The sequence below is a fragment of the Salvelinus alpinus genome, chromosome 12, assembly GCF_045679555.1.
Source record: "Salvelinus alpinus chromosome 12, SLU_Salpinus.1, whole genome shotgun sequence".
Classification (NCBI taxonomy): Eukaryota; Metazoa; Chordata; class Actinopteri; order Salmoniformes; family Salmonidae; genus Salvelinus; species Salvelinus alpinus.
Genome location: NC_092097.1, coordinates 9,341,757 through 9,448,610, shown reverse-complemented (window position 1 = coordinate 9,448,610; position 106,854 = coordinate 9,341,757). Strand labels below are relative to the sequence as shown.

General features: G+C 43.7%; 2 protein-coding genes and 1 pseudogene across 3 annotated transcripts; all 3 read left to right on the top strand.

Moving 5' to 3' along the window:
• The first annotated feature begins 29,993 nt into the window (after positions 1-29,993).
• Positions 29,994-76,773, top strand: LOC139535459 (guanine nucleotide-binding protein G(s) subunit alpha-like; annotated as a pseudogene).
• A 398-nt stretch (positions 76,774-77,171) lies between these two features.
• LOC139535458 (importin-9-like) lies at positions 77,172-96,872 on the top strand. Of its 2 annotated transcripts, none has more exons than XM_071334868.1 (22): positions 77,172-79,420; positions 80,891-80,952; positions 81,062-81,148; positions 81,319-81,520; positions 81,624-81,919; positions 82,038-82,138; positions 82,346-82,404; positions 82,563-82,714; positions 82,838-82,936; positions 83,163-83,269; positions 83,581-83,720; positions 85,514-85,676; positions 86,154-86,380; positions 86,529-86,677; positions 91,708-91,836; positions 91,974-92,243; positions 92,493-92,659; positions 92,885-93,018; positions 93,299-93,418; positions 95,169-95,276; positions 95,412-95,488; positions 95,693-96,872. In XM_071334868.1, the coding sequence occupies exons 1-22, from the start codon at positions 79,258-79,260 to the stop codon at positions 95,801-95,803; spliced, it is 3,123 nt and encodes a 1,040-aa protein (XP_071190969.1). In that variant the 5' UTR covers positions 77,172-79,257; the 3' UTR covers positions 95,804-96,872. The 2 variants fall into 2 exon arrangements, with proteins under 2 accessions (XP_071190969.1, XP_071190970.1); XM_071334869.1 differs by lacking the exon at positions 77,172-79,420 and adding an exon at positions 80,424-80,708.
• A 479-nt stretch (positions 96,873-97,351) lies between these two features.
• On the top strand, positions 97,352-106,475 carry shisa4 (shisa family member 4). Its single transcript, XM_071334867.1, has 5 exons — positions 97,352-97,565; positions 99,565-99,742; positions 105,506-105,642; positions 105,936-106,139; positions 106,298-106,475. Exons 1-5 carry the CDS (start codon positions 97,490-97,492, stop codon positions 106,345-106,347), a joined length of 645 nt encoding a protein of 214 aa, XP_071190968.1. The 5' UTR covers positions 97,352-97,489; the 3' UTR covers positions 106,348-106,475.
• The last annotated feature ends 379 nt before the right edge of the window (positions 106,476-106,854 follow it).

Below are 106,854 nucleotides of genomic sequence, written 5' to 3'. Positions count from 1 at the left end.
GCCTGGTGCGTGGTGTACGCACTGGTGGTACTGGGCTGGGGCGGGGAGGTGGCGCCGGAAATACCGGACCGTGCAGGCGTACTGGCTCCCTTGAGCACTGAGCCTGCCCAACCTTACCTGGTTGTATGCTCCCCGTCGCCCGACCAGTGCGGGGAGGTGGAATAACCCGCACCGGGCTATGTAGGCGAACCGGGGACACCATGCGTAAGGCTGGTGCCATGTAAGCCGGCCCGAGGAGACGCACTGGTGGCCAGATGCGTTGGGCCGGCTTCATGACATCCGGCTCAATCCTCAATCTAGCCCTACCAGTGCGGGGAGGTGGAATAACCCGCACCGGGCTATGAACACGTACAGGAGACACCATGCGCTCTACTGCGTAACACGGTGTCTGCCTGTACTCTCGCTCTCCACGGTAAGTACAGGGAGTATGCGCAGGTCTCCTACCTGACTTCGCCACACTCCCTTTCAGCCCCCCCCCCAAGAAATTTTTGGGTTGTACTCACGGGCTTCCAGCCTTGCTTCCGTGCTGCCTCCTCATATCGCCTCCTCTCGGCTATAGCTGCCTCCAGCTCTTCACGAGGGAGGCGATATTCTCCCGGTTGTGCCCAAAGTCCCTTTCCATCTAATATCTCCTCCCATGTCCATGAATCCTGTGTAGGTGGGTCCTGTTGCTGTTTCACACGCTGCTTGGTCCTTTGGTGGGTAATTCTGTCACGATCGTCTTGCTGAGAGAGAGTGGACCAAGGCGCAGCGTGTGCAAAATACATTCTCTTTTATTTTAGAGAAAAGGAAAAAACACGCAATGAACACTTGAACAAACTGAAACCAAAACAACAAACGATCGTGAAGCTAAAGACGTAAGTGCACACACAAGCTACAAACGTACAACATAGACAATTACCCACATTAACCTAGTGCCTATGGCTGTCTTAAATATGGCTCCCAATCAGAGACAATTAATGACATCTGTCTCTGATTGAGAACCATTCAGGCAACCATAGACACAGCTAGACACCTACACTAAACACAAACCCATCTACTCTACTTAACCCCCTAAACCATACAACCATCCTAGACAATACAAAAACACATACATTCCCCATGTCACACCCTGACCTAACTAAAATAATAAAGGAAACAAAGAATACTAAGGCCAGGGCGTGACAGAAGCAATAAAACTGGCTTTCTTTAGATTAGTTGAGTATCTGGAACATCAGCATTTGTGGGTTCGATTACAGGCTCAAAATGGCCAGAAAAAAAGATTTTTTTTCTTTAACTCGTCAGTCTATTCTTGTTCTGAGAAATGAAGGCTATTCCATGCGAGAAACTGAAGATCTCATACAACGCTGTGTACTACTCCCTTCACAGAACAGCGCAAACTGGCTCTAACCTGAATAGAAAGAGGAGTGGGAGGCCCCTGTGCACAACTGAGCAAGAGGACAAGTACATCAGAGTGTCTAGTTTGAGAAACAGACGCCTCACAAGTCCTCAACTGGCAGCTTCATTAAATAGTATCTGCAAAACACCAGTTTCAACGCCAACAGTGAAGAGGTGACTCCGGGGTGCTGGCCTTCTAGGCCCTCCCCCGCCCTCCCTTCGGCAAATCAGACCATGCCTCCATTCTGCTCCTACCCGACTATAGGCAGAAACTTAAACAGGAAGCTCCCGTGGTACGTACTGTTCAGTGTTGGTCTGACCATACAGAATCTATGCTTCAAGATTGTTTTGATCACACAGACTGGGAAACGTTCTGGGAAACGCTCTGAGAATAGTATTGATGTACAGTCGTGGCCAAAAGTTTTGAGAATGACACAAATATTATTTTTTCACAAAGTCTGCTGCCTCAGTTTGTATAATGGCAATTTGCATATACTCCAGAATGTTATGAAGAGTGATCAGATGAATTGCAATTAATTGCAAAGTCCCTCTTTGCCATGCAAATGATGCTGAATCCCCAATAAACATTTCCACTGCATTTCAGCCCTGACACAAAAGGACCAGCTGACATCATGTCAGTGATTCTCTCGTTAACACAGGTGTGATTGTTGACGAGGACAAGGCTGGAGATCACTCTGTCATGCTGATTGAGTTCGAATAACAGACTGGAAGCTTCAAAAGGAGGGTGGTGCTTGAAATCATTGTTCTTCCTCTGTCTACCACGGTTACCTGCAAGGAAACACGTGCCGTCATCATTGCTTTGCACAAAAAGGGCTTCACAGGCAAGGATATTGCTGCCAGTAAGATTGCACCTAAATCAACCATTTATTGGATCATCAAGAACGTCAAGGAGAGCGGTTCAATTGTTGTGAAGAAGGCTTCAGGGCGCCCAAGAAAGTCCAGCAAGCGCCAGGACCGTCTCCTAAAGTTGATTCAGCTGCGGGATCGGGGCACCACCAGTAGAGAGCTTGCTCAGGAATGGCAGCAGGCAGGTGTGAGTGCATCTGCACGCACAGTGAGGCAAAGACTTTTGGAGGATTGCCTGGTGTCAAGAAGGGCAACAAAGAAGCCACTTCTCTCCAGGAAAAACATCAGGGACAGACTGATAGTCTGCAAAAGGTGAAGGGATTGGACTGCTGAGGACTGGGGTAAAGTCATTTTCTCTGATGAATCCCCTTTCCGATTGTTTGGGGCATCTGGAAAAAAGCTTGTCCGGAGAAGACAAGGTGAGCACTACCATTAGTCCTGTGTCATGCCAACAGTAAAGCATCCTGAGACCATTCATGTGTGGGGTTGCTTCTCAGCCAAGGGAGTGGGCTCACTCACAATTTTGCCTAAGAACACAGCCATGAATATAGAATGGTACCAACACATCCTCCGAGAGCAACTTCTCCCAAACATCCAGGAACAGTTTGGTGATGAACAATGCCTTTTCCAGCATGATAGAGCACCTTGCCATAAGGCAAAAGTGATAACTAAGTGGCTCGGGGAACAAAACATCGATATTTTGGGTCCATGGCCAGGAAACTCCCCAGACCTTAATCCCATTGAGAACTTGTGGTCAATCCTCAAGAGGCGGGTGGACAAACAAAAACCCACAAAGTCTGACAAACTCCAAGCATTGATTATGCAAGAATGGCCTGCCATCAGTCAGGATGTGGCCTAGAAGTTAATTGCCAGCATGCCAGGGCGGATTGCAGAGGTCTTGAAAAAGAAGGGTCAACACTGCAAATATTGACTCTTTGCATCAACTTCATGTAATTGTCAATAAAAGCCTTTGACACTTATGAAATGCTTGTAAGTATACTTCAGTATTCCATAGTAACATCTGACAAAAATATCTAAAGACACTGAGGCAGCAGACTTTGTGAAAATTAATATTTGTTTCATTCTGAAAGCTGTATACACTGTATACACTGACTCGGTGACGGGCTCATCAGGAAATGCATAGAGGATGTTGTTCCCACTGAAGATTATAACTTAACCAAACAAAAAATGTGAATAGATGGCAGCATTTGTGCAAAACTGAAAGGGCAAACCACCGCATTTAACCATGGCAAGGTGACTGGGAACATGGACATGTACAAACAGACCCACTGCAACCTTCATAAGGCAATCAAAGAGGAAAAATGACACTACAGGGACAAAGTGGAGTCACATTTCAATGGCTCAGACACAATATGTACATATGTGGCAGGGACTCCAGACAAACATGGATTATGAAGGTCAAGCCAGCGACGTCGACTAGAGCTCAGCCTTCAACACCATAGTGCCCTACAAGGTCATCACTAAGCTCAGGGCCCTGGGTCTGAACCCCCCTTGTGCAACTGGGTCCTGGACTTCCTGACCGGCTGATCCCAAGTGGTGAAGGTAGGAAACAACATCTCCACCATGCTGCTGCTGCCCCCTCCTGTACTCCTTGTTCACCCATGACTGCGTAACCGGACGTCTCCAACTCGATCATCAAGTTTGCTGTCGACACAAGTGGTAGGCTGTCTCAACGACGATGAGACAGAATACAGGGAGGAGGTGAGTGCACTGCAGAGTGATGCGAGGAAAATAACCTCAACAAAATGAAGGAGCTGATTGTGGACTACAGGAGACAGCAGAGAGAGCACGCCCACATTCACATTGACAGGACCGCAGTGGAGAGGGTCATTAGCTTAAAGTTCCTTGGCGTGCACATCACTGACCATCACTCACTGATTCAGACCCAGGCCCCTGAGCTTAGTAATGACCTTGTAGGGCATTTTGGTGTTGAAGGCTGACCTCTAGTCGACGTCGCTGGCTTGACCTTCATAATCCATGTCTGTCTGGAGTCCCTGCCACGTAGTACATAGTCCTTGATCACTGGTCACTTTAATAATGTTTACATACATATAGATACTTTTGTACCTGTTTCCTCCTGCATCTTCACAAGGTCCTTTGCTGTTGTTCTGGGATTGATTTGCGCTTTTCGCACCAAAGTACGTTCATCTCTAGGAGACAGAACGTGTCTCCTTCCTGAGCGGTATGACTGCTGCGTGGTCCCATGGTGTTTATACTTGCGTACTATTGTTTGTACAGATGAACGTGGTACATTCAGGCGTTTGGAAATTGCTCCCAAGGATGAACCAGACTTGTGGAGGTCTACAATTATTTTTCTGAGGTCTTGGCTGACTTCTTTTGATTTTCCAATAATGTCAAGCAAAGAGGCACTGAGTTTGAAGGTAGGCCTTGAAATACATCCACAGGTACACCTCCAATTGACTCAAATGATGTCAATTAGCCTAACAGAATCTTCTAAAGCCATTACATAATTTTCTGGAATTTTCCAAGCTGTTTAAAGGCACAGACAACTTTGTGTATGTAAACTTCTGACCCACTGGAATTGTGATAGTGAAATAATCTGTCTGTAAACAATTGTTGGGAAAATTACTTGTGTCATGCACAAAGTAGATGTCCTAACCGACTTGCCAAAACTATAGTTTGTTAACAAGAAATTTGTGGAATGGTTTAAAAACGAGTTTTAATGGTTCCAACCTAAGTGTATGTAAACTTCCGACTTCAACTGTATACAGATGACACTCAACTACTTTTCTCCTTCCCCTCTTCTGACACCCAGGTGGTGACTTGCATCTCTGTGTGCCTGGCAGATATCTCAGCTTGGTTGTCGGCCCACCACCTCAAGCTCAACCTCAAGAAGACGGCCCTGCTTATCCACCCAGGGAAGGCCTGCCCGCTCCAAGACCTCTCCATCACGGTTGACAACTCCACGGTTTCCCCCTTCCAGAGTGCAAAGAACCTTGGCGGGATGCTGGACAACACCCTGTCGTTCTCTGCAAACATCAAAGTAGTGACTCGCTCCTGCAGGTTCATGCTCTACAACATCCGTAGAGTACGGCTCTACCTCACACAGGAAGAGGCGCAAGGTCCTAATCCAAAGTTTTTCCATATCACCATGCTCCTCCGCACACTCCACTGACTTCCAGTCGAAGTTCACATCCACTACAAGACCATGCTACTTGGCTACGGAGCAGCAAGAGGAACGGCCCCTCCCTACCTTCAGGCTACACTCAAATTGTACACCCCAACCCGAGTACTCCGTTCTGCCACCTCTGGTCTCTTGGCCCTCCCACCCCTATAGGAGGGCAGCACCCGCTCAGCCCAGTCAAAGGTCTTTTCTGTCCTGGCACCCCAGTGGTGGAACCAGCTTCCCCCTGAAGTTAGGACAGCAGAGTCCCTGCATCTTCCGAAAAGAACCCTACCTCTTCAAAGAGTATATCTTTAAATAATCGCACAATGTTCTCGTCTACACTGTTTCAGGCTTGTAGGAGACAAGGTCTAACTGAAGCCTTGCAACCGTGCAATGGAGGATATTACAGCACTAGTTATTTCTACACCCTCTTCTCTTGATCAGTCCAGCAAGGACTCACTCAGTCACCCACAAACAAAGCTCCAATTTGAGGAACAATATTTCAGGTATAGAGATTAAGGAAACTTAATTACTAACCTATAACAATGTTATGTTGAGTTAATTTGAAACGTTGTCATTCAAAAGGCAAGAGGAGTAAAAAGGCATAAAAATGATTTTTTTCAAGCAAATCCAAACTTCCATTCCCTGAAGATCAGTATTACCATTTGTGAGGATCACACACTGGTGGTTATTTTTCATTTCGCCACATTAAACAAAATGTATGTTTAAGGTCAGTACTTGTACTAGTTTAGAGACACAAAGCTATTACATATAAAGGAAACCAGTCATCCACTCAAAGCTTGCATTGTGTCCCCTGAAAAGGGACTTCAGATATCCAGCCTCTGGAGGATCTGGTGGCTAAACTGGAGTTTGAGAATGAGCTGAACCATGTGTGGTGATCAGGACGTAGAAGTGGAGCCTCTATCACCACAGACAGTACGGCTGCCGGTTTGAACATGAGGTGGGGGTAAGATGGTGGAAAGGGGGAAAAAATGAGAAAGTGGAACATGTTATAAGTAAATATGGAATGCGGGAATGCACAAGCGTTCTGGAAGATCTGATGAAGGAGAAGATGGCAGACAGGGAAAAAAGGGGAACATGTTTTGAATGAATACAGAGGAAACTGAACGTGACGAGAGTGAGGATGAATTTACTGTGGTGGCAGGTACGGTGCAGACCGCCGAGTTTGAGCCTCGTCTTGATGATGACAAAGATGATTCTGGAGTGAGATTTTTGGAGAGACTGGATCCTTGCCTTCTGGCAGATCCATATGTGCTGTCAGGTTGGGTGGAGAAGAGGTTGGGGAATGTTGGGTCAGTGAAAGTGACTCGACGTGAAACCGCATCGTTTAATTTTTTTCTGCCGTCCATAGGGAGCATGTGTTCCACACCATGTGACTGGGGAGAAGAACTGTGACTTGCTTTCCTCTTCGGAGCAGGGCGTCGTTGAAAGGAGTGAACTGGAGTGGTGTTAAATGTTGAGGAGGATCAACTATAGTTGAAGATTCCCGGTGTCTGTGACGGCCGCCATTTGTTGCGACGTAGACCTGGTGGAGAGCGTGGTGAAACAGAGAAGGCACTGTCTCTACTATTGAGTTTTGATGCAGAGTCTTTACCAGATAAAGTCAAGTTAGGATGTGTCAGTTATCCCGTGATAGCTTTTGTCCCGAATCCATTATGGTGTTTTAGGTGTCAAGCTTTTAGTCATGTGGCAGCATTGTGTAGGAGGGAGATTCCGAGATGTGAGAAGTGTGCAGGAGGACATGAGACAAAGGAATGTGTAGTATCGGTGGGAAAAGTCGTTTTTGTAAACTGTAGGGGTACCCATGGTGCTGGTTTCCGGTGAGAGAAATGTAGGTTGCCAGGATCAGAGTAATGCAGAAGGTGTCGTTAGCTGAGGCAGTGATGAGAGTAGTGGAGGAAGATGGGTCCAGGGTGAGGGTTCTTTAAGAGTATCCCTGTGAGTAGGCCGAGGCCAATCGAGAGTGATAGGAATAACATGAACTTCAGTTAGGTTGTTTTTTTGGCGGTCATGGCCATTGGTTGTCAATTGTACTGCAGAAATGGAACGTAAATGACAAAGGATAGATGTGGAGGCAGCTGCGAAGAAAGTACTTGGGTGTACAAGATTTTACTGCAGAAGAGTTACAATATGTTTTGAACAATAGTGTCTTGTCCTCCCAGGCTGCTGGCCTGGAGTAGGATCAGATAGGGCCAGAATAGTGGTGAGGTTTTAATGGCTGCAGTGTTAGTTGGTAAGACAATTTTTCACAAAGTGTAATGAATTCATACTACAGAATAGTAGACTGATACACAGTCAATACAGTAGGTGGCGGCATGCCCCTATAATACATGCACCTATAATAGTTGAGTCCAGCTCATAAGAAGATAACTGCATGTTAGAGATTGTGTTAGAACGGTAGCGGGAGTATGATCTTTCTGTTAATTTCAATGACTTCTTTCTTCAATGAGAAGTCCATTATTCAGTCACAGCTGAATAACTCCTCAGGAAAGACTCAAACTGGGCTCAGAACATAAAACAAGCCACTTGTAGTGAATTGTTTGGTGACTGAAAACAAGGCAATAAAAAATATAATATTTTCTTTGTCGAGGGACATGTATGCACCAAAAATTCAGTGTGCCTGTATATAATTTATAACTAATATTAAAACTCTTTTGATTGTACTATAAAACTTTGCTCTGTTGCTAAAATGGATCTTTGATTGTATATTAATATTCAACCTGTCAACTGGCAAGCTTAATTACTCCTAAATGACCTCATTACTGTAGAGTTACATGAAAAGAAAAGAAAAGCAAACCAATAAACAATTCCTTAATATAATAGTTATTTTTCTGCTCACTGCAACACATTGCTGTACACTTACAGCAAAACCTTTAGTTAGCTACTGTAACTCTATATTACAGTACAGCATTAGCATATTTCAAGGCGTGCTTTGTAAGAGGCTCTATTTGTTGCGCCCATTAGGGAGAATGCTGTACCCCACATAATAGAGTACCATACCGTATTTTTTTATATATTTGTCCTGTAAATCTACAGTCATTTACTGTCTATTGTGCTGCCTGTAATGTACTGTAATTCAGTACCAGAATACAGTACCATACTATATTTTTAGATCTAAAAACCTTTTCCTGTAAATCTGCAGTAATTTTCTGTCTATTATGCTGCCAGTAATTTACTGTAATTCAATACCACCCCACAGAATACAGTACCATACTGTAATTTTTATGGGTGCTTGGTATTGTTGTGGCTTATTAACAAATTGAGGAATGCGTTGTAAGAGGCTATATTTGTTGCACCCGTTAGTAAGAATGCTGTATGAATTTAACTGATATATTGTAGTAGTTCCCTAACAGATACATGTATATAGGGGACAGATCAGAGTAGCAGCAGCTCTTAAACTTTTAATGGTTCAGTGTTTAGCAATGTCCTTTTGATCTGTTTCTCCCTGCAGTCACTGCCAGTTTAGAAGACTTTGTTAAGGCCTCTACAAGTGCTAGTGATATAAAACGCCAAATATTAATTGGTATGCTGTAAATTATAATTACGTATTCACTGTTATAATTTTCTTTGAAAATTAAAATACAATTTAATGTTAAAGTACTGTTTTGCTGTTTATTTACCGCGGCATTCTGTAAATTCAGGTGCATTGTGGAAAAATTGAGTTTGAGGGGAAAGAATCGCTGGCTCATTAACATGTTTCGATGTGTGCCTTGTAAGTGGCTATACTTGTTGCACCCATTACTGAGAATGCTGTACCAATGTAACTGATATGTGGTAGTTGTGCCATTACAAGTTAATGTATATAGGGGACAGATCAGAGTGTAAGTCTCACGACTTCCGCCGGAGTCGGTCCCTCTCCTTGTTCGAGCGGCGTTCAGCGGTCGACATCACCGGCCTTCTAGCCATCACCAATCCACTTTTCATTTTCCATTTGTTTTGTCTTTGTTTTCTACACACCTGCTTTCAATTCCCTCATTACATGTTCATTATTTTAACCCTCTGGTTTCCCCCATGTTTGTGTGCGTGTTTGTTTTATTGTGAAGGCTGTATCTGACGGCTGGTATATTGTTGCCGGGTTTTGTGATTATGCCCGTTTATTTTCGTGGTACTGGTATTTTTCCCGCACCATATTATTGTGTGTATCACTGGAGGCTCAAGGCCATTGATCATCACAGGAGGCTCCGGGTCATGGATCATCACTGGAGGCACCGGGCCATGGATCATCACTGGAGGCTCCGGGCCATGGATCATCACTGGAGGCTTCGTGCCATGGATCATCACTGGAGGCTTCGTGCGTGGAGCAGGCACAGGACGTACCAGGCTGGAAACACGCACTGGAGGCCGGGTGCATGGAGCTGGCACAGGATATACTGGACCGTGGAGGCGCACTGGAGGTCTGGAGCGTAGAGCTGGCACAACCCGTCCTGGCTGGATGCTCACTTTAGCCCGGCATGTGCGGGGCGCTGGCACAGGATGCACTGGGCTGTGAAGGCGCACTGGAGACACGGTGCGTAGAACCGGCACACATTGTACCGGAACGGTGACACACACCTCAGGGCGAGTGCGTGGAGGAGACACAGGACGTACCGGACTGGGGAGGCGCACTGGAGGCGAGATGCATGAAATTGGTGCATATGACACCAGACTGGTGTCACGCTCCTCAGCATGCCCGCTCTGCAGCGCTCTCAACGCCAATACCTCTCTCCGGAATCTTTCGTCGAGTTCCTCAATCGACTTCCTGACCGACTCTGGTTCACCCCTCGGCTCCGCCGACCACTCCGTGTGCCCCCCTAAATGTTTTTGGGGCTGCCTCTCGGGCTTCCGTCGTGGTTGCGAACCCCAGAGTCGTCGGTGATCCTCCTTCGCTGCCTCCGCCTGCTTCCATGGCAGGGTCTTGTCCCCTGCCATAATCTCCTCCCATGTCCATGATGTCCTCCACTCCCTTTTCTCCCGGGCCCAGGATCCCTGCTCCTCCTGGCCACGCTGCTTGGTCCTTTGGTGGTGGGATCTTCTGTTACGCTCCTCGTTTGAATGAGGAGACCAAGGTGCAGCGTGGTAGGCGAACATCTTACTTTTATAAAATGAACACCGAAAAACAACAAAATACAAAACGAACGTAAAGTTCTGCAGGCTACACAGCAACTATAGAAAAACAAGATCCCACAAACTAAGGTGGAAAAAAGGCTGCCTAAGTATGATCCTCAATCAGAGACAACGATAGACAGCTGCCTCTGATTGGGAACCATACCAGGCCAACATAGAAAATACAACATAGATTTCCCACCCTAGTCACACCCTGACCTAACCAAATAGAGAATAAAAAGGCTCTCTAAGGTCAGGGCGTGACACAAATTGACCTTGAATGGTTGAATGTTAAGCCATGCCTTTTTGATCTGTTTTGCCTTGTAATCCCACCCAGTTTGGAAGCTTTTGATTAGGCCTCTAAAATTGCAAGTGATATAAAACACCAAATACTTATAAATATGCTGTAATTATACAAATACCTAGCAGCCAACCTGCTTGCACAGATCTCATATAATTACAGTAAAATACCAACATGATTACAGTAGCATTGACTTTCTTACAGTATAGCAGGCTAATTTTACAGTATTGTAAGGTCATTGCTCTGCATTTTCCAGTAATTTACAGGATGCTGGTGGCAGGTTACTGTGAACATTACATTAATGTAATTTGCACTAGACAGTTTTCTTTTTTTTAGGATTAAAGGAACTCTGACTTTCAACTTACTCTTGAAAGTTGTAATAATAGAATGCACAAGGTGCCATTTCCAAATTGGATAGTGCATCATCAGTTGTCCTCTTAGAGAGCTACAGTGCCTTCGGAAAGTATTCAGACCGCTTGACTTTTTCCACATTTTGTTACGTTACAGCCTTATTCTACAGTGGATTAAATGAGTTTTTCCCCTCATAAATCTACACACAATACACCATAATGACAAAGCAAAATCAGATTTTTAGACATTTTTGCACATTGTATTAAAAATGAAAAAAAAACGATACCTTATTTACACAAGTATCCAGACCCTTTGCTATGAGACTAGAAATTGAGCTCAGGTGCATCCTGTTTCCATTGATCATCGTTGAGATGTTTCTACAACTTGATTGGAGTCCACTTGTGGTAAATTCTATTGATTGGACATGATTTGGAAAGGTGCACACCTGTCTATATAAGGTTCCACAGTTGACAGTGCATGTCAGAGCAAAAATCAAGCCATGAGGTCGAAGGAATTGTTCGTAGAGCTCCGAGACAGGATTGTGTCGAGGCACAGATCTGGGGAAGGGTAACTAAAAATGTTTGCAGCATTGAAGGTCCCCAAGAACACAGTGGCATCCATCATTCTTAAACGGAAGAAGTTTGGAACCACCAAGACTCTTCCTAGAGCTGGCCACGTGGCCAAATTGAGCAATAGGTGGAGAAGGTCCTTGGTCAGGGAGGTGACCAACAACCTGATGGTCCCTCTGACAGAGCTCCAGAGTTCTTATGTGGAGATGGGAGAACCTTCCAGAAGGACAACCATCTCTGCAGCACTCCACCAATCAGGCCTTTATGGTAGAGTGGGCAGACAGAAGCACATCCTCAGTAAAAGGCACATGACAGCCCTCTTGGAGTTTGCCAAAAGGCACCTAAAGGACTCTGACCATGAGAAACAAGATTCTCTGGTCTGATGAAACCAAGATTGAACTATTTAGCATGAATGCCAAGCGTCATGTCTGGAGGAAACTTGACACCATCCCTGCGGTGATGCATGGTGGTGGCAGCATCATGCTGTGGGGATGTTTTTCAGCGGCAGGGACTGGGAGACTAGTCGGGTTTGAGGGAAAAATGAACGGAGCAAAGTACAGAGATCCTTGATGAAAACCTGCTCCAAAGCGCTCATGACCTCAGACTGGGGCGAAGGTTCACCTTCCAACAGGACTATGATCCTAAGTATACATTCAAGACAACGCAGGACTGGCTTCGGGACAAGTCTCTGAATGTCCTTCAATGGCACAGTCAGAGCCCAGACTTGAACCCGATCAAACATCTCTGGAGAGACCAGAAAATAGCTGTGCAGCGACACTCCCCATCCAACCTGAGAGTTTGAGAGGATCGGCAGAGAAGAATGGGAGAAACTCTCCAAATACAGGTGTGCCAAGCTTGTTGCGTCATACCCAAGAAGACTCGAGCCTGTAATCGCTGCCAAAGGTGCTTCAACAAAGTGCTGAGTAAAGGGTCTGAATACTTATGTAAATGTGATATTTCGGTCATTATGGCATATTGTGTGTAGATTGAAGGATTTTTTTATTTTATCCATTTTTTATTAAGGCTGTAACAAAATGTGGAAAAAGTCAAGGGGTCTGAATAATTTCTGAATGCACTGTTTAACTTGTCAGAAATGTCCAGATCAACTAACCCATGTCAGCTAATGTTTATTTGGATAGGTTTTTTTGGCCCATAGAATTTGTTGTAATGTTTGAGTCAGGTCTCCGGCCGAAAAACCTGAACCTATAGGGGACGGTCTGGGTGGGCATTTCTCCGTGGTGGCGGCTCTGGCGAGGGACGTAGACCCCGCTCCACCTCTGGCTCGGCCCACTTAGGTGGCGCCTCTAGAGCAGGGACCCTCGTAGCGGGCCCCGGGCAGGAGGGAGACTCTGACAGCTCCGGGCAGGAGGGAGACTCTGACAGCTCCGGGCAGGAGGGAGACTCTGGCAGCTCCGGGCAGGAGGGAGACTCTGGCAGCTCCGGGCAGGAGGGAGACTCTGGCAGCTCCGGGCAGGAGGGAGACTCTGACAGCTCCGGGCAGGAGGGAGACTCTGGCAGCTCCGGGCAGGAGGGAGACTCTGGCAGCTCCGGGCAGGAGGGAGACTCTGGCAGCTCCGGGCAGGAGGCAGGCACAGGACTCGCCGGGCTGGGGAGACACACAGGAGACCTGGCTCTGGGAGCAGGCACAGGACTCACCGGGCTTGGGAGACATCCAGGAGGCCTCTTCCTTGGCCGAGGCACCGGATACACTGGGCCGTGGAGGCGCACTGGCGGTCTCGAGCACCAGAACTGGCCCCACCCATTCTGGCTGGATGCCAGCTTCCACCCGGCAAATGCGGGACGCTGGCACCGAGCACACCGGCCTGTGAATGCTCCGCCTCGACACCGTGAGCATCACCCCATAGCACGGGGCCTGACCAGTCCCATGCTCGCCACGGTAAGCACAGGGAGTTGGCTCAGGTCTCCAACCTGACTCTGCCACACTCCCCGTGTGCCCCTCCCCAAAAATGTTTTGGAGCTGCCTCTCGGGCTTTGTCCTCTACCATTCTCTCCTCCCCGGTCCAACTCTTCCTCCAGGTTGGCGCACGCTGCTTGGTTTTCTTGTGGTGGGTAATTCTGTCACGCTCGCTATCCTCAAACTCCCTGTCATAAATTGACCAAGGCGCAACGTGCATGAAGTTCCACATCTTTTAATAAAGTGAAACCGAAACAATCAAAAAACAAACAGGTAAACAGCAAAGAACGTGACGCAACCGAGGTGCACACAAACACACACGGAAAATAATTACCCACAAAACACAGGTGGGAAAAGGCTACCTAAGTATGGTTCTCAATCAGAGACAACGATAGACAGCTGCCTCTGATTGAGAACCACACCCGGCCAAACACATAGAAATAGAAAATCATAGAACATAGAACATAGACTGCCCACCCACAAATCACACCCTGACCAAACCAAAATAGATGTAACGAAATTCTACGTCTTCCTCCTCCTCGGACGAGGAGAGGAGAGAGGGATCGGAAGACCAATTTGCAGCGAGGTATGATGACATGATTATCTTTATTCACAAGACGAAACTAAACACACGAAAAACACTTGATAATTTTACAAAACAACAAAACGACGTAGACAGACCTGAACGAGAGAACTTACATAAAACATGAAGAACGCACGAACAGGAACAGACTACATATACTAACGACAACGAAACAGTCCCGTGTGGTGCGAACATACACTGACACGGAAGACAACCACCCACGACAAACAATGTGAAACAACCTCCCTATGTATGTCTCTCAATCAGAGGAAAACGAAAACACCTGCCTCTGATTGAGAGCCATACAAGGTCAATTAAACCTGACACTTAACATAGAACAAACAACACAGACTGCCCACCCAGCTCACGTCCTGACCCACTAAACACAACAATACAAAAGGAAAACAAGGTCAGGAACGTGACAATAGAGACATAAAACGCTCTCTACGGTCAGGGCGTGACATATCCAGAGCGACTTACAGTCAGTGTATTAAACATAGGTAAACAAGAATATACCAGTCATAGCAAGTAAAAAATATTGTTACCATTACTGAGAACGTTTTAGTTAAGTGGGCTACTTAAGTATATAATTGTATTAGAAAATACAAAATACATGTATTCTAATTCTGTTACAAAATAGGCCAAGTGAATTGTAGTTCAGGCCAATGAAATACAAATGACAAAATAGGTATTGAACGTATTGAAGTACATCAAATACATGTAACAGAAATACTGCCTGCCATTGGCACAAGCTACCTGCACTGTAAATCTGCAACAGTTTAACACTGTGCTTCCAGTAATGCACAATAAATCCTACATTTACATTTTAGTCATTTAGCACAGTGGCACAGTGAATGTGCAATTTCGAAATTAGATAGTGCATCATCAGTTCCTCTTGTCATGTTAGTCATTGCTTAACTTAGAAAGCTATTTATTACTTGTCAGAAATGTCCAGATCAACTAGCCCATGTCAGTTAATCTTTTTTAGGTTGTTTCTTTTTAGCCCATAGATAGTTGTCATTTTTTTGTCACTCAAATAAAACATGAATACACATTAGACATGGCAAAATATCTGGAATTGCAAGAAAATTTGCTTTAATATGGCTGCAATCCCGCAATCCCGGATCGATATGACAACAGCCAGTGATAGTGCAGGGCGCCAAATTCAAACAACAGAAATCTCATAATTAAAATTCCTCAGACATTCATGTGTCTTATATCATTTTAAAGGTAATCTTGTTGTTAATCCCACCAAAGTGACCGATTTCAAATATGCTTTTCAGCGAAAGCACTACAAACGATTATGTTACATCACCACAAAACCACAATAAGCACAGCCATTTTTCCAGCGAAAGCTTTCACAAAAACCAGAAATAGAGATAAAATGGATCACTAACCTTTGATTATCTTCATCAGATGACACTCATAGGACTTCATGTTACACAATACATGCATGTTTTGTTTGATAAAGGTCATATTTATATAAAGAAATCTGAGTTTACATTGGCGTTAGATTCACTAGTTGCAAAAACATCAAGTGATTTTGCATAGCCACCGTTTCAACAGAAATACTCATCATAAATGTAGATGATAATACAAGTTATACACATGGAATTATAGACATACCTCTCCTTAATGCAACCGCTGTGTCAGATTTCAAAAAAACTTTACGGAAAAATAAACCATGCGATAATCTGAGACGGAGCTCAGAACAATAGCCAAATTAGCCGCCATGTTGGACTCAACAGAAACCAGAAAATACATGATAAATGTTTCCTTACCTTTGATAAACTTCATCAGAATGCAGTCCTAGGAATCCCAGGTCCACAATAAATGCTTGATTTGTTTGATAATGTCCGTTATTTATGTCCAATTAGCTACTTTCGAATTGTTTACCAAACGCCCTAACCAAAGTCTCAAAGCGCGTCCACTATAACGTGACGAAATGTCCAAAAGTTCCATTACAGTCAGTAGAAACATGTCAAACGATGTACTGAATCAATCTTTAGAATGTTGTTAACATACATCTTGAATAACGTTCCAACCGGACAATTACATCGACTTCAATTGACCGATGGAACGGAGCTCACTCTCACGTGAACGAGCCAGTTCAATGCGCGGGCACCTCATGGAAGTGATTACTCATTCCTGTCTCCTTCGGCCCCCCTTCACATTAGAGTCATCAGACAAAGTTCTATTGACTGTTGACATCTAGTGGAAGCCGTAGGAAGTGAAAACCCATCCATATCTCTCTGTATTTTCAATGAGAGCTTGGTTGAAAATCTGGCACCCCCAGAAAATATCCAAACAGGAAGTGGAACTTCTCAGGTTTTTGCCTGCCATATGAGTTCTGTTATACTCACAGACATAATTCAAACAGTTTTAGAAACTTCAGAGTGTTTTCTATCCAATACTAATAATAATATGCATATATTGGCAACTATGACATAGGAGCAGGCCGTTTACTCTGGGCCCCTCTGTGCACCTTTCATCCAACCTACTCAATACTGCCCCTTCAGCCATAAGAAGTTAAAACTGCTCAATTCTATCCACCAACAAAAGGGGTGTGAACAGTTTGTGTCATGAACAGTGCTTGTGTCCATAGAAATAGACATGGTGCGTGTGCGCGCCTGCAGGGGTGGTACGGGATGTTCCCCAATGCTGGAAGGGGGGCCCCCCGAGTGAAAACGTATGGGAACCCCTGCTTTAGCAGATGCTCTTATCCAGAGTGACTTACAGTTAGTGAATTCATCTTAAGACCGCTAGCTGGGACAAGCACATATCACAGTCATAGTAAGTACATTTTTCCTCTATAAAGTAGCTATCAGCAATGTCAGAGCTAGTAAGGGGGGAAAGTAAAGTGTCAGTGTTAGTTCACATAATCTTTTTATGTATTTTTATTTGGGGGGGAGATGGTACGTGGTACGTGGTACGGGTGGGGTATTTAAGATTCTCATTGAAGAGGTAGAGTTTCAAATGTTATCGGAAGATGGGCATGGACTCTGCTATCCTAGCTTCAGGGGGAAGCTGGTTCCACCATTGGGGTGCCAAGACAGAGAAGAGCTTGGACTGGGCCGAGCGGGAGCTGCCCTCCCGTAGGAGTGGAAGAGTCAAAAGACCAGAAGGGATTGCTCGGTTTGGGGTGAAGGGTTTGAGCATAGCCTCAAGGTAGGGAGGGGCAGTTCCTCTTGCTGCTCCCTAGGCAAGTAGCATGGTCTTGTAGTGGATGTGAGCTTCAACTGGAAGTCAGTGGAGTGTGCAGAAGAGCATGGTGACATGGGAGAACTTTGGAAGGCTGAACACCAGGCAGTGTTCTGGATAAGTTGCAGGGGTTTGATGGCACAAGTGGGGAGCCCAGCCAAAAGCGAGTTGCAGTAGTCCAGAGTCCAGACGGGAGATGACAAGCGCCTGGAGTACGACCTGCGCAGCTTCCTGTGTCATATTTTACGGATGTTGTAGAGCATATGTCAAACTCATTCCATGGAGGGTTGAGTGTCTGCATGTTCTCTCCTCCCTTGTACTCGATTTGATGAATTAAGGTCACTAGTTAGTAAGGAACTCCCCTCACCTGGTTGTCTAGGTCTTATAACCAGCAGACACAGCCCTCCATGGAATGAGTTTGACACCTCTGTTGTAGAGCATGAACCTGCAGGAGGGAGTCACGGCTTTGATGTATGCAGAGAATGACAGCGTGTTGTCAAGGGTCAAACCAAGGTTCTTTACAATCTAGGAGGGGCACACCGTGGAGTTGTCAACCGTGATGGAAATACAGAATGTTGCTGTAGTCAGGTATTCCAGTAATATGCTGTACATTTGTGTTACAGTAAAGGTTCTGTAAATCTACAGTAATGTACTAGCTTCTGTGCTGCCAGTAATTTACTGTACATTTACAGTAATATACTGTGCTGCCAGTAATTTACTGTACATTTACAGTGATCTACTGTGCTGCTAGGAATTTACTGTAAAAAATTACAGGATTTTTTTTAAACAGTGTGGTCTTTGCTATACATGAGTAATACACTACTGTTAGATGCAGGCCTTTACAACTTTGTTAGAAACCCTTTACAAAAAAAGGCTTTAAGGAATGTCTTCATTCAGTAGAGTCTAAACAACAGCAGTATCCTGTGAAGGAGAGCAAAGCCAATTGAAACAAATGCAGCAGGCATATGCCTGAGGCAGAGGCTAATAGCAAAAGCAGTTAGTACTGGAGAGGGGATATTGTGATAAAATATGAAGCAAATGTGTGACTGCAGATGTGTGACTGGAGAGTGAAGACGCTGTGTGTTATCCCTGTGGTCAGGCTCTCTCCATCCTTATCAACACCAACACTGTAAGAGCTCTGCCTGGACAATTTATTTCACCTTGAGGAGCTCCTTAATATATCCTCAATATCACTGGTCAGGAACCTTCTGCTGTATCACTTGTAAGGTTCCCCATCAGGACCGACCAGGAACTTCTCAAAGTTCCAGGAGATGTCATTCCTGCAGACAAGGCTCCACATGATGAATTTTGGGTCGCCCATGAATACCATGGAGTCATCGCTGGGGAATGGCATCTTCTCCTTGAGCTACACAAACAGGGGGTGGGCCTCTTCCCCATTCACATCAGTGGGGATTTTGGCTCAAAGCCATTTCCTGGACCTATATACTACAGGAACCTGAGGATCTCATCACTCTTACAATTCTCCTGTTTAGACAGAATCAAAATCATTAAATAGTCAATCAGTTTAAGCAATTATCTTAATTGAAGAATGTTAGCAAGACCAGAAAAACAACATTTTGTGTTTAATGAGTCCCAGAAGTATCACACAGACAGAGTTTAACAATGGTGCTTATCACCATGGAATGCGTAACCAATCTACAATGTTGCAACAACTTGGCCAAACTACCTTTGAACTCTGTCTGATAGTTGACCATGACTTGACCACTACATTTCAAATATGCAAAGAAAGCATGGTCTGCAATGTTTAAATCTAATTTCTTAACGATCATGAACAGACAAAATCATGTTTTTCATGAAATTGAATGATATATGTGTAACGCTCGTCGAAAGGAGTAGACCAAAGCGTGGAAAGTGATCATGATTTTATTTATCAAAAAACACTCAAACAAAAATAACAAAGCGAAAGCGAACAGTTCTGTCAGGTACAGACACTAAACAGAAAAGAAGACCCCACAAAACCCCAAAGGAAAATGACAACTTATATATGATCCCCAATCAGGGACAACGATAGACAGCTGCCCCTGATTGGGAATCACCCACACCAACATAGAAATAAGGAAACTAGAATGCCCACCCTAGTCACACCCTGACCTAACCAAAATAGAGAATAAAAACCTCTCTACGGCCAGGGCGTGACAATATGTATGAAACCAGATAAAAGTATGATCACCAAAGTATGAAAAATTACTTTTGCTTCTACATTGATAAAGTTTGATCATAAAGTTACTGGTTGCCTCCCCCATGTCAAATCCTTGGATTGACAAGGCGGGATTATTAAGGGGATAGGGTGACATTACCCTAACTCACTTTTCTAATACACCAATGGTAACATGACATTCTCTTATCTAATTTAAATAAGTATCGCCTTGTAACCAACATCGGAGAAGATATGTTTGCGGAGGGGCGGGGTTTACATAACGAAATAGCTACTCTACTGGTGCCAAAATGTAGGGTGTCAGAAAATATAATAAAAAGTTTATACTATTCATCTACGGCAAAGATACTTATGTTTCCCCTTTCATCTGTGTCTGGTGTTAGCTAGTTACTGGCTAGCTAGGTCTTCAGCTAGCATGGAACAAAAAGGGGGGGGACAGTGGCGGTTCTAGACCATTTCAACTGGGGGGGCAAGCTGGGGCCAGTTGTACTGTTAGAGGGTGTCAAGACTTCAACCGAGGCAGGCTCTCCTTCCCGTTCGGGTGGCGCTCGGCGGTCGTCGTCACCGGCCTACTAGCTGCCACTGACTCTTCCCCCCCCCCCCCCCCCCCTTATGTGTTTATTTGTATCACCTGGTTTGAGTTAATTGGTAATTAGTGTGGCTTTATTAGTCAGCCAGCCTGTGTGCTTCTTTGTGCGGGATTGTTCGTCTGTAGCTGTGGATTTCGGGAGTGGTGTATTGTATTGTATACTGGGTTTGTCTCCCGTATTAGTAGACAGGTGTTTATGACACCCAGTAAGTCCGTGTTGGACATTTTGGTTTGCCGGTTGGGAATTAAAAATCACCGCATTGAAGCTCTGCTGTTCCTGCGTCTGATTTCACACCCCCCGACACCCAGGTCGTTACAGAATCCCGCACCTCTCTAATGGAGTCAGCAGGAGCAGCAGCCAAACCTCTCCCATCGATGGAGGAACGGGTTCTCCACCACACCACCGTCCTCCATCGGATCGGATCAGCCATGGACCAAATGATGGAGAGAATGGAGCGATGGGAGAGGAGTGGGCTCCTCTCTCCACCTTCGGCTCCCCCCCCTCAGGACTCTCCATCCCCCGGCTCCAGCGCGCTCCGTCTTACGCTCCCGAGGGATTATGATGGAACAGCGGCAGGTTGTCAGGGGTTCTTACTCCAACTGGAGCTATACCTGGCCACTGTTCGCCCCACTCCCTCGGGAGCGGAGAGGGTGAGTGTCCTCGTCTCCTGCCTAACGGGTCGTGCTCTGGAGTGGGCCAACGCAGTCTGGAATGGCCCGGACTCCGCGAAGGAGCACTACCCGGAGTTTACCCGTCGTTTTCGTGCCGTGTTTGACCACCCCACAGACGGCCGAGCGGCGGGTGAGAGACTATTTCATCTCAGGCAGGAGAAGAGGAGCGCACAGGATTTCGCGCTGGAGTTCCGGACCTTGGCCGCGGGATCAGGGTGGAACGACAGGGCCCTTATTGATCACTACCGGTGTAGTCTCCGGGAGGACGTCCGCAGGGAGCTAGCGTGTCGGGACATCGCGCTTTCTCTAGATGAGCTTATTGACATGTCCATCCGACTAGATAATCTGCTGGCTGCCCGCGGGCGTTCGGAGAGGGTCCTGTGCGTTCCACCACCCAGCGCCCCGGCTTCCATCCCGATGGAGTTGGGAGGGGCCGCGCCTAGGGGTACCGGAGGAGGAGGCCTCCCCTGCACCAACTGTGGTCAGAGAGGACACACGGTCGACCGGTGCTGGGGGGGTCTGTCTGGGAGTCGAGATGTCAGGCGGAACGCTTCTCGATCACCCCAGGTGAGTCAGCACCAAACTCACTCAGAACCCCCTGTTGGTCACATGTTTGTCTCAATTTTTTTCCTGTATTTTTTTCCCTCTTCCCAGCATAGGGCACTAGTCGATTCAGGTGCAGCTGGGAACTTTATGGATCGCGGACTCGCCCGTAAGTTGGGCGTTCCACTTGTGCCGATAGATTCTCCCTTTCCCGTTCACTCCCTAGATAGCCGGCCATTAGGGTCAGGGGTGTTCAGGGAGGCCACAGTTCCCCTGGACATGGTGACGCAGGGGAATCATAGGGAACGTATCAGTTTATACATTATTGATTCGCCTGCGTTTCCAGTGGTGCTGGGTATTCCCTGGTTGGCCCGGCACAATCCCAATATTTCGTGGAGACAGGGGGTTCTCCAGGGGTGGTCAGAGGAGTGTTCTGGAAGGTGCCTGGGAGTTTCCATTGGTGCCACGTCGGTGGAGAGTCCAGACCAGGGTTCCACGGTGCGCATTCCCCCCGAGTATGCCGATTTGGCAATCGCTTTCTGTAAAAAGAAAGCGACGAAATTACCACCACATCGACCGGGTAGGGATTGTGCGATAGATCTCCAGGTTAACGCTGCGCTTCCCAAGAGTCACGTGTACCCTTTGTCCCAAGAGGAGACGTTGGCTATGGAGACATATGTCGCGGAGTCTCTGGGACAGGGGTACATTCGGCCCTCCATCTCACCTGTCTCCTCGAGTTTCTTTTTTGTGAAGAAAAAAGAGGGAGGTTTGCGTCCGTGTATTGATTATAGAGGTCTAAATGCCATCACAGTGGGGTTTAGTTACCCACTACCTCTCATCGCTTCGGCGGTGGAATCATTTCACGGAGCGCAGTTCTTTACAAAACTGGACCTCAGGAGCGCGTACAGTCTGGTGCGTATTCGGAAAGGAGACGAGTGGAAAACCGCATTTAGTACCACATCGGGCCACTATGAGTACTGCGTCATGCCGTATGGGTTAAAGAATGCTCCAGCTGTTTTCCAATCCTTTGTAGACGACATTCTCAGGGACCTGCACGTGCAGGGGGTAGTTGTGTATATCGATGACATTCTGATCTACTCAACTACTCACGCCGCGCATGTATCTCTGGTGCGCAAAGTGCTTGGCAGACTGCTGGAGCATGACCTATACGTCAAGGCTGAGAAGTGTGTGTTCTCCAAACAAGCCGTCTCCTTCCTGGGTTATCGCATTTCCACCTCGGGGGTGGTGGTGGAGAGTGACCGCATAAAGGCCGTGCGTAATTGGCCGACTCCAACCACGGTGAAGGAGGTGCAGCGGTTTTTGGGTTTTGACAACTACTACCGGAATCTCCGGGGTTTTGGCCAGGTAGCGGCTCCCATTACCTCACTGCTAAGGGGGGGCCCGGTGCGGTTGCGGTGGTCAGCGGCGGCGGACGGAGCTTTCAACAGGTTGAAGGCTCTGTTCACGGATGCTCCCGTGTTGGCGCATCCGGATCCCTCTTTGGCATTCATAGTGGAGGTGGACGCGTCCGAGGCTGGGGTGGGTGCCGTGCTATCACAGCGCTCGGGTACGCCACCAAAACTCCGCCCCTGCGCTTTCTTCTCTAGTAAGCTCAGTGCAGCGGAGCGTAACTATGATGTGGGGGATAGGGAGTTGTTAGCGGTGGTCAGGGCTCTGAAGGTGTGGAGACACTGGCTTGAGGGGGCTAAGCACCCCTTTCTCATCTGGACCGACCACCAGAATCTGGAGTATATTCGGGCAGCTCGGAGACTGAACCCGCGTCAGGCAAGGTGGGCCATGTTTTTCACCCGGTTTCGGTTCACGTTGTCCTATAGACCCGGCTCCCAAAACGTAAAGGCTGACGCACTGTCCCGCCTTTACGACACGGAGGATAGGACCACTGAACCCACTCCCATCATCCCGCCTCGAGGCTGATAGCGCCAGTGGTATGGGAGGTGGACTCGGACATCGAGCGGGCGCTACGGGCGGAACCCGCGCCTCCTCAGTGTCCGGCGGGCCGTAAGTACGTACCGCTTGGTGTTCGGGACCGACTGATTCGGTGGGCTCATGTCCTACCCTCCTCGGGTCACCCTGGGGTGACGAGGACAGTGGGGAGCCTTCGGGGGAGGTATTGGTGGCCTACCTTAGCTCGGGACGTTAGGGTTTATGTCTCCTCCTGTTCGGTATGCGCTCAGAGTAAGGCTCCTAGGCACCTTCCTAGAGGGAAGTTGCAACCCCTCCCCGTTCCACAACGGCCATGGTCTCATCTGTCCGTGGACTTCCTGACCGATCTCCCCCCCTCTCAGGGAAACACTACGGTTCTGGTAATTGTGGATCGGTTTTCTAAGTCCTGCCGTCTCCTCCCGTTGCCCGGTATCCCTACTGCCCTACAGACTGCGGAGGCCTTATTTACTCACGTCTTCCGGCACTACGGGGTGCCGGAGGACATCGTTTCTGATCGGGGCCCCCAGTTCACGTCCCGAGTATGGAGGGCGTTCATGGAGCGTCTGGGGGTCACGGTCAGCTTGACGTCCGGTTTTCACCCCGAGAGTAATGGGCAGGTGGAGAGAGTGAACCAGGAGGTGGGTAGGTTTCTGCGGTCGTATTGCCAGGACCGGCCAGGGGAGTGGGCGAGATACATTCCCTGGGCCGAGATGGCCCAGAACTCACTACGCCACTCCTCTACTAATGTGTCCCCCTTTCAGTGTGTGTTGGGGTACCAGCCGGTCCTGGCACCATGGCATCCGAGCCAGACCGAGGCTCCTGCGGTGGAGGAGTGGGTACAGCGCTCCAAAGAGACCTGGAGGGCCGTCCAGGAGTCCCTCCAACAAGCTACTACTAGGCAGAAGAGGAGCGCTGACCGCCACCGCAGTGAGGCCCCCGTGTTTGTACCGGGGGAAAGGGTCTGGCTCTCGACCCGAAACCTACCCCTCCGCTTGCCCTGCCGGAAGCTGAGGCCGCAGTGTGTAGGGCCCTTCAAAGTCCTGAGGAGAATAAACGAGGTGTGTTATCGATTAAAACTCCCTTCCTATTATCGTATTAACCCCTCGTTTCATGTGTCTCTCCTCATGCCGGTGGTAGCTGGTCCCCTGCAGGACGGTGAGGTGCCGGAGGTCCCTCCCCCCCCTCTGGACATCGAGGGGTCCCCGGCGTACACGATACGGGCCATTCTGGACTCGAGACGCCGGGTGAGGGGCCTGCAGTACCTCGTGGACTGGGAGGGGTACGGTCCGGAGGAGAGGTGCTGGGTACCGGTGGAGGACATTTTGGATCCAGCTATGTTAAGGGATTTCCATCGCCTCCATCCGGATCGCCCTGCGCCTCGTCCTCCGGGTCGACCTCGAGGCCGGTGTCGGCGCGCTGCGGGAGCCGCGCGTCAGAGGGGGGGTACTGTCACGACTTCAACCGAGGCAGGCTCTCCTTCCCGTTCGGGTGGCGCTCGGCGGTCGTCGTCACCGGCCTACTAGCTGCCACTGACTCTTTTTCCTCCCCCCCCTTATGTGTTTATTTGTATCACCTGGTTTGAGTTAATTGGTAATTAGTGTGGCTTTATTAGTCAGCCAGCCTGTATGCTTCTTTGTGCGGGATTGTTCGTCTGTAGCTGTGGATTTCGGGAGTGGTGTATTGTATTGTATACTGGGTTTGTCTCCCGTATTAGTAGACAGGTGTTTATGACACCCAGTAAGTCCGTGTTGGACATTTTGGTTTGCCGGTTGGGAATTAAAAATCACCGCATTGAAGCTCTGCTGTTCCTGCGTCTGATTTCACACCCCCCGACACCCAGGTCGTTACAGAGGGGCCAGTTACATTAGACGTTATTGTTGTCATATTGTTTTCTTCACTGCATTGCAGGCATTAGCAGGCAAAAGACCATGTTCATAATCATCATCGTTGCCACTGTCTAATAACGGATGTAAAAAAGGAACGATAGCAAAAATTAGTTATGTAAAAATTATTTCATACTCCACATTTAGGGGGGCCACAAGGGGGTCCAAAATTGTTGTCACAGGGGCACTGTGATGCAGTTGTCGTGTTGTCATCCGTCAGTGCTGCTGTGATCCGCATATGCCAAACAGGTGATGTATTAAAAAGATTGACATCATTGATGCAATTTCAATGTTACTTGAATTGCTTTCTGTATCACCAAAATAGCTTGATGATTTTACTACAACACTTCATAGGTGTTTCAAAGAGCTGTCAGTCAAGGTGAGTTTATCAATATAAGCTCCCTGCCCACTCAGCCTGTCTTTTCAAACTTCCCAGTAGTTAGCCATGACAGAAAAATGATTTCTATCCTCAAAAAATATTATGTGTGATATTTCAGTCACTCAAAAGGCTATTTTACATGGGAATTAGAATGACTGACTGTTCAAGACCTTTTAAAGAAAAATAAAGTGAATGCCTACCTGATGGCCAAACCGGTTCCTGGGCACCCCCAGAAACAAGAGCCCCTGTTCGGAATACTGCGAATGGAATACATTACATTACATGATGGCCAAACGGGATCCTTGTGTGTGCCCTCATGCACATGTTTATTTTGTCTATCACCACCAGATGCGTTCATGACACATAGGTTATAATACCAAAACCAACTGTGGACCAACTATATTAATTTGGGGAGAGGTCAAAACACGTTAAACATTCATGGACATTTAGCTAGCTTGCCGTTGCTAGGTAATTTGTCCTGGGAGAGAAACATTGGGTTATTTTACCTGAAACGCATATAGTCCTTTTTTTTGGGATCTTTGTAGAATTTATATTGATTTTCAGTCACACAAAATCATGTGTTCTCTACTCTGACAATTAATCCACAGATAAAAAGGGAAACCTAGTTTCTTTTTTCTTTGATTAATCCCTCCTCATTCATTCTTCTTCTTCTGTGGAATTTTTATGGCGTTTGACAACCAACTTCAATGTGCAATAGTGTAGCCGACTGGAGTGTAGACCTCATTCGTCTTTCAATCACCCACGTGGGTATATACTCCTAAAAACCAATGATTAAATGGGAGAGGCGGGACTTGCAACGCATCACGTATCTAAAATAGAACCAAGTTCTATTTTAGCGCCTGGCTATACAGAAGCCCGTTGACGGGTGCAAGCAGTTTGGATGAAATGATTGAATAACATGTAGGGTATCTAGCTACGTTTTTAAGAGAGAGCTTTGAAATTGGCACCTCTCCCCCCTGCAGGTTAATAATAATACTTTGAGTCCGGTGGTTTGAAAGAAACTGGCTCGTCTTAAGGTACACAGTCCTGTGTTGGGTAGTTAGGGTAAGGGGTCATCTGTTAGATTAGGGGTTAGGGTTAGGGAGAGTTTTGGGTAAGGGTTAGGGGTCCATCTGTTCCTAATATAATTTAATGTTTTTATTTTCAGATGAGAACATACGAAGAAAACAGACCGTGGAAGCTATGGCTCTGATGTGATACAGCATGCCCTGAAGGCAATGGAATATTGGCAGACCTTAAATGGGGCTTCCAGGGTGTTCAACATTCCACCAAGAACCCTACGGCACCACAGAGGAAAGGAGGTGAAAAACCCAGGCTTCAGCCAAATGGGTGGGGCGCCAGTCTTCTCTTCCACATCTGAAAGTGACCTTGTCAATCCCATTCAACAAATGGAAAGAGCCCTATTTGGCCTAATATCCTTGGATGTGAGAAGACTTGCCTTTGATCTGGCAGAGAGAATGGGAATTAAGCACAGGCTCAACAAAGGAAAGGGTTATGCAGGGGTGGATTGGTTCAGTGGCTTCATGAAGCACAACCCTCAACTGTCAGTAAAAGTATCGCAAGCAACCAGTCTTGTGAGGGCCGTGGGCTTTAATAAGCTTAAGGTTGACCAGTTTTTTTAAGGCCTGCAAGGATGTTTTAAACAGCGTCAGGAACGTTAGGCCAACGAAGATTTGGTACAAGGATGAGATGGGAATACAAAACGTCCAGAAACCGTTGCCTGTGGTGGCCACCAAGGGAGCAAAACAGGTTGCATGGATGAACAGTGCAGAGGGGCTTCATAGTCACAGTAATTTGTGCTATCAGTGCAGAGAGGCAATACGTACCGCCCCTCTTCATCTTCCTCCCGGAAGAGAATCAGCTGCTGGTTGGAGCACCTCCAAGGTCCGTTGGAAGGAGTGACTCAGGCTGGGTCGACAGTACCATCTTTGTCGACTGGCTCCACCACTTCGCCCACAGTGTTGGTTGCACCCCTGAGGAACCCCATATCCTCATCCTTGATGGGCACCACTCCCATAAGACCCTGGAGGCTGTTCTGACACAAGTGTCATCACTCTGCCACCCCACTGGAGCCACAAGATGCATCTGTTAGACCGTACCGTCTTCAACGGTCTGAAGGCCTTTTACAACAGGGCAGCAGATCAATGGATGATGACGCTTCCTGGGAAAAGGATAGGTATATACCAAATGGCTGGCCTCATCACAAAGACCTATAACAAGGTGGCCAGTGTGGAGAGAGGAGTGGAGAGCTTCTGGGAAAGTGGGCTGTGGCCTTTGGAGAAGTACATCTTCACAGAGGCGGACTTCGTGGCCGCTGAGGTTATATAGGAGCCTGAACCCATTGCTGGGAAGAAAAAGTAATCTAAGGTAGCAGAAGTAGTATGTACGTGGTAGAACATGTTTATTGTACTAACACCGATTGTATTGTTTTTGTCATTTTATTTTCAATGCAAAGAATCCATTCAACCACAGTGCAATACTGCCACCTCTACCGATGCGGCTACCAGCTCTACCGCCGCCATCTCTAGCTCTACCTCCACCGCCACCAGCTCTAACGCCAGAACCTCTACCTCCGCCACATCTACCTCCGCCACAACCTCCACCCTGCAGCCTACCCTTACTCCAAATGTTGGTAATAAAATAATCAGCACCCATTTTAGGGAACATATATTTGCATATAGTGATTAGAAATGTTTATTGTACCAATACTCATGTGTTTTTGTTTGTTTGTTTGTTTGTTTTTGCTTAAACCAACAACCAACAGCTGCAGCAGTTCTATTGGAGTTGTGCCAAGGCTCCACGAGGCGAGGCCGAGGAAGAGGAAGAGGAAGGCAGAGTCTGCGGCTGTGCTGATAGCCTCACCTTACAAAAGGTTGCTGGAGGAAAATGCTCGACAGAAGCATCAAAAAGAAGAAAGAAAGAGAGAGAGAGAGTAAGAAAACGAATCAAGTTCTTCAAAGAAAGGTTGCCTTAAAGAAGCTTGTTGCAACACAACAAGCCACATCAGTCACCAAAGGGGATGCAGAGTGTATTTTCTGTGAGGAGCTATTTTCAGCCACAGGTGGGGACTGGATTAGGTGTGAGCAGTACAGGAGGTGGGCTCATGAGTTGTGCTGCAATTAAATGTTATATTCCAATGTTATTTTATGTTATTAGTGATATTCCATTCCAATATTATATTCCAATGAATATTTTTTTTGAATGAATTAAAAACAACTTTTGAAAACCTTTTGCCCCTGAATGTCATTTTAAAGACTGCAGAGATTTAAATTCTTGCATTATTCCAATAATATTTAGTGCAATTGTACATAATGGATTGTAAGAAAAAGGAACACCATAGAAAGGTTAAAGAAAATGTATGTGCAGGTGAGTTAAAAAGAGGGACATCAAATCTCCACATAGTGCAGATATTAATAGTGACATGTGTAACACCATTTCCCCCCATATTATATTTAAATATTTAAAATAAGACAACTAGACTTAAAAGCGAAGTATTACTTACTAAAGAATTTCTAAATAAAACTGATTAAATGGATTTTAACACACCTATGCCATAATCGTCTACCCCCTGGGGGCCAGTTACCCCAAGGGCCAGTTACCACGGTACTTTAAAAAAAAGCCCCTTTTCTAAAAACAACATTTCATAAAATAACTAAAAAAGTTTAAACTGTCGCCATTTATTTCCATTCATAGTTTATTAGCCTAAGCATGTCCTTCATCCACACACCAATTATTTTCCAAACATTGATTTTTTTGTGTCAGCAATTAGACATTGTTCTTAGGGAGGCAAGTTACTCCCTAGTACACTGTGTACATTTATTTTTGCAACGCTTGAGCGCGTAACGCCGGCGGTCTGGTCAGCATGTTATGAAGCTGTCTCACACCGAACTAGTCTACATGAGTTAGAATTTGCTGTCATCTAGTGGCAATCTCAGAGAGGTTTCTTTGCCCCCTGGCGCTGGATGAATTCTATCCAATCACAAAGAACCCTAATCAAATTTCTATGGTCCAATCTGTAAAAATCTATACCACACACACACACACACACACACACACACGATACAAACATTGACAGTTAACCGTTAGTGTTAATATAATCCATCTTCGTATATATAGAGAGAGACACTGTTTGTCCCCTTCTCGGAGTAAGATATTAAAATGTTCAGATAGCTAATTGACTGCAATTCTTTGTCTATCTAAAGGCCTATTCTTCTTAATGCTTAAAGTAGTCTGCCGCTGAAAAGATAACTCGGCTAATATATATCTTGTGAGAATGGTTGATTTGAGAATGAAACAGGTGTGCTGAGGTGGGCTATGAATGACGCAGATCACGTGACTCAGACGCGTGGCTTTTCTTCTGCCTCCCCCTGTTGCTCCTACAAATTGTAACAGGAAAGAGGAAGGATGAGGAAGGACTTCGAGAGCAAAATAGGGTAAACCAACAAGCCATCTATAAGCTATACATCACAATAGGAGCACCGGAACTGTGTGCCGGTCCGATTCATATTCGTCAGCTGGGCCTACTGTGAGTGGCTTTTACGTTTTCAGAAAAAAACCTTGAAGTGCGAGAAGTGGACACCTTGGTCATTGCATGGACCCCATGTCCGCTAACGGGATGTGACAATAAACAGCGAGACTGTCATCATAATTATGGGGTTTCCACGCACGGTCAATGTTAGCTAATTGAATTATAAACGTGGCAGCTCGTTATGGGGATGTGTCATAGTTTTAGATCTAGGATTATAGGACCCCACTCATCGATAACCTACAGCGGGCGAGCGGGTGCTAATGCTGGGCTAGATGGCGAGCCTGGGCAGCAGGACAATTGTTCCGACCTGGAGCTTCGGGATCAACGCAGAGTGGAGGAAAAAGCACGGATCAAAGCAGAAATAAAGAGAAGTCGGAACATAGATAAGAGCCTGAAAGCAGAGAAGAGAGAATACAAGCAGACCCATAGGCTTCTGCTATTGGGTAAGTTAACCTAATTTACAGCGTTGTCCTCTGCACTGCAGGCTATATTTGGCCATATATCCATAAGGGTCTCAGCTTGGTGATCATTTGCCAACAGGACCAGTAACCTATCAACTATGACTGCATAAGCTAGTTCTGTTTCAGTGGGAAGGGAGGGGGGTCCTCTGTAATGTAATATCAAGGTAGGCCTAGTCTATATGTTATTTGACCTATATATCAAGACAACTACTTTTTAATTCCCTTGGATATCAAACTGACTGTCTACACTGATACATTTTATTTAACCTTTATTTAACAAGTTGCCTATTCTACACACCACTGTGGGTGACGTTATTGATGTCCAAACAACACATTATTTTGAGGGACAGTGTGTATTAGAAAGTGACATCTACAGCCCTATTCGTCACTTGTTATTACAAACACATTACTTATTGTAGCCTATAGTTTATTTGGTGGATGAATTTTAAAAAAGACATGCTGCCTTGAGGGTAAATGAGAACAGGCTGATTCTCAAATGCTTGCTATTTCAGCAACGAGAACAAAACCACATCAATTTTGACCCACACACACACACACACACACACACACACACACACACACACACACACACACACACACACACACACACACGCACAAACTAACAAAACATTTTCCATGACATGGAGGCAAGGGTTCTGCTATTGGGTAAGTTAACCTAATTCACTGTGCAGACCTCCACACTGTATTTGGCTATATCCATAAGAATCCATAAGAACAAGTAATCACTGCTTATGGCTTCTTATAACTGCTTATGTAAGTATTGTGTCTTTCCCCTCCAGGAGAAGCCCGTTTTTTCATCTCCACTTCAGTTTTTTCCTGGGGAAGGGGTTGTTTTGCTTTGATCGAGTGAAGGAGAACAGGTTAAAAAAATGTAAACCCTTAAATTGAAAGAGTGTTTGCAAAGTAAGCCCTTGATATAGCCTAGTTATAAACGGTATCACAAGGAGGTCCTTAGCTCTGTTGCCTTTATAGAAGCTGCACCTTTTTTCTAAGTTACACAAGGAAAGGAGGGCAGTTTGCAGAAACAAATGGAAGAACTGTGTGGGCTCTGTGACCAAAATACACTAGTCATGCGGGCTGTAGGTTTAAAAACAGACTGGACACGAGCAGAACAAGATGATAAGTATGCTTGTGAACGATGCTCTAGTAATCCAGCCAGGTGTGAGTTAGTTATAGGTTATTCATTGCATTCTCTTCATTGTACTCGTGATATTCTCCATCCTGTTAGCTAAGCCTCTCTTATGTGTCCTTAGGGGACCTCTGTTTGGAGTTTGAAATGTGTTTTAAAAAAAGTACAGGTATGATTGTGTGGAAAAAATGCTAATTTGTAGAAAACAAAATAGGAGTAGGATGATTATTAGGACTGTTCTGGAGCTTTCTCTTTGTATAAGAGTTGTTAGAGCTAAATTACAATTATGTGTTACGTTTAAATCAGTCCTCATGTAACACATCATAATTACAGTGCCTTCAGAAAGTATTCATACCCCTTGACTTCTTCTACATTTTGTTGCGTTACAGCCTGAATTCAAAATTGATTCATAGATTTTTACATTAATAGATCTACACACAATGATACCTCATAATGACAGTGAAAACATGTTTTTAGAAAATGTTGCTAATTTATAGAAAAATATAATACAGAAATAAATAATTTACATAACTATTCACACCCCTGAGTCAATACTTTGTAGAAGCACCTTTGGCGAGTATTACAGCCGTGAGTCTTTCTGGGTAACTTTCTAAAAGCTTTGCACACCTGGATCGTACAATATTTGCACATTTTATAATTTTTTTTATTCTTAAAGCTCTGTCAAGTTGATTGTTGCTCATTGCTTGACAGCCAAGTCTTGCCATAGATTTCAAGCCGTTTTCAGTCAAAACTGTAACTAGGCCACTCAGGAACATTCAATGTCGTCTTGGTAAACAACGTCAGTGTAAATTTGGCCTTGTGTTTTAGGTTATTGTTCTGCTGAAAGGTGAATTTGTCTCCCAGTGTCTGTTGGAAAGCAGACTGAACCAGGTTTTCCTCTAGGATTAAGGCCTGTGCTTATAGCTGTATTCTGTTTATTTTTATCCTAAGAAACTCCATAGTCCTTGCTGATGACAAGCATACCCATAACATGATGCAGCCACCACCATGCTTGGAAATATGAAGAATGGTCCTCAGTGATGTGTTGTGTTGGATTTGCCCCAAACATAACGCTTTGTATTCAGGACAAAAAGTTCATTTCTTTGCCTGTTTTTGTTACAGAATGCATGTTTTGGAATATTTTGATTCTGTACAGGCTTCATTCTTTTCAGTCTGTAATTTAGGTTATTATTGTGAAGTAACTGCAATGTTGTTGATCCATCCTCAGTTTTCTCATATTACAACCATTAAACTCTGTAACTGTTTTAAAATCACCATTGGCCTCATGGTCATATCCCTGAACAGTTTCCTTCCTCTCCGGCAACTGAGTTAGGAAGGATGCCTGTATCTTTGTAGTGACTTGGTGTAATGATACACCATCCAATGTGTAATTAATAACTTCACCATGCTGAAAGGGTTATTCAGTGTCTGCTTGTTTTGTTATTACACAACTACCAATCGGTGCCCTTCTGTGCGAGCCATTTGAAAACCTCCCTGGTCTTTGTGGTTAAATCTGTGTTTGAAATTCACTACTTGATTGAGGGGACCTTACAGATAATTGTATGTATGGGGTACAGAAATGGGGTAGTCATTGAAAAATCATGTTAACCACGAATATTATACACATGAGTCTATGCAACTTATTATGCGATTTGTTAAGCACATTTTTACTCATGTTATAGTTATTTAAAAAATTGTCTACAAACAAAATTCTACTTTGACATTATGGGGTATTGTGTTTAGATCAGTGACACAAAATTGAAATTGTGTCAATTTTAAATTCAGGCCGTAACACAACAAAATGTGGAAAAAGTGTGAATACCTTCTGAAGGCACTGTACTATAATAAGTATCGTCCATTTTATAGGTCCAGTGACCTATTTAATAAACAGAACACTTTTGATGTTATCAGTTCCACATTTTCATCTTTATTTTTAGACAGATTCTTTTTTGGGGGGGGACTCAAATCCAGTATGATTGTAGCTATATTCTGCCCTGTACTGGCAGGAGTTGGGCATTGCATTTGAATCTAGGCTACTGAAAAAAAATGTCATCCATTTAAAAAATATTATTGTACCACTTTCACACTCAGTTCATCCTATTTGACTATTCTATAAGTTCTGCTGCAAAATAATTGTGTACATGTTCAAGGGCTTAGTAATTTTCTTATTGTTGTGACTATTATATGGAGCCAGATACCTGCCAAAAGATTGAACGTACGTATTGTTAGGATCGTAAGAAAATCGATACGTAAATTGTTAGGATCGTAAGAAAAGCCATGTGTGAAACATGAACGTAAATGTGAAATGGCATCTGTGAACATACAAACACCATGTTACGATTACAGACTAACATTTAAGGCTTGAACAAATCTTGTGTTGCAATTCTGACGTACAATAATTCCTTTCAGCGTTTTGGCAGTTTCATCTCACCAACAAACAAAAAAGTACACCAAATGGCCTGTGAGGAGTGCTACCCGAACATGCATAACACAGTATAAAATAAAAACGGAAGTCAGGGAAACTGGAAAGAGGTATCCTGCACGTTTTCAAGTTAAGTCTCCATTTTCTATTACTCCTCAGTTGAGTTTACTTCACATTTAGGAAGCTAATGTAATGGATTTGTTTGCCAGAGCAAGTCTACATAGCACTAGCTGTATTATGCCTGCAACAGTGACGTTTCAGTCCGCACAGCATGGGCATATCTCTGGGTGACGTGGACGTCGCCATGCATGCACCTTATCAAAATATGACTAATTCAATATTGAACCATCCCATTCTCTAAGCTCTGCAATCATGACCAGTTGTATCTACCAGGAATAATGAATCATAACCAGTTGTATCTACCAGGAATAATGAAACAGAATAATACTAGATGTTTGGTGAATCTATGAATTATGAATGACCACTGGAGTCTTTGCCACTCAAAATATTTATTTTATAGAATATTTTTATATTTATTTCATCATTCAATCTGAAATGATCAAGGGAGAGGTTAAACGTAGGCTATGTCTGGCATAAGATTATGCCTTCTCTTTACAATAACTCTGTGTCAGTGGTTTTTAGGTAGTCTCCGTATAGGCTACTCCCAACTGCTGCCCAGTTGGAGGGCTTGTGATCTCACAGCAACATGCGCCTTCAGAAAAGCACCCATCAGCCTCAGAAGATGTCCTTCTGGAGGCATGTAGTCATAAAGTCATTATACCCTAATGTAGGACTATCTGCCTACCAGCCAAATAAAGTGCAGAGCATGCATGATGCATGCAACTCGTCATTCCAACATATTTGAACATTTAATTCATCCTTCATTCAGTTCAGTCAGTTAGTATGTCATCCATTCAGTCATTTGTCTGAGTTGCAATAGGAACTAAATCAAAGAGAATAGAACAGTCGTATCCATTTGTTCATTGAAATCCATGTGTGTATTCAAAATTATGTAAATTCTCCAAAGTTCTTTGGACTATCACTTTAATAATTCAATGTTTTTTAATTTTGGCCTATCCAAATAAAAAATAGGCCTTCAACTTGTAGGCTATCATTTTGGGTACTGGTGTCTTGTGGAATAATTTTAGAACTCTATTTGTGTTTTATAATTGTTTTTATTATAGGGCTCCCCTTAAAAAAATCCCTAGCTCACAGGCCTCTAAATACATTTTAAACAAAATAGTTGAAGCATGTGCAGTGGCTGATAGGGAAAACAGATCTGGCAATAAACATAGACTATAGATAGTCTTGACTATTTTGGACCCCTTTTCTATTTCCCTCAGGACAGGTTATAGCCAAGACTTAATCAATATTTTGTTTTGTCTCATTTATTGATATGGCTGTAGCTTCTGCGTGATGGGGTTATGCAATGCAAATGGCAATACAAGCCCACGTACAGAGTGGAATTCACTAATACAACAGTCAAAATGCCTAATATAAGGCCTACAGTCTGTGCTCCCAAATACTGGAAAAAGTGTGATTCATTAGGTTACATGATCACCACAATAGCCCCACGCAGCTATAAAATAAATTCTGCAATTATATGGCCATTAAATAACACACAACAGCATGGCATATTTAGATAGCGGAATAGGCCTAGCGTAAATCATATTTACTTTCTATTTTGCAGCTCAGGTGGTTATTCTAGACAAGGCTCTTCTGTGTCTTTATCATTCTCACACGTCATTTGCTGAAGGCCCAAGCCTATACTATGTCATCTACTGGTATAACGTCATTATTGAATGCACTTCTAAAACAAGCTCTAGACTTTTACTTTGGAAATTAAACCGGACGCTGCAAAGCAATTCTAATGTCTGGGCTAGAGTTGCTTGATTGACTAGCCAACTTCGACTAGCTAAGTTCAGTTCATGTCCTTTGCAGATGCCTCATTACTGACAAAGGTTTGGATGCATAAAAAAGATCTGTAACTGAGTAAAGGAAGACGTGAAGTAAGAATTTAACGTGTAAATGTTCATTCATAGTCATAACATAGTTTACAGATCTATTTAACGTTTACGTTTCATGTTTCACTCATGGCTTTTCTTACGATCCTAATAATTTACTCATGATTTTCTTACGATCCTAACGATACGTACAGTACCAGTCAAAAGTTTGGACACACCTACTCATTCCAGGTTTTTTATTCTTTTTTACAATTTTCTACATTGTAGATTAGTAGTAAAGACATCAAAACTATGAAATAACACACATGGAATCATTTGTTCATTAGACTGTCGTTTGGTCTGATGAGTCCAAATTTGAGATTTTTGGTTCCAAATGCTGTGTCTTTGTGAGACGCAGAGTAGGTGAACAAATGATCTCTGCATGTGTGGTTCCCACCGTCAGGCATGGAGGAGGTGTGATGGTGTGTGGGTGCTTTGCTGGTGACACTGTCAGTGATTTATTTAGAATTCAAGGCACACTTAACCAGCATTTCTACCACAGCATTCTGCAGCGATACGCCATCCCATCTGGTTTGGGTTTAGCGGGACTATCATTTGTTTTTCATCAGGACAATGACCCAACACACCTCCAGGCGGTGTAAGGGCTATTTACCAAGAAGGAGAGTGATGGAGTGCTGCATCAGATGACATGGCCTCCACAAGCACCCGACCTCAACCCAAGTGAGATGGTTTGGAATCAGTTGGACCGCAAAGTGAAGGAAAAGCAGCCAACAAGTGCTCAGCATATGTGGGAACTCTTTCAAGATGCTTCATGATTAACTACTCATGGTGTGATTGTATTAACATACAGAAACTCAACTCCTTTTGTTCATCCGACCTAGAATACCTCATAATCAAATGCCGACCATATTACCTCCCAAGAGAATTATCTTCGGTCATTGTCACAGCTGTGTATATTCCCCCTCAAGCTGATACCATGACAGCCCTCAAGGAACTACACTGGACTTTATGCAAACTGGAAACCACATCCTGAGGCCGCATTTATTGTAGCTGGGGATTTTAACAAGGCAAATTTTAGGAAAACGCTACCGAAGTTCTATCAACACATTGACTGTAGTTTAGGGAAAACACTAGATTAGGGAAAACAGATCATTGCTTTTCGCCTTTTCGAAATGCCTACAAGGCCCTCCCCTGCCATCCCTTCGGGAAATCAGATCATGGCTATTCAACGTTGGTCTGACCAATCGGAATCCATGCTTGAAGATTGTTTTTCATCACGCGGACTGGGATATGATCCGGGTAGCCTCTGAGAATAACATTGACGCTTACACAGACACAGTGACCGAGTTCATCAGGAACTGTTTTGGGGATGATGTTCCCACGGTGACTTTTAAAATCTAACCAAACCAGAAACCGTGGATAGATGGCAGCATTTGTGTACAACTGAAAGTGCGAACCACCGTATTTAACCATACAAACAGGCAAAACATCAGTACAGAGACAAAATGGAGTCACATTTCAACAGCTCAGACATGAGATGTATGTGGCAGGGTCTACAGACAATCATAGATTACAAAGGGAAAGGGAAAAACCAGCCACGTCGCAGACACCGACGTCTTGCTCCCAGACAAGCTAAACACCTTCCTCGCCCGCTTTGAGGATAACACAGTGCCACCAATGTGGCCCACTCTCAAGGACTGTGGGCTCTCATTTTCCGTGGCCGACGCAAGGCTGCCGGCCCAGACGGCATCCCTAGCCATGTCCTCTGAACATGCACAGACCAGCTGGCTGGAGTGTTTACGGACATATTAAATCTCTCCCTATCCCATTGCGCTGTCCACACTTGCTTCAAGATGTCCACCATTGTTCCTGTACCCAAGAAACAAAGGTAACTGAACTAAATTACTATCGCCCCGTAGCACTCACTTCTGTCATCATGAAGTGCTTTGAGGCTAGTTACGGATCAAATCACCTTGAGGAATACTTTCGTCAGATTGCTGTTCATTGACTATAGCTCAGCCTTCAACACCATAGTAGCCTCCAAGCTCATCATTAAGCTCGGGGCCCTGGGTCTGAACCCTGCCCATGCAACTGGGTCCTGGACTTCCTGACGGGCCGCCCCCAGGTGGTGAAGGTAGGAAACAACACATCCACTTCACTGATCCTCAACACAGGGGGCCCACAAGGGTGCATGCTCAGCCCCCTCCTGTACTCACTGTTTACCCATTACTGCGTGGCCACGCCCTCCTCCAACTCAATCATTAAGTTTGCAGATGACACAACAGTAGTAGGCCTGATTACCAACAATGACGAGACAGCCTACAGGAAGGAGGTGAGGGCCCTGGTGGAGTAGTGCCAGGAAAATAACCTTTCCCTCAACGTCAACAAAACAAAGGAGATGATCGTGAACTTCAGGAAACAGCAGAGGGAGCACACCCCTATCCACATTGACAGGACCCCAGTGGAGGAGGTGGAAAGCTTCATGTTCCTCGGCGTACACATCACTGACAATCTGAATTGGTCCACCCACACAGACAGTGGGGTGAAGAAGGCGCAACAGCGCCTCAACCTCAGGAGGCTGAAGAAATCTGGCTTGGCCCCTAATACCCTCAGAAACTTTTACAGATGCACAATTGAGAGCATTCTAACGGGCGTTATCACCGCCTGGTACGGCAACTGCACCGCCCGCAACTGCAGGGCTCTCCAGAGGGTGGTAAGGTCTGCCCAACGCATTACCAGGGGGCACACTGCCTGCCCTCCAGGACACCTACAGCACCTGATGTCACAGGACGGCCAAAAAGATCATCAAGGACATCAACCACCCGAGCCACGGCCTGTTCACCTCGCTATCATCCAGAAGGCGAGGTCAGTACAGGTGCATCAAAGCTGGGACAGAGAGATAGAAGCTGTTTTTCAATCAAGGTTAAGGCCATCAGACTGTTAAATAGCCATCACTAGCCGGCTACCATCCGGCTACTCAACCCTGCACCTTAGAGGCTACTGCCCTATATACATAGACATGGAATCACTGGCCACTTTAATAATGGAACACTAGTCACTTTAATAATGTTTACATACTGCTTTACTTATTTCATATGTATATACTGTATTTAATTCTACTGTATTTAGTCAATGCCACTCGAACATTGATCATCCTAATATTTATATATTTCTTAATTCCATTCTTTACTTTTAGATTTGTGTATTTTTGTGAATTGTTAGATACTACTGCACTGTTGGAGCTTGGAACACAAGCATTTCGCTATACCTGCAATAACATCTTCTAAAAATGTATACGTGACCAATACATTTGATTTGATTTAAAGAATGTTGGAAAAACATTCCAGGTGAAGCTGGTTGAGAGAATGCCAAGAGTGTGCAAAGCTCTCATCAAGGCAAAGGGTGGCTACTTTACTTTTAAAGAAGATTTGTTTAACACTTTTTTGGTCACTACATTATTCCATATGTGTTATTTCATCGTTTTGATGTCTTCACTATTATTATGCAATGTAGAAAATAGTAAAAATATAGAAAAACCCAACTTTTGACTGGTACTGTACGTTCAACCTTTTGGCAGGTATCTGGCTCCAAACTATCACCATGAACACAAATAATTTGTACACAATACATAAATTGCCCCTTATTATAAGGGAAAATTCCATTAGAGGAACAGGGGGATCAAGGAAGGCACACAGGAATTCCAAACAGCACGGGAATTCTCACTGATGGGTGCAACAAATATAGCCTCTTCAAGGCACACCTCTAAATATGTTAATGAGCCAGAGATTCTTTCTCTGCCCACATCTCCCCACAATGCACCATAATTCACAGTATGCTGCTGTAAATATACAGCAAAAAATACTTTACTGTAAAAATGCTGTAATTTGCCATTGAGACCCCATGATGCATTGCTCTTTACAGTACTGTATTGTAATATAGAGTTACAGTAGCTTACTGTAAAAGTATTGCTGTGAATTTACAGCAATTTGTTACTGTAAAGATGAAATAAGTTATGATGAACTTCACAGGGTGGTGAAAGTGCACAGTGATGAGCTTGATTCTCCTTTCCAATAAATATCAAGGGTCTTATTCTGGTGACATGATGATCGATGCTTGGCTGCCATTTGACAAATACAAATATTCTCGCTCCTATCTAGAATAATCTCATCATGTAGACTAGCCTCCCTGGACTGTATCTGTGAGCTGTTGGCTAGAGTGCATGTGCCAAGACCAGAGTAAGCACATTTGCTATTTAACAAAACAGTTTTTGTGACAAAACTATTGGTAGAGTTGAAAATGTGATGGAAACATTTTGAACTCTACATTTTTTATTCAGGAGATGAAAACTTAAGCAAAAAAGTACATTTTGGGTGCACTCATTTGCATATTTTCTTTATGTGGATTTGAGAATATTTGCATAAAAATTTGTCGCCAATTGGATGGAAACCTAGCTTGTGTAACAATATTTCCCAAATTTCACCTTCGTGAAATAGCAGAGCATAAGCGACATAAGCAGTCGCTTAGGGACCCCGGCCGCAAAATGTGTAGAATTGTAGAAAATGTGCTTTAAAACCACAACATCTTCTCTTTGCCCCATGGCAAAATGCATCAAATTCCAGTAAATTTACTTTGAAACTGTATTTCTTTTTTCACCGTCAAGACAGGGACCACTAAAATGTTTTACCTGCGAGGTGGGGGGGCCCCAAACCAAATCTGGCTTAGGGCCCCTAAAAAGCTAGGGCCAGCCCTGTGAAATAGAGATGAGGATGGGATGGTTAAAGGAAATATACCAGTCTATATGATGACACGGCTAACCTCTACGGGATCGGTATAATGCATGTTTTTTCTTTGTATTATTTTTACCAGATCTAATGTGTTATATTCTCCTACATTCATTTCACATGTCCACCAACTTCAACGTGTTTCCTTTCAAATGTTATCAAGAATATGCATATCCTTGCTTCAGGTCCTGAGCTATAGGCAGTTAGATTTGAGGATGTCATTTTAGGCACAAATTGAAAAAAGCGTTGGATCCTTAAGGGATTTTAAAGGAAATATATAGGCCTATATGTTTTTATTTACTCTCAAAACAGTGTGATAGTCATCTGACCATATTAGCAGGAGTGCCCAGTTAAAAAAAAAAAGATGTCAGAAACACTTGCGGAAGAATTTGAGCTCTAATATTAGTCTGCCATCATTGTTGACAACACACATGACAATAGTTTACGCAAATTATAATTGGGCATAAATCAATTCACTGAAGACCAAGTAATTGTTAGGTTAGGCCTTCATGTTAGAGGACTTGCATAGACTTTTATATTGTGATTCAGAAACAGACTCCGTCTTTACACCACATAGGCCTACTCATACAGTCAAGTGTAGATACATCTGTTGCTAAATGCAGTAGGAAATCCACATTTTTGCAAGCACATTAAGGAAGACTGGTATGAGGGCCGGGCTGATAATATTTCACATATTGGGAAAATTGCAAAACCCAGTGAAGCAATAAATTAGTAAGCCTATATCTGGCTAGAAATGCAATGTGTTTAATTTGTGTTTATCACTCATCTACATATTAATCCATAAATTAATTTATATCAAGATATACATACATTATTTATAAAGGTGTTTATAAGTAGGTTATTATTAATTTATAGCAGGTTTATAATAATTGAATAAACATTTGTAACACTGGTTGAGATTGTGCATGTATTTGGTGCTTGCAGAGTAGTGAGTAGTTTCAACCAGTTTTATAACTGTTTATTACAGATGTATAAACCACTCTTTAAGTTAAAAGTTAAAATAACTCTTTACAAATCCTTTTGTATTTTCAAATAATTGTTATGATAGGTCTATCATAATTCCATAGCCACCAAAATATTCAGATGTTTAGAGAGGGAATAAATACGTCTAGAGTGAATAGAAAGATCCAGCAAGTATTTATACATTGTATCAATTTTATAATGATTACAATGTATCTGTTGTGCTACAGTAGCCTAGTTGCTTGGTATGGTCCATAGACATTAAAACCAGGGTATGGATGATCATTTCTTCAGAGGGCGCCTTTTTCTCTTCGGAATCGCAACTTCATGACGTTTTGGGCAATCATGTGATTACACTCTGGTCGTTCCCAGGGTTCAGTGAGAGCTGTTTGCCCCACCCCATCTCTTCAACGCGATATATCTCAATGTACAATTCTCAGAGAAAATGGAAAAAAATACTACAAAATACTTAAAAGAAACGAATCTATTCACATTTATTCAAGAGCAGATCTGGCCTTTACATATAAAAAAAGAACTGCCATCGTTCTATAAATGATTAGGCTATATATTGCAGTATGTTCATATTATACACATATGGCCAGCCAGCCCATCTACCATACGAATTCAAAAGGGCTATAAAGCTTAGACTGACAGCATGCTCTACCCGCGAGAAACGGGAACATAACGGAGGATTTTCATAAATATACCTGAATCGGGGAAATTGTATTTATTGCATAAAAGAAGCCCTATTGGAGTCATTGTTTGCCCAGAAAAGCTTACCGATGTGAGGAGAAATACAATTTACAGCGGCAAAGAAAAAGACCGAGAGAAAGGCCTTTTTGATCTGGACAAACCCCAAAAGCAACCAACATCTGTGACGAGGAGGGAAAATAAATTAATATCATTGACTAAAACAGGATATAGTTGACACGGTTACGTTTTGTCCTGGACTTAAAATACATTCGGATGAAGAAGGAAGGGTTGGCGTAATGATCCACATACCGTCATTTTAGTGGAAATATTAATTTAGTAATTTTTTTATCCTCCTGTCTGCTCGGCCCGTCTCGCTGGGGTTGAGGACGGATTGCAAAATAAAAAGGGAAATACGCTTTGATGGAACAGCAAATGTTTTGAATGTCAGTAGTCAGAATTCTACCAGTGAAACCGATGATGGGTTCAAGAGGAGACATTTGCTAGAATTCAGTGTGGATTTCAGCTCCACTGCAAGACGTCGTGGGAATCCCGACTCGAGAGACCATTTATGTACATTGTAGCGCTGAAGAATCATATTCACATTGAAATTAATATTGATGTCTTCATTGTGGATTGACAGTAAAAACCTTATAGGAATCAACCGTCTGAGAGGGCGGTCCGGGTATCTTCATTAGCACCACCACTCCGTTCTCCCTGAATGATCTATTGTAGCCTATAGATAATTAACATTAATATGTGATATAGGCTGCGTCTGTGGAGGCCTTGATCATCTACAGGTTACAGTGGTTTTATTCTGCAACTGGCAATATAAATGTCACCCATTTTGAGCAAGGTGCTTTTCTCCTGGGCCAATTTAGGAATCTAGAATTTTTGTATTATTATTAATCCCCCCCTTCCCCCGAACCTTTTTATTGGGTTTTTGGGAAGATGGGTTGTCTGGGCAATAGTAAGACCGAAGACCAACATAATGAGGAGAAAGCACAGAGGGAAGCAAACAAAAAGATAGAGAAACAGCTTCAAAAAGACAAACAGATATACCGAGCAACTCACCGGCTCCTACTATTAGGTATGTTTCTGACATGTTTAAGTTATTGGTAAATTGTTCCCAGCCTTAGTTATTGTGGCATTTGAGGGTGGCAAACGTCTGACATTGTAAATGACCAATTTTTTAATTATTTTTTTAATTTTTATGTAGGCCTATGTTCCTCCTAGGTAGGCCATTGCACAAAGACCATTACATTTGTTTTATTGGAATGGGTTTTACCTTTGGTTGTGCTGACATTTTCAATAGGAGTTTCTGTTCTTGGAACAGGCCTACCACTGTCAACACTTGTGTCCTGTCATTTTAAGCACTCTGCACAGCTGGACACGAAAAGCCAGCAACACCATTGCACCCCTATTTGCAACAGTGTTTATTTTTCCAGAGCAAAATTGTTGCATGCGATTCTACCCGACTAGGGGAATTATTGCTTGTGGTGTCGGCCTAGCAATGTGTGTCTCTAGGACTGATTTCCCGAAGAGATTAGCCTATAAATAATAGGCATCAGGATTGTGCCGTTTTCATCATCACACACTACATTCTCCTTGAATTGCTTTTAATCGTAATTGTTGTGAATACCAGTACTGACTTAGTTGACACAAGGCCTAGGGTGACGCATTGCATCAAGTTGCTCCTACCTATGTAAAAACACTGTAAATACTCAAGTAACACATTGTATTATCATGTTACAGTACACAGTAATTGCTTTATAATTGTATAGTAATGGAGTTGTTCCTATTACACAAGTACAGTATAACTATTGTGTGGGTTATAATGTTTGGAAGTGACAGCTACAATGCTGTGTTCTTTCACATAGACAGATGGTTAGTGTTTTCTTGACTTAGAACTCTAGAAAACTTGATCAATCATGTAATACCAAAATATGACCTCCAAACTAACAGTTTTTCTTTAATTGGGTTGATTTGGTAGGGCCCTCATCATCATTGGCATACAGAAAACAATTGAATCATTAGGCCTAATAACAATGCAAACTTTGATTCCTCCAAACATTGATTCCTGTCTGAAGTGACAATGACTAGGAACAACATTTTTTTTCTAAACCCATCAAAAACAACATTATTCATGCACTGCAAGAATTAACTTTTGGATACATGAACTCAACAAAACAATGTTCCCCGTATGAAACAAAAATACAATTTCAAAGCTGCATACTTATTCAAATGCACTTTTATTTGTTGCTGCACAGTAATAGGGACCTAGGTATTTAAGACCCACAAAATCTGTAAAAAGGGGCTCAGGCCCAAGTTAGGATGTGGTCTGTTTTCCTTTCATTTAGCAAGTAGCATGTTGTTAGCACGAAGGAGCAGCGTTTGTTCTCTCTGTTCCATTATGGGTGGCGAATGACTGTTCCGAATATCCCCGAATATTCCCAGCATTCCATGCCCCGTGGTTAGTGGACAGTCATCACTAGGGCCAGGAGTTTCTCCTGACCATGTGGTCTGGCCAGGAACAACTCTGGGCCCTTAGTTGTAGGTTGTAACATGGTTGGAGACTGAAGTGATGTGTGATTTACATGCCTAGAATTTACCTCAATAGAATTGATATTGCCCTAAAGAGACCACTGTCAAGTGAGGTGTTTTTTAAACCTACATCTTCCTCTTTTCTCTGTTTGCAGGTGCTGGTGAATCTGGGAAGAGCACGATAGTCAAACAGATGCGAATATTGCATGTGAATGGCTTCAATGCAGAGTAAGTATTGTTTTTCCCAATTTCATAAATCTTTGCAGAACCGTGTCAAGCACATATTATTTAGTCGGAGCCACTTGAAAGCCATAGGGGTCTTACTCCAGTTATATTACACAGATTTGAACTCTAAATTGGTAACCAATGTCCTAGGATTCTCAGGTTGATTATTCGCTCCGGGCTACAAATGCATTTTGTTTTGTGACTAACTTTTTATTTCGGGTTTACAGGTACAAAAGCAATCAAAGAAATGCATACAAAGATAACCCAAACCCACAATTGCGTCACATCCCAGAAACTATATGATTGTTTGTCGCCAGAGAGACTAGGTGTTAGTTATGCCTACAGGTGAAACTCTGCTCGAGTTAATTGATCATATTTACAACGTTTATTGCTCTAAGAATTGCCAATTTTATAAACCTTTTTTAAACAACAAGTGGTTGGTAAGCTCCAAAAAATACAACAGGTCCTTGAAGTTGTTTTTGAATAGTTTGAAATCACATGCATAGCTTACTCCTGCTCCGTTCGTGCTATTGCGTCTTTTATAGCAAATTATGAAAGTTTTTGGTTTCACTCATTTCTTTTCATAGTCACTATAGCATGTGCTATAGTACGCCGACATCAATACTGTAGAACCTTAAGAGAAACTGAACTTTAGACACTTAAAACCTAAGAAAAACTGTAATTTGCCTCAGGCTTTTGTTTTCCCCAACAATATGTGTTCATGCAGGCTTCATTTCTGTGGATTCTCACTGCTCATGTACAAAATGATTCTGATCATTCCAGAACTATAATAATCAACGGTGTTTCCGCTGCAAAAATATGGAACATGAAAAAAATGAAAAAATTGTGACATGAGGTGGTTTCTGTGAGAAATACAGGCAGGGGACGGGTAGTGCAACCCTAGGTGGTGTTTACCCCAAGTTACCCTAATATTATATTCACTGTGTTTATGCACGTTTTTTGCTACATAAAATTCATCAATACAATGCTAACTAGTTAAAAGATCACATTTGGTATCTAGCTAATGATTAGCTCAATAAGGTAAATGCAGATAAGCAACCCAATGTTCCAGCCTATTTATTTATAGTCACTATACTGCTATCAGTTGGGCTTAGGGTTGGGCGATGTCAACCTTTGTCCTATCGTGATTAAGTACCCATAAAACATTGTGATATACAATGGTATCGCACCCTATTGCCCCCCCCCCCAAAAAAGAATACAATTAAAATAAAGACAGCTAAAAAGGACCACTAGCATGAGCTCACATGCTATGGGCAGGACGAGAGGAATCATTCTATTTTGGAGCCAAATCTTTTTTAGTAGCCTATCCCTGATGTCGATTAAGGCAGCCCTCAGCACTTCTCTGATTCAGAGGGGTTGGGTTAAATGCAAAAGACACATTTCAGTTGAATGCACTCAGTTGTACAACTGAGTAGGTATCCCCCTTTCCCCTTCCTTTTTTAGTAGCCGATTGGAGATGTATGTCTGTGTGTGTCTACGCGCAAGACGGCCTCGTTGGCTGTGCGTCGTGTGATGGGTTGTAAATCATCCAGGACCCGGCTGCAGAGCAGGCTACTCTGCTGTCCCCAGAACTGGATAATTATTCAATGATTGTTATTAAGCCTAGGCTTCTATACATTGCTAATAATAGGCTATGGAAATAGGCCTACTCTACACATTGTTTCTCTCATAAGCTTTGCTGTGATAGAGACTCGACTATAGACTCTGACTTTCAGAATTGTTCCAGTTACACACTTTACTAGAGTAGCCTATTTGGAAAATACTATTCATAACTTTAACTTGTCTTAATGCTTTTGATAGGCTATTTTAATGAGTAGGATATGGCTTTTGTTCGTTTGGTTCTCAACAGCAAGGAGGAGGGACGCATGCATCATTCCTCTTATAATAGACTAAGCTTTGCTCAACTGTAAGGCTTGTTCAAACTACTTGTTCCATTTTTCTATCTTGCGATTCTTTGTTCTATTTCTCTCATTATTACCTTAGGCCTATCATGTTTTTAGGTTATTCAAAAACAACTTTACTTTCTGAGAACTCTGTTAGATAAATCCATTTTTTGATCATGAAGTAGCACTGCGAGAGGCGGCAGGAGAAAGCCAGTATGTATAAAAACTTGAGTCATATTCTTATCAAACGGAGAGAAAATACAAAATTAGTCTTTTAAAATAATTACACACCGGAGTGTCCGCTCTAAAAAATTCAATAGGCTTCAGCTATATGGCCCAGATCATCCGGCATTGAGAGAGAGGGAAGACCAATATATTATCTGGCAGGACATTTTGCGCCGCTTTGGTGAAAATCTTAGCTCTGTCTACATTGTTCTCTTGCATTCTGTTTATTGTTTAGGTGAAATAGGTTATGCAGGCTATAGCAAAGGAATAGGCCCTGCTGTGGGGTTCCAGTCAAGTTGAAAAACAGCGCCTTCAGAATGTATTAACACCTCTTGACTTTTTCCACATTTTGTTGTGTTACAACCTGAATTGAAAATGGATTAAATTGCGATTTTATGTCACTGGTCTACATACAATACCCCATCATGTCAAAATTGAATTTTTACAAATGTAATTTAAAAAATTAAACTTGAAATGTCTTGAGTCAATAAATATTCAATCCCTTTGTTATGGCAAGCCTAAATAAGTGCAGGAGTAAAAATAAGTTGCATGGACTCACTCTGTGTGCAGTAATAGGGTTTGATTTTTGAATGAGACAAGTTCACCTTTCAGCAGGAAAATAACCAAATATGTGCTTACCAAGACGACATTGAATGTTCCTAAGTGGCCTAGTTACAATTTTGACTTACATCGGCTTGAAAATCTATGGCAAGACATGAAAATGGCTGTGTAGCAATGGTCAACAACCAACTTGACAGAGCTTGAAGAATTAAAATAATAATAATGTGCAATAATTATTGTTCAATCCAGGTGTACAAAGCTCTTAGAGACTTACCCAGAAAGACTAAGGGCAGTAATCACTTCCAAAGGTGATTCTAACATGTATTGACACAGGGGTGTGAATACTTATGTAAGTAATATTTCTGTATGTCATTTTCTAAAAACATGTTTTCACTTTGTCCTTATGGGGTATTGGTGTATCGATTTAATCCATTTTGAATTCCATTAATCGATTTTGAATCATCTTCGATATCCAATACTATCGTAATATTGCCCAACCCTAGTTGATAATGCTTATTGCTAATAGCATACCTTAAAGTATGGACCATGCATAGTCTATATGCATGGTCCAATATGTTAGAATCATTTAAACAAATCATTTTACCAGTATGTTATTGGGCTCATTTCTGGAGGTGGAAATTATATTTTAGATGGTGTCAGCGTCATTTTATTTTCATTAATTTTGGAGTAGAATGTCCTTTTAAAAAGTCACCAGAAGTGAGTTTCTCAGTCCTTTCTACACATATACGTCAAAAGGCCTTGGTTCTTACTGATGATGGAAAAAATTATATTATTTTTGACAATATGTCATATCGTTTTTGACTATCGCAGTATTATTTTTGCATGTTACCTGTACCTGCACCAAAACTCCAGTATTTGTCCTTCATAGCTTGTTCTCCATCTTCTTTTTAAATAGGTAGCCATTTTTTCCCCAGCACTTTTATTTTCACGACTGATCAAAACTTGTTCTCACGGCTCTCTCTTGTCCCTCTGCGGCAGGCATATGATGAGCAATATGTTTGGAATATCAAATCGCAATACAATCACAGTATCTAATCGCGATACATCGTATCGGCACCTAGGATAACATCGTATCGTGAGGCACCTGGGAATTCACAGCCCTATTGGCTTCCACATATGGCTAAATAAGATCAGATCAACTTCATTGTCCAAGGGAGAAATTTGTCTCGTGTATATACACGCACCACTGCTCACACATTAAATGCATATCATATAATACAGATCACCTAATACAAAGCGCAATTTCAAAACATGTACTGTAGTAGGTAAACATTACACACCGACACACTTGCAGACACACATTTGTTCACACACAGATCAGTCAGTCAGTCCATAGCAGGGACCTTTATACAGATTGTCTTGATGGTCAATTCAGGACAGATGTTGTGTGTTTAGTGTTCCACAGCCGTGTACCCCGGTGTAACCTATTGATAAATACTTGCTTCGGTTCAGGGTTGTTGCCTCTGCTTGCCCTTCAGACCAGAATGTTGTTCCTACCTACTGAAAGGGGGACAGGCAGTGCCAGTCAGTGCTAGGTGCTGGAGAGCAGGATGAGGACAGAAGTAGATGGAGGTGGGGAGTGACAGAATAATAGGGAGAGGGGATAAGAATGGAGGAGCAGATAGAGGAGAAGAGTGGTATGACAGAGGTGAGAAGAGATTGGTATGGCATTTTTTTTTTTTTTTTTACGGTTGTTTTCGGGGTAATCGTGTGAGGAATGTGGTGGAGTCTCCTCTCAGTCATACAGTACACTACTCTTACTTGCTCGCGGCAACTCCTAAATTCTTACAACCCAGCTACACAGAGACTGATGAAATGCATGAAGAATGCGCTATGTATCTGTCTATCTATCCAAATTACGTTGTCTCTCCGTCATCCATCAACGCATGAGCCCCAAAGCAAAACCGTTGGCTCAATTTTTGATGGATATGAAATCTGTGTGGTTGGGCCCCTTTTTTAGGGTTTGCAGACTTCAGCCATGAGTAAAGATTGCCAATCTGCCATTCTGCTTTTCAGTGTGTTACTACACCTTTATGTTGGTTTTGATTCTATTTGGTCACTGACTTTGTAATTTTCATGCTTCTCAGGGAGAAAAAACAGAAAATTCAAGACATAAAAAATAATATAAAGGAAGCTATTGAGGTAAGTAATTGGTACTGTTTTCTGTTGTTTTCCTCCCTCTTATATGAGTAGTCAGTACTAGTATCCCAGTAGAGGAAATCCTTCAAATGTTTTGAAGTATCGATTTTGAAAATAATATTTACGTTTTTCTCAGTATTTTTTATATTTTTTAAGCAATGTCTTTCTATTTTTCCTTCATTTCAGACTATAGTGACAGCCATGAATACACTCACACCCCCAGTCCAGTTAGCCAACCCAGCACACCAGTTCCGAATCGAATACATCCTGAACCTAGTAAATCAGAAGGATTTTGAGTTTACATCGGTAAGTATTTTTCGATTTAAAGAAATCACACACTATCCCTGTCATGTTGGCATGTTTCGGGGGTTTTTCTCTGACGGTGCACGTCAGGTAGCCACCCTCTGGAGACTGCAGTAAAAGAGGTGGTCCAATGAACCACACTCACTCGATGAGTAACTTTGACTGAAACCTGTAGATTTGTGTCTTTAGCTCCGTGGGGTAGAACAGTCTGGTTTGAACAACTCGGATAATGTTGTCTTATTCAGAGTTCATGTCCCAAAGGATTATCTCCATCTCAAAGTTTTCAACTGTTGAAACTATGAATATTAGTCAAACTGGCTGCCAACTTGATGTAGGTCGACGTTTTTTGAATTTCAAAAGGAAGAACTCTAAGATGAGGCAGGATATAATAGGCCCACAGTCAGTGAATGGAGGAATGGGTAAATATGTGAAAATACTGGATTATAAATTGTGCCTTCCTGTGTTATACTTACGCTAAAATGTTTATTATATTCTACCGAGCCATTTGCTTCATGTTCCTATTCTTATCTTTTGCTATTTCTTATTCCTGTTGCATTGTTGAGAAGGAACCTGCAAGTAAGCATTTCATTGGACAATGTATGCCACGCGTAATTCCGTACATACGATTAATAAAACTTGAAACTTGGGCCAATAACTTCCTAGTGGAACATCACATCAGTCATGGTAGCTACTACAGTATGGTGTCGATCTGTCTGTCTGTTTTGTGGTTCAGTAATTAGCAGGTGTACTCTCCTTGGGATGCTCACAATTGAATGAGGCTCTCACCTGAGAGATGCATGGCCTGTGCCTGTTAACACTGATTGTGTTTAACAACACTAAATGGGTCTGATGGGAGTTCCCCTCTGAAACACCAGGACCCTCAGGGATTCCCTCCAAACTGTATGTTCCCAGGGCAGACAGGCGTGCAGACCGGCAGGGTTGCCAGACAGACAGGCAGGGTAAGCAGGCAGGCAGGCAGGCAGACAGCCAGGCAAGCAAGGCATGTAAAGATGTTCAATGCAAGTAAGCCAGAAATTCCGAACCAGATTAAATGTAATTTCTAAAGTGATGTATGACCAATATGTAATAACGTTTTCTGATTCTGAATCAGAAGATACAACTAGGGCTGGCACGATTACCGTATAACTGTGTAACCGATGGTTATGGATGAAGTAAAATAACTGTCATAACCGTTTAAAAAAACATATATACTCAGTGTACAAAACATTAGGAACAGCTGCTCTTTCCATGACATAGACTGACCAAGTAAAAGCTATGATTCCTTATGGATGTCACTTGTTGAATCCACTTCAATCAGTGTAGATGAAGGAGAGGAGACAGGTTAAAGAAGGATTTTTAAGCCTTGAGACAATTGAGACATGGATTGTGTATGTGTGCCATTCAGAGGGTGAATGGGCAAGATAGAAGATTTAAGTGCCTTTGAACGTGGTATGTTAATAGGTGCCAGACGCATCGGTTTGAGTGTGTCAAGAACTGCAACGCTGCTGGGTTTTTAACGCTCAACTTTGTCCCGTGTGTATCAAGAATGGTTCACCACCCAAAGGACATCCAGCCAACTTGACACAACTATGGGAATATATCCCTGTGGAACGCAGGAGAGTCCATGCCCCGATGATATATACGTTATTTTGGGGGGAGAGAACAGCTGACTGAAGATGGGATGGCATGGCATTCATGCGGTTGAGTCCGTTTCCGCGATAACATGGACTCTTAACAACGTGATGAAACATTGTTGCCTCTTGCTGAAATAAGCAAGGTGTTATAGCAAACAATGAATAAAATGGGCTTAGAACATCTAACCCTGGCAATTTGAATGGTCAACTCTTTTTTTTCCCGGTAAACTCTTAGAAGCGGTAAAGAGGTCAATCGAACTCGACCAAAACAATGGAATTACAATGGAAACACGTGGGGTAGGGCCGTGGGGGAAAGATCATGAGTCTCCTCATTGCCCCCCAGCAAAAATAAGTCTACATTTAGGCTGTTGTTTATATGTGTATGATGCTTGTATGGATGTCAACCCTAACACAAGCAGATGTTCATGTCATCGTTACCAATCAACTGCTTTACACTTTTTTTTAAACGACTTTGGCTGTCATCGCCAATTTCTGTACGCTAGCTATGCTAACCAGCGTATATGAACGAGAGTTAGCGTTTAGCAGTCACTTCTTCTAAACCTGACTACTACATGCCAAATATATCCAAATCAGACTTAAGTAAGGACATTGTTGGCCTGTTACAATAGAAAAATCTTGACGGATTTGACGAATATCCACTTTGTTGGATCAGATTTGTTGAATGTGCGCCATTCTGGGCAATGGAATGTCTGCGTTCCATTGAATTTTTTAACGCATCTGTGGGTTCACTCGCAATGGCTGCCTGGTATTGTGATGCAATCATTTCCACGGTAATATAGAATGTTCATTCAAATGATGTTAACTGATGTGGCTCATGCAATGGAATGTCGTTTATGTAATGTCAGTTGAGTTGAATCAACAAATCACAGCACATATTGATGGGTGCCATTCCTGCTTTTACTTCCTGCTTTTACTTCCTGCTTTGCTCCTATGGGTAAGCCTACATTCGCAATGGCCGCCAGTCCACCCATTAGGCCATCATTGACTTGAATGCCATCATTGATTTCTATGGCAGCACATAGCCAGGAGTGGAGGAAAGGAGAAGGGTTATGACAGACGGTTGGCCAATTACCGTCATCCAAAATTCCATGACCATCACAGCCCTAGGTTAGAGTTTGCCCTGATGCTTTCTATAGGTTTGGAGATATTTTATATGGTCTGTTGCTGTGCCAAGGGAAACTCTGTCAATATGGTGGATTGGAATGTATGTGGCTATTGACTACTTCTCTGAAGCATCGAATGCATTACATTAATGTGGGTTTGTGTGTGTTTTGGGCAGAGAAGACTATCTGATAGGCCTCTGCCTCCTTCCTCTCCCCCTCCCTCCCATCGCCTGGCCCTAGGCTAGGGCCTACCAGGAACCAGTCTGACTGGTTCGCTCTGCTTGGGCTTCTGACAGGGAACAGGGAGACTGACGGGGGGAGGGAACACTGTAGAGAAGGAGAGGGCTGCTGAGCTTAGGTGATATCCTGAATATACTGTATCCTTACCATTGTACAGCCCCCAACCCTTAAAGAGTTTGGCTTATTCTATGTAACGGCCTTGCGTCTCAGTGAAATTCTGTCCGTGTCTCAGTGAACTTTCTGAACCTCTATGTTAATTTTCCTCATATGTCTCCTCTCCTCGCTGTCTGTCTGTCCTCAGCTATGTAGCTGATGGGATACCTTGTGAATAGGGACAGGAGTTTTAGCCTACCTGGTTAGCCTATGTGGTTAGGTGAAACACCTGGCCCTGCTTCTGAATCACTAGCATTCAAATGCTCGTTGACTTACCACAAAACTGAATGTCAGGATTGCAGTGTGTTCAGAGTGAGACTGACAGATAATAACATTTATGTTTTGTTTGCATGTTGGTAGTTATATCAATTGTCATGTAGGCCTTTGTCTTACTATTGTCAAATCAAATCAAATTGTATTAGTCACATGTGCCGAATACAACAGGTGTAGACCTTACAGTGAAATCCTTACTTACGAGCCCCTAACCAACAATGCAGTTTAAAAAAAATACGGATAAGAATAAGAAATAAAAGTAACTAAAGAGCAGCAGTAAAATAACAATAGTGAGACTATATATAGGGGGGTACCGGTACAGAGTCAAAGTGCAGGGCACCGGTTAGTTGAGGTAATATGTACATGTAGGTTATTAAAGTGACTATGCATAGATGATAACAACAGAGAGTAGCAGCGGTGTAAAAGTGGGGGGAAATGCAAATAGTCTGGGTAGCCATTTGATTAGGTGTTCAGGAGTCTTATGGCTTGGGGGTACAAGCTGTTTAGAAGCCTTTTGGACCTAGACTTACTTGGTGCTCCGGTACCGCTTGCCGTGCGGTAGCAGAGAAAACAGTCTATGACTAGGGTGGCTGGAGTTCTTGACAATTTTTAGGGCCTTCCTCTGACACCGCCTGGTATAGAGGTCGTGGATGGCAGGAAGCTTGGCCCCAGTGATGTACTGGCCGTTCGCACTACCCTCTGTAGTGCCTTGCGGTCGGAGGCCGAGCAGTTGCCATACCAGGCAGTGATGCAACCTGTCAGGATGCTCTTGATGGTGCAGCTGTAGAACCTTATGAGGAAGCCTAGTTGGGAATTCTTAGAGAATCCTTATCGGTTGAGAAGGGAAAGTTATGTTTGCTGTCCCTCATTGTTCCTGTGTAGGCTCCTTGATTTGAAGAATGTTTGGTTGCCTCTGTATCTCGTGTCCTGCGCCCACTCTGTCCTCCACTCACCAATGTCAACATGGCAGCATCTCCCCGAAGGGATGGGTACAGCTGTAGGTTCAATGAGACCACTAAAAGGAATACACATGCAATACCCTCCCCAAATATGTTATTTTACAGACTAAAAAAAGCATTCTGATTGGTTGAATTAATGTTGAATTCCAAATCGACTCCTAGCCTCCATGTTAGCCCAGGGATGGCCAACCCTCCTGGGCAGCTCCTGTAGGATTTTGTTTCAGTCTAACTTAAACACATATGTTCATACTAATGATCTCGACCTCAGGATTAGCTGGCGAGTTGTGCTATAATAGGACTAGAGCAAAAGCCTGGATAGGTTAGATTTAAGCAATCATTGATGAATCTTTTCTTCTGATAGGCTAGGTGAAATGTTCACCGTATTGCTCAACAATCCAATTTCAGATCTCGATGAGGGTCTAGCGGGCAGGGCCTAGGCGTACACTTTGGCTATTGCCTGAATGAAATGAATACCTGCAATGGAAGCTAAAAAGGGTCTTCTCTAATCTGAGCAACCGGTTCTCTTCTCTAGCCATGGACTGTCCTGATCCAGTTCTCTGTGTTGTGTTGTTCTGCAGGAGTTCTATGAGCATGCAAAGAACCTATGGCAAGACGAGGGGGTGAAGGCCTGCTTCGAGAGATCCAATGAGTACCAGCTGATCGACTGTGCACAGTAGTAAGTACCCAGTCGTTGTCCCTCTGCGTAACGTGCTGTGTAACACATTCTTTGACGCTTACTCGGAATTCATATCATCAATTCAAGACTCGAACTTGAGTACAGGTTTAGTATGCACATTTTTTTCCAGTTTTTTTCTCCATTTGCAAACTTATTTTATTTGTCCAGCTGACAATGGGAACCCCAATGCACAGTATGGCGGTTGTTGAGATTGTGTCTTACAGTAGTGTGGGTATTTATTTGTGCACTTACAGGACAGGTTCATTGTGGCTGTGTTGGGAGAGGTTTTTACAGTAGAGTTTCCCCTTTCCTTCCTCCTCGGCTCCTAGCTTGTCATTTCTGGAATTCTTTGTTATCCGTCCTTTGATCTCTGTCGGGCCTGCCTCTGTTGTAAGTCATGCACTGGTCACACGAACCCAGAGTTCTTGGAAGGCAGATGCTCTTGGCGCTTTGCAGCAGATGTGATTCTGGTTAGGGATGGGTAATATATCGAATTCATTTGAGTCTTTCTAATGTATGTTTCAGCACAATGTTCCAAATGCTTGTATCGCAAGAATCAAGGTTTTACTTTCCCCCCCATTTTTATTAGTGTTTGTCTTTTTTGGTCTCGTCTCCTTCGCTTCTTCTGTGCTATGTGCACTTGTGCAACTTCCCACTCGCACACAGACCCCAAGCCCCTCCCCCCTGCCACTCACAACAACAAAGAGACTAAATATCACGTCTTCCTCTCTGACAGCAAGCAGTTTCAACTCGCTATTTGCATTTGAGGTTTGGTCCAACATAATCGGTCACATCGACACGAAACACATTGAGACATTATTTCATTAATGGAGAAGAACTTAACCTTTGTAACGATACCCTTTTTATGTCTCAACTCCCAAAATGTAGAACAGCGCAGACCCTAGTAAGACGAGAGTATCAGTGAAAATGATTGTGGAAAATTAATGCTCAGTTTCTGCCGCACGCAGCATTACAGTACCAGGTAGAGCTAGCAGCATTTTTAGCCACATACTGTTATGTGCTAGCTGTCTAGTCTGTGTTTTATAAATGCGCAAATAGCATAAAAATAGGTATTTATATAAGGAGTTGGCAACTCGTTCTCATTCTGAGAAATGAGCATCATCTTATCCAGGTATGCCACTTGATTTCAACATCTAAACAAAGTGAACAGGCTAGGTTGTTCCATCAGTTGGAGACAGTCGAGAGGGTGCATTCCTTAATTAACAGTTCAACTGTTCTACCTTGTCAACCAGCAAATAGCTCCAAGTTGGCTAGACTTTAAATATAAAAGATTAGCCCGGCTACACGCTAGCCTTGGGCTTGTGCTTGAGAGATTCTTTTTGAGACCTGTGTTCATTTTCTATAATGCCTGCTACCAGAAGTTAGTCATTATTAGTGGATGTGCGTTGTGCACGGTTCTGGTTACATTTGTAACACAATTTTTTATCTTCATGGACAGTCTTGAAAGGCAGATCAGTGATTATTGCAAAAAAAGCAGGTTAAACTATTTTTTCATAATGTAATTATTAGAGGGTCTTATGGTTGAAGGCTTGTATTTAGCCAAGGTGTAATTTTTCAAACTCTGAATTCATTTGATTATTCCCGACTGTTTGAAATGCAGTCTATTGACCTTTTTAATTGTTCAACCAAGCTTATTTAGAAAAACGTAAAACTAAATAGAGATATACAGTGCCTTCGGAAAGTATTCAGACCCCTTGACTTTTTCTACATTTTGTTAGGTTACAGCCTTATTCTAAAATTTTATTCAATTGTTTTTTTTTTCCCATCATCAATCTACACACAATACCCCATAATGACAAAGCAAAAACTGGTTTGTAGAAATTGTTGCGTTGTCTTGGCTGTGTGCATAGGGTTGTTGTCCTGTTGGAAGGTGAACCTTCATCACTGTCTGAGGTTCTGAGCACTCTGGAGCAGGTTTTCATAAAGGATCTATCTGTACTTTGCTCCACTCATCTTTGCCTTGATCCTGACTAGTCTTCCAGTCCCTGCCGCTGAAAAACATCCCCACAGCATGATGCTGCCACCATGCTTCACCGTATGGATGGTGCCAGGTTTCCTTCAGACGTGACGCTTGGCATTCAGGCCAGAGAGTTCAATCTTGGTTTCATCAGACCAGATAATCTTGTTTCTCATGGTCTGAGAGTCTTTAGGTGCCTTTTGGCAAACTCCAAGCGGGCTGTCATGTGCCTTTTACTGAGGAGGGCTTCCGTTTGGCCACTCTACCATAAAGGCCTAAATTGTGGAGGGCTGCAGAGATGGTTGTCCTTCTGGAAGGTTCTCCCTTCTCCACAGAGGAACTCTAGAGCTCTGTCAGAGTGACCATCAGGTTTTTGGACACCACTCTGACCAAGGTCCTTCTCCCCCGATTGCTCAGTTTGGCCAGGCGAGGCGAGCTCTAGGAAGAGTCTTGGTGGTTCCAAACTTATTCCATTTAAGAATGATGGAGGCCACTGTGTTCTTGGGGACCTTCAATGTTGCAGAACATTTTTGGTACCCTTCCCCAGATCTGTGCCTCGACACAATCCTGTCTCGGAGTTCTACAGACAATTCCTTTGACCTTATGGCTTGGTTTTTGCTCTGACATACACTGTCAACTGTGGAACCTTATATAGACAGGTGTGTGCCTGAGCTAAATTTCGAGTCTCATAGCAAAGGGTCTGAATACTTATGTAAATAAAGTATTTCTGTTTTTTATTTAAGACATTTTTCTTAACCTATTTTCGCTTTGTCATTATGGGGTATTGTGTGTAGATTGATGAGGAAATTGTTTTATTTAATCAATTTTAGAATAAGGCTGTATCGTAACAAAATGTAGAAAAAGTCAAAGGTCTGAATACTTTCCGAAGGCACTGTATATCGTGAATCGGCCGTAAGTTTGAAAAAAAATCGAGATATGATTTTTAGGTCATGTCGCCCAGCCCTAATTCTGGTTTGTTATTCTGTGCACCGGGATGAGACCCGCTCCTGGACCGTCAAACACAGGCAGGCAGACAGTTTCGTGCAGGCTAAATGGAGACGTACAGAGAGAGGTCTTTCCTGAATTGCGGGGTATGTATGTCAGCCCTCTCCTCCAGTCTCCCACACCCAGAAGCTCAGCAGCCCAGCCTGTGTTGTGGATCAGATGCTGGGCTGGGTGGCCAGACCGGAAGTGCTCCCCTCCCCCCGCTGTATGCTTATGTAAACGGAGCAGCCGAGAAAGAGAGAGGGAGAGCTATTTTTAACTCAAGCTAGCTGCAGAAGGAGAAAGAATGAGCGTGTGTGCGTGTGTGTGTGTGTGTGTGTTGGGGAAAGAGAGACAACTTTAGCATCATTGATGAAGGTGTTGGCATGAAATGAAAATCTCTGTCTGAGTTGGTGAGGGAATGTCAAGGCTCTCCCGCTGTAGTGTTCCCCGCTCTCTGTGGGTGTGATAAGAACTCGGCTGAGGATGTTGAAATGGCAATGCGGCCAGGCCTCAGTCAGATGGAGGCAGGCGCATGGAACACCTTCTTTTCTGTTATCGCCAGATTGTTCGGTTTTGATGTCTTCTTGGGTCTTTCTGTCACATATGTGGTTGTCTGTGTTGTTTTTAATCACGGATGTTTTGTATCTCAATCATCTTAGCAATACCAGAAAGTGAATTATTCTTAGTTTACAGTGCCACATTTTGATTGTCCAAAAACACTGAAATATACTCCACTCTGTATTTATTTCACAGCACCCATGGGATTGCATCGCGTGCCACATGTATCTGCATCATTTCATTTTATACCACATATATGATCACCCTCCTCTTATGTCAGTCACACGTCTAGAAGTATTGAAATGGCAGTTACAAGTGTTCCTTATTTGTGTTGTCAAAATGGGGTCATAGTGTATTTCTGTAACTGAGCGCCACATTTTAATTCCTCAACAATAGTGATAAAACATGCTACGTTGCAGATTCTGGAGAGAGAACTCTTACCGGATCCCGTTATGAATTGGGGGTCAATTTGGGGCGTGCCTTGAAAAGTTCAAATAGGAACATAAAGACGATACGGTAGTACAGATAGGAAACCAAACAGAGACCCAAAGTAAAATGTCAACCAATTTTGTTCTGTGGTTTAGACCAACTGAGAGCATGGTAAACCTGCATAAATCTCAGTCCTACATGAATGTCACAAAAAAAGGGTGTTTGAAATAAATGTCAATTTAAAGAAAGTGGCTCTATCCATTAGGAGTTTTGCAGTCTTGTTTGATAATTAATCTCTCAAAATGCATTTTCAATTGTTCGCTTTGGCCTAATTCTGTGTTCCATACCAAAATTGGTCAACGAGTCCTCGTTTTGCATTTGTAGCTCAGCTTTCCTGATAAGGTTTGCACCTAAACTCGCTAGATAATTGGGTGAACAAGACTGGGAAGTGAAGTTGCAATGCCGCAGAGGAGAGAGGTTGTTGAGCTGTTCCCCTCAGGCTGCTGTGGAGAGCTTTCTGTGGAAATGCCGAGGAAATGGAGCTGTGTGGAGCAGCCTAGCCGCTGTCGTATGTATCAGCTGAGCTATAGACCATTCAGTCTGGCCTGTCAATGCTCTCCACTTTTGACGCTACTATGATGTGGCGTAGCTTTCCCTCAAAGCCACACTATCTTTACTCTCTAAACACTTCTCTTGGTAAACTCTTCCCTCCCGTTCTCTCCGTCTCCAGTTTGCAGTAGTGTCTTTGCAGGGACAGAAAATGGCTGGGACTGAGTCACTGAGTCATCACATGAGGGTGGGAGGGAAGGAGAGAGGGTGGGAGGGAGGGAGGGAGGGAGGGAGGGAGGGAGGGAGGGAGGGAAGACGAGAGGGAGGGAGGCAGGGAGGGAGGGAAGGAGAGGGAGAAAGGTTTCACTGGAAACAGGGTTTGAGGAGAGTGTAGGAACGCTTTTCAAACTGAAAGCCCTGATTTTGTGTGTTTGTGTGTCCGTGTGGGTGCGCACACTGCACAAAGCATATATCAAATCATCCTTGAGTTATTTATCAAGCGGACTGCATTTCCAGCGTGAGAATAGGTAAACAGTTGTTGGTTCCAGCTGTATGGCTGTAACACTGTAGTGCGTCTCACAACTTCCCTAGTCTGCATACGTAGCTACATTGTTGAGATCTCAAGCCAGTTGTGATTTCTGGAATGCTCTCCTGTTTAGAGCCTGTGTTGCCCCTTTCCTTCCAGCATTCTGTTCTTCACAGCCCTTTTTGGGGGAGGGCTCGCCCCCTCCCTTTGCTGGCCTCTCTCCACCTTTCCCTCCCCCCTCTTCTCTCCCTGCATTTCTTTCTCTCTCTCTCCTCCTCCTCTTTTCTTTCTATGTCTGTCTCTCCCTCTCTCTGGCCCCACTCCAGTCACAGAAGATTTGGAGCTGATAGTCTATTTATAGCTCTGGTGGTTCTATCACCATGACAACCAAGCTTGAGGCCAGGGCGCCAGGGAGCTATTTTTGGAGCAGCTCTGTAATGTCAGACACAGCCTTCTCTCTCTTTTCTCTCCTTCTATCCCTCTCTATTCTGTGTCAGAGCGACTTCTGGATGTGTAGTGTAGCGTACCCAGTAAGCTAAATTATGTTGAAAAGACTTTTCCAGACGTTGACGTCAGGTGCATTTTAGGTGCTGAATGAAAGATGAAAAGACGTATTTTCCTACATATTTTCCAGACGTTGAAAATGCGTATTTTCCAAATGTGGAAAAAACATATTTTTGGGGGATTAACGGTACATTCTCAATGAACTAAGCATTAAGTCACAATAATAATTTTGCCAGCCTCAAACCCCTGTAAATCTAAGCCAGCGTTTCCCAAACTAGGTGTTGCTCTGGTTGCCGCTAGATCTAAATAGACTATAAACAGAGTGGTATCTGTTTTATTCCTACAAATTGAACTGTTTAAGCTACAAAACATTATGACCCCATCACTGAAAGATAAGACTCGCAGGAACACATGTGTTTTCTGTTTCCCTCTACAATGTTCACAAGCCTCTTTAGAACAGAGTGGACCAGACCAGGTACTACATCAGAATGAGGGGGGAAAGAACACCATCAATGATGGGGTTTTTTCTGCACATAAAATCATCCAACGTGATTGTCTGATGATCTTCTAGACCTCTCAATACCTTTCTGATGCATTTCAGTCACTTCAAACCATACTTCCTTCAGACTGAAGTACTGTCAAACTGATTTGTAACAGACTATCATAAACCTAGTCTAAACTATAAACCAAGTCTCTAAAGCCCTTGGTTTGCGATATCTAGTAAGCTAACATGTGGAAATGTTTTAAGATGGTCATGGATCTTTTAGCTATTTGATTTAGAATTTTTAGTACTTCTGTAGGTCTAACAATATATGTTTTTTTAAAGTATTTGATAATATATTGAATTCGGCGTTTAGTGGCATGCAGCATGTTGGAAGTGCTAGCTGTGACTTGTAGTGCACCACGGCGTGGGCGGTTTGGATGCAGGCCAAAATGAATTGACAACCAGATTGAAATGTGTCATGCGCCGAGGGCATATCAAAGTTCCAGAGTGGGATCTCTGCTAGTTTAAAAGATCTCTGCTAGTTTAAAAGTTAAGACCCATTATATACAGAGAAATTGGCATAGTAGGCAGTGTAACCAATCACAGCCAAACTTTGAAGCCTGATGAACACTACGATCTACAGGCTTCCGGTACATTTTTTTCCAAGTCGTAGGAAATCTGCGCCAACCTGGAGCAAAACGTAACGCCGCAGCCCGTAAAGCGTAAGCACACACTCGATTTACGGTTGATCGCTCCCGGGCATTATCACCAAGTGTGAGCCGTGCTCATAGCAGATGCGAGACATGTCCCGCTATCAGCTACTCAGAACTATAAAGGCTGACCCAGTAAAACAACACACTTCACCGCACCTATCTGTGTGACAATTAAAAAAATAACTTTCAGAAATGTTTAGTTTTCAGTCTTTTTCACCGTCTCCACACACACACAAAACGTAACACAAACATTACATCTGAATTTTTAACAGATGTGTATTTCCATCTCTGTCATATGAAACTGCTGGCATTAGACCAGTGTTTTCCCGCTACTTCCATTTTGGAATATTTGTGTGTATTACCATTTGCGCATTGCTGCGCTTATAATGTGAAGAAATAATAGTTGATCAACATTTTAAGTTAAACGTTCAGATCTGTTCCATCAGTCTCGTTGTGTTTACAGGCTATTTTTAGACCGCAGGAGGAGTATCCTACGACGCAAGCTAGATCTACTCTGGGTTTTCTAAAGCTAACCAGCTTCAGTTAGCTTCACATTCCAGCTCAGGCTTCGTATGTACTAGGGCGGTGGATATTGCTCGTCCTTCATTGAGACGATCAAAATGAAATCAAAACGAAAGAAAAGTTATCTTGCAAATTCAACAGGCTATGGTGTGAAATAGGCTTTTGGAAGTGCGATCTTTATTTTGTTACTTACTGTTAATGTCGTCTTTGGTGTGCTTATCGAAGCACAACCACAAGCACCTTTTTTCCCACTTTATGAAGTCATACAGAAGTGTTACTGTGTGTGAAGTTTAAAATGCATTCTCTCATTAATAAATGTGTAAAGTGATATATTGTAACCTATTTTTAACACAAGAAAATGTGATTAATCATATATTTAATCAGTCATCTTCCTCAAATAAAAGGGGATGATGACCAATCTTTTCAAGAGGGAGGGAATCTGATTTCATTGGTCCTCAACTTGTAGCTCATTCATTTCGTTCAGGGTGAGTGGAGGTAGCCGTGAGTTAGCCTGCCCAGGAGCAGGTTCTGAAGGATTCGTTGCCATAGAAATGTACCTGGCTAAAAGGCACACTTTCGTGGTACCGGTTATCCCGAAATGAACTCAGAGTTGACCAAATTTACCTCGCTAACGCCTCAAACCCGCTTCGTAGGATACCCCTCATGTCCACAGGGCGTCAGTTCATGTAGACTACGTGCATCGTGACATCACGTCTCGTGTGAATAAAAAAAATTTACCCCCTTTTTCGTGGTATCCAAATGGTAGTTACAGTCTTGTCTCTTCACTGCAACTCCCGTACGGACTCGGGAGAGGCGAAGGTCGAGAGCCGTGCGTCCTCTGAAACGCAACCCAACCAAGCCGCACTGCTTCTTGACACAATGCCCACTTTACCGGGAAGCCAGCCGCACCAATGTGTCAGAGGAAACACCGTACACCTTGCAATGGTGTCAGCGTGCACTGCGCCCAGCCCGCCACAGGAGTCGCTAGTGTGCGATGGGACAAGGACATCCCTGCCGGCCAAACCCTCTCCTAACCCAGACGACGCTGGGACAATTCTGCGCCGTCCAGTCATGGCCAGCTGGACTCGAACCCAAAATCTCTAGTGGCACAGCTAGCACTGCGATGCATGCCTTAGACCACTGCGCCACTCAGGAGGTGTGAATTCTTATGTGGATTATAATAAAGTGACACATCTGTAGGGGGTAGATATTTATCAATTGTTTTATCATATGTTCAAAGCAAGCAATAGACAGAATACATTATTGGTGGTCTCAGTGCCTGTGCGGTTACAGCTGCTGGCCCCGTCACAAACAGAGTTTACATGGGATCAAATCCGGCCCACTGCACTTTGACTCCCCCTCCCCCACTGTTCGATCTCTTCAATACAAGCTCAAAAATTGGGACTGCCTCACTCCTTAAAAAGTACCTTTAAGAAATAATAATAGGCTTGTATAATATAATGATAATACAGTAAGTATAATGATCTAGGCCTAATAATATGCCATTTAGCAGTGGGAGGATTTTAACATTAACACATGGGTGCAGAAAAGTGCCAGATTCTGGAATGATAATGACCAAATCATTGTCGCATGATTAAAGAGACAGGGTTGGCGCAAATTGCAGGAGAGGGGATGGTGAAATCAGCTGTTCAATCAGCTGTCAATCAACTGATGGCCCGAAATCAGCTCATCAACTCAGCCAAGGAAACACAAACAGTAGTCTATTATTGGTTTTCGCATCTTTTAGTATGTGACAAGGATAGGCTAACGGGTAGCCTACAGAATGTAGCCTATTGGAATGTAATCAAATAACAATGGGCCTCCATCGATGGCGCTAGATTATCACCAGCTGATGTCTTGTTAAACCATCAATACGCGCTAAATTCACCCGCACAGCTTATCTCAATTGCAACCATTATTGGTCACCTCATTACCGCTTCCTTCAAAAGATGATGTTGGTGTTACCTTAGTCCTGCTTGCAACCAAAGTCTTTCAAGATATGTTTGCCCACTTGTTGATATTATCATCGGAACAACTTAGTCCATTTTGAACAGACTAAGGCCTTTTTTAAAATCTATTTGACATACATTCTGTACAATAAAGTATTTCCTTGTTTACCATGGCAATCTATTGTGGCAATTTACTCAACACTTTGTATGAATGGAAACTAATGTTGGTGTAGCCTACTGTTATTATTTGATTTGTTTACTATTTGTTATCCATTAATTACAACTGTCTTTAAAAGACACGTGTCTAGGCCTCCCGAGTGGCGCAGCGGTCAAAGGCACTACAGACCCGGGTTCGATCCCAGACTGTGTCACAGCTGGCCGTGACTGGGAGACCCGTAAGGCGGCGCACAATTGGCCCAGTGTCGTCTGGGTAAGGGGAGGGTTTGCCCGGCCGGGATTTCCTTGTCCCATCGCACTCTAGTGACTCCTTGTGGTGGGCCGGGCACCTGCAAGCTGACTTCTGTCGCCAGCTGGACGGTGTTTCCTCCGACACATTGGTGCGGCTGGCTTCCTGGTTAAGCGAGCAGTGTGTCAAGAAGCAGTGCGGCTTGGCAGGGTTGTGTTTCAGAGGACGCATGGTTCTCGACCTTCGCCTCTCCCGAGTCCGTAGGGGAGTTGCAGCGATGGGACAAGACCAATTGGATATCACGAAATTGGGGAGAAAAAAAGGGGTAGAAGTACAAAAAAATAAAGTTTCTGGTATGGTAATTTCTTATAAAGATTGGGGGTAAAATATCCCTAGATTGTCCATATTTGTAATGTTAATGAAATCAAGTAATTGGGTTGGGGGATTGCCTTATTTGTCCCAGAAGGAAATGGGATGGAATCGAACCCACGCCGATACTGAAGGCCTATATGTGCGCGCTGAAGGCAATGGCCCTAACCACTAGACCTCCACAGTCCATAATTTAACTAAATTGACAGTTCATTTGTAACCTTAGGTTTGCTAGAAACCGTCAGATGTCCTCTTTTTTTGATAATATATACTGTAGATCTGAAAATCATGGGCTTTCACATGCCATTGCGTTCCATTTCGTAGGCTACCTCACTATTCTCAATTTCATCTTGTCTTTACATCTGATATTATAGGCCTATTATGTGCAATTGGTTTTGATAGGCTACAGTAGGCTATAGTTTAGGTGTAGTAAAGTTCTAACATCTGTAGGGAAAAACCTCAACTTAACCTGACTAACAGGTTGTTACATCAATATAATTTCAACATAATCAGCAGAACAATGTGTACGTTGAAATTGCGTTGGGAATTCCACGTAGAAACCTAACAAATAGTTTTCATCCTATATTCATCTATTGGGAGGTTGAAGTTAAGTTGAATTTCATATCTGATTTGACATTGTTTCGGTGTTGATCGTAAAATGGTTGTTTTGAATCAACGTCTTTGTTTCGACATCATGCCATCTTGAGAGGTACATTGAAATAAAATGTGAAGCCAAAGTCCAACAATTCCTGCCTGAACAGTGGCTCCTACTGGTTAATGAGGGGAAATGTACTTCAGTGAGAACAAGTCTACCATCTAGATGCCTACCTCTATGTACCCTAGCAACACGCATGCCCCGCCCACCTGAGGATCTGTCTTTTCCAGCCATCTATTTCCTGTGTTTGAGGGGTGCAGAATCCACCTGTCACTTCAATCTCGCTGGATTGATTGCTTTCTTTTTACTCCTGCGACTCTGTCTTGCTAGTGCCTGTTGTTTTTCCCCGTTAGCGTTAAGACTGCAAACATGTGTGTAATGACCTGTCAAACACACCCCGGTAATGGCTGTGGGAGACATTGGGCTCAATGGGAGACATTGGATTTCTGTTGAATCTATAAGAACGCTAAAGCTTAGTCTGGGTTTTAACACACCGTCTCCACACTTACATCACGAGAAAGAGAAGAAAGATCACTTTATTTTGCTGTTTTTTTGGCGGGGGTGGGATTGAAGAAGCAATCATTTAGAACACTTGAAATGTTTACAAATGAGATTTGTAAAATGAACACTTGAATTATAGTGGTATTATGTCTGATCTCGCAAACAATGTACAGTATGTTTAGATAGGTGTAATCTAGAGCCAAGTGTGTTGAAATTTGTATCCTGCTATTGACACACTTATGCAAGAGAACATGACAAAAACTGTGATTAATGAGGCAGTCTAGACAGTGCAGGTGAGTGCTGGTAGGGTAGACAGAGAAGGTGAGTGCTGGTAGGGTAGACAGAGCAGGTGAGTGCTGGTAGGGTAGACAGAGAAGGTGAGTGCTGGTAGGGTAGACAGAGCAGGTGAGTGCTGGTAGGGTAGACAGAGCAAGTGTTTGGTGGTTGCAGCTCTGGTCCTTCCCTTTATGTTAATTTATTCATATGCAAATCCACCCATTGTATTTATGCAAATTATTGAAAAGAATACCTGATATAGTAAGAAAATATATATTTGAGTGCAATCTAAGAAAGAAAAAAGAGACATTTTACAATAAATTGAATACCTGAATCCCCACCAAAATCTCCCAAATGTTTTGTCCGTGCCAGTAAACTGTTTTATGGGCTATAATTCGGTCAATATCTGTTGTATTATAAAAATTCTAAAAGTTTGGAGAATCTTCATCCATTGTCCAACTGTTGCATTTATAAGAATTGTTTTTAAAAGCTTTTAACAATTTTTGTGACTGTTGCTAATGTACCCTGTTTAGCTTTGGAAACAAGCTGCGTTCGATTCAGCTGAGCTATCATGTCAATACATTTAGACATTGATCAGCTTCCATACTTATTTGTGTAGACTACCTAAATAACATTGACATCTGACTTGCCCCAAAGGACACTATCATTTCAATGTGAAGCTAGGTATACCATCATTCGTCCATGGTTGATTGGATCTTTTGAAGTTTAGAAGTAGTTACCATTAGCCCTATAAGTAGGATACCAAATTCATGATATTAATAATAAACTTTTACGTTTTGATATTGTCCTTTATAAGAAAAACCTTTGAATGAGTAGGTGTGTCCAAACTTTTGATTGGTACTATCTATCTATCTATATATATATAATGTATGTACAGTGCCTTCAGACCCATTGACTTTTCCCAAATCTTCTTAGGTTACAGTCTTATTCTAAAATGGATTAAATATACTTTTTTCATTGCAATCTACACACACTACCCCATAATGACAAAGTGAAAAAAGAGGTTGACATTTTTGCTAATTTATGTAAATAAGTTTTTATTTATTTGCTTTTATTTGAGACTCAAAATTGAACTAAGGTGCATCCTGTTTCCATTGATCATCCTTGATGTTTCTACAACTTGATTGGAGTCCACCTGTGGTAAATTCAATTGATTGGGCATGATTTGGAAAGGCACACACCTGTCTATATAAGGTCCCACAGTTGTCAGTGCATATCAGAGCAAAAACCAAGCCATGAGGTTGAAGGAATTGCCCATAGAGTTCCGAGACAGGATTGTGTCAAAGGCACAGATCTGGGGAAGGGTTCCAAAACATTTATGCAGCATTGAAGAACACAGTGGCCTCCATCATTCTTAAATGGAAGAAGTTTGGAACCACCAAGACTCTTCCTAGAGCTGGCCGCCCAGGCCGGAACTGAGCAATCGGGGGGAGAAGGGCCTTGGTCAGGGAGGTGACCAAGAACCCGATGGTCACTCTGACAGAGCTCCAGACTTCCTCTGTGGAGATGGGAGAGCCTTCCAGAAGGACAACCATCTCTGCAGCACTCCACCAATCAGGCCTTTATTGTAGAGTGGCCAGGAGGAAGCCATTCCTCAGTAAAATGTACATGACAGCTCGCTTGGAGTTTGCCAAAAGGCACCTAAAGACTCTCAGACCATGAGAAACAAGATTCTCTGGTCTGGTGATTGAACTCTTTGGCCTCAATGCCAGGCGTCACATCTGGAGGAAACCTGGCACCATCCCTACGGTGAAGCATGGTGGTGGCAGCATCATGCTGTGGGGATGTTTTTCAGCGGCAGGGACTGGGAGACTAGTCAGGATCGAGATGACAAAGATGAACGGAGCAAAGTACAGAGAGATCCTTGATGAAAACCTGCTGCAGAGCACTCAGGACCTCAGACTCAGGCAAAGGTTCACCTTCCAACAGGACAACAAAGCACACAGCCAAGATAATGCAGGAGTGGCTTTGGGACAAGTCTCTGAATGTCATTGAGTTGCCCAGCCAGAGCCCGGACTTGAACCCGATCAAACATCTCTGGAGAGACCTGAAAATAGCTGTGCAGGGACGTTCCCCATCCAACCTGACAGAGCTTGAGATGATCTGCAAAGAAGCATGGGAGAAACTCCCCAAATACATGTGTGCCAAGCTTGTAGCGTCATACCCAAGACTCAAGGCTGTAATCACTGCCAAATGTGCTTCAACAAACTACTGAGAAAATGGTCTAAATACTTATGTAGATGTGATATAAGTTTGTTTTTTAAATATATTTGGGGGAAAAAATTTGAGTTTGCTTTGTCATTATGGGGTGTTGTGTGTAGGTTGGTGAGTAAAAAAATAACAATTTCATCATTTTTAGAATAAGGCTGTAACCTAACAAACTGTGGAAAAAGTCGAGGGGTCTGAATACTTTCCGAATGCACTGTATAAAGACGACATCCTTGAAATACTTTTGAGTTCACCAAACAAGTTATAGAAAATATACAAATAATATTCAGGACAAACGTCCGTCTGCCACCAATATAACTACACCAGGTTAGTGTATCTACTTGTAGCAGTGTGGGCTGAACTGTTACTGGGGCAACACTATTATTCAGTCTGACTACTGGGGAGGGTTATTATTGGACGAGCTCTATTAATAGGGAGAAATTCTATAATTGAGATGTGTATTTGGACTGGATCTGTGGACACATCAGAGCAGTTGTGGTATGAGACCAGCCTCACCACTCAGTCCCAAGAGGGAGGTGGTAGCTTGCTGGTTCTGCATGCGTGTGGGGATGTGTGTGTCTGTGTGGAGAGAGTGAGCGTGTGTGTGTGTGTGTGTGTGTGTGTGTGTGTGCGTGCCTGCCTGCCTGTCTGTCTGTCTGTCTGTCTGTCTGTCTGTCTGTCTGTCTGTCTGTCTGTCTGTCTGCACAACCTCCTCCTTCCTCTCTCTCTCTCTGTGTGACCTGCAGCCCTCCTGTCATATTTCACCCTAGTGTGTCACATTCCTGGTTATCTCAGGGGAGGGGGGGTTACGTACCTCTGGCCTGAGAGGCAGGCAGGCAGAACACTGATTCTCCATGGTGGGGTACTGGACGTGAGGTGGGTTACCAGGCCTCCCTATTCCAAAAGCAAGTCTCCCTGGAGATCTTCAATAATGCCCTGAATCATTGCACTTCACTGTGGAAATGAGCTGTTTTCCATTTATTTCACACAGCAATCATTGCGTTTGATTAGGACGACACAACACACAAGGCCGCTCTGATGTATAGCATATGTCCATGGTGTGAGGTTAGGCTTGTCACACCATTCTAGCAAGACCCTCTGCCCAATTGACTGGACCAATGACGACAGTCCACACCAAGGGTCCACATGTAGAAAAAAGGGAGGGCCTCTTCCTCTTAGGATGGAGGGGTGGATCCGATTGGCCTCTGCTGGCTGACGACAAGTCACATCAGTCAGTCGTCTATAGACCATTAGCTCTCTAAATTCAGCATAAACATGTTTCATGGTTGAACTGTGTGAATCTAACATTTAAAGTCTTCCCCTCCCCCTCACTATTACTACTACAGCAGCTCCATTGACTACAGTGCCTGACAGAGCAAACGCCTGGTGACTCACACTGCAAGCCTCTGTGATCTTGCTGTGCAGGAAAAATTGACACTCCCTCTGCTGGTCGTTTGTGGAAGTGTTCTCCATCTTTTTTGCTTTACTGGTTGGGGACTGTAACCTCCCTCGCCTAGTCTTAGTCTGTCTGGTATGGAATTTACCAGAGGTGGAATGCCCACCAATGTCATCTTGAAAATGTGTATGGTCTGGTCAGTCTGACAGGCCTATTTATTGCCTTACCTCCTTACTCTTCTACATTTGCACACACTGTACATAGATTTTTCTATTGTGTTATTGACTGTACGTTTGTTTATCCCATGTGCAACTCTGTGTTGTTGTTTTTGTCGCACTGCTTTGCTTTATCTTGGCCAGGTCGCAGTTGTAAATGAGAACTTGCTCTCAACTGGCCTACCTGGTTCAATAAAGGTGAAATAAAAAAAATGTATGGTTAAACATTGTGTGGTTGTGGTTGCACCTCCATGTCTCCCCTGCAGCTGGCTGAACTCAGCCCTGAGTTCACAGACAGATAACAGGAATGTAATGTCTCAAATACAGCCATAACACGCATTGGGGTTTTGGTATTATACAACAGTTCTGGTTTGACAATTTTTGATGCTTGGTCATTTGGGGTACTGTGTGGAGTTTGGTCATCTGTAGCTCAGGAAAGAGGAATATTGTTATGTCGCGCAAATTAGTCATTTCTGCTCATTTTTATACACATTATACTCTGTCCTTAGCTGTCAAGTGTGTAATCTATTCTGCTTCCGCCTTTTACAGCTTTTTAGACAAGATTGAAATTGTGAAGCAGAGTGACTACACTCCCACTGATCAGGACCTGTTGAGATGCAGAGTACTGACTTCAGGGATCTTCGAGACAAGATTCCAAGTGGACAAAGTCAATTTTCAGTGAGTTTGATGGTTCGGCCATTTTTCTTTTCAATGCAAGATTATTGTCAGTAAACTGTTGATCCCTTTGTGTTACTTGTTATCAGTTGATCTATTGGGCAGTAAGTAACTCTGTCTTTTCTCCACGTCCAGTATGTTTGATGTTGGAGGTCAGAGGGACGAACGCCGAAAGTGGATTCAGTGTTTTAATGGTAAGGCCTCCGTACTACCCAATACCGTTGTATTTCTTCCCACCAATAAGTGTATAGCAAATGGCATGGGGATGCAGCCACCTTCACATCCATGAACATGTCCTGTATCATGTCTAACCCAGTGATGATTCTCTCTCCTTGTCTGTCCCTCCAGATGTGACGGCCATTATATTCGTGGTGGCCAGCAGCAGCTACAACATGGTGATCCGGGAAGACAATCAGACCAACCGATTGCAGGAGGCCCTCAACCTCTTCAAGAACATCTGGAACAACAGGCAAGACCTCTCAATGCTCTCTCCCCCTTTCAGGCCTCTCCCCCTTTTAGGCCTCTCCCCCTCTCTTCCCACTCACAAACCCATTCCTGTCCTTGACATACTGTATTGTTGTGTTAATCCCAGCCACAGCAGTTGCCGATATGGACTTTTTTCCTTTTGTGCTCATTTAAAATGCAATGCGCCACAATAAAATGTAATTTCTGGCCTAGGTCTATGATTTGTAGAACCATGGTGTGCTGTGTAAATGTATTAGTCATTGACTTGAATACGTCTACCTCAACTCACTTTGTTGATGTTTCTCTCCTCAGGTGGCTACGGACCATTTCTGTCATCCTCTTCCTGAACAAACAGGACCTGCTAGCAGAGAAGGTGTTGGCAGGGAAATCTAAAATTGAAGAGTATTTCCCAGAGTTTGCACGCTACACTACGCCAGATGATGGTAAGGGAAATACAGTAATACTCTTGATCAACTCTCTACTGTAACTATTCAAGGCTGTCAAGATCGTTTTTTTGTTGTTGTTGTTAATCTGTAAACGTAACAATTTGTAATAATATAACTTGGAACCGTTTGGAACTTTTTGCGACGTGATGGGCACAACACTTCTCTGGTGAAGAATGAATCTTGTTGGCATGGATTATGTTACTGATCGAAATGAAAATGTCTAGGATACAGTGATCAGACATGATGATTATATCAATGATTTGGTCTATTTGTCCTTCTCAACCAGCAACACCAGAGCCAGGGGAGGATCCTCGTGTCACAAGGGCAAAGTACTTCATACGTGATGAGTTTCTGGTACATGCCTTTAATGTCCATTCACCTTTTTTGTTAGCCTTTTTTGTCTGAGACTGTGTGTACCAATGTGCACACAGCCCTATGTTGTTATGAATCCCTTCTCTTCTTTGTGGCCTTTTCAGAGGATCAGCACAGCCAGTGGAGACGGAAGGCACTATTGTTATCCCCATTTCACCTGCGCAGTGGACACTGAAAACATCCGGCGCGTCTTCAACGACTGCCGAGACATCATTCAGAGGATGCACCTACGACAATACGAGCTCTTGTGATGGGAGTGGGAGGAGAGACTCCCGGTGTACTGCCGGTGTTCTGCCTATCCTTGTCCAGTTAGTCCCCTCGTCACTCAACCAACCCTCTCCTTCCATTCTGACAAACAAACACCTTCTCCTTGGGACACTGTGTTTCAAATAAAGAAAGTGACAACAGACTCCTAAACACAGTGCCGTAGCAGTAACAAGCCAGAACTGCGGAACTCTTCACTGCACTTTGAACCTGTGCTCAGGACTGCAATCCATGGCTCGTTCTCGATCTCTCTCAAACATACACAACCACACACTCACACGTGCGGAAACCCTCTCTAATTTTCAGTGTCTCCCATTCATTCTTCTACTTGGAAATATCCCCGGCACACACTGGGACAAGAACACACACAGACACACGCTTTTACCTTGTCCTACTGTTTTCAGCCTTGAAAAGCTAAAGTGCAGTGCCTGAGTTACTCTGGCGACATCGCAGTTCTCGAGAGATCCAGTATATGCATACGTGCCGAAGCAGGACCCTGGGAAGGAAACGATGGACAAATTGAAAGGATGGAGGAAAGTAACGAATAAAGAGGCGGGTTGTGAGCATACTATGCCTGGGGATGGATGCATGAGTGTGACTCGGACACAAGACTGTCACATGACTTTTACTTCTGGAATCAATGAGGAGGAAAGGCAAAAACATACAATGCATTAATTCATGCAAACAGTGAACTTGATGCAGTGCAAAAAAATCCAAGCTATATATATATATATATATATATATATATATATATATATATATATAGAGAGAGAGAGATATTTATATATGTATGTATGTGTGTGAACAAGTCAAAAAAATTGTACACACCTACTCATTCAAGGGTTTAAGGGTAGAATAATAGTGAAGACATCAAAACTATGAAATAACACATATGTAGTAACCAAAAAAGTGTTAAACAAATCAAAATATATTTGATATTTGAGATTCTTCAAAGTAGCCACCCTTTCCCTTGATGACAGCTTTGCACACTCTTAGCATTCTCTCAACCAGCTTCACCTGGAATGCTTTTCCAACAGTCTTGAAGGAGTTCCCACATATGCTGAGCACTTGTTGTGTACTTTTCCTTCACTCTGTGGTCCAACTCATCCCAAACCATCTCAATTGGGTTGAGGTCGGGTGACTGTGGAGGCCAGGTCATCTGATGCAGCATTCCATTACTCTCCTTCTTGGTCAAATATCCCTAACACAGTCTGGAGGTGTGTTTTGGGTCATTGTCCTGTTGAAAAACAAATGATAGTCCCACTTTGCGTAAACCAGATGGGATGGCGTGTCGCTGCAGAATGCTGTGGTAGCCATGCTGGTTAAGTGGGCCTTGAATTCGAAATAAATCAGTGTCACCAGCAAAGCACCATCACACCTCCTTCTCCATGCTTCACGGTGGGAACCACACATGCGGAGATCATCCATTCACCTACTCTGTGTCTCACAAAGATGCGACGTTTGGAACCAAAAATCTCTCATTTGGAATCATCAGACCAAAGGACAGATTTCCACCCGTCTAATGTCCATTGCTCATGTTTCTTGGCCCAAGCAAGTCTCTTCTTATTGGTGTCCTTTAGTAGTGGTTTCTTTGCAGCAATTCCACCATGAACGCCTGATTCACACAGGCTACTCAGAACAGTTGATGTTGTGATGTGTCTTTACTTGAACTCTCTGAAGCATTTATTTGGGCTGCAATCTGAGGTGCAGTTAAATCTAATGAACTTATCCTCTGCAGCAGAGGTAACTCTGGGTCTTCCTTTCCTGTGGCGGTCCTCATGAGAGCCAGTTTCATCATAGAGCTTGATGGTTTTGCGACTGCACTTGAAGAAACTTTCAAAGTTCTTGAAATGTTCTGTATTGACTGATCATCTCTTAAAGTAATGATGGACTGTCATTTCTCTTCGCTTATTTGAGCTGTTCTTGCCATAATATGGACTTGGTCTTTTACCAAACATGGCTATATTGTGTATACCTCCCCGACCTTGTTACAACACAACTGATTGGCTCAAACGCATTAGGAAGGAAAGAAATTCCACAAATTAACTTTTAACAAGGCACACCTGTTAATTGAAATGCTTTTCAGATGACTACCTCATGAAGCTGGTTTAGAGAGTGCCAAAAGTGTGCAAAGCTGTCATCAACGCAAAGGGTGGCTACTTTGAAGAATCTCATATATAAAATATTTTGATTTGATTAACAGTTTTTTGGTTACTACATGATTCCGATATTCCAAATAGTAAAAATAAAGCAAAACCCTTCAATGAGTAGTTGTGTCCAAACTTTTGACTGGTACTGTATATGTATGTATGTATGTGTATATATGTATGTGTGTGTGTATATATGTGTGTGTGTGTGTGTGTATGTGTGTGTGTATATATGTGTGTGTGTGTGTGTATATATATATATATATATACACATGTATGTATGTGTATATGTATACATACACACACACATGTATGTATATACACACATATATGTATATGTATACATATACACATACATACGTGTGTATATATATATTTATATATATATATTCCTGTAAAAACACAAGTCAACTTTTAAGTTCATTGGTCCCCCATATTGTGTGTTGGTGTACACTATGTGTGCGATCTGCCTTTGTGCACCATTTAACCCTGATTCTCCTGTTTCCTACCTCCCAAATCACCCCTTCCCTTCTCCCTACCTTCCTGCTGCTACCCAAGTCCAGCACCTTAAACATTAACTATTTTCAACATGTGGGGATTATAGGAGCGGTTTTATTTAATAAGGATAAAATAACAGCAAAAAAACAGAAAGAAATAGTTGAGGAAGCAAAAGATAGACATGACACACACAGAGTCCGGCCCTCATCACTTACTGTACGCCTTCACATCCCTGTCTTTTTCCCTGCCACCTCTCCTCTCTCCCAGCCTCTGAGCTTTCAGTATGTCTGTCTTTATTTTACTGCTGGACTATTATTCTTGTACAGACTGAAAAATGTATTATTTTGTACAACTTTATTGGAAAAAAATGACTTGTAGAAGATCCCTGTGCCTTGATCACGACTGTACGTGTAAAATGAGCTAAGATGTAAGGTATGTTTCACTGCGGTGTACAGCTAGCAGGCCTCAGCCGCCCCCTGTGATGGTGCACCCTGGGTAGGGGTGGGGTCGGGGGACGAGGCTGCCGTCTGTTGCTTAGTTTCCATTTTCCCACATTTGTTTGTTCATTTATTAATTTGTTTTTCTTTACTTTCCTCTGGTTTATATAAAATAGGATTGAAAGAAGAAAAAGAAGCAGACATGCCACCCTAATGTTGTGTAGTAAAATATTGAACTCTACCACAATTTAATATATATAAAATATATTTCAGATTGTATATTTTATGTACACTGAGTGTACTAAACATTAAGAACACATTCAAACATTCAAAACAACCTCAATTTGTAGGGGCATAGACTCTACAAGGTGTCGAAGGCATTCCACAGGGATGCTGGCCCATGTTGACTCCAATGCTTCCCACAGTTGTGTCAAATTGGCTGGATGTCCTTTGGGTGGTGGTCCATTGTTATACACATGGGAAACTGTTGAGTGTGAAAAACCCAGCAGCATTGCAGTTCTTGACACAAACCAGTGCGCCTGGCTCAAGGCTTAAAAATCTTTCTTTAACCTGTTCCTCCCCTTCATCTACAATGATTGATGTGGATTTAACAAGTGACATAAATAAAGGATCATAGCTTTCACCTGGATTCAACTGGTCAGTCTGTGTCATGGAAAGAGCAGGTGTTCCTAATGTTTTGTACACTCAGTGTATATGCTATCTATAGTATCTCCATTGTGAGCTCTCCCCAGGCTGTCTGCTTTTTGTCACCAACATCGGCCTACATTGTCAGAGGGGGAATCTTTTTATTTATTTTTTAAAGCTTTAACTCTTTTAATGGAGAGGCAAATATCCAAATGCAAAACATTGCTTGTTTCTACATAAACCAAACTCTTTGCTTAAAAAATGAAGAAAAAGATTTTGTGCAGACGCTCAGTCCCATTTCTTTTTGTAAGCTGCTATTTTCTGTCATGTCCATATTCTTCAAACTGAGCCTCCTTTATGGCCGCAACCTTGCCCTACTACCAGATCACAACCACGATGACCCTCTCTGTATTAAGGAAAGTTCCAGTACCCCAACGACCAGACACCTTCAGCCATATGACTATACTCGGTCATGGCTCTGTGTGTTACTTGCGCATAGCAGTATTTATGTATTTATTTGTCAACTTTTGCCAGATTTGGACATGAGAGTACACCAAGCCCCACTCTTGAGGCATAGCCTTGCCCTTTTCAAATAGTGGCACTGTGACAGTGGTGGGAAACCAGATTTCAGCTATTACGTTCATTTAGTATGTTTACCTTGATGTCTCTCCTCTGTTTTCCTAGCCAAACTCGCTGCAGCAGTAAGTGAGTGTAATTTTAGCAGCTAAAACCACCTGGCTTTTTCTATTTTTACATTGAGTGTTTTCAATGTATGTTGCTTTTCCATGTGTCTAGCACTTCCTGTACATTTTGTACAAAGACTTAAATTACAGCTGTAAAAGCAGAGTGCTACACTGTCTGAGTAAATGGGATGGGAGGATTTGCGCGTAGATAATGAGTTCACCCCGTCGAAGCCGAATATTCACTTACCATATGTGCTGGTGTTAGGTGAATGAAAAATGAAAGAACAATATAAAAATGGTGACAATGCCCAGTGGGTGGCTATAGAATGGCTTCTTCCAAAAACAACCCCAGGTCCTTAACCTCTTTGGGGTTTGCAGATCTGAAGGGATTGGATAGGTGTAAAACTAGGTTATTAAACTGTGATTTTCACCTAGTCTTCCGATTAGTCTAGGGGAGCTTCTGGGTTATGTCGCTTACGCCTATGCACTTATTTCAGAACTGCAAAACTAGAGGGGTGAGGGGTTGTTTTTGGACAGAGTCTCGGAGACAAAGGCTCTCTATAGCTCTATGGTGTCCTGAATTGATGGTGTATAGATGATCATCAATGGTGTGAGGCAGTTATGATCTGTTTGTCCAACCAACTGTCAGCTTGAAAAACAAGATCAGCAAACCTTCAAAATGGCCTTCATGGTAGATAACAGTCTCTGTTGCATGTTGCCACAGCCACATAAGATGCAACATTTAGGAACTGGTCTATTCTTCAGTAGCCTGACCTATTATAACTTTAAAACGTAAGTGTGGAGGATGAAACTAGTCTTGTTGCTCTCCTGGTAATTACTTGAACAAAGAACAAAACAGATATTTGATCAGCTGAATAGTATTGTATTAAGAGGCCAAGACTGCAACTAAAGAGACTAAATTCCCTGATCACCTTTTCTTCATCTGTACTGATTTCAAAGAATTGGAGCGATCATAGCAAATGTCCAGTAGGCACTAGGCAGGTATCCAACACAATACATTCACCTCTGTTAAGATGAAGTAGATGGAGGATTTAAAAACTATTTACATTCATCCCATGTGATGTGTAAAGAAGCAGGTTCAATTGAGTGAAAGCACAATCACAATAGTCACTATAGGGTCATCATGTGTCTGGGGGTAAGTGTGTCTTCATTATACAACAATCTTCATTATACTCAATCTGGCTATTTTGCCTAACGTTGACTTTCTCAAGTTAAGACCAAAGTTCCTCGGAGCAACAATTCTTTTGAAGGCAGTGGACACCCGATTTACTTTTTACTGTTGGTTGTATCACATCCTAACCAAAAGATGGAGCTAATCACAAGCCCAAGCATCATCTTGGAAGAAAAAAAAGTTATTTCGAAGTCCCGCCCACTGGTCCCCAAGACTGGTCGTCACTAGTTAACACAGCCACTATGTCATAATTATGACTAAACACCGCCCCTTTCTAAAATGTATCTAATTAAAATCTGATTTTAAACCTAACCTTCACCCTAACCGCATTGCTAACATCATGCCTAACCCTACATTTAAATTAAGACTAGCGTGTTTCCAATAGACACAGCCACAATCACAAAGTCAAAATTGCCTATATCGTAAAAAAAAATCATTAAAAGAAAATAGCTTTGGGGTGTTAATGTAGTTATAAGGCCGTGTGGTTATGTTAATAAATCTGATTTTAAGAAGATCAATTGTATAAATATGCGGCATTTATGACTTGGTGCCTGTGTTAACTAGTGACGACCGCTGTAGCGGGCTTCCAGGCTTTGCGGGTGAAAACATGGCAGGCATGAGTGCGACAGGTCCTCGGTCGGCCTCTGCCGGACCGGTTCAACAAGGACTTAAAGAAGCACTGATTGATACGTTAACGGCTATCCTGTCCCCGGTTCAAGAAGTGCGAGCAGCCGCTGAGGGGCAAATAAAAGTGTTGGAAGTGACAGAGGGTAAGTTAAGCATGGACTCTAGCATTGCTAGACCAGCTGATGTCAAGAGAGTGAATTGACATGATAGCTAAATTCCATGCATATGATGGGTCTGTACGGAAAGATAAATGCTAGCTACTGTACAGCAGACAAAAAAAATACTGTCATGTTGGCTTGTTATGATTAAAAAATATATATTATGTTCGGTTCTCTCCAATTGGCTAGCAAGTGGCGCAAATGAATGTAGTTAGCCTATTCCCAACTACCTACCTAAGTTAGCGGCTACCAAGTTAGTTAGCGCTCTCTCTCTCTCTCTCTCTCTCTCTGTCTGTGTGTGTGTGTGAGAGAGAGAGACTGTCTGCCTCCAGCATTCTTGATTGCTAGCTAATTTAAGCAGCAATTTAATTCCACTCTGTGTTGTAACTAGCATCCACACACATGATGGCGGATCAATTCAACCAGGGAGAATCTATTTTAACTGCCTGCAATTAAAATGGCAAGTTAACTAATACGTGCAAATAATAGTTTGCTAGGTGGACTGACTATAAGCAGCAGGTAAGACTTGATAGCTAGCTAGCAATTTACATTCGTGAGATCTTATTTCGAGCCCAGAGCCCTGCTTTCCACTTGGAATTCTAGAAGGGTGACAGGTGATAGCATGAATGATAATCAAGGCTATGAAATCGTTTTAGGGTCGCTATTGTAACCATTCGATCTGGAAAGTTTCCCGCGAATATGATTACACCGTACTCTACCTTGCATATTCCAGCCTTTGAAAACTGACGGCATCAGTCGTTTTGACAACTATGCTTTTTTTCATGTTTTAATATCCCAGGGAAAACATTGTTTCGTGTTTAATTTCAATACTGCACACGCCCTTCCCCTACTATCCTATGGGTGTTGAATGAATAGCTACCATATGCTTATTTAGCTATATAGTAAAGTACAGTAGCTACCCTAAACCAGTTTGCCATTAATCCAAAATAGAGTGGGGTGGGGGGGTGAATATAGGGACAGTGTGTACAGTGCCTTTGTCTGTGGCGTTCCTCTCTGACACGGCTAAAAAGGCTGATTGTGCAGGCTGTCTGTCAGGATCCACTGCAGTGTCACAGCAGCAAGAATGGGCCCAGCAGGCCACGTTCTGAGGGAGCTGCTCTATGTATGGAACATTGTCTCCTGGACTCTGATGTCACTCAGTTAAAGCTGGGGACAGAGTGGTGGTACGTTGCAGGGAAGAGGGGATGAGTCCTACTGACGAGCATAAAACCCTTTGGAAGAGTTCTCCAGTGCTTGTTGTAAATGTTCAAAGGTACTTAGAATTGTCGATGAGTTGGTCATGAGTCAAATCATATGAACATTTTGGACACTTTGTCCCTGCGTTCCATGCATGCATGCCCCCCACCCCCCAAGACATGGCTAGTGTGCTTCCAAGAGTGTCTGTATGCCTGATGATCTCTCCACTGTGTTGATGTTGCTCGAATTGTCTTGTAGAGTTTGGAGTCCACCTTTCAGAGCTAACTGTGGATCCTCAGGGAGCTCTGGCCATTCGTCAGGTTAGTTAGCAGAAAAATGTTAGTTATATGGTGTGTGACTACTTCTCAGCATCTCCTTCACACTGCTATATCTATCATTCAATTAATTCATTACACTGTATGTGTTCAGTTGGCCTCAGTCATCCTGAAGCAGTATGTGGAGACCCACTGGTGTTCCCTGTCTGAGAAGTTCAGGCCCCCAGAGACCACAGACCGGGTAAGCAAAGCGCCATGTCATTCTTTCAACTAGCCTAGTTGAAATGGATCATTGTCAATGGCTAGCTATTTCAAAACATTGAGGAGGATTTAATAAACAGCTAATGATGCCTAAATTACCCCCCCCCCCCCCCCCCCCCCCTCTCTCTCTCTCTCCCTCTCTCTCTCCAGGCCAAGGCAGCCATCAGGGAGCTTTTGCCTGGGGGTCTTAGGGAGGCCATCAGTAAGGTGCGGTCCAGCGTGGCCTACGCTGTGTCGGCCATCGCCCACTGGGACTGGCCCGAAGCCTGGCCTCGGCTCTTCACCCTTCTCATGGACATGTTGGTCAGCGGTGACGTCAGCGCAGTGCACGGGGCCATGAGGGTCCTCACAGGTAAGGACACCCACATCCCCAATTCCAAATCGACCTCCTCTTCTTGTGCTCCATTTGTATTTGCTCCGTGTGTTCACTTCATCCCTCTGGCCTTTTCTCAAAGAGTTTACCCGTGAGGTGACAGATACTCAGATGCCTCTGGTGGCCCCAGTAATTCTGCCTGAGATGTACAAGATCTTCACCATGATGGAGATCTACAGCATCCGTACCCGCTCCAGAGCCGTGGAGATCTTCACCACCTGTGCCTATCTTATCTGTGCGATAGAGGAGCTGGAGAAGGGTGCGGCCAAGGCCCTGATCTTCCCCGTAGTGCAGCAGTTCACTGAGGCATTCATTCAGGCCCTGCAGATGCCTGATGGACCCTCCTCAGACAGCGGCCTCAAGATGGAGGTCCTCAAGGTGAGAAGATGACCACAGAAGGATTTATACTCCCATGGATTTAATTTGGGATCCGGAGGCCAAATCTTATCAGTTGTCCTGATCCATCCTTCTCTCTACCTTTTTACCTCCTCCAAAGGCTGTGACTGCTCTAGTGAAGAACTTCCCCAAACCCATGGTTTTGTCCATGCAGCAGATCCTGCCCATCGTCTGGAACACCCTGACAGAGAGCGCTGCTTTATATCCTTCACAATGCAACTATGTCCTCTGCTCTTTCATCTTATTGTAGCTCGTTGTCTTCGTTCCCTTTGGTTCACATCTGTCAATAGTGAGCTATTATCTCCACTTTGCCCTTTTTTTTTTAATTTATGGGAGCTAGCGAGCCCACCTAGCTGTAGAGAATGGTCGATGTCCTGAGAATGGGGGTTTCCTTAACCGTGTGTGCACTTATGTCAGAACAGAAGTCAACTACACAGAGGAGGTAGACGACCCCGTTGACTCTGACGGTGAGTACGTCCTTATCCTATTCATATCTTTACTGGCTGTATATGTACTTTTTTTCCATTGTCGAAAAAAGGAAATCAATCTGTGACACGGGCTGATCTAGACATAAGTCGTCTTGGTTGAGATTCGAGGTATTTATTTGTGTGCATTTTTCTCCCAGGTGAGGTTCTGGGCTTTGAGAACCTGGTGTTTAGTATCTTTGAGTTCATCCACACGTTGCTGGAGAACAGCAAGTTCAAGAGCACTGTGAAGAGGTCTCTGCCTGAGCTGATCTACTACATCATTGTCTACATGCAGATCACCGAGGATCAGGTACGAACAACCTCACCCCTGTGTGTGTGTGACATTTTTAAGAGAATCCGTTTTTGTCCCAAAAAAAGACTACATCGGTTGGTATTGTGTATGTGTTCTTCATCCGTAGTAATTTCTCCGCAGATCAAGGTGTGGACGGGCAACCCCCAGCAGTTTGTGGAGGACGAGGATGACGACACCTTCTCCTACTCCGTCAGGATCTCAGCCCAGGACCTGCTGCTGGTGAGAACTTCACGTGGGACACTAACAGTTTGGGCTATTCTGAAATGTTACCTTATTCCCCATAGGGTGCACTCCTTTCTGTGGCTCTATGTGTTCAACCCTCGTGAAAGAATACTCCCACACGCAGACGGCTACCATTCCATGTGTAGGCTCTGGTCAATGTGACCTTTTTGGAGACGTCACAATACTTATTTTTTTCAATTTAACCGTTCTCCTCTTCCAACAGGCTGTAGCGACAGAGTTCCAGAACGAGAGTGCGGCAGCGTTGGCGGCGGCAGCGACGAGACACCTGCAGGAAGCAGAGCAGGCCAAGAACAGCGGCAACGAACACTGGTGAGGACCACACACCGGCAGCATGACAATAGACAGCGGTTGTCTCTCTGAAGTCATTAGTGGCTTCCTCTTCTTGTCTCCTGTTTGTCCTATGCACTGACCTGAAAACACCGGCTAGGTGAAAGCGAAATGGATGCCTTTCAGGAATTTGCTTTCATCTGTCCAGGTATTTTTATGTCCGTGCAGACTGAGGAAAGGAGACAAGGAGGAGATCACTTGACTATTGAGATTCACACCATAGCTAAACAATCACCATGCAGTCAGACTCTAGGTCTGCGCTCTCCTCACCCCTGTGTTATCCCGTCCTGCAGGTGGAAGGTCCATGAGGCGTGTTTGTTAGCTCTGGGCTCAGTAAAGACCATCATCACAGAGAATGTGAAGAGCGGCCGTGTTCAGTTTGATATGCACGGCTTCCTGGCTAACGTCATCCTGGCTGACCTCAACCTCACAGGTTAGTCAGTCTGGGATCTCTTGCTCAGCTCCTGGGCAGCAGTGTTTGGTTATAGTGCCTTCGGGAAGTTTTCAGACCCCTTTACTTTTTCAACATTTTATTAGATTCTAAAATTGATTAAATTGTTTTTTTCCCCCTCATCTACATACAATACCCCGTAATGACAAAGCAAAAACAGGTTATCAATTTTTGATAATTTATTAAAAATAACTTAAATATCACATTTACATAGGTAATCAGACCCTTTACTCAGTACTTTGATGCACCTTTGGCAGCGACTACAGCATCGAGTCTTCTTGGGTATGACGCTACAAGATCTGGCACCCCAATGGTGGAACAAACTCCCTCACGACGCCAGGTCAGCGGAGTCAATCACCACCTTCCGGAGACACCTGAAACCCCACCTCTTTAAGGAATACCTAGGATAGGATAAAGTAATCCTTCTAACCCCCCCCCCCTTAAAAGAGTTAGATGCACTATTGTAAAGTGGTTGTTCCACTGGATATCATAAGGTGAATGCACCAATTTGTAAGTCGCTCTGGATAAGAGCGTCTGCTAAATGACTTAAATGTAAATGTAAGATTGGCACATGTATTTGGGGAGTTTCTCCAATTCTTCTCAAGCTCTGTCAGGTTGGATGGGGAGCGTTGCTGCACAGCTATTTTCAGGGCTTTCCAGAGATGTTCGATCGGGTTCAAGTCCAGGCTCTGGCTTGGCCACTCAAGGACATTCAGATACTTGTCCCGAAGCCACTCCTGCATTGTCTTGACTGTGTGTTTAGGGTCGTTGTCCTGTTGGAAGGTGAACCTTAGGCTCTGTCTGGGGTCCTGAGCACTCTGGAGCAGGTTTTCATCAAGGATCCCTCTGTACTTTGCTCCATTCATTTTTAACATTGTTCTTCTGGAAGGTTCTCCCATCTCCACAAAGGAACTCTAAAGCTCTGTTAGAGTGAGCATCGGGTTCTTGGTCACCTCCCGGACAAAGGCCCTTCTCCCCTGATTGCTCAGTTTGGCTGGGCTGCCAGCTCTAGGTAGAGTCTTGGTGGTTCCAAACTTCTTCCATTTAAGAATGATTGAGGCCACTGTGTTCTTGTGGGCCTTCAATGCTGCAGAAATATTTTGGTACCCTTCCCCAGATCTGTGCCTCGACACAATCCTGTCTCTAAGGACAATTCCTTTGACTTGATGGCTTGGTTTTTGCTCTGACATGCACTGTCAACTGTGGGATCTTATGTAGACAAGTGTATGCCTTTCCATATCATGTCCAATCAATTGAATTTACCACAGGTGGACTCCAAGTTGTAGAAACATCTCAAGGATAGTCTAAAGAAACAGGACGCCCCTGAGGTGAATTTCGAGTCTCATCGCGAAGGGTCTAAATACTTATGTAAATAAGGTATTTCTGTTTTTTCTCGTAAATTTGCAAAAATGTATAAACCTGTTTTGCTTTGTCATTATGGGGTACTGTGTGTAGATGGCCGAGGATTTGTTATTTTTTGAATCAATTTTAGTATAAGGCTGTAATGTAACATTGTGGAAAAAGTCAAGGGGTCTGAGTACTTTTGGGAAGGCACTGTATGTTCTTGTCTGACAGTGATCAAGATGTCAATGAAGTGTAAGGGAGAAGCTATAACCTGCATACACTGCAGCCGTGGACTCTTGAGTTTGAACGTGGCTCACAGTACAGTATGTGCCTACCTAGCTAACTGTAAGTCACTCTGGATAAGAGCTAAATGAATAAAATTGAGATGTAGCTACATAATAACCACCTGTCCCTTAACTCGTTCCCCCCAGCGGCCTCTCCATTCCTGCTGGGCCGTGCCCTTTGGGCAGCCAGCCGCTTCACAGCAGCCATGACCCCTGAGCTCATCCAGCAGTTCCTCCAGGCCACCGTCAGCGGCCTGCACGACAGCCAACCTCCCTCGGTCCGCATCTCAGCTGTACGCGCCATCTGGGGGTGAGTGAGATCAACACTTAAAGGAAAAATCCATCAAAACAATAATAAAATATATATATGGTATATATTTTTTCCCGTTCCGCTATTGATACATTCCCAAAATGTTTTCCATGTCAGCAGTCAAGTTTTCAAGATATTGGACTTTCAAGAAGTAGTGGCACTTGCATCATGATGATGTGGCCAGTGACTATCAACAGTGGACTAATGGGGAAAAAATACCAAAGTATTGTTTTTGAGCGGAGTTTAAGAAAGCTTAAACCTCTATACTTCTGACATGCTGTATAGAGCACGGTAGAGGTTTTTTCCCTCCAGTCATAATAACAATAAGCTAGACCAGGTAAAAGCAGGGATGGCATAGATGGATGCATAAATGCCTCTAGTTTGTCACCCAACTAGCCTTACAACAAAAACAATCACAACACCGTCACAGTAAGTGTGTTGGCATACAGGTGGTAAATGTGTGTGTGATCTTCTCAGGTACTGTGACCAGCTGAAGCTGTCCGAGAGTACCCATGTCCTGCAGCCGTTCCTGCCTGCTGTTCTGGACGGGCTGGTGCAGCTGGCAGCCCAGTTCAGCTCCGAGGTTCTCACCCTGGTCATGGAGACCCTGTGTATCGTCTCCACTGTGGACCCAGCCTTCACCACCAGCGCAGAGAACAAGATCTGCCCCCTCACCATCGCCATCTTCCTCAAGTATAGTAACGGTAGGTAACTAACCTTGGCAGTTGGCACTCATTTAGTTCATAGTTGAGTCCGATAGACAGATTGAGGTATTACCATATGGCTTACATCTATCCCAACCTTTCACATAAACTTGTGCCACTGTATTGAACTCTCCTGTCCTCTCCCCAGACTCAGTGGTGGCGTCTCTGTCCCAGGACATCTTTAAGGAGCTGGCCCAAATCGAGGCTTGCCAGGGACCCATGCAGATGCGCCTCATCCCCACCCTGGTCAGCATTATGCAGGCCCCCCCTGACAAGATCCCCTTCGGCATGTGTGCAGTAAGTCCACTTTGTGCAAGACCTTACTTTACATCAGCATTATGCGTCAGACCAACACAGTAGCCTTGTGGATAGTGTCCGCTCTGAGATTGAAAGGTTGGGAGTTCGATCCCTGGCTAAGTCATACCAAAGACTGTAAAAATGGGGCCCGATGCATCTCTGCTTGGCACTCCTTAGAGAACAACCGATATAGATTTTCTAGGGCCTATACCAATTTTTGGGGGTCAAGGAAGGCCGATATTCAATATTATTAAATGTGACATTTTGTGTGACAACATTTCCCAGAGACAGCCATGTATGCATTAATGCATACATTTTTAAATCAAACAATATATTTCACTTTGGTAAAAACAATCTAACTGCATAACATAATGGTAATAGTTGTATTTGATGAACTGGGTAAGTTTAAGATTGCATAAGCCTACTCACTATCCAGGTGAATGCATATTCAATAGGAGTGTGTCCACGCATTGAGTTATTGAGCTTGTTTTGGTTGATCAGTGGAGTCTATGGTGCTACCGATGACGATCTGTTTGCCTTCCAGTTGAAACTTATATTAAGTCAATCACATTTTATTGGTCGCATACACCTATTTAGCGGATGTTACTGTTGGGTGTAGTGAAATGCTTGTTACTAGCTCCGACTGTGCAGTAATATCAAACAATACACACACATCTATGAGTAAAAGAATGGAATTAAGAAATATATAAATATTAGGATGAGGTGTGTGTACCAGTCAAAAGTTTGGACACCTACTCATTCAAGGGTTGTTCTTTATTTCTACTATTTTCTACATTTTAGAACAATCGCTAAGACATCAAACTATGAAATAACACATGTAATCATGTAGTAACCCAAAAAGTGTTAAACAAATCAAAATGTATTTTAGATAATTCAAAGTAGCAACCCTTTGCCTTGATGACAGCTTTGCACACTCTTGGCATTCTCTCAACCAGCTTCATAAGGTAGTCACCTGGAATGCATTTCAATTAAAAGGTGTGCCTTCAGTTAATTTGTGGAATTTCTTTCCTTCTTAATGTGTTTGTGCCAGTCAGTTGTGTTGTGACAAGGTAGGGGTGGTATACAGAAGATAGCCCTATTTGGTAAAATACCAAGTCCATATTATGGCAAGAACAGCTCAAATAAGCAAAGAGAAATGACAGTCCATTACATTGACTGAACTTCATGTCTTAATCTGGAGAATATCAAGAATTTTGAAAGTTGCTTCAAGTGCAGTCGCAAAACCCATCACGCGCTATCATGAAACTCCTCTCATGAGGACCGCCACAGGAAAGGAAGAGCCAGAGTTACCTCTGCTGCAGAGGATAAGTTCATTAGAGTTACCAGCCTCCAGAAATTGCAGCCCAAATAAATGCTTCAGAGTTCAAGTAACACACATCTCAACATCAACTGTTCAGAGGAGACTGAGTGAATCAGGCCTTCATGGTCGAATTGCTGCAAAGAAACCACTACTAAAGGACACCAATAAGAGGAAGAGACTTGCTTGGGCCAAGAAACACAAGCAATGGACATTAGACCGGTGAAAATCTGTCCTTTTGGTCTGATGAGTCCAAATTGTAGATTTTTGTTTCCAACTGCCGTGTCTTTGTGAGACGCAGAGTAGGTGAATGGATGATCTCCGCATGTGTTGTTCCCACCGTGAAGCAATGGAGGAATAGGTGTGATGGTATGGGGGTGCTTTGCTGGTGACACTGTCAGTGATTTATTTAGAATTCAAGGCACACTTAACCAATATGGCTACCACAGCATTCTGCAGCGATACGCCATCCCATCTGGTTTGGGTTTAGCGGGACTATCATTTGTTTTTCAGCAGGACAATGACCCAACACACCTCCAGGCTATGTAAGGGCTATTTACCAAGAAGGAGAGTGATGGAGTGCTTCATCAGATGACCTGGCTGCCACAGTCACCCAAATGAGATGGTTTGGGATGTTGGACCGCAGAGTGAAGGAAAAGCAGCTAACATGTGCTCACCATATGAGGGAACTCCTTCATGACTATTGGGAAAGCATTCCAGGTGACTATCTCATGAAGCTGGTTGAGAGAATGGAAAGCTGTCATCAAGGCAAAGGGTGGCTACTTTGACAAATCTCAAATATAAAATATGTTTTGATTTAACACTTTTTTTGGTTACTACATGATTCCATATGTGTTATTTCATAGTTTTGTCTTCACTATTGTTCTACAATGTAGAAAATAGTAAAAATAAAGAAAAACCCTTGAATGAGTAAGTGTCCAAACTTTTCAGTGTGTGTCAGTGTCTTCTGAAAGTATTCAGACCCCTTGACCCTTTCCACTATTTGTTACAGCCTTATTTTAAAATGTATAAAATTTACACACAATACCCCAAAATGTCTAAGGAAAAACAGAAATACCTTATTTACGTAAGTTTTCAGACCCCTTGCTATGAGACTCGAAATTGAGCTCCGGTGCATCCTGTTTCCATTGATCATCCTTGAGATGTTTCTGCAACTTGATTGGAGTCCACCTGTTGTAAATTCAATTGATTGGACATGATTTGGAAAGGCACACACCTGTCTATATGGTCCCACATTTGACAGTGTATGTCAGAGCAAAAACCAAGCCATGAGGTCGAAGGAATTGTCCGTAGAGCTCTGAGACAGGATTGTGTCGAGGCACAGATCTGGGGAAGGGTACCAAAACATTTCTGCAGCATTGAAGGTCCCCAAGAACACAGTGGCCTCCAGAAATTTGGAACCACCAAGACTCTTCCTAGAGTTGCCCACCCGCCAAACTGAGCAGTCGGGGGAGAAGGGCCTTGGTCAGGGAGGTGACCAAGAACCTGATGGTCACTGACAGAGCTCTAGTGAAAATGGGAGAATCTTCCAGAAGGACAGCCATCTCTGCAGCAGTCCACCAATCAGGCCTTTATGGTAGAGTGGCCAGACGGAAGCCACTCCTCAGTAAAAGGCACATAACAGCCTGCTTTGAGTTTGCCAAAAGGCACCTAAAGGATTCTCAGACCATGAGAAACAAGAATATGTGGTCTGTTGTAACCAAATTTGAACTCACGTCTGGAGGAAACCTGGCACCATACTTTCGATGAAGCATGGTGGTGGCGGGATGGGGGGGGGTTCAGGGACTGGGAGACTAGTCAGGCTCGAGGGAAAGATGAATGGTACAAAGAGATCCTTTATGAAAACCTGCTCCAGAGCGCTCATGACCTCAGACTGGGGAAAAGGTTCACCTTCCAACAGGACAATGACCCTAAGCACACAGCCAAGGCAATGCAGGAGTGGCTTGGGGACAAGAATCGAGATGTCCTTGAGTGGCCCAGCCAGAGCCCAGATTTGAACCCGATCGAACATCTCTGGAGAGACCTGAAAATAGCTGTGCAGCAATACTCCCCATCCAACCTGACAGAGCTTGAGAGTATCTGCAGAGAAGTTTGGGAGAAACTCCCCAAATACAGGTGTGCCAAGCTTGTAATGTCATACCCAAAAAGACTTGAGGCTATAATCACTGCCAAAGGTGCTTCAACAAAGTACTGACTAAATGGTCAGAATATTTATGTAAAGCAAGGAAAAGCCCAGCAGTGTTGCAGTTCCTAACACAAACCAGTGCGCCTGGCACCTACTACCATACCCCTTTCAAAGCACTTACATTTTTTGTGTTGCACATTCATCCTCTGAATGGTGCACACACACAATCGATGTCTCAATTGACTCAAGGCTTAAAAATACTTATTTAACCTGTCGCCGCCTCTGTACTGATTTTGTAGTGGATTTAACAAGTGACATCAATAAGGGATCATGGCATTCACCTTGTCACTCTGTCATGGAAAGAGCAGGTGTTCTTAATGTTTGGTATACTCAGTGTATGTCTATGGGGTATGTATTATATAGGCACCTGGGCTGAGCCTGAGATGAGCCATAATGGAGTCATCTACCACCTCACTACCACGATGAGATTTGGGGTGGGGGGGCAATGTAGCCAGTTTTGTTGTTGTCATTACCTGTTTCTGAAATCACCATTACCCACTAATGAACTTGTCATATTTGCAGATTAATAGTGACGTATTAGTATTTATCGTTTACAAATTAGCTAATCTATAGCACAAAATCAAATGGTTTTGTCTGTTTTGGAAGTTTTTTTCCGAGGTATCTCTTCTTGCTTCAGCCATGCAGTGCGCCTTGCAAAAGTGATTGCTGTCCTTGCTATGAAATTGTTTACGTTACCCTGTATATCTAAAAATGACCATATACATTGATTGTTTTAAAGCAAAACGAAACAATTGAAACGAGTTTGAAGCAAAACTCCTGAAGAATTTAAAGTAAAATCTATTGTAAGTCCCGTTCAGCAGGCATAGCCAGATGCGTTGTCTCAGGTAGCTTACTTTTATTCCGGTAAAACACCATTTTCAGCATGGATAACAATAACCTAGAAAATGACACAGGTTGTCTCTCAAATAATAAAGCCTAATATCGTGCAAGCCGTTTTTAGCATTTGATTGCTGAAGGTGCCGCGCAGATGTGCAAGACCAGGAACAGACTGCCTACCTTGTGTTGATCAGTGCACGAAGCTGGACAGAGTGCGCAGTTTGTCTAGGCTACTGATATTGCCTGGTGTTGGGCATCCAAAATGATTTATAGATCAATGACTATTCTCTAACCATTCAGATAATCACATTTTCTAACCGCCGCTTTACCTATGTATGTTCTGACTCTGGCCCAACCCATCGGTTTCTGGACCAATCAGACGGCCCGAATGTGTTTGCATTGAGTGACTGGTCGGGGTGGTACTCTGATCCATACTCATTGCAGAGAGGATACTAATGTCTGTGTCATGGCGTAGCGTTTTGCCGAAGCAAGGAGTCTGGGTAGCCAGGCCAATGGACCAATACACTTGTATCTTTAAACCTTTTGAATTGGGGTCTGATTTATTGTGAATCGTAACATCCCTATTATTGACTATCAACTCTTAGGGTCCAAGTCAGTCATATCTTGACAGTTGTCTCCTGTGCCCCCCCCCCCCAACCTCCCTGACAGACAGCCATAGACATCTTGACCACAGTGGTCAGATACACCAAAACCCCGCTCTCTGAGATGCTGGTCTGCCAGGCCTTCCCTGTGGTGGCCCAGTGTACCCTCCGCACAGATGACAACACCACCATGCAGGTACACAGACTGAGAAGGCCCCAAAGATGTTCATCCCAACTCCATTTTTTACACCTGTACACCTTTTTATATATATTTTTTTTTCTCTCCTGTATATATTAATTGATGGAAATGAACTCAAACCCCATCCTCTTCAGAACGGTGGTGAGTGTCTGCGGGCGTATGTGTCGGTGGCCCTGGAGCAGGTGGGCCAGTGGAGGGACACGGAGGGCCACAGTGGTCTGTGGTACGTGATGCAGGTGGTCAGCCAGCTACTTGACCCTAGGACATCAGAGTTCACTGCTGCCTTCGTGGGCCGCCTGGTGTCTACGCTGATCGCCAGCACCGAGCTGGGAGAGCAGCTGGACCAGATCCTCAGAGCCATCCTCAGCAAGATGCAGCAGGCCGAGACACTCAGTGTCATGCAGGTAGAACGAAAGCCCTCCGTCTGTCACTCTCTGGAACTGACCCCTCTAAATCCATCGGTGGGATTCAGTGGTTTCTGGGATGTTGAGGTGTCAAAATGTCAAACTTCCTGTATTCAATTGATTTTCATCTGTTGTATAGCGGCTTGCATCATGGTTATTCAGTGATTGCTCTTTTGCCACCCGTATAGACCCTGCTAACATTGGACTCCTCTCCCCAGTCTCTGATCATCTCTCTCCTCCTCTCCTCAGTCTCTGATCATGGTGTTTGCCCACCTGGTCCACTCTCAGCTGGAGCCTTTGTTGGAGTTCCTGTGCAGTCTGCCGGGCCCCACAGGGAAACCGGCCCTGGAGTTTGTCATGGCCGAATGGATGAGCCGACAGCACCTCTTCTACGGACAGTATGAGGGCAAAGTCAGGTGAGGGCTTAGGGTCGGCCCTGGAGCAGCCACTCTCCCCAAGATAGATGATAAAGTAGAATATGACTGTTGTCCACCCGTTGAAGCAAATGTGTGTTCCTCTCTGTACTCCCCTTTCCACCTTTATTACTAGGGATTTGAACCGTTAAACGCTAAGAATCTATTTATTATTTTGTTTGTTTATGACGTTTGTGTTTCCCCTTCTCCTGTGTCGTCCCTGTTTAGTACGGTAGCCCTGTGTAAGCTTCTGCAGCACGGCCTCAACACAAACGACAAGCGTCTCCAGGACATCGTTGTCAAGGGTGAGGAGGTCTTCGGCCCTGACGAGGGCATCCGCACACGCTCCAAATCTGCCAAGCGTAAGACCAATACAGATATCCTCTTTGTCATCAGCTGTTTTTCTAAGCGTTTAGTCGAAATATAAGAGAATAAACAAGAAAATGCTATACATTTGCCGAAGAAAATTGCGTTGCCTATATGAATGAATGATCCATATAAGCACCCTCTTCCCCCATTCTCTGGCCTAGTGTATGATAAGGAATGTATTTGCTTCATTGTTAATGTTTTTGTTGGTGGTCTACACTTTGATGGTATGCACATCTTAGTGTTGCTATAAGGTCTCGCTCTCGCTTTCTCCAGATCCAGAGAAGTGGACCAACGTTCCGTTGCTAGTGAAGGTCTTTAAGTTGATTGTCAATGAGCTGTCATCAGTGGTGGAGGCCAATGCAACCAGAGCTGCCGCAGCAGACTGGAGTCCAGGTGATCCGTTACAGCTATGTAACAGCCACGCATGTCAATTTCTCTCTTTGGCCTTGAGGGGACAGTTCAGACAAATTACAAAAGGATATACACTGAACAAAAATATAAACGTAACATATGAAGTGTTGGTACCATGTTTCATGAGCTGAAATAAAAGATCCCAGAAATGTTCCATACGCACAAAAAGCGTATTTCTCTCAAATGTTGTGCACAAATTTGTTTACATCCCTGTTAGGGAGTATTTCTCATTTGCCAAGGTAATCCATCCACCTGACAGTTGTGGCACATCAAGAAGCTGATCTAAACGGCATGATCATTACGCAGGTGCACCTTGTGCTGGGGGGAAATAAAAAGGCCGCTCTAAAATGTGCCGTTTTGTCACACAGATCTCTCAGATTTTGAGGGAGCGTGCAATTGGCATGCTGACTGCAGGAATGTCTGCCAGAGCTGTTGCCAGAGAATTGAATGTTAATTTCTCTACCTTTTAGAGACGCCTCCAATGTTGTTTTGGAGAATTTGCCAGTACGTCCAACTGGCCTCACAACCGCAGATCACGTGTAACCACGCCAGCCCAGGATCTCCACATCCGGCTTCTTCACTTGCTGGATCGTCTGAGACCAGCCACCCGGACAGCTGATGAAACTGTTGGTTTACACAACTGAAGAATTTCTGCACAAACTGTCAGAAACCATGTCAGGGAAGCTCATCTGCGTGCGTGTCGTCCTCACCAGTGTCTTGATCTGACTGCAGTTTGGCGTAGTAACCGACTTAAGTGGTGACATGATCACCTTCGATGGCCACTGGCACGCTGGAGAAGTGTGCACTTCACTGATGAATCCCGTTTTCAACTGTACCGGGCAGATGACAGACAGCATGTATGGCGTCGTGTGGACGAGCTGTTTGCTGATGTCAACGTTGTGAACAGAGTGCCCCATGGTGGCATTGGGGTTATGGTATGGGCAGGCGTAAGCTACGGACAACGATCACAATTGCATTTTAGCGATGGCAATTTGAATGCGCAGAGATACCGTGACAAGATCCTGAGGTCCATTGTCGTGCCATTCATCCGCCGCCATCACCTCATGTTTCAGCATGATAATGCACGGCCCCATGTTGCAAGGATCTGTACACAATTCCTGAAAGCTAAAAATGCATATTCACCAGACATGTTGAGCATGTTTGGCAAACTCTGGATCGACGTGTACGACAGCGTGTTTCAGTTCCCGCCAATATCCAGAAACTTCGCACAGCCATTGAAGAGGAGTGGGACAACATTCCACAGGCCACAATCAACAGCCTGATCAACTCTATGTGAAGGAGATGTCACGCTGCATGAGGCAAATGGTGGCCACACCAGATACTGACTGGTTTTCTGATCTACACCCCTACTTATCTATGACCAACATTAATATCTGTATTCCCAGTCATGTGAATTCCATGGATTAGTGCCTAAATAATTTATTTAATTTTACTGATTTCCTTATGAACTGTAACTCAGTAAAATCTTTGAAATTGTTGCGTTTTAAAATATTTTTTTCAGTGTATTTATTCCCTTACCTAGAGTTGAAAGCAGTTTTGAAAGCTGTGTCAGACTCATGTCTTTATTTGGCTGGTAAATACCCTCCTGTCTCTTAATCGTATGACCTTGGTGTTGTCTGTTGAAAATGTGGTCTCTGATAACTGTATGTGTGTTATGAAATCAATTGGGCCCCATTGTAGCTAATCCCAAAGTGTTTTGTTGTTACTGCAGATTCAGTACGAATGTGGGAGGAAGAGGAGGAGGAGGATGATGAGGAGGAGGAGGATGAAGGGCTGACCGGGCAGCTTCTCTCTGACCTCATCGCTTCCAACAAATATGGTGAGAACTTCCTTCTCGGCTCTTCCAGATGTCTACTCAATCAGTGCACTAGGCAGGCAGACGTTTTGGAGCTCTATCTGCCATGTTTCACAGGTATCAAATTGTTTTAGTTTTTTTCATGTGGTTTTTTTTCAGATGAAAACTACTATGAGGAGGATGATGAGGAGGATCCAGATGCCTTGAAGGACCCCATATATCAGATAGACCTCCAGGTAATGCTAATCTGTTCATTTTAGATTTAGTTTACACAAACATGACTAGTCAGGGCAAATGTGGTTGTGCTTTTTTTTAATTGTCCTTGAGGAGATTGATCAAGTTAAATTGAACAGATCTCAATGGTCTGTGACGTTTTGGGTTGTATTTTGATGTCTTACCTTCACTTTTTAAGTGAACGTTCTTGTGCTTTGTGTTTTTAGGCCTACCTGACAGATTTCCTGACTCAGTTTTCCCAGTCTCCGTGCTACAGCATGTTCTCTGGCCACCTCAACGATGCTGAGAGGAGAGTCCTGCAATCTATCAGCATCTAAACCTGCCTCCATCATCCCCTTTCCTACATCAACCCTACCATCACTCTCTCGTTCAATCCCTCTCGCTCACCAACCAATTACCAACCCCTGAGTGGGGGAAAGGCTCTGATTGGCCAGGTGGTTGTTGATGCTTTACCTCCATCTCCAACAGAGGAACATGGACGGACGGGGGAGAAGAGACAGACTTGCACTTACCCATGAGAGTCTTCTGACAAAGGATGGCCAGGAAAAGACTGCAGATTTGGGAAGTTTGAGGTTAGATTTAGGGGAGTGAGCGACACCCAGGTTTGTTCCGAAATAGGACTGGGAGACCGTTGTGGAGTGACCTCCTTAGTGTCTCCTCGCTCCTCTGCCCTATTGGACTTGTCGGGGATGTTGGGATGTGAGAGGGGTTGATGTTTTACAATGGGAGAAGCAGGCAGGGCAACTATGATATATGAACTCTGTCTTTACTGTGTCCCGTTTTTAACTCAACCCACTTATTTTTGTGCGTCTGTTAAAAAAAATGTAACCTTCCAAGAGGCAAAAGAGACTTCATGATGACGGAAAGACAAAGATAAACCTCTTTGAGACAAAGAAACATTGGCGGCCTTATTGACTTCTGATTGGGATGAAAACCTTGAGGACTTCCGGTCCCGACTGGGGACTGGGTGGGTATGAGGGATTCAGACTGTTGCCGTGGTGACTCAAAGCCATGTAATTTCATTGTACCCACTGGAGTTGGGATGAAAGTCTAAATAAAAGTCCCAACAGGACACCATTTTAAGTTTCCATTGTTATTTGGTCACTTTCCCAGGTAGTGAGAATGTGAGTACATAGTCTGTATGTTACCAAATCCAAATGTTTGTCATAGTTGTCAGTTCAGTTGTTAGTTTGTTTGACCTTTCACTTAGGGCCTTGAAGTGTTTGACACTTTGTAATCTCTTACCAGAAGAATTTGGTGTGTTTCTTCCACAAAATTGTGCTGTCATAAGTGTTGGCTGTCTCTCAGTAAATGCCTCTTCTGAAATGTAATTTACAATGAATGCAAAGCTGGTATACACAAAAATTATAAATATAATTTGTATCAGTTCTTAGTTGACTCTGTTTGTAAATGGGGGCTTTTGTGAAAGAGAATGGCAAATGCAGGACAGTTATTACTATTTTTGTTGTTTTTGTGATTGCATTTATTAATCATTTGCATCAATAATAGAAAAATGCAACACCTGAATGAATTGGAAGAACACAATTTTGGTACTGGAAATACTGATTTTGTTCTGTAAACTACTGGCCTAGGATAACTTACTTTTAGGTGGTATGCTGTATTCAAATTAGTAATGCTCAGCTGTCACTGAAGCCAATTAGAGGGTTCTCATCTTGTGTGCTGTAGACAGCATAGCATCCTATCTTCTAAAAATGCCAGTTGGAATAATGTGCAATGTATTATTTCCACCAGGATGCCGGGGAGGCGCTAAGGAATCTCATTGGTCTCATCTGACCCCTGGGTGAACAGCGTCACAGGCGATGTGTCATTCTACCCAGATCTTGTTGATCACTAACCTCATTCCCTCCCGTCTGTCATGTAATTCCACAACTAGAGCATGATTATAGAGATATTATTATTTGCAGCGGCGTATGGAGCAAAATAGCTGTTAAAGCTGCCAGTGGTTTTGCGCAAAAATCTACTTTTTCGTCATCTTGGACAGTATGTTCACAGTAGGCAAAATGTCCCTTATCGCTATGGCTCTGCCAGTGATGACCGTCCTCCTCTCCTCCTGGCAGGGTAAGTCTTGACGATGGTGCTTGGTTTTTCGAACAGGCCGCGGCACTACGCTACATTTCTGGATACAATTTACACGTGTTGCAAGAATGTATCCATAAATTGTAGCGGTAGACGAATCCACTAGAGACAAGGCTAATGTATCCAGATAATGCCTCAACGTTCTAAAGGGTTTCCAGACATTATGCATTTTTTTCGGCCGTGTCACCTATATGTATTATAGACCTTTATGTATGTTGTGTGTTTTATTTATTCAAGAATTTCCATGGTTGTCTCAAATGAAATGCGAAACGCACGATAGGCAAATAGTCTCACGCCTACATAGACAACAGTTATTCTGGCCTATATTTCGTAATTTTATCTCGAATAGATCTACCGTTCATTAAGTATGCGTAATGTTTATTAATCACAAAATAGTCTAACCCGTATTAGAACCCAGTGGTGTCAAAGCAATAAGTAATTGGCAGAAGTGATCAGGGGAACATCACATTTTAATTTGATTAGATACATGAAATCAAATGATCAATCCATTGACTGTTACATTATTCATTTAATTATATTTACAGTATATTGCACTAAATGGGGACTGACCTAATTTAAATGAACATACTTTCATATGACATATGATTCCTTTGTAGTTGGTTCTAGTGATGGGCATTCCGAGTATTTTCGGTGAGTCGGCCTATTTGGCTCGCTTCACGTAAAAGAGCCGTCTCATTTGACTCCCGACTGGCTTTTTGTTCAAAATCGATCTAGGACCAAAGAAAAATTGCAGATCTCTAAAGGAAAGCCCCAAAAGTAGGCTACCATTATGTCAGATCGTGAAATGCGCGTTCACGTATTTTTTTGGTCCGGAGAAATGATTAGATCACCTGCATAATTTATTTTTTATTTTTAAGGAACTGCAAAAATGAGCGTGGACCAGAATGGTTCGCTCTCCTCACTATTTACTGTTTATGTAGTGAGGATTCACCCTCTTTAGATAATTCTAACTTATCTGTAAGTAATCGTTGTTTTGAGCTCAAAGCAGTAGTAACTATGTAAAATGAGGGAGCCAAATGAACGGCTTTTTCACCGATGCTATTCGGTTCCCGACGTTCAAAAAAGAGCTGTTAGTTCGCGAACCAACACATCCCTAGTTGATTCATCTGTAGTCCCTTAGACCAGAAGGAAATTACATTAATGAAGCAGAAACTTCCTAGTATGGGTTGGGAGGTAGTGGGGCACCTATGCAAGTGGCATAATTACCTATAACCCTTTTATTTATTTTTATTTCACCTTTATTTAACCAGGTAGGCCAGTTGGGAACAGGTTCTCATTTACAACTGTGACCTGACTGATTACACTTGAGGCTACTCAGTGGACTTAATATATTTAGTGAGACACCAAACAGCCCATTGGCTACATCTCAACACATAATGACTGTGTAATTACACTTGGAGGTTGAAGAATGACACAATAAAAATGTTCAGTGCTTATATGCATTAGGCTGTCCTGTAGGGCCTGATGCTATACATAGATCAGGTGCATTCAACTCTGACCCTACGAGATCCCGAGCCTGCTGGGTGTCTGTTCTACCTGATAATTAATTGCACACACCTGGTGTACCAGCTCTAAATCAGTCCCTGATTTGAAGGGAACAAATAAAAGAACTGGCTTCAAGGTCCAGAGTTGAGTTTGAGGGTAGAACAGAAACCGAGCAGGCTCCGGATCTCGTAGGGTCAGAGTTGAATGCACCTGACGGACATATAGCATCAGGCCCTACAGGACAGCCTAATGCATATAACCACTGAACATTTTTACTGTGACATTCTTCAACCTCCAAGTGTAATTACAGAGTAATTATGTGTTGAGATGTAGCCAATGGGCTGTTTGGTGTCTTACTAAATATATTAAGTCCACTGAGTAGCCTCAAGTGTAATCAGCTTTCTTTTGCCTCTGTAAGTCCACCCTTCTGAATCTGGCTCTGGCTCTGTCTGTTTATGCTTGTCTGTATCTGCAGTGGGTGCCACTGATGACTGCTTGTGGTACGTGGATAAGAATGGCACGTGGCACAACGGTATCCCCTGTCCCCTGATGACCTTCTGTTGTGGGAATTGCCACAAGCGCTACTGTTGCTTGGACGGCCTCAAAAGGATCACTGAGAGGGAGCAGAAGCGCTGCGTGCTCTTCCAGTTCAGGTGTGTGTGTTTGTGTGACTGGCTCACTAAACGTCAGAGTACACATTGGTCATATTTTGCTAATTGATTACATTGCTACACTCAGCACTATATTTCTCTCTGAGAAACCGCCCAGAAGCGGCCCTCTTCCGGGGGGGCGGAACTGATTGAATCGGCCCAGAATCGTGTGTCGGACTCGGCCCGGAATCAAAATGAATGACTGCCCAGAATCGGCCCACGTACATCGTTTCCGTCTACCTGAATTCAGCAGACTTTGCCAGCATTTTACCAGAATCCCCCCAGAAGTAGCCAGATGCTAATTTAAATTAATGTATGCAAAATTACCCGATTTTAGTCATTTTAAATATTACTACTATACATTTTATACATACAAATAAACCCATCCACAAAAAAAAAACAGTTTGTGCCAGAGGGAACACCATACACCTGGTGACCGTGTCAGCGTGCATGCATCTAGCTCACCACAGGAGTCTCTACAGCGTGATTGGACAAGGACATCCCGGCTGGCCAAACCCTCCACTAACTCGGACGACGCTGGGCCAATTGTGCGTCGCCTCATGGGTCTCCCGGGCGCAGCCGGCACGGATCTCAAACGAGCATCTGTAGAAACGCTGTTTGTACTGCGATGCAGTGTCTTAGACCGCTGCGCCACTCGGGGGGTTCCATCCACAAAGTTTTTAATGCTTATCAATTGCCCTGCACAAAATACTACACAGGACTCTTAAAGAATTTCTTTAAAATATTAATTGTATTTTCTGATCACAGAAACAATGAGGAAAATATGGAGAGAAAAAAATTATGAAATGTTAATTAGATAAAGCAACCCGTGTATTCATCTGCCAGAGAGTAGCCCCAATCGGCCCGAGCCCCAAGTAATACATTTGGGCCAGATAACTCACTCCGGAACCGGCCCGAGCTCAATCCCCGCATCCTAGCCATAAGTAATACCGCCGAAGGCGGCCCAGACCTGGGCCACATGACGTCGGCCGAGTCTGAAGCTCAGTCGAGTGCCCCGACTCTCAGCCGGAATCGGCCCACATCCAGTGTGCGAGCTGGGCATGTATCAATACAGTTTAGTGGTCACTCTGTATTCCCTCTCGGGGATTGGTGTAATGTTGAGGTAAGTGACCTTGCATCTTGCATCTGAGAGGACACAACACTGCAGATTTTTTTCACACCATAAAAAGCTTTCATCATCACTTAACACCACTGAGCACGCTGGGAGCAGTAACACCCAAATGGAGATTAGGGAGAAAATGTTGTGATTTTTCAAATGTATTTCACCATGGAGTGAAAGGAGGTACAATGGAGGTACTTCTTTTTACATTTACCCCTTTTTCTCCCCAATTTCGTGATATCCAAATGGTAGTTACAGTCTTGTCTCATCACAGCAACTCCCGTACAGACTCAGGAGAGGCGAAGGTCGAGAGCCATGCGTCCTCCGAAACATGGCCCAAACAAGCCGCACTGCTTCTTGACACAATGCCAGCTTAACCTGGAAGCCAGACACACCGATGTGTCGGAGGAAACACTGTACACCTGGCGACCGTGTCAGCGTGCATGCACCCGGCCCACCACAGGAGTCGCTAGAGCGCGATGGGACAAGGACATCCCTGCCGGCCAAACCTAACCCGGATGACGCTGGGCCAGTTGTGGGCCGCCCCATGGGTCTCCCGGTCGCAGCCGGCTGTGACAGAGCCTGGACTCGAACCAGGATCTCTAGTGGCACAGCTAGCAACTGTGATGCAGTGCCTTAGACCACTGCGCCACTCGGGAGGCCTTTAACTTGTCTTTGACTCATTGTTTTTGCTTTCCGTTTGTCCTACTGAGCATGACCCAGTTTGAAAACACCGTTAAGGTGAAACAGAAGAATCCTCTGCACCTACAACTACACTGAACATAAATATAAACGCAACATGCAACAATTTCTACGATTTTGCTGAGTTACAGTTCATATAAGGAATTCAGTCAATTGAAAAAATTTATGAGGCCCTATTCTATGGATTTCGCATGACTGGGAATACAGATATGCATCTGTTGATCACAGATACAGATAGACAAGGGCATGGATCAGAAAACCAGTCAGTATCTGGTGTGACCACTATTTGCCTCATGCGGTGCGACACATCTCCTTCGCATAGAGTTGATCAGGCTGTTGGTTGTGGCTTGTGGAATGTTGTCCCAGTCCACTTCAATGGCTGTACGAAGTTGCTGGATATTGGCGGGAAATGGAACACGCTGTCGTACATGTCTATCCAGAGCATCCCAAACATGCTCAATGGGTGACATGTGTAGTGAGTATGCAGGCCATAGAATAACTAGCTTCCAGGAATTGTGTACAGATCCTTGCGACATGAGGCTGTGCATTATCATGCTGAAGCATGAGGTGGTGGATGAATGGCACAACAATGGGCATCAGGATCTTGTCAAGGTATTCAAATTGCCACTGAAAAATGCAATTGTGTTCATTGTCCGTAGCTTATGCCTGCCCATACCATAACCCCACCGCCACAATGGGGCACTCTCTTCACAACGATGACATCAGCAAACCGCTCGCCCACACGATGCCATACACGTGGTGTGCGGTTGTGAGGCCGGTTGGACGTACTGCCAAATTCAGTAAAACAATGTCGGAGGCGGTTTATGGTAGAGCAATTAACATCCAATTGGTCGACATTCCCTCAGAGCTGCACATTTTAGAGTGGCCTTTTAGTGTCCCCAGCACAAGGTGCAGCTGTGTAATGATCATGCTGTTTTAATCAGCTTCTTTACATGCCATACCTGTCAGGTGGATGTATTATCTTGGCAAAGGAGAAATGCTCACTAACAGGGATGTAAACAAATTTGTGTACACAATTTGAGAGAAGTAAGCTTTTTGTGCGTATGGAACATTTCTGGGATATTTTATTTTAGCTCATGAAGCATATGACCAACATTTTACATGTTGCATTTATATTTTTGTTCAGTGTATGTTACGGGAGGTCAGGGATCTGGCAGTGTGGTGCCAGTACAACAACTTCTCCCTCAACATCATCAAGACAAAGGAACTGATCATGGACTACAGGAAAGGGAGGGCCGAGCATTCCCCCATTCACATCGGCAGGGCTGTAGTGCAGCGGATCGAGAGCTTGAAGTTCCTCGGTGTCCACATCACTAAGGATCTACCATGGTCCAAACACACCAACACAGTCGTGAAGAGGGCATGACAACGCCTCTTCCCCCTCAGCATGTTAAAATGATTTGGCATGGGCCCTCAGATCCTCAAATTATACAGCTGCACATTTGAGAGCATCTTGACTGGCTGCATCAACGCTTGGCATGGACTCTGCTTGGCATGGACTCTGCTTGGCATCCGACCGCAAGGCGCTACAGAGGGTGCAAAAAGTCTGAACCAAGAGAACCCTGTACACCCTCCCCTCCCCCCAGCGATGAGACTAAATAGTTAGTCTGGATAGCAATTTGGTTAACTATTTTACTATTTGCATTGACCCTTTTTGCACTAACTTTTTTGACTCATCACACATGCTGCTGCTACTGTTAATTATCAATCCTGTTACCTAGTCACTCTATTCCTAGTTATATGTACAGTTGAAGTCGGAAGTTTACATACACTTAGGATGGAGTCATTAAAACTCGTTTTTCAACCACTCCACAAATTTCTTGTTAACAAACTATAATTTTGGCAAGTCGGTTAGGACATCTACTTTGTGCATGACACAAGTAATTTTTCCAACAATTGTTTAGAGACAGATTATTTCACTGTATCACAATTCCAGTGGGCCAGAAGTTTACATACACTAAGTTGACTGTGCCTTTAAACAGATTGGAAAATTCCAGAAAACGATGACATGGCTTTAGAAGCTACTGATAGGCTAATTGACATCATTTGAGTCAATTGTAGGTGTACATGTGGATGTATTTCAAGGCCTACCTTCAAACGCAGTGCCTCTTGGCTTGACATCATGGGAAAATCAAAAGAAATCAGCCAAGACCTCAGAAAAACAATGTAGACCTCCACAAGGGAGCAGTTTCAAACGCCTGAAGGTACAACGTTCATCTGTACAAACAATAGTACGCAAGTATAAACACCATGGGACCACGCAGCCGTCATATCGCTCAGGAAGCTGACACGTCCTGTCTCCTAGAAATTAACGTACTTTGGTGTGAAAAGTGCAAATCAATCCCAGAACAACAGCAAAGGACCTTGTGAAGATGCTGGAGGAAACTGGTACAAAAGTATCTATATCCACAGTAAAAACGAGTCCTATATCGACATAACCTGAAAGGCCGCTCAGTAAGGAAGAAGCCACTGCTCCAAACCGCCATAAAAAAAACTGACTACGGTTTGCAACTGCACATGGGGACAAAGATCGTACTTTTTGGAGAAATGTCCTCTGGTCTGATGAAACAAAAATATAACTGTTTGGCCATAATGATCATTGTTATCTTTAGAGGAAATAGGGGGAAGCTTGCAAGCCGAAGAACATCATCCCAACCGTGAAGCACGTGGGTGGCAGCATCATGTTGTGAGGGTGCTTTGCTGCAGGAGGGACTGGTGCACTTCACAAAATAGATGGCATCATGAAGAAGGAAGATTATGTGGATATATTGAAGCAACATCTCAAGACATCAGTCAGGAAGTTAAAGCTTTGTCGCAAATGGGTCTTCCAAATGAACAATGACCCCAAGCATACTTCCAAAGTTGTGGCAAAATGGCTTAAGGACAACAATGTCAAGGTATTGAAGTGGCCATCACAAAGCCCTGACCTCAATCCTATAGAAAATTTGTGGGCAGAACTGAAAAAGCGTGTGCGAGCAAGGAGGCCTACAAACCTGACTCAGTTACACCATCTCTGTCAGGAGGAATGGGCCAAAATTCACCCAACTTATTGTGGGAAGCTTGTGGGAGGCTACCCGAAACGTTTGACCCAAGTTAAACAATTTAAAGGCAATGCTACCAAATAGTAATTGAGTGTATGTAAACTTCTGACCCACTGGGAATGTGATGAAAGAAATAAAAGCTGAAATAAATCATTCTCTACTTTTATTCTGACATTTCACATTCTTAAAATAAACTGGTGATCCTGACTGACCTAAGACAGGGAATTTTTACTAGGATTAAATGTCAGGAATTGTGAAAAGCTGAGTTTAAATGTATTTGGCTAAGGTGTATGTAAACTTCCGACTTCAACTGTACATATCTACCTTAATTACATCATACCCCTGCACATCGACTCGATACTGGTACCCCGTACCAAGTTATCGTTACTCATTGTGTTTTATTAATTGTATTATTACCTGTTATTACTTTTCTATTATTTCTCTATTTTCTTTCTCCATTGTTGGAACGGGCCCTTAAGTAAGCATTTCACTGTTAGCCTACACCTGTTGTTTACGAATCATGTGACAAATACAATTCATAACGCTTCTCATCTTAAGAGTGCTGATCTAGGATTAGTCACCTCTGACCACATGTCATCGTATTCATTATGATCTAAAAGGTCAAACTGATACTAGAACAGCACCCCTATACTATGAGACGCTTTGTGAATAGCTGAGCTGAGGCAGAGATGGGACTGGACAGCTGTTTATGAACCCTGGAACTGTGGGCTCGCAGGGTAACTCTGTGGATGAAACAGTTGGTAATTGCTATATTGATACTTTTGTACTTAATGTTAGAGTGAAGTAGATCATGTGTTGATATTACTCTGTGGAAGCTTTTAGATAGAGTCTGAGGTGTCTTCCTCTCCCGTCCTCTCCTAGCCCTACCACCATCGCTGGTATTGCTTCGTCCATCTTGCTCTTCGTGGCTATCATTGCTACCATGGTGTGCTGCTTCATGTGTTCCTGCTGTTACCTTTACCAGCAACGGCAGCAGCGTGGCAGGACTCCCTATGACGGTACCATGATGGATTTTTGTTAACAGAATGTGTTAATATGATAGATGATGTGCGTATATAATGTGGTGTTTTTTGGCAAAAGTGTCATTTGGAATTGCAGTTGGGAAGGGTTTTAAGTTCGCCTGCTTTTGAATGTAATAATGTCAGACGAAGTTATAATGTGAAAAGAATTTGGGACTTTTTAAAACGGCGAAAATTGAGGTGGCGATTCATTGAATTAGTGCGATCATCACAGTATACTGTATTTCCGTATTGACTCAATGATAAGGAAGCTCTGTATGCTTCAACCTCAGCCCAGCACATCCCAATGGCCAGCTACCCTGTGGAGCCCATGTATGACGCTTACGGCAAGCCGCTGGTGATGGGACATCCTGATTATCAGCACCCTGGTTACCCAATGGCACCTCAGTATTCTGGCATGCCCCAGCCATACCCCATGATGCAACCCGGGCCGTTCCCCCCGTACCCCATGGCAGACCCTGGCTACCCTCAGGGAGGTAAGAGGACAACCTGAAACACCTTTATTATCACCACTGAGTGATGTGATTTGTAGACTAATGTAATATCAATGTCTGAAGAGTAAACAAAATCATGTAGCACATTTTTAGAAAAAGCCAGATATTGTAATCCAAGCTTTTACTGTTGTGTGTTTCAGCACCCCCTCCTTACTCCCCGCCACAGTACACTCCCCACCCCGGTCACTGATGGGATGAAAGCAAGTACTGTACATGGAGAGGAGAAACAAAGTATGGACTGCGTCAAGAAGAGAAGGCGACCACAAGAAGGCAACCATGGCTCCGGCTCTCCTAGCGGTTGCCCAGTGAAAGATAACCAGAGGCACTTTATTGTCCTTTATTTTCTACATCCTTTAAAGGAACAGAGCATATGCTGAGTTGGGTTCTCCTGTCTGTCCTGACACTGAACTTGATTCCCACTGACAGTCTAATGTGGAAAATGTCACACCATTCCGAGTGAGGTAACCAACCTGCATCCTTCATCCATGCACTTACTCTGACATCTATATCCCTCGCAATTAGTGTAACCCAAAACCACATTCTTCAAGGTCACATGCTTTGTTTGACATTAATTCTCTGCTTAAGACATTTGACTTGAGGAATGGTGAACATCTGTTTTCACATGTTTGCTTGGCTTTAATCCGGTAGTGGACAGAGCGAGGGTCATACCTGCAGATAACAGGGTGTGTGTGAGAGC

Excerpts from the sequence above, each read along its gene's own strand:
- LOC139535458 (XM_071334868.1), top strand. The coding sequence starts at position 79,258 with ATGGCAGGCATGAGTGCGACAGGTCCTCGGTCGGCCTCTGCCGGACCG. Across the intron at positions 79,421-80,890 it reads AGTGTTGGAAGTGACAGAGG|AGTTTGGAGTCCACCTTTCA; the intron begins GTAAGTTAAGCA and ends ATTGTCTTGTAG. Across the intron at positions 81,149-81,318 it reads CCCCAGAGACCACAGACCGG|GCCAAGGCAGCCATCAGGGA; the intron begins GTAAGCAAAGCG and ends CTCTCTCTCCAG.
- shisa4 (XM_071334867.1), top strand. The coding sequence starts at position 97,490 with ATGTTCACAGTAGGCAAAATGTCCCTTATCGCTATGGCTCTGCCAGTG. Across the intron at positions 97,566-99,564 it reads CCTCCTCTCCTCCTGGCAGG|TGGGTGCCACTGATGACTGC; the intron begins GTAAGTCTTGAC and ends CTGTATCTGCAG. Across the intron at positions 106,140-106,297 it reads CCCTGGCTACCCTCAGGGAG|CACCCCCTCCTTACTCCCCG; the intron begins GTAAGAGGACAA and ends TGTGTGTTTCAG.